Source organism: Xenopus laevis, chromosome 3S (genome assembly GCF_017654675.1).
Source record: "Xenopus laevis strain J_2021 chromosome 3S, Xenopus_laevis_v10.1, whole genome shotgun sequence".
In the NCBI taxonomy this organism is placed as follows: Eukaryota; Metazoa; Chordata; class Amphibia; order Anura; family Pipidae; genus Xenopus; species Xenopus laevis.
The window spans coordinates 92417947-92562125 of NC_054376.1; the positions used below are offsets into that span (position 1 = coordinate 92417947).

Below are 144179 nucleotides of genomic sequence, written 5' to 3' on the forward strand. Positions count from 1 at the left end.
ACCTGATTCTGATTATCTGTTTTGACCCCGCCTGGCTTTTGACGATTCTACATTCTGTATCCTGACCCCTTGCATGATTACCGACTCCGATTCTGCTTAACCCTCTGATTGACTTCTTGGTTTTGACCCTTGCCTGCCTGACTACGTTTGTACTCTGCCTGCAACGACCCGGTCTGATCTGACTACGATTCTGATACGACTTGTACCGCGACCTTCTGCCCAAAGACTTTTGCTTTAGAGTTGTGCCCCTTTGTTTGTCCAGAACCCTTCGCCTTGCACCTCTCGTTATAAAACCCTGACGGCATCTGAGTAGTTGAGGGCTCCTCCCGAGGCCAAAGGCGGCTGCTACAGGCAGAAGCACGAGCCGAGACCAGGGTGCTTGGCATCGGTTCTGGGTTTAGGGTGCCAACCGTTACAATCGCAGACACTTTCCAAGATGGTGACCCCCTGTGACAATTTGAAGTCCTGGATCATTGCAGCTATTGAGAAGCTGAAACGTGAAATAAGTTTAGTATATAAAATATGGCAGTTTAGTCATATTCATTTTTTAATATTATTAATATTGAATAATATTCAATATTTATATATATATATAATAAACCATGCGACATGGTTCTTGAAACCCTATCTGTTTTGTTGATCACTGCGATGAACTGTGAGTAACAATGTGCCAACCTCTTGGGGTGCAAATGTTTAGAAGCAGCCCTAGGAAGACAATATTCTTCTCTGTGAGAGACTTGGCGTGAAAAATAGTTCCCTGTTTCTGTGTTTTTTTCAGTGGAATAAAGTAAAGACAAGGTCCTATTTTTCTGCATTGTTCTTCTCTAAATAAGAAACCTGTTTGCCTGTCATTTAAAAGCTAATCTTCCCACAACATGTCACATGAATTGCATTTCTTTCTTTCTAATCTCTGGGTAAGATATCAGTTTTTAACTTTTGGAAAAGAAACCATGTCAGATCTAATGCATTTTTCCCCTCACAACCACAGTTTTTTTATGCTTATGCCCTAACATATTTAAGAAAGAGTTGTGTTTTGTCACAGAAAAAAAAAAAGTCGCACACAAACAAAAATCACATTGTTCCATTCATTTTTAAAGATTATGGTCTTTAATCAACTAGGTTAAAACTAAAGTTTGAAACCTACAGAGACTATTTCCATTGACATCTATAGAAACCCAGCAGTTTTTACATGAAATCTGCTCCCTAATATTCATCATGCAGCATGTGACAATACCAGAATCAGACTCATCAGATAGGTTGGCCGGGGTCTGATTCCTGTCAACTTCTTGGGGTAACTCAGTAAACATTTCAACCAATCAGTCACCAAATATACATTGTAAATTTTATTGGGCAGGGACATCCAAGGCTGCAAATAGGAATCAATGTGTTTAGTATTCTACCCATAGGGGGTTATTTATCAAAGTCCGATTTTATGTCAACAGTTTCTGCTACAAACTCCGATCAAATCCGCTCAGGTTTTTTAAGTTTATTTATTATGACATTTTCCCGATAATTTGCTTTGTGGGAAAAATCAGATTTTCAAATTTTTTTGGGATTTTCACCCGAAAACTCAGATTTCTTATGCTTTTTTGCTCAAGAACTCTGAAAACTTTGTGGGTATTGCACGAAGCCCAGCGCACATCAAAAAAGCATTGGGTCTTCTCCCATTGACTTATATGCATATATAGACAAATTTTTCTGGATTTTTGCATTCGGAGTTTAGTAAATAACCCCCATAGTGTGTCCTGGAAAATTTTAAACTGTTTTGAATGTATTGCTCAAGTGGAATTTTCATAAATCTGCACCTACATCTTTTTGAAGCTTTTTATAACTTTCACTTATTAGCATGCAAATATGTCATCCAGGTTATGCTAAGTGGTATCAATCTTTTCTTTACTGACTTTTCACTCAACCGGTAAATGCTAATGCAATTCTGTCCATGTGTCCATGTACCGTAAATACTCAGGGCATACAACATGAAGGCTTGCTAGTTTAGGTTAACAATCGAAAATCAACAATAAAGTATATTAGCACGGTAACTGGTTTTATTGTGTTTGCAAACAATTTGGTCTAGAACATGGTACTTAAAGGAGAAGGAAACCCAGTCGGCGCAAAAACCCTCCCCCCCTCCCGTGTGTTGCCCACCCTCCCTCCTCCCCCCCTGGCCTACTTGTCCCGCTGGGCAAATGCCCCTAACTTGTTACTTACCCTTCTGCGCAGGTCCAGTCCACGGAGTTCACAAGCACCATCTTCTTCCACGCAATCGACTTCCTGCTTTGACCGGCGTTTTGGCGCATGCGCAGTAGGAGCATTTCGCCGGTACGGATCTACTGTGCATGCGACAAAAGTCACAAAGTTTTCCGATTTCACTTCGTGACTTTTGGCGCATGCGCAGTAGATTGTACCGGCGAAATGCTCCTACTGCGCATGCGCCGGTCAAAGCAGGAAGAAGAGCGCTTGGAAGAAGATGGCGTCGGTGAACTCCGTAGACTGGACTTACAGAAGGGTAAGTAACACGTTAGGGGCATTTGCCCAGCGGGACAAGTAGGCCAGGAGGGAGGAGGGAGGGTGGGCAACACATGGGAGGGGGGGAGGTTTTTTGCACCGACTAGGTTTCCTTCTCCTTTAATCTACCCATTTTATAAAGCTAAAGCATGGAGTGCTGGAAGAATTTAAAAAAAAAGGGGGAAATCTTACAGTGTGGATTGGTAAATAACTACATAAGAATTTAGACTGAATCAACCTAAACGAAGAGCAATTGTATTTGAAGTCTTTATGTTCACAAATTTATGTTCCAGGTTTGGTTCCAGGATGAACAATTGGATCACAGGAATGAATAAAATGTGCAATAATATTCTGCCTAGTGACTCATCAACACATACAATTGTAGCAACAATACAAATAGGGGAGGCACATTTTCAATACTGTATAAGGAATGATATCCTAAAATCAAATAAGGGTAGAAATGTCGTATTTAATATACTGAACTTGAATTGCATCAGTTTAAAGTTTCAGAATCTCTGAAACAGTAATCTTGGATTGTGAAAGTCAGTAATACTGCATATGTTCAGTGTGCTCAGGGCAATTTTTGAGAATCTGAGCTTAGGGTTTTTTTCGCAAAGCAGAAAATTTTATTTGCTTGTCATAAAAAAAAAGTTCTTCATAGGTCATGTTGATCTCTTTTTCACTGCTAGGTCTGCTTTTTGTAAGCAATTGCTACTTGAAGTCCCTAAAATTGTTTTGTCAACCTGACTCTCACTTCTCAACCGTTACAATTTCTAATACCGACAGACTACTGCAGCAAAACAATGGCAGGTTTGTCATAGAGGAACAAGGAAATCGGACAAGTAATGTTGAAGTATCAGGCAAATACTGTTCTAAAGTGAATGCAAAGACAATGTTATGATAGTTGTAAAAAAATGGTTTAATTTCTGGTGTCAACATCTTTTTTACTCACATAATGAGGCAAAAGTTGCAAGTTACAATTTTTATATAAATCTGAACTAAATGTCTGCCTGCATGAGTAATTAGCCAGTACATTTAAACATCATTATTTTTCACTGGATAAAGTTCATGTTTTTCTGTCATTTTAGTAATGCCCTTAAAAACAAACATCATTACTTTCTCTCCACTGCTGAATGCTGTAATGAATGTAAATATATGTTGACTTAATTGAGCAGAAATCTCCTTGTAGGCAGCATATTGTTCTAACTGGATTGCTGCATTGCCTCGTGATTTAGAATTTATGATTTTATTTTCACATTTTCATGCCCAGAAATATGTGGCTCTTAAAATGATTGCAGTTGATGCCTACAATCCATATAAAAGCACTGTTTTGCAGAGGTAGTTCAGATTATTTAATCAGATAGATTGGTGTTATATAATACAAGCAACATTGACATTCAAAGAGGTCTGAATCATCAAGAATAACAGGTGACCATAAAGTATATGTAAAACCATTTGATTTATTGCATGTGGTGTTAACTGTTATGTAGACAATTTTTCACTAATTACGTCAATCATTTTGCAAAGTTAGTGGATTCATCATTTACATAAGTCCCTGCACCCAATAGAGCAATCTAATGAGGCAATGAATTTATATATCTATATTTTGTAATTATACAGCTCTACATGTATACACAGTGCTGTGCATTAAGATAATACATCTATAGAATAGATGTGGAGCAATACAATACTAGAATATAAATAATTAATTCTAAGAACAAGAGGAAGAAGGGCCCCTGCCCCACAGAGCAAAGTAAAGAGCAAAGTTTGATAGACATCTGCATGCAGCATATACTTACAGTTGTGTAACATGATCAATCTCTCCTTTTGGTTGAAATTATATTTTTAGATGGCAAATTATTTACTAGTAAGTGTAGTAGAGTAATATAAAACCAGCAGATCCAACAGTCATGACATGCATGCTGTTTATTCTGTGTAATTGAATCATTAATTGAGGCTTGTTCCAAATAATAGCAGTGTTATAAATAATAACAGTTACAGACCTTATTTATGGAAGGAAGGCAGGAAATGTTGTGCAGGCTGGTTATAGTGCATTTCTCTCTGAAAATGTAAAATGAGTTGTTCCAGACATTGTTCAGAAGAACAGCGTAGTTTGATTAAAAAGTTAGTTGGAGAGGCGCCGGAATAACCTGCGGCTTGTGGGCTTACCAGAGGTCAGCGAGGGGAAATCGCCAGAGGCCTTCACTAAATCCTGGTTGAAGCAGTCATTGGGTGAGGAGGTATTCTCTTCATTATTGAAAGGGTGCACAGCATCCCTACTAGACCCTTACCACCAGGTGCTCCACCTAGACCACTGATCATGTGGTTCCTAAACTACAGGGATAGTGATGCAGCATGGCAGGAAAAAAGGACAACTGATCTACATTGGAGCAAATATTTCACTATACCCAGATTACAAGGGTGTTGGTTCTTGACCACATTCACAAACATCGCCCGGATGTGGTATTGCTCCAGGAAACACATGAAGGGTGGTGGTACACGCAGTTATTCGGGGGGGGTTAGTCACCCAATGACAAATCTCCTATTCTTCGGCCGGCTAGAATGTGAATTGCTGGCGCGATGGCACTCGGAGCACATCGGCTTTCCAAAGTTGCCCGATATTGTTTTGTGAAGAAACTTTGGAAAGCCGAAGCGATCTGGCAATTGCCATCCCGCTGGCAAGTGCCATCCCACTGGCAAGTGCCATCCCACTGACTCCATTCTAGCCGGCGGGAAGGCATTTCAGGGAAATTAGTCGCCTGAAGAAGAGGAGATTTGTGGCTGGGTGACTAATCTCCCTGAATAGCAGCATGTGCCACCACCCTTAAGAGGCCAAAAATCTTTAGCGCTCAAACGGCACTGGGTGGGACACGCCTATCACGCCCCCTTCTCTACTCACTCCAGGGGAGTCTCCATTTTGATAAAGATAGGGCTACCGTATGAGCTTCTCCCTTTGCATACCAATTTTTTTGTTAGGTTTATTATTTTGCACTGTTGGATTCATAATATGCTACTCATCCTAGTAAATGTGTATATTTCTCCACCATTTCCCCTTCACAATCTGAGAGCAGATCTCTCAAAAGGTACTGGCCCTCCCTACTGACCCCCCTATGTTACATAGGGGACTTCAGAAGTAGACAGACCGACAGGAGCTGGGGCAGCCTCAACACATCTAAAAGGGTGGATGGAAGCCTTAGCATTACAAGAATTCTGGTGGAGCAAACACCCTACTGAACAGCAGTTCTCTTGCCACGGCTCACAAAACACTTTCAAGAATCAATCTAGCAATCGGGACAGTAGTTTTTGCACAACTTCTCCATGAGTTTCAATACATACCTAATTCTCATTCTTAACATTCCCACTAGAGATTACACTTTCCCTGGGAGTATCTCCCAAACATGCACTGTGGCAGTTATTACCACTCTGGTTATCAAATGATTCAGTAGCCACCAAATACAATCAGTACTGGGGCTAAAATGATTCCTCAGCATCCACAAATGTACTTTGAGATGCCTAAAAAGTTGTATCTAGGGGAACACTAATAAGTTCAATAAAAGGTGCTAGTGAGGCCAGTAAGGATGATATGAAACAAAAAAAATAAAATATGCTAAGGGCAAAACAAAGATAACCTACTCTGAGCTATTGAAAGCCCAAAGGGAGCTAGACCTAGCTAGGAGCTAGGAAAGCAAAATCTTCTAAAAGTTTTCAGTTTATACAGTGAATGTTTGAGTTTGTAAAGAAGAATGCAGACACTGCTATTTTCTGAAACAGTCTAAAATTCCCTTTTCTTCACTTTCTGTAAAGTAATAACAGAACTTTGATAAATGTTTCTTCATGTTTTGATTTGGAATAGAATGTGCAGTGTTCCCAAATGCATTTGTGTGTATGGAATTAAAAGCTATTATAAGGATTCTAAGCTTTATTCACTTTTTTAAACATGCTACTATTATTCTGAATACAACTATATGTGTTTGAAAGCAAACACTTGTTTGATAAGGGTTACTAGAACTGTGCAAACTATACCATTTATCATGAGCTAATTAACATGCCAGCATGTGTTTGGAGTGTGGGAGGAAGCCAAAGTACATGGAGGAAACTCCATGCAAACATTTGTCTTCTCTGCACTAGCAATGCAGCCCCTCCTCGACCCACTCTGACCCTCAATTTCTGAGCATGGCACTCATGGGTTGATTTTCATTAAGGCTAGGGAAGGCTACGCCTCCCCAAACCTACTGTATTTGACACATAAAACTAAATAAAACCTGCTCTGTTTTGGACTGCCACTGGCCCTTTAAACAGCAGTAGAAAGCTCCTGTCCTGCCTCTAGACCGATGCTGTAGTAACCTGCACACTGATTGGCTCTTACTGCTTGCAGATTGCACGATCAAAGAACAGCTTTCTTTACAGACATTAAAATTATCCAATCAGCTACAGAAGTAGGCGGGGTCAGGAAACTTTACAGACAGGAGGCACCAGCCAATGTAAAGACTGATGATAGGGACCTGCACGGTTTGCTACATATAAGAGAATATTTGTAGTGATTTCCAGAACACTGACAGGTACAATATACATTCTGAGGTCACCTACAGCAGCTGCTGTTCCAGTCCCTGTAACCCTTGTGTAAGTGATGAATTAAACGTTTCGTTTTTTATGGTTTTCTTTGTACTTGTAGTTTTTCTTACAATTCTATTGTTTTGTCTATTATATATTAGTTCATGTCGAGCCCCCATACAAATATATTATCCCGATATGTACTGGGGATCATGTACATAAAATATGTCCTATGTTTACTGTTTTTCCTGAGGGTTTTATATATAAAATTAGCACTTAATTTCTCCTCATATAGATTCTGATGGTATAAATGATAAAATTGATACTTGGCATTTATCCTGGGCCAGATTTCTAGTCGCGGCACCCCAAGGCCTCCTGGTCCTAGTGCCCACCTATCGCGCGTGCACCGTAGCGATGGGCGCTGGGGAATGCTGTGTTCCCTATGCGGCTGGGTGGCATGCCGCCCCTAGAATTTTGCTGCCCTAGGCGCGGGCCTTTGTGGCCTTACCACAAATCTGGGCCTGCCTGTTTATTAAGGATTTATTATAATGGAAATGAACCATTCGTTTAGCCTGGATGCATCCTAACCCTAGTGTTTCACTTCCTTCCATGTCATATGTGTCTTGTGTCAGTTAATGTGCCTGTACCCGCTGTCTTCTATTGTATGTCTATACACTGTCTATATTGTGCCTGGGGTGCCGGAAATTGATGTGTAAAATGTAAATTCAAATGAAACATAGGCACACTCCACTGATTCTGCAAAAATTGAAAAGTTATTCTTTTTTTTTAGTGAGATCCGCTGGGATCTCACTAAAATAAAGAAGCACTTTTCAATTTCTGCAGAAGCATTGAGTGGAGCGTGCCTATGTTTCATTTGAATTTGAATATAAGAAGGCATTTTGTTTGCGGCATGGCCTGCATGGAGCACCTCCAGTAAGATAGAAATGTAAAAAAATTTTTGCTGATAGCCAAAATTATCATTTAGCATATTCAATATGCCCCAGTGAGTGTAGTCGCCGGCACTTACAGTGCCAACCCCTTCACCCACTTCGAGATCCCTCCCATAGAGTGGTTAGATAGGCGTACTTGTGTAGTTTATGATGGTGACCCAAGGTCGTTATTGTAACACAATGTTTAGTAGAGTACAGTGTGCTTCAGGCACATCAAAGCCTAGATTTGCTACTAATGCTGGCCCTCGGATCCAAAAGAGCCTCCAACCCCTCGCCCACTGCAAATTCCCTCACGATCCGTGAGAAAAGCTTGTCGTGGATGGGAGGGTGTAGTTACATGGGTCAGCTCTTTGTCTTCTTTTTTCTGATATATGTTTAACTATTTTACCCTGCACACCATCCCCTGTGTTAGATAGTTGGTGCTCCCCAATATCTAACTCATGTAATAATTAAAAACTGCCAAATGATCACATATAAAACTGTCAAATACACCTAAATATAATGGCAAATCAGATAGATTGCTGTTCCAAAAATTGGACATTTTGAAAAAAGAAATGGACAATAATGTGTAAATACATTTATATAAAATATACTTCATTCTCTTTATTAAAAAAGAAAACCCATCTGCCTTGCTATCTTCATGCATGTGTGGGTTTTTCTCTGAGTACTCCAGTTTCTTCCCACACTCCAATTACAGGCTGGTTAACTTGCTCTTGATAAATCTAACTATAACGCACATCATTGGGACACATATTTCCATTCATTCATGAGATTTTCATGATCTGTCCAGCAGAACTGTGTGTGAGAGATTAGAGGTTACAGGAGGGCAGAGTTTCAGATCTCCCTTTATTACATCTGTGGGAGAGAGCATGCAGGCATGTGTATACTAGAAAATAGGTAAGCACAAAACCTCTTCAGAATAAAAGCAGATTAATTTTACAAATACAAATTAAATGCATAGGTTGTAAGCTCTACAGGACAGGGATCTCCTTAGGGTTGTTACCTGTTTGGTTTTGACCTGAACAGTTCGGTTTTTGGAAGGCCTGTTCGGGTGTCAACTTTCTTTTCGGTAAAAGCCTTATGAAACCCGAACAATAATCTGGGCAATACACAAAAACATTTAAATACTGAGATACTCGCCCCAACGTGGCTTAGTTACTATCAAGTGCAGTTCATTTCTTATTATTACAGAAAAAGCAAATCATTAAAAAACTAAATTTTATTTCTGAAATTACCATTGCTGCATTTCAGATGGATAACTGATTTCTGTACAATAGATATCATACCTGTAATTAAAGGATTGGGCTTACTCATCAAGCAGAATAGAGATAGGGTTGCCTCCTGCGTGGTTTTGAACTGGGCATCAACACTTTAAAACATTGACAGTGGCATCTAAGTGATGCAATAGCCTCACCCTGGTGTCATAACTCCACCAACATCATTGTGCCCACGTCTGATGTCATCATGCCTGTTCCTACATCACTGACCCACCCCCAATGCTATCTGCCCCACCCCCTGTTTGGGTTTATCCATCAGCAAAGATGACAACCCTAGATCTCCTTCCACAGGGGCTAAACAGCTGGAATAATATATAATAATATATAATAATGTAAATCATTGCATGCAGTGATACTGGAAGATACGGGGGCCCACGGCAAAATCGTTTTATGACACCCTTTGAAAAGAAGATATGATGTAGCCCAGTGACAGCCCCCTATTTCTACTACCCGACCCCCCAACAAAGTAAAAGGCTCTGCTACTTCTGTAGATTGACTTCATAATAAAGCTTCTTCACATGGGTTGCTAGAGAGATTATAACTCCGCTACGTGTTCAACTTTTGCACTATACCATCTTCTCAACGAACCTGACACAGCACAAAACTGAATAAACACAAACATACAACTACACTCCCACAAACATGAATCCCAAAGTCTGCGTTATCATTTAGTACTCCCCAAGACTGCACTTTACGGGAGTTATTTATTAAATTCCGGATCTCAATATTACAAACTCTGATCAAATCCACTTGGGGTTTTTAACGCCAATTTATTACATTTTCACAAAAAAAAATTTGCTTTGAATTTTTGGATTTTTCATCCGATTTTCATGATTTTTTTTTAGATTTTTCACCCGAAAACTCAGATTTTTGCCCAAAAACTCTGAAGTATTGCACTAAAACCCATCGCACATCAAAATAATCATTGGGACTTCTCCTATTGATTTCAATATTTTCTACTACAAATTCCGATCTAATCCGCTTGGGTTTTTTTAAGCTAATTTATTACATTTTCACAAAAAAATTTGCTTTGCGGGAAAAATATAATCAGATTTTCACGATTTTTTTTGGATTTTTCATCCGATTTTCACGATTATTTTTAGATTTTTCACCCGAAAACTCAGATTTTTGCCCAAAAACTCTGAAGTATTGCACGAAACCCATCGCACATCAAAATAATCATTGGGACTTCTCCTATTGATTTCACGTTTTACGGTTATTTATGATTACATTTTCACAAAAAAATATGCTTTACGGGAAAAAATCTGATTTTCACAATTTTTTTTGAATTTTTCATCCGATTTTCACAATTTTTTTTAGATTTTTCATCCGAAAACTCTGAAGTATTACACGAAACCCATCGCACATCAAAAAAATCATTGGGACTTCTCCTATTGACTTATATGAAACCTCGACAGGTCTGAGATGCCAGATTTTCTGATTCAGCCTTTCCCATCTTCGGGTTAAGATTTTTGAACAATTAGCGATTTGCTAAATGTCCAATTTTACGTGAACAACCCACTACGTGTTTGCAATAAAGTAACTTGTTGCCACGAAGTAAAAACCAAACAAGCTGAGCCATAATAACATATGCGTCTACAACCTACTGAACCCCTGCAGCTGGCCACCAACTGGCGCATAAAGCGGAACCCTCGCCTATTTATATACAGAATGACGTGCGACGTAACGGAAAGAAGTACATCAGAACCAATTAGACAGGAGGAAAAGCCTAGGTGGGCGTGGTTAAGGCTGAGGGCCGGGAACGCGCACACCTCCTGATCCTGGTCCAAATCGCGAACCAATGTCCAAGCGGAGACGCTGAAGAGAACAGAAACGTCACAAGCCGGTGAGCGAGTGCCCGCTAAAGCGTCGACTCGAATCACGTGACGCCCCGGGGCATATCGGTGAGGGGAGGAGTGGGCAGTCAGTGGGGGAGGAGATTGAGGCAGTGGATTGAAATAAATAAATGAATAAAACGATAAGGGGCGAGGGATAGAAAGGAAAGAAGCAAGAGGCTGCCGTTCTCATTGGGATCCCCCCGCCCCGCATGAGCTATCTCAGTGCACGCTCCTCCCAGTGCAGTGACATTGCCAGCCGGCTCCCAGAGGAGTTCCCTTTCTTGGCTGACTGTTCTTAGCATGGGTGCGGGGGTGAGTTGGGTGTTGAGTGTGTGAGGCGCAAGAGTGAGCGCACACTGACAGCCGCACGCTTTTTGCACAGGCAGCAGCACTCGGCCATTCTCATGCACGGATTGTAATCTGCATCTCGCCGCTGCTCGGAAGCCTCCTTAGTCCCGCTCTGGAGAGAAACCGCTGGGATTGTACCGATTCTCCCTTTTGGTTCCACTCAAATCCCTCATCACCGGGGCTCCCCTCCTCCTCCTCAGGTTTATCACCACTCCCCTTTCGCCCCCGTCGCTCCCGGTCACTGCCACCGACAACTGCCGCTTGCATGTGAAGCAACCAGGGGCCGGGGAGGGAGAGACCATGTTGTGAGGGGAGCCAGTCCTGCTTCTGCGTCTGCACCGCCCAATTTACTCAGGTAAGCGGCACCTAACGGGAGCCTAGAAGCTGCTACGTCTCCTCCATATTGTTCTGCCCTTGTGTTTGTTGGCAGGTGCCGCACTGCTCTGCCCTTTGCACTCCAGCCCTGGCCCTTCCACCTGTAGCACGAGCGCATTGATTGGCTGGAGCAGCAGGTGAGAAGGTGAGAGAGCTTTGCTTCATGTCTCTTCGGCGTGTGTGAGAGAGAGAAGCCCAGCTCTGCAGCAATCTATAGCTCCAAGGGACAGCATTACAGGGCAGCTCTTGGCACAGGAGGAGGACGTCATGTTATGTGAGTGGGTAACAAAGGGATACATGCCTTATGGCTGCCACCACTTTCATTCCTTCTTATCCTGTACTTAATGTGTCTCTGCTGTGACCTTGGCTTCCTTTACTAAAGAGGGGGAGCAGCGTCCTTACTTTGCACCCATATACACCCCCACCTACTGAAGGGGAACAAAGGTGCAAGAGCTGGATTAGCTGTGTCTGCTTCCATCTGACAAAGGCCGACGAGGATAGTGCCAGGCAGTGTAAGCTCACAGCACCTGCCTCTATCCAAAATTCATTTCCATGTTCCATATGGGGCTGCTCAAAGTGGGTATAGCGTGTGCCACCTGCCATATAGGACCAGTCTCATTTAAATTTAAATCCCAGTTGTGTGACGTGTAATAAAATAAATAAAATTTGATGGTCTGTCGTGGGGATGTCATTTGTGATTTGGAACTGTTGGTATCAATGGGGTTTACCGTTCACAGATTAATTGTACTGAGCAGGCATTTCCACCCTGTGGCCTTCTTTTCTGCTCTGGCTCTTGGAGGTTGCAGTATTGTAATAACGAAATAGTCATTTTGGGCATCCGTAGCGAAGAACATCAGATTTGCGTTACCAGTAAGATGCTGATCTGAACTGCCTGTGCAAAGCACACTAGTACAGCACTATTTTTGCACTCGTAAATCCCATATTGCAAGGGAAGTGTTAAACGATTCAACTGTGTATGGATCTTTCATGGATTGCTGCTTTGTCTTTCCAGACTGTAATGTGAAAATAGATGCTCAAAATGTTGCCGAAATGGGCACCGAAGCAGAGATGCTGTTTGCATGTTTTTGCATGTGTTTGATTAAATATCTGGGATTATAACACCGGCTGCTTACTAAATCAGAAGGCTAGCTTCCTTTAAATTGGATTTCCCAATCACATGGTTTATTCCTGCTAGAATTTAGTATGTCTTATTCTAAAGCAGTGATCCCCAACCAGTAGCCCATGAGCAACATATTGCTCTCCAACCCCTTGGATGTTGCTCTGTGTCCTCAAAGCAGGAGCTTATTTTTGAATTCCAGGCTTGGAAGCAAGTTTTAATTGCATAAAAACAAAGTATAGTGCCAAGTAGAGCCTTCTGTAGGCTGCCAGTCTACATAGGGGCTACCGATTGCCAATCACAGCCCTTATTTGGCTTCACCCAGAAACATTTTTTATGCTTGTGTTCCTCAACTCTATTTACATTAGAATGTGGCTCACCGGTACGGTTGGGCAAATTTGACCCGTTTCATCAAAAATTCGCTGTCGGCGAAATGATGCCCTTTAAAGTCTATATTTTTTTTGACGCGCGTCATATTTTTAGTTTTATTTTTTTGACGCGCAAAGCCATACGAGTATATGGGTGTCATTTCCGCGGCAAAACCAGGAGAAGAAATTCGCTCAGTAAAGGTAAAAATGACATCAAGGATTCTGGTTGTCCAGAAATTCGCTCATGGTAAAAAACGTTGGGTACCCCTGTTCTAAAGCATGTAGTCTAGTTATGTATGTATCTGCAGTGTAGTTATATATACTGATCCGTAATATGGAGCCATGATGGTCCTCTGTCTCAGAACATTACAAGATGTGGGATTTTTGTGCCACTCACATTCTTTTACAAATACCTGTACAGTTTTTATTTTGTATGTGTACTGAAATACTGAGCAAGCCTGTTCTATCATTCTTACGTTACATGGTAGTTTTTAGAATACACTGCATTCTTCTAGAGCATTAGACTGTCCCCATCCAGTTTACTTTTTTAAAATGCTGCCTTTAATTTTGAATTATTTTAAAGAATTTCACAATTGAGGATAATTATTTTGAAAGGGTTCAGTTGCTTCTTAGGCCCTTTGCCATTTAATCTAAAGTCGCCCCCCCCCCCCCTTAATTTCTGAAAGGCAAACATGGAACGGGAGAGGTGAAGCCTTAGACTATGTAATCATGTCGATTCCATTTTAAAAATAGCAGAGGGATTTTGCTACAAATTACAGATTGCAATCAAGGGGTCAAATGTCAGGAAGTGCTGGTTGTAGAATTGTTGCCTGGAACCCAAGTGTTTCCTGAGTTCGTGTGGCCAATGTATGTATTTTCATGATTGAAGTTTTCTTCTCCTGTAATACTTATTCAGATGCATTTTCTTTGTCAGTCCTCAGGTGATCATTTCTGGTTGGCTTTGATCTGTTTCCTTTGATGCTAGTCTTTTTAATCCTTGACTTTTGCTGTGGAAGGTAGTTTTGATGACCCTTTAAGTATAGATTATTGTAGTTTTAACATATCCACATTATTCATAACTGTGCCTTATATTGTTACATGGGGAACTAAAAATACATTTCTGCTATAATTCCGTTTGCAGGCTGAGACTTTCCTTCTTGTTGGGGTCGTTCACCTAAGGCACTGAAATCAAATGTAGTTTACAGCAACTGTTCAAGAAACATTAATCACAATTTTAGTGCTTTTGAAATTATTGAGATGATCATTGCAGCGTTTGTTAACATTCTTCTGACTCCTAAAACAATGTTGCAAGCCAGATGATTAAAGCTGATAAAAAGACATGAAGGAGACCCGATTCCGGTTTCATTGTTTAAATGTTTTTAAATTCAGTTGTTTTTAGATTGTTCCCAAGAAATAGCGTTTTTTTTCAATTACTTTCCATTATTTATTTTTTACTGTTCATCCAAAATCTAAGTTTAACATTGAATGTTCGTGTCTCTGGTGTTTGAGTCTGGCAGCTCAGTAATTCAGGTGCAGACTCTAAACTGTTACAATTTTGCAACATTTAGTTGATACATTTCTCAGCAGCATCTCTGGAGTATTAGCAACTATTGTATCAAGTCTAACAGCTGTCTGTAATGAAATCCAGACATTCTTCTCAGCAGAGACAAAGATATGTATCAATTAAATGTATCCATTTAGAACAGTTTACAGGGTCGGCGACCCCCTTCCCAGGGCTGCTTCAGAAGGTGAAAAAAAACACTCTACACTTCAGTATTAGAAAAACAGTCACACGTAGAAAGTCATTGGAAAAAGTAGTTATTCCTGGTAATTATCTCAAAACAACTAGTTGTTTGAAGGTGAACCACCCCTTTAAGATTCAAACAGAAATGAATAACACTGCTTTCAGTAATTTTTAAATTATTTTTAAACCATTAAAATCCATAATGCCTGTATGTTGGAAATTTGCTTAGAATAGTTTTTTTCATAGACCGTTTTTGACTTTTTAGTGCAGTATAACACAGTTATACTAACTCTAGTTATATTTGTTATGGAAAGAGAAGCTAATTTGTAAATGCCAAGGGACTTTCAGGTTTTAGCTTTAAAGAACACATGCAACACAAACATTTTGTTTTGCTTAGCCTGGTACAGTGGGTAGGTTATTTTATTTGGAACTTGAAGTAAGCTAAATAATATTGATAGGGCAGTTCTAGCAAATTAAAGCAGAATTAAACGGTTGCTTCTATTTTATCTTGGGCTTTTCATCTCTAGTATTAAAGTTTGTGGGGAATTGCTAGGTTTATGGCATACTTAGGCATCTATTACTCATTTTCAAATCCTAGTCATGGGAAGGTACAAACGGCTCTTTCCATTATATATAATGGGGCATAGTTTATTTGTTTTACTGTTTAAATGTAAATTCTATATTGCCTTTCTATTTTTTTTTTCTTGGTTATATTTTTTCACAAATTTATATTTTCTTTCCAGTTCTCTGGGCACCTGTCACCTACAGTTTAAATTGGGATTTTACTAGGTGTAGACCCAAAGAAAGGGTTCCCTTGATCTTTTCAATAGGTCAAATGATCCTTCTGAATACAGTGAAATTGTCTTCTTCTACAGAGAAAAAAAATTGTGTTTTAAAAGGTTAAATGCTGGTCTACATATTGTTTGGAGTTGTTGCAGGAAGCAGTGTCTAGCCAGCAAAACATGTTCCCATAAGCAGTTTGATGCTGACCTCATTATTTGTGCCATTCTTCCTACCTTTTTGTTACAGTATCCTTTTGTTTCAGAACAGTGTGGTTAGCTTGTATCGTATTGCGAGTTAGGAACTTCTGACATCAGATGGTATGTGGCAAAAATAGAGCGGAGGTTGCTTCAGAGGCCATTGATGTATATTCCAAGCATCTTTGGTATTAATGGGCATACACTTAAACAACATTTAGATAAGCTCTCATTTATCATTTACCTTGCCATTGTTGATGGGCTACTGGAGAAGAGAAGGGAGGGGGATGATATCACTCCAACTTGCATTGCAAAAGCAAGGAGTGACTGACGTTTATCAGAGCACAAGTCACATGACTGGAGGCAGCTGGAAAAATTATATTTCTAGCCCCATGTCGGATTTCAAAATTAAATATAGAAAAAAATCGGTATGCTCTTTTGAGAAACAGATTTCAGCGCAGAATTCTGCTGGAGCAGCACTATTAACTGATGAGTTTTGAAAATAAACATTTTTTCTCATGACAGTATCCCTTTAACCTAATTTTCCCAGTGGTCTTGTGCCAGGAGCATGTGCAGCCAAGTCAGACCTGATACGACTTGCCTGTTCATCAGCAATTACTGGGAAGAGGCATCAGAGGTTGGGAGATGGGGCTCACCAACACCTTTTAAATGGGAATGGCAAATGGGGCAGTATTGAGAGTCCACAGTGGAGGTTCTGGAGGGGGCCTTGAGTTTTAAAGACTTCTGTTCTTGTTTGAGGCTGACCCACAGACTTTGACCTTATGCCTGTTTTTGATTTAATACTGGATTACATTTGATTTGGCTGCTTACATATAAAATCAGGTATGAGTGGACACAGAGAAATAACATCAAAGGCTTGGATAAAAGGTAACTAACTCTTACTCGCTAGCCAAATTACACAAACACTGCCAAAAGTATCTATTCCACTAATGGTAATGGTTAATGATGTGCAGAGCGGTGCAGCAGTAGTGGTCTTCCATTTTTAATCCTCACTTCTGTTACCAAGTTCTGTAGTTGTGACCAGGGAGCAATAATTATGCACTCTAAACTTAATAGTGGTCCGGACCCAGTGCACATGCTCCTGTTGACTTCACAAAACCTTGGGTAACTAAATTAAAAAAATGATTGTGCAGAATTAGAACTTAATATTTCGCTTAAATTAACCAGGAGGAAATATTAAACAACAAAGGTGTAGTGGCTCTTTAAATATCAAACTACATTTTTTTTCTAGGCTACTGTAGCAGTCTGTTATTGTTTTGAATACATCAGTGATTCAAGAAACAGATTGTTATAACTTTTATATGCACAGTCGTAATGTATACATAGAGTAATCCTATGAGTAGTTTTCTGAATATTTCTGTATTCATGTATTACTTGCTTATAAGGTGGTAGAGAGTGTCTAAATCTTAAATCATATGCATAATCGAATATCCTGTGTTTGAACATTCTTAGGGCCATGTCACACCAGGTGTTTTCTACAGGAGAGAAAACATGAAAACATTGATCGGATTCCTGCTGCCTCGACATCAGTGTGCACTGACAGGCACCACATTGGCCTCTTAAACCTGTTTGTGTCACATAGACCAATGCTGTGCTTGTCCGTACACACTGATGTTATGGGCAGAGAGAAGTGGATTGCTTTTTTTGGTTGTTTTTTTGTTTTTCACCCCAGTGGAGGAATTGTATGGCATTTTAAGCTGGACGTTCATATGAAGATCACCTCATTTTGGTGAGGTTGCCAAATTGAGCCATCCGTAATTGTTTTATAAAAGTTATGTTCAGAACTTTTGGGACTTGGGAGAGGACAGAATCAGTGGGCTGATATGGTCTGTGCCAGACTAGATTTGGGAAACGCCTAAAATCCCATTTTGCCTCCGGTTGACATAAATAGAACCACAGTGACAGACTTTATTCATTCCAAAGACGGGAGGCATGATGGGGTATTGGACATTTTGCACCAGCTAAATATTGTGGAAAGAAATACTATGGGTGGATGTTGGCATTGAAATTTTAAGTTTTTGTCTATGACCTTCTCCATCAACAGTCCAGCCTTTTTCTTTTCTTTTGTAGTACACGTTTTCCTTTCTAGAGAGGCACACTAGAATGTATTATCGGAAACCCTCTACATTGAGCCTTTGCTTTATTTGAAAGAAATGTATATTGAGTGAAGTAGCAATTCAATTACAGGTACACCGTTAGTTAGGTACGCCTATAGTAGAAATTACAATGTTTAAAGGAACAGTAACAACAAAAAATGAAAGTGCTTTAAATTAATGAAAATATCATGTACTGGTAAAACTGATTTGTTTGCTTCAGAAACACTACTATTATTCATAGAAACAAGCTGCTGAGTAGCGATGGTGGAAATTGAAAAAGGCTATATGCCACAGGATAAATAATGGATAACAGATAACATTATGTTCTACAGAGCTTATCTGTTATCTGCTGTCTAACTTGAGCCTTTTCTCTTTTGAATAGCTGCCCCCATGGCTACACAGCAGCTTATTTATATAAACAAAAGTAGTGTTTCAGTAGCAAACACAGCAGTTTTACTAGTGCAGGGCATCCCTGCACTAGGGATTTTTTTGATGTTACTGGTTCTTTAATTTTATACAGGTGGCCAGAATATGCTTCCCTTTGATTGGCTTCTATAGGCTAGCACAGGAGTGCCCATACTTGTGATGTTGTCCCATTATGATCTACATCCATAAAAGCATTGTTGGCTTTCTGTTCCATGGGTAATAGCACGTAATACTGATTTGTGGGACAAACAACTATTTCTTATGTAACCTTAACATATAAATATCTGAATAAAAAGAATGAAACAGGAGGGAGATTTAGACAAGCTGTTTGTTTGACGGTGTCATGAGATCTACTGATCACCAGCTAAAGGTCTACTGGTAGATCCTGATCTACCTTGTGGGCACCCCTGGGCTAGCAAGTGCAACTGTACTAAGGTCTCGGCATATTGAGGCTTAGGCAGCTGTTGGACTACTTGCTCTTAACTGTATCCCCCTAAACATTTATGTGCACTGTGTGTATTACCTATTACTCCAGGGTTTTCCATATTCATAGGGTCTTTACATCGTTAATGGGGCTTCTTTACACATTTATGTTTCAGGGGAAGGTTTCTTCCACCACTTTAGCTGAAGATACTTGTAGCATTTAGCAGTCTTTGCCCTTTGCAGTTTTCCATTCTCAGAAAGCTACAAATGACCTGTCTTCCCTGCCTGATATCAATGGAAATTGTGAAATATCAGCATAGGCAATTTTCTTGTAAGCACTGCCTGAAAGCATGAAATATTTCATGGAAGTCTGTGAACTGTAATAGGGAAAACAATAATTGTACCATGAACCTTAATATTTATGGTCAGTTTAAAAAGGTTGACTCAACTACAATGGTGTATACATTTTTTTTTTCCTGGTTGAAATATTGGTTTGAAAACCATAACTGTCCAATCAATTTCAACCCCTTTGGTCCCCCAGCACAGCTGCCCCGTGTACTATATAACAGTTTGTTTCATGGCAAATGTGGCTTTTTCTCTGCCTGTGGAGAAAACGGATTCAGCCCCCTGCTTCCCGTATAAGTGTGTATTGACAAAACAATCCACCTGTCATTGTGTGTGGGGATTTAATGTGCCATTATTTTCCATTGATTTTAAATCATGCATGGTGCATAATTTATCAGAGTTGTACTTTTTAAAGGCGAAGGAAAGTTTGTTTGCCAAATGTTAGGCACCCCCAAGTGATTGTATTGACTTACCTGAGACCCCGGGCTGGTTCTCCAATCGGCAGAAATCTGCTCACACACTGGAGAGATCTTCTTCCTGCTTCCTCCTTTCTTTGCGCGGTTGTGCATGCGTAGTAGAGCTTCAACTAAAAAGTTGTCTATTTCATTCTAATGCGCATGTGTTTGCCTGGGGAAATTTGAAGAAGGAAGAAGCCGTAAGAGGATCGATCTGTGGTGCTCCCTAGAAAAACCCTGGGCCGGTGCAGTTTTCTGCCGATAGGAGCACCGGCCCGGGGTTTCAGGTAAGTCAATATAATCACTTGGGCTGCCTAACATTTGGCACCCCCAAGTGCAAACAGACTTTTTCCTTCTCCTTTAACAAATTAATGCATAATTTATCTACCACACTTTAGACTTTGTATATACACTTGTGTTCAGAATAATATCAGTTAAAAACAAAAAGTGAATAAAGCTCAAAATCCATGTAATGGCTTTAATTTCCAGCAAGCAAATGCATTCAGAACACATTTTATTCCAAATCAAAACATGAAGACAAATGTATAAAATTTGTGTTTTTCATTTTGAATGGAATGGAGTCAACCAACTTATGGCACCTGTTACATTCCACAATTCTTCTTCATTTCTTGGTTTTTGCCTATTTTGATGTTTTGAAACTGATCCATGATCCCAGATACATAGGCCTAACACCATAGTTTGAGAAGTATAACCATATAATGATGGTTGCACAACCATGCTTCACTGTCTTCCCAGTGTACTGTGGCTGGAATTCAGTGTTTGAAGGTCGTCTGTTTGTGCGGCCCCTAGACCGAAAAAGAACAATCTTGCTTTTATTTTTCTTTAGGTCAGTTACAGTGTTCTTTCGCAAATTGTAGCCTCTTCAGTGTGTCTTTTTTTTTCTTTTTTTCTTTTTTTTTTTTTTCATCAATGGGACTTTGCTGGGGCTTCTTGCAACTAGCTTGGCTTCACATAGGCATCTTCTAATTGTAACAGTACTCACAGGTAACTTTAGGCCTTCATTGATCTCCCTGGAGCTGATCATTGGCTGAATCTTTGCCATTTTGGCTATTCTTATATCCATTCAAATTTTAGTTTTCAGTTTTATTCCGAGTCTTTCAGGTTTTGGTTGCCATTTTAAAGCATTTGAGATTGTTGTAGCTGAGCAGCCTATCATTTTCTGCACTTCTTTATATATTTTCCCCTCTCCAATCAACTTTTTAATCAAAGTAAACTGCTCTTCTGAACAATGTCTGGAACAACCCATTTACTCAGTTTTCAGAGAGAAATGCACTTCAACCAGCATGCACAACATTTGCTGCCTTCCATTCTTAAAAAAGGCTGTAATTGACAATTTTTTTCCCCCCAAAGAATGAATGAGCTCACTAATTGAACACTGCTTTTATTTTTTTAACACTGCTGTTATTTGGAACAAGTCTCGATTAGATAGATATTGTTGTTGAGTGCTATACATTGGGCTTGCATTGCTGCTCTTATATTTAAAATATATGTATTTTTCCCCTCTTGTGTGTTTGCAGTGAGTTTCTTTACTTGCTTATCTGTGCTAATTTTGCATCCCTCTGTTCTTTTTGCTGGGGACAAGGCTGACCTTAATGTAGTGAGATAAATAAAGTTTGAGAGGTCATGCAAACTAAAGGTCACCGGGTTAGGGTTTGAACTTTGACAGCATAGATCAGCTGTAGGAGAACCCCCACGTTGTCAAAAATATAGCTGCTCTTATAATGGCTCTACCACACTGTCTTTTAGTTGCTGCTGGACAAATGCATTGACATGCTCCTCCAAGCCTACATGCTTTATGAATACTCAAGAGCCTGCCTCAGGGAGTGCATCATCCATCCATATAGTTAATTTATACAGGCAAAGACAAGCACTGTTTCCTTGGATACTGCTAATCCCAGTTCCACATACACCATCTTAGTTTGGTGAATTTGCCACAATCAGTGCTAAATTATTTTTATTGGGTGTTGGGTAGCACAAAGTCCTACAAAATAATTGTTGCAGGTATAATTTGAATTATTTAATGTAGGTAAGACTATAATAGATGCATACTTTTTTTTTTTTTGTTTTTTAGTTTTCGATCTAAACTGTAATTCATCTGTATGCTTTCCTGCCAACTTTTGCCAAACAACCTTGGGAGCAGGAAAGTGTTTTTTGGTTATTTGGCACTAGGTGTTTAACAAATAAAATGCTATGTTTAACCTCAGGATAGAATACATGGTGCAACAATACCTTCAGGTTAGGGATTGTGGTCACAGAGGGGTGCCTTCACCCTTCACTATATGACACCCATAGTTTTTTTATTTTTATTTTTTTTGCCCTTTGTTATTCCTTAAGTAGTAGTTTATATTTTAACCTGTGGTTCTTCCTGTACTTGATGTCACCCACCGTTTCACGGTAAAATGAAATGTTTGGGAGTCTACATAAAACAGAACTAGTTTGTGGAAAACGTTGGAGCTATCCTTTTACTGTGTGCTACATATTCAGACTGTAAGCATTATGATCATAACCGTCTGCTTTTAATGAGGTGATTTAATGTCTTGTTACCTCTTGTTTTTATGCTGTAATAAATTGCTGAAATAATTACGAGCACTTTTGTAAAATGGCTTGTGAATGGGAGGTTTTTTTTTTTTTGTTCTTTTTTTAAGTGGCCCATGAAAAGTACATATAATCTTTAAGGGCCGATTCACAAAGGGTCAAATATCGAGGGTTAATTAACCATCGATATTCGACTGGGAATTAAAATCCTTCGACTTCGAATATCGAAGTCGAAGGATTTTAGCGCAGATATCGAAGGATTATTCCTTCGATCGAATGATAAAATCCTTCGAATCGAACGATAAAATCCTTCGAATCGAACTTCGATTCGAAGGATTTTAATCCAACGATCGAAGGAATATCCTTCGATCAAAAAAAGTTAGCCAAGCCTATGGGGACCTTCCCCATAGGCTAACATTGAGTTCGGTAGCTTTTAGATGGCGAACTAGGGGGTCGAAGTTTCTTCTTAAAGAGACAGTACTTCGACTATCGAATGGTCAAACGATTTTTAGTTCGAATCGTTCGATTCGTAGTCGAAGGTCGTAGTAGCCCATTCGATGGTTGAAGTAGCCCAAAAAACACTGCGAAATGCGAAGTTTTTTTTATTTCGAATCCTTCGCTCGAAGTTAGTGAATCGGCCCCTATGTGTTTAAAATATTTTAAAATCTTGGTATGTAAAATTTCAGCTTCATTTGTAAGTTCAGGAAGTCACATAAGGATTCTGGTAGAAAAATCTTGTTAGCTGAGGTATTTCTCCTCAAGTGTTCTTTTTTTTTAAACAACCTAAAATTGCTAAACTTTTCATATTTTTTCTCTCTGAAACCTTTGTTGATTTCCTGAACTTACAAGGGGTTGTTTCCTTAATGCCTGCTCAAGTCGAAAGGCTTGACCAGCCTTAAATTGGCCCTCAATTTCTCCTGCACTATAGTTGAAAGGGACTTCACACTGCCTGCAGAAGCTGTAATTTTTTATGTTACAGGTTTGGGATCTATTAACACATGATCCAGACTGCTCCGAGATGTGGAAAAACAAGTCCTATTACAAAAATCTTAATTTTTGATTGACTTTGCTCTTTAATAAAAAAAAAACAGGACCTTGTACTTCATGATAACTGCATAAATCCATGTTGGTTGTGAAGCAATCCTTTTGGGGTGGGGGTTTAATGTTTAGATGTTTGTTAGTAGCCTTTAGGTCTGAAACAAATTATAGAAATACCCCTTATTCAGAAAATCCCAGTTCCCAAGAATTCCAGATATTTGTACCTGTACTTTATATAGTGATTTTAGTGGTGCCAGATTGCAGCAATAATAATGTACTGGCACTTGTAAATCGGTATGCTTGTTTCAAAATGTGTTTTTCCCTTGGATATTCTACAGTAAATTAATGCACTTCTTCCTTGTGCTATAAGGGAGCAGTTTAGCAAGGCACTTTGATGGTGCTGACTTCCCGAGTACATATGAGGGTGCTGATGTTGATGCTTTTATGATATGGCCAAAAAAAAACCTAGCACAGCTAGTACCTGGTTGGTATGGAGGGATCATTGAAACTTATATTTGATGCATGTGGGACATCTGTTTATTTTTTTGTTTTTATCTATAGGCACAATATTCATTTGAGAGATTTGATGATCATGTTTGAATGTTGGGTGATCGTTTTATAAAACCCATAAAGCCAGTCCTCCAGGGCAGTCAGAGAAGTTTCCTCATGCATGGCCAAAACCTCAAATAACAGACTCCTTAATAGCTACATTGCAATAATATTTTACCCACTCCCCCATAAATATATGAAGATTTTATTGTATGCTTTCATAATAGCTTTTTGTCATCCTGCCAGTGGGAAGCATAAATCATCTTGGGAAACCAGGAACTTTCCATATTTTGTTGAGTAAATACACTCATTTCCAGATGTTAGTGGCTGCTGGTATACAGCAGGACACTTGTTGCCCCTAACCGGCTTAAATAAAAAAAAAAAAAATGACCCAATGTATAAATGTCCTCAATCTAGTGTTGCTCCACCCTAAGCTAATTTCCTGCCACGAGTGTAGTTGCTTGAGGAACACTAGACTGTTGCTATTTTGCACTAAGATCACGCAGCAGATGGAATAGAGGTGTAGCAGGTGGTTGCTCTTGTAATGTGACAGCAGGGAGGCATCAGTCTGTGTTTGTGTCCGTATGCTTTGTCAATATAGGGTCACTTAACATGAAGTACTGTTACTAGACCTGTACTAGTTATCTCTGGCAAATGCCTCCACTGTTGCTTATATCATAAAGGTGTTTCAGGCCCATCTGAAATAGCCTGTCCTTTACAGTCAGGTAATAGTTATTCTGGTCTGTGTTAATAATTCAGGTAACTGTATGGATGATGGTGAATTTGATACAGCTAATACACAGCATAAATCTTTTAGTCCAAAACCTGTTGTCTTGAAGCATGTATATTCTGGAGGTTTAGAAGATCACCTTACTTAAAAAAACATTATTTTTTTTATGCAGTTAAGTATTCAGTTTTTTTTAACTTACTCATCTTAAATTTCCTAACTACTTTAAAGTAAATGTAAAGGCTAGAAATACATTAATGAATAATTGCTTAGGGTCCTCTAAGCACTTTTGCAATTTATATTTTTTTTTTTAAAAAAAATTATGATATTTTAAAAAATGATGATGTATTAGCAACATTTTTAAAGTACTAATACAATTAAATTATAACAGAACCACCTATAGGTCAATTCTGCTGACTGTGCTACTAGAGTCGGGAGAACTTTACAGCAGAACAGGTAGTCTTCTGGCATATCTCTTAAAGAAACTGTAACACCAAAAATTGTTTTAAAGCAATGAAAATGTATGTATATTTTTATTTATATACTGCTCCATGAGGGCAAAGCATTGTACAGCAAAACAATAAATTAGTAGTAACAAACAAGGATTCACTTCATTAATAAGTAACCGTGCATCATTAGAAATACAATTCACATAAATTTAAAATACAGATTAAGTGCTCAGTGTCAAGGCGACAAAAGGATTGAGGACCCTACCCATGTGGGGCTTACAGTCTTAACGGGAGAGTAACTTACGGACACAATTCTGAGGGGTATTAAAGCGCTGTAGGTTACAGTGGGTGACACTGTCGTATAAGTGCCAAACTGATGTGTTTGCTTCAGAAACAATACTATAGTTCATATAAACAAGCTGCTCAGTAGCAATGGTGGAAACTTAAAAAAGGCTATATGGCACAGGTTAAATAGTGGATAACAGATAACACCATTATGTTCTACAGAGTTTATCTGCTGTGTAACTTAAGCCTTTTCTCATTTGAATGACTGCCCCGATGGCTACACAGCAGCGTATTTATATAAACAATAGTAGTGTTTCTGAAGCAAACACAACTGTTTTACTAGTGCAGGGCGACACTGCATTATATTTTTATAACTTTAAAACAATTTCATTTTTTGATGTTAACGTTCCTTTAAGAAAGACCAGAGAAACCAGCAAGTGGAGCTGTTTCCATTTCGATATGTTAGCAGTGTAAAAATTGCTAATCTTGAAATCTAGAAAAAAAAATGATGTATATTGCAAAAGTATATAGAGCATTTTGCACACATTACATTTTTTAAAATATAAGAATAAAATAAAAATACTATATATAATAAAAAATATATTGAAATTCATGCAACTGTTTTGTGTTTCGTATTGTAATGTGATTATGGTTATGTTGGGAAGATTTAGGAATGTTGATCAAACACACGGCAAAAGTGCTATTTGTTTTAGTATCCAAGTGCAATGTTTTCTCCTTTTCCCCCGAAATGTGTATTGGTTTGTATAGCCCTGTGCATTAACACTATCTATAGTAGTATTTGCTAGTCTAATAGGTGCTTGCACTTATTTTAATCAGGCTGTGACAGTTTATGCCTGGCCTGAGACAATCTGATTAAGTCTACTATGTTATGAGGTTACCCTATGTGGTGTTGTTATTCTGGCCAATAATGGCTTCTGGTGGCTTAATTCCTAAATGACCAAGATGCAGCTGGGTGATCAATGCCTGTTCAGAAATGTCGCTCCATGTACCTGAAATTAATGATTGCTTTCTTGCTGCATGTAAAGATCACTATCATTAAGCTGGGTCTGACATAGGTATGGAGCAAAAGCATTGACTATTTTGATCCATAGTTTGTTTGGCTAAAATGCTTTTGGTCTTGTATCATATAATAATAAATTTGCAGGTCGTGCAAAATTTATAGATTCTTATAAATAAATCCTTTTCGTGTAAAAAAAAAAAAAAAAAAAAATTCTCAGAAGTATATACCAGTTGATAACATTTTACTAAAACGCTGCTAAGTGCTAAAGTGTCCATCCTCTGGCATGTAACTGCCATTGTGCTTGCACACTAATCAGGTGCATGCTTGCTTGCTCTGTTTCGTCAGCCAATGAATGGACAGAACCGTGTATTTTGCTCTAAAATTCTTTCCGTTACAGTTAGTAGCTGCATTTCTTTCTGCCAGGTGAGGAGGGGCAATGTTTTGAGTGGCACTCCACCCTTTGTCAAGCAAATTGGCGGGGTGCCACTCAAAATGTTGCAATCCTTTTTTGCTGCCAGGAGATAATATAAAATAAAGGCATTTTTATAGAACAAGGGAGTGCTGTCTATAGGAAGATTTACACTTGTTGGGGAGAAGCCCTTGTGAACAGGCTTCATGACATGCACCCGGTCTGAGAATTGAACCGAAGAGTAAATGCAGTTAAATTTAAATTGTGTATTAGGTGTGGAGTGGCACACAGAACATCACAAATTGGTGGCTCAAGGTAAAAAGGCAATAGTTGCAGATGAGAAACAGTCCTTTAGTAGGTCGCTTATTAGGATATTCGTTATTTGGTCATAACAAAAAGCACTTGGCATGGCGGAAGAAGTACACCACATTCCAAGAAAAACACCTGCTACCTACTGTCAAATTTGGTGGAGGTTCCATCATGCTGTGTGGCTAGTTCAGGGACTTGGGCCCTTGTTAAAGTCGAGGGTCGGATGAATTCAACCCAAAATCAACAAATTCTTCAGGATAATGTTTAAGCATCAGTCACAAAGTTGAAGTTATGCAGAGGTTAGATATTCCAACAAGACAATGACCCTAAACACACTTCGAAATCTACAAAGGTATTTATGCAGAGGGAGAAGTACTATATTCTGAATATCATCATAAATGATTTGAAGCAGGTTGTCCATGCTAGGCAGCCATCAAATTTAACTGACCTGTAGAGATTTTGTATGGACAAATAGTGAAAAATACCACCATCCTGAATCCAGACACTCCTCAAAAGCTATAGGAGGCTTCTCCCACGCAGTATAACTGAAGGAGTCCCAGTGAGACATGGATTGGTCTAGGTAGCTGTTATCTGGTTACCTTTGAATTGTTCGGCTGATGGGGGGAGGGGTGATATCACTCAACTTGCAGTACAGTAGTAAAGAGTGACTGAAGTTTATCAGAGCACATGTCACATGATGGGGACACCTGGGAAACTGACAACATGTTTAGCCCCATGTCAGATTGCAAAATTAAATCTTAAAAAAAAAAAAAAGTACCTAGTGGGATCCCATTAACATAGGATCCTCTGCAGACAAACTCCGGATCAACCAAACATTTTGTTAAAAATCTTTCAAACTTTATTCGAAGTTACTTCAGATCACGCATGGGTAACTGGGCAGAGAGAGAGCATGGCTTCTGATGAAGTGACTCATCAATATGTGCAATACGTCCATTTTAAGCTATATTCATTTTTAGGGTTTAGTTTTCCTTTAAGGTTTAGTATACACTGGGAAGGCTAATGCTTTTTTTTTCTTCTTGATGTAATCTAATTTGCTTCCTCAACATATTGAACAATACCCCAGACCTTACTTAAATATGTGCTATTTTGTTTGTGTGTATATATATATATATATATATATATATATATATATATATATATATATATATATATATATATATATATATATATATATATATGTGTATATGTATATGCCCAACCTTTCTTAAAGATCCACATTTATATATTTTAATCTTTGTAATCATTTAGAAAAAAAAAAACTAAATTTCTTATCAATAAAGACATGCCTTTGAAGAGGTAAGCATCTGCAACAATGCAGACCTTTAAATAATGGATTTTACCATAGTATTCTGCCTTCTTGTAGTGTCTCTAAGGATAAGACATCAACACTTTGGAAATGAACAGTATCATCTAGACAGATTGTAGCAAATGCTTCTGCTAGCAGCAAACACTATTTGAGTCATCATCACACATACTTGTATAACAGATGGAGTTGCTGGGTAGAAAATGAGTGTTTTACTAAATCCTGCGTTTCAACTTGATGATAAATAAATCTCTTAAACTATTAGTCCTTTGTTCAATGATACGGATGACCTACAGGAACAACGTATAAAAAAATTGAATCATGAAATGATATATTAAAAAAGTAGTAGAAAATGCATGAAACAACACTGCAGTCTGGAGGTGATCCAGCAATCTCCTTTTTCGTTCCACAAGAAGGATAACTTTATCCTTTGTAATGTATTGGGATTTTTGACAACTGTTATAAACCGGTATGGGATCTGTTATATGGAAACCTGTTATCCAAAAAGTTCTGAATTTTTAAAAATGATTTCCTTTTTCTCTGAATGTTTTGAATAACAGATCACATACCTTTACCTCTTTCTTTGGGTTCACATGGTTCTAACTGGCCGTATAGCTTTATTTATGACACTTCTCTTTGTTTTCACACAGATTTACTAGGAGTATTTATTCTATATAAGCTTATTTTAGAGAATCCTGCCATACGGAAGACGGATAATGATAAAAAGAATCAATACATTTTCCATAAAATTAACTATTATTGTAAATACAGATACATATTGACCTTATGTGCATTGAAACATGTCCATTAAAGTGATACTCATAGCAAATTCTGCTGTTCCATCTGCTAGACCCAATAATTTGGGGAAGTGCTGTACTGTATATTTGACTTTGTAACCTGAAAATGGAACACCATAAGGTGGCTTGCTGTTTGTACTCCATAGGCATCTGAACTTTTGGAGAAGGAAAACAGCTGCAATAACCAGGGAATCTGCCCAAGGGAGACTAGTCTGATAGGCAGATATAACTCAGAAAGTTAACATTTATTATTATTTAAATTGAGCTGCTTTTTACTGCAGCAATTTACAAAGTAAGGGAATACAAACACAAGACATAACTGTTTGCACATACAAACTAACATTTCAACAAATGATCGACAGGGGCATCTGTTGACAGCATATTTTTCCAGTTGGATGATCGATTCAGGCTCAGATTTTGTTTTTCTAGTTAGTGGCAAGTAGTTTGACTGTCATGAGAATGCTCCAACATTTTTTTTCCCTTTGGAAGAATTTAAAACTTTTATTCTCATGACCAAGAAGAACTTTCTGGTGGTAGCTTCAATCTGAAGGAAGAAATGTGTGTATCGGTAGAGAGGTTAAAAACCTACTTGCCCTGTAAAGATGTAAATTGTGTGCTGCACACAATTGTATCATTTGCAAACCTAGCTCACTTTGTATGTCATAAATAAAAATATTACTGCTTTTATTAAACGCTTATACTATATTTCTTACTTGAAGTTAAAGAATGACCAAGTCTATTTCAGTGCAAATAACTAGAACCAACTGATTTGTTTCACAGGTGTTTTTCTAACTATAGTGTCTGTTTAGAGCATTGGATTGACCTTAGTGTGTGTGTGTGTGTGTGTGTGTGTGTGTGTGTGTGTGTGTGTATATGATGTTTATATGATTCAGTAAAGGACTTCTAACAACCTTTATGCCGTGAGTGCTTCCTTTTATTTTTGGACTTTATATTGAATTGGATTAGCACCCGGCGAAATGATCGAAAATTGGCACTCACCATTCATATAGTTAGGAGCCGGGTGCTAACCAAATTCATAAACATCAGTCCAGTGAAAGCACTCACGGCATTAGCTCCTCAAATGTATATCAAAAGGCTTTTATTAGTGCATGGTGCATCAACGCGTTTCGACTCACATGGAGCCATCGTGTGATGACGATGGCTCCATGTGAGTTGAAACGCGTTGATGCACCATGCACTACTAAAAGCCTTTTGATATACATTTGAGGAGCTAATACCATGAAATAGCGACACTCTGGGATCTTGTGTGTGTGTGTGTGTATATATATATATATATATATATATATATATATATATATATATATATATATATATATATATATATATATATATATATATATATATATATATATATATATATATATATATATATATATATATATATATATATATATATATGTGTATATGTATATGTGTATATGTATATGTGTATATGTATATATATATATATATATGTATATATATATGTATATATATATATATGTGTATATATATATATATGTGTATATATATATATATGTATATATATATATATGTGTATATATATATATGTGTATATATATATATGTGTATATATATATATATATATGTATATATATGTATATATGTATATATGTATATATGTATATGTGTATATATGTATATGTGTATATATATATATATGTATATATATATATATATATATATGTATGTATGTTATCTATCTATCTATCTATCTCTATCTCTGCTATCCTCAGAATACCAGAGTGTGAGAAGATTAAAAGTTAGGTTACCAAACCAGATTCTGAGAAGATTAAAATAATGGCCTGGCTAAAACCCAGTAAAGCTCTGTAAGGACCATCTGGCCCTGGACTTTTCATTTAGGGTAATGATTATAAAAATGTGAATTTAACTCCTCTACAAAAAAATGAACATGTTGATTAAAAATAATTCTGGTTATAAAACTGTTTTAACGTAAGAAATTGGATGAAACATTTTGTAGATGTTGCATACGTCGTTTTGTTCTTGTATTTGTGCTTTTTGTCAAGTACTTGTCAAAGCTAATGTATATTTAACTGAAATCACAAATTTAGCACCAATAATTTTTGGTTAGCAATATGTAGCTTTCCTATTCGGCAGCAAACCGTATTTTGAAGTATTTATGGGCTGGTTGGTGATGATGCATTTCCAGTGAAAATTTTTAAGTGCGGGTAATGTAATAAATCAGTTTATACTGGGTCTAGAAATGAGATGTTTTGAAACATGACCAATATGCGATCATGTTCAAATGTGGGGCTTTGACCCTAACAGTCAAGAAACTATTGCTCTGTGAGGCTGTTGTTGTTACTTTTTATTACTTTACTTCCGTTTAGGCCTCACCTATTTCTCTCATTCAAACCACTGCCTGGTTGCTAGCAACCATATAGCTGCTAACATTACATACCGAAGAGCTGCTGAACAGAAAGCAAAATAATTCAAAAACCACAAATAATAATTGTACATTAAAGGTGAAAAATCTAATTAAATTCAACAATTTTGTCATAACTAAAGAAAACAAACACTCAAAATCCAAAAGGCTGATTCCGTCAGGGTTGATATAAAGGTCAGTGAACCAAATGCGGCATTTCGATTTCCGAAATCGCCCAAAGTTGCCTCACTAGGAAACTTCGGGCGATTTCGGAAATCGAAAAGCCACGAGTGCATTGCGCTGGTGTTTTCTCATTCAGACAGGCGGAAGGCAGGAAGAAGACAGTTGGGGGAGATTGTCGCCCCGCAGAAGAGGCAACTAAATCTCCCAGAATCTGCCCGTCTGCCCCTACCCTAATGCTGAGAAGCCATTATTCTCTTTATTCTGTAATTTCATAAAAGCAACATGTTAATATGTGATCACCAGCAAAATTTCTGCAGTGTTTAAGGGGGGGGGACTTCAGAATTAGGGACATATTCTAGCAATAGATCAAATCAAGGGAGTGACTGTGCATGCTATGCAGTGGGTTTTGAACATAGTAAAAGTAACTATGCTGTCACTGAACTATATTAAATATTTGGTCTGGGAAAACTGAATATTTAATATAGTTTTATGGTTTATGCCAGGAGTTTTTTTTTTTTTTTTTAACCATGTGTAAATATTTTTCTCAATTTTATATCAATGTAATTACAAATACAGGAATGGGACCTGTTATCCAGAATGCTCGGGACCTGGGCTTTTCTGGATAACTAATCTTTATGTAATTTGGATCTTCATACCGTGGGGTAAATTTATCAAAGAATGAAGTTCCGCCACTAGAGTGAAATTCCGCAGCTCTCAATTCATTTCTATGGGATTTTGAAAGGTGTATTTATCAATGGGTGAAGTGAAAGTTCACCCTTTGATAAATACGCCTATAAAAATCCCATAGAAATGAATGGAGAGTGGCGGAATTTCACTCTAGTGGCGGAACTTCACTATTAACTTCACTCTTTGATAAATATACCCCCTTAAGTCTACTAAAAAAATCATTTAAACATTAAATAAACCCAATAGACTGGTTTTGCTTCCAATAAGGAATAATTATATATTAGTTTGGATCAAGTATAAGCCATTTTTATTACAGAGAAAAAGGAAATCATTTTTGATGATGTGGATTATTTGATAACGCCTTTCCATAATTCGGGAACTTTCTGCATAACAGGTTTCTGGATAACTGATTCCATACCTGTATATTCATTTTTATACAAATGGTTCAATTTAGGAACCGTTTTTCTTTATTTTGTACGTTTCTTACATATTTCTGCTTCCATGCTACCTGGAGGTAACCATACAGCTCCAATGCTAGGTAGGATGTGTGAGTCAACTATAATTCATGGCTGTTTGCTGTGAGGGGAGTAAGTTCTGAGTGCCAGCATTAATCCCTTTATCTATTTCTCCAGCAGGTTACTGTAAGTCAGTTGTTCCACTGAAGGCAATCTCTGAGTAGTGTGAGCTGACTCATATGGTTTGCCAGGAACGTCGGAACTGCTGAGGTGCCTCAGGGTACTTGCACAACACTGCAGCCTTCTTTAGGAACCATATTGTCAATATGAAAAATAAGTTTTCATTAAAGTATGCTGGTGCTGGATACAGACATTAGTATTAAAGATAACTAAACACAGCACATGGATCCCCTTTAAGGTGATAGTGACACTAAAAAAATACTCTTCAAATATTCATGTACCTTAAGGGACAGATTTATCAAAAGTTGAATTTTGAAGTTATATGAATTTTTTTAACTCGAATAAATTTGAATTTACTCACAACACGAATGAGAGGTTATTTATGAAAACACTCAAATGTCTTATATTCGATCGAATGTGAACGACCCGAAAAATTTGAATCAAATTCCTCTGAAAAAAAAAACTCAGGAAGGTAATTAACATATTCAAATGGTTCAGCAGACCTCTGCCATTGACTTGTAAATGAATTATCGGCAGGTTTTAGGTGGTGAATGTTCGAATTAGAACTGTTTCCAGGGTGAAGGTGTGATAAATCTCACATTCAAAATCAAATTTGAGTTGTTGAATTAAAATTCGAATTTGTGAGTTTGACTAAAAAGAAAAAAAATATTTGAATTTACCATTCGAACCTTAATAAATCTGCCCCTAAAAGTTTCCAATAGGTCATGTTGATATTTTTCACCAATAGGGCTGCTTTTGTAAATAATTGTAGCTTGAAGTTACTAAACCTGACTTTTGCCAACCTGATTGCCCCATCTCATCCTCATTTTCTAGCACTTAAAGACAATTGCAGAAATATGGCAGCCCCATCATAGAGGAACATAGGGAATCGATAAGTTATATAATCTACAGTCTGGTCAAAAAAGGAATCTGGAAAATACTTTTAAAGTTAGTTATTCTTGGAATAATCCTCTGTTACATGTCAAACATTTTAACAACTCCAGCTCATGTTTATGATAGCGTTGGTCAATACAACTTAGATTTTTCGATAGATTTGGTCAGTACAGCTTTATCCCAGCCCCATTTACCTTGAAAGGAGAAGAGAGATTTTATGCTAAATGTATACAGAATAAGTCATTGCAAGAGTTGTTTAACGCTTCCATGCATTTGCCAGCCTATAATTTGTGTGTGTTTGCTTATACCTTTTCTTAGCCACCTTTTCTGACACGCTCGGTGTCAGCTGTCCTACTTGTTTGTGTTTTCTTCAAAAAACAAAACAGAACCAGTCCTCTAAATAGACGTTGATGTATTGAATCAAAAATTCCCGATGCCCCTAAATTATTTTCTCAAGTAAATGTACCTGCATTTCTTATGACTAGGGTACAGTTTTGAAGTGCTGTACAGAAGACCATTATTACAGCAGTACTTTTGGCATTTAACAAATACAAGCTTTGATTGAAAAATGTAAAAATAAAAACCTAGCAACAGCATTTATGTGATGTGTGTTGACTTTGTGTGTGCCACATGCCAACTAAATCATGCAGTTAGGAGACTGGTTTCAGCAATAAGTTCAGCACCAGGGGAGCCGATATTAATCAATTAAAAGATGAAGTTTATTATAAAATCATAAGTCATAAATTGCATGCCTCAGACATATCGCAGGCTAACCGCCACGAAATGCGTTAAGTTTGCAGGCTACGATATTCATGCAATTCATGACTTTTTTATGGTTTTGTAATAAACATCATTTATTCAACTAATATCGGCTCCCCTGTTGCTCCGTTCCTAATTGAACTTCTTGCTGAAATCGACAACAAGTGTGTAAATCAAATTTTACCAATGCAGACAAACAAATGTGCAACGTTTCGGCTTGCATTGGTAAAATTAGATTTTGCTTCACACATACTGGTTACCTGGATTTTTTTTTTAACAATATATTATTTGTCCACAAAAGTGGACTAAGTCTTTGATGGGTGCTGTGGAGCCTCCTTGGGTTTTCATCTGTCTTAATCATATCTCTTTGGGTTCTGCTGAATTCTGACTAGCATAGTTGCTAGTGGAACCTAGTACAGGTATGGGACCTGTTATCCAGAATGCTCGGGACCTGGGGTTTTCCGGACAACGGATCTTTACATAATTTGGGTCTTCATACCTTACATCTACTAGAAAATCATGTAAATATTAACCCCAATATGCTGGCTTTGCTTCCAGTAAGGATCAATTTTATTTTAGTTGGGATCAAGTACAAGGTGCTGTTTTATTATTACAGAGAAAAAGGAAATCATTTTTTAAAATTTTGATTATTTGAATAAAATGAAATCTATGGGAAATATAATTTGGCTCTTTCTGGATAACTGGTTTCCGGATAACAGATCCCATACCTGTACTATACAGCGGTTACAGCAAACATTTTTCTCTTTTTTTTTTTTTTTTTTGTTGAAAGACGTGAACGTGTAGGTGCCTGGAGGAGAGGAGCACAATAACATCTGGGGCACTTTGTTGTACAGCACTTTTGATTTAGGGAGAAGCAGAACTTCTTGTATGGGGACTGAGAGACCTGATTGGTTTCTGGAGAAGGCCCTGATGGCTGTGTGATTTTAAAGGCACATCAATACATGTATAGTGTGAAAAATTATGGCCAGTTTATTATGACAGTTGAAGTTTTTAATTTAACCTGTTAAAAAAAATGTTGTAGTAAAAATATGTTTGTGTTGTATCCACCTATACTATTAATAGCTGGCTTAGGAATCCACAATAATGCACTGGTTCAGATTGACTGGGAGAAGGTCACAAAATACTTGTCCTTGTGAATGAATGCTGTTACCGGTCAGCACACCGTTTGTTGTGACTGATCTGCTTTCCTCGTTCAACAGTCAGATCTTGAGTCATGGGCGCAGAATAGTGCTTCATCCCTTGAGAATACTGGATAGTAAGCAGGCAGAAAATATTAGTTCTTTTTAATAAACAATTAAATAAACCTTGTTTTTATTAAATATTTTTTAAATACTTGTGAACTGCTCTGTGTGTTACTAGGAGTGCCTGGGATTGAATATCTCTACCTGTTGATTTTTGTGTTGTCTATTTCTTCACAGACTGTAACCATCCATTGTTCTTGTATTTTAAGAAAATGCCCAGACTGATAAAAAGCAGATTAACATTCTGCTGCCACAACCACCATGCTTCACTACACTTGACTTCCCTGAACTAAAAGGCAATATATGTTAAAGACGGGAGGGCAGGTTTTTGGCACTTGCTTATTGCTTAAAATTTAACTTGGAAGCAGGATTAAACTATTGAAGATTCTCCAAAAAGCTCTGAATTACAGGAAGGCCATCTCCCATAGACCCCATTTTAATTAAATCATATTTTTAAAAATGATTTCCCTTTTCTCTGTAATAATAAGAGTACCTTGTACTTGACCCAGCAAGGTTTTACATAGGAGTTGTTTTATGCAATATATTTTTATAGAGACCTACATTGTTTGAGTGATATGGTTTTCCTTTAAAGGGGAAGGAAACCTCGTCAGCGCTAACCGCCCTCCCTCCTCCCCCCTGGCCTACCCCTCCCACTGGGCAAATGCCCCTAACTTGTTACTTACCCTTCTGCGCAGGTCCAGTCCAGGGAGTTCACAGGCGACATCTTCTTCCACGCGATCTTCTTCCTCCTTTGACCGGCGTTTTGGCGCATGCGCAGTAGGATCCTTTCGCCGGTACGGATCTACTGCGCATGCGCCAAAAGTCACGCGCATGCGCAGTAGATCGTACCGGCGAAACGATCCTACTGCGCATGCGCCGGTCAAAGGAGGAAGAAGATCGCGTGGAAGAAGATGTCGCCTGTGAACTCCCTGGACTGGACCTGCGCAGAAGGGTAAGTAACAAGTTAGGGGCATTTGCCCAGCGGGAGGGGGAGGAGGGAGGGGGGGCAATACACGGGAGGGGGGTTAGCGCCAACGAGGTTTCCTTCCCCTTTAAGGGTAAGGCCACACGAGGCAATGCGTTTTCCATAGTCGCCCAAAGTTGCCTCCAAAGTCGCTCAGAAGATGAGGCGATTAGTCGCCAGCGACAAAATCTCCCCGAATCGCCTCGTGTGAACTAACCCTAAGACATAGTAAATTACAGAAAGACCCAAAGCGTTCTGGATAACCGTTTCCATATATATAGGTCACATAACTCTGAGGGGACTTCTGATATCTTTATAAATTTCTAGTAGGGGTACATTATGCATTATAATCTACATTTTGTGGGGGCGTCAAATTCTGGTCACGACGGCGTCCGTTTCGGCCGTGCAGCGTCAAATTCGGCGTCAGAACGCGCCAATTATAAGGATATAATTTACATAGGGAAATGACCAGACTGTAGATTATATTTCGATAAATTCTTCTCTTGAGCCATGTACCATTTTTCAGCTATTTTTGTTTAAGCCACTTGTCCAGGTTGCATCAAGCCACTGAAAGCAAGAAGCAAAGCTGTTGAAGTGATAATTTTAAAGTGCCACTTTGTTCTGCTGCTTTTTTCATACATGCTTATTTGTCACTTCATTAAAAGCTACAAAAGTCAACTTGTTCTTTTAAAGTTGCCTGGCACAGTAGCTGCCTATATTTAAATTATTCAGAAGTGCCATTTAAGTGGTGCTGAAATTATATGGACAATACACTTACAATAATCGGCTTGTACCAGTCTGATAGAAGCATAGTGTGGCTGTGATGTAACAGGAGACACGTAAAACTGTATGTTATAAAATTACATTTTCTCGAGTTTTCAACCTATTTTTAAGAACTGGCAAGTAAATAAGCATCATACTTTGCCATGTCCTACAACACCACAGAACATGAGTTTGTCAGGCCTTAGATGAACTAATTAGATTAACCAAGAAGCTTTCCTTAGATAATCATTTAGGGAGCCATTTCTTATGTTAGAGCCAGGCTGCTGATAATGTGCAGTTGAAGGTCAAATGCTTTGCAGAGAATAGCAGCAGCAGCTTAATCTCAGTCAGGCAGCGGTTTAAAATTACTTAACTATTGGCTTTTAAAAGATCCTTGTGAATCTGATAACCCTTTTTGTTCTATTGGTAATGTTGCCTAGCTGCAAGGCAATACATACACTGCAAAAGCTTTCAGCAGTGTTTGCTTTAATTTTTAATACTAAATGTCGGGGTTTAATATGATACGCAATGGGCTACATAATGGATCTCTTGCACTTATGTGTACGCTTTTTTCTTCTCCATTATAGGGCAGATTTATTAAGGGTCAAATTTTTTTATGGTAAAAACTGTCAAATTTGGCTAAGGAATTATCCAAAATTGAATTAGCTTTTCGATATTTATCATACTCTGGCTCTTTAAGAATTTAAATTTGACTATTCCCCACCTAAAACCTGCCCATTTCATATATAAGTCAATGGGAGAGGTCCAGAGACAAATTTGGAGATGTTTGTAGACTTCTTGACATTTTAGATTTTTTTTTTGGCCAAAAACGTAACATTCAATTTGAGTTTTTGAATCGGTAAAATTCGTCAAAGTTTTGCATATTCGATTACTTTTAAGGGTTAGTTTACACGAGGAAATTCAGGGAGATTTTGTTGCCTGGCGACTAATCGCCTCTTTTTCTGGGCGACAATCTCCCCAAACTGCCTCCGCGTGTCTTCCCATCCGCTATAATGAAAAGTCGCCTGTGCTAAAGCACATGTGGCGCTTCTTTTTCCGAAGTCACCTCACGAGGAAACTTCGGAAAACGAAGCACTGCGTGAGGCAGTTCGGGGAGATTGTCATCCAGAAGAAGAGTCTCCACTTAACCTCTGGCTGGGTCAGACCAGGGTTGACGATATTGTCCAGCAATGTTCCCTCTAGCTGTTTCTGATTCTAGCACTAAATGGTATAATTCTGAATGCAGTTTTGTAGAAATTTGGATACATGATACTGTATAGATCCATATCTATGCTAGCTACTGCACATTCACATTCTATGTATAGAAATGTAAAAATGACCTTATGTTTTCTATTTATTTTTTAGAGTGTACAAAGTCCATGAAATGACGCCCTGGAGAAATATGGAGCTGAACTCAAGGCATATCTATGGAAATCTACTTTGAGCTTTTTTTTATCTCCTTAACATGAACTCAACATAGAATTTGATTTTTGTTTTTTCATTATTTGGGGAAAAAAACAAGCCCCCACTGGAATTTCCAGCAGCTGCATTTGCTTGCCTGTACAAAAGGATTTACTGCAATCAATATGGCTAATAATTCAGTCGCATATAGCGGTGTTAAAAACTCTCTAAATGACGCAAACCATGGGGGGGAGTTTGGCATCACACTTGAAGAGCTTCGTATACTTATGGAGTTGAGATCTACAGATGCTTTACACAAAATACAGGAGCGCTATGCTGATGTGTATGGAATTTGTTCTAGGTTGAAAACTTCTCCACATGAAGGTAAGATTTACATGCTGGTATATTCACTGCTACACAAAAGTATGAGCAAAGGGTCTCCTTTATTCTAACTTAATATATTTTGAGCACTAGCATTTAGTGGCCATTTATATCTGCAAATAGACTTTATGTTGCTGGATGAGGTTATTCTAGCCCTGTTGACCTGTGGAAGTATATACATCATTTTGAGAACCTTTCCTACTTTATTTGTTTTTCAGAGCAGCTGTTGGAGGAGCAACAACATGTGTGGGGAATTATTATTATTTTTTAAAGGAATATATTGGTCTGTCCATAAGTGTTTTGAACTATGCCTTACAATTTATCTAAAACAGCTCCCCATCTTGAATCTTATAGTGTCCTCTTTTAAATGTGTATGTAGTACTATACATGCTCAGTACTGAAGAAAGCTATTGGTCAGTGCCGGACCAAGTCGCCGGGCCACCAACTTGCCTCTGCTACCTCTAGTTTTGGCCCTGCCTGCAATAAATGCACTATGATGACATAAGACACATTGTTCTCTCTGGGTAACACTCTGAATATTTGGAACTTTGTGCAATTCACACAGGATTTGCAGCCTGTTGAGAAGCAACTAACATTTCACTTAAGAATAGGACAAATTTGTATCCGATGCTTACTTCAGCCCAAGTTGTATTTATTTTGCTCATGTTCATGGAGGTGTGTATATAGGAGTATGCTGATGCAGAATGTGTATGTTTCTATGCTTTCTTAGAATCTGAAATAACCACAGGTATGAGATCTATTTTTTAGAATCTTTGGGACATGGTGCTAAAGATTAAGATTCTTGTATAAGTTAGATCAACGTACCTAAAGTAACCTATAAAAATAGTTAACCAATAAATAATTCCAGTATGATTGTGTCTCAACCAATATTGATTTTGCCAGCTTAATTACCATCAAGGACAGGTACTGTTATGTCATTAAAGAGAAAAGGAAATAGTTTAAAAAAGATTATTTGCATAAAATGGGCATTGTGGTAGATGGCCTTCTAGTAACTATCCAGTGTCCGATTAAGAGCTTCCATACGTGTGTGTGTGTGTGTGTGTATAGATATAGATATATATGTAATATACATATATTTCCATGGTTTAGTTTACATTTAAAGGTATAAAAATGTAATGATGCAATTCATCAGTAAAGTGGTCATTTTAAGAAAGGTTCAGCTTTTATTTTTTTTATTGAAGGTCACCAATACCATATATATGTTTGGGGACACATGTAAATAATGTTGTCATTTCATAATTAGGACATCTGTGCCTATGTGTCTTACTCTTCCCTTTCCATGAATAATGTAGGGCATACCACATTTCTGATTATAAACAGATAACTCGTTCTAATTGTCCACAAAATTTGTATATATATATATATATATATATATATATATATATATATATATATATATATATATATATATATATATATATATATATATATATATATATATATATATGTGTATATATATATATATATGTATATGTATATGTGTATATATATATATATATATATATATATATATATATATATATGTATATGTGTATATATATATATATATATATGTATATGTATATATATATATATATATATATATATATATATATAATGTTTTTTTAGTATATGATTATTCTCAGATGTCAGATGTGCTTCTTTGGATAAATAAGTAATCCTTATAGAATTCACAGTCTTGACTAGAGGGAGAGACCTTGTTATATGTCATACAGGTATGGAATTCATTATCTGGAAACCCATTATTAAGAACACTCCTTCAGGAACACATCTTCCATCGACTATATTTTTAATTAAATATTAAATTTAAACAAACTTTGCTTTTTTTGAAAAAGCTGATGCAGACATCTGCTGGAGCAGCACTATTAACTAAGTTTTAAAAAACAAATAAGCAAACAACTGTTTCCCGTGACAATATCAATTTAACTTAAATGGCTTCCATCGTGACTAAACAGCAGACAAATGAAGTTAAATGTAATTGTACTTCTGAACCAAATGTAATTTTTACAAATGCAGGGTAAAATTGTTTATATTTTTATATACATAAAAAGCACTTTAAAACACTTTTTTTTTTTTCTAGTGTTTGTTATTGGTTGTTAGGCTTACTGGTCCATGTATAGAACCAAACTGCCCACCTTACTTTATTGAAATTTGTTTAGAGCTCATTTGGATATCTGCATGGTTTGCTTAAAATCCCATAGGGTAAGGATGATATGGTCATGGATGCAGTCTTATCCAGGCAGTTCTGGGGTCAAATGATCAGATAATCTGGCCAACCAAGGGTGTCTGATAAAACCATTAAATGATCTCTGTTTAGAAGACTGATACAGAAAATAAAGGGCTAGTTCACAAGTACAAATCATAATATTTCCAAATATTCACCACAAATTACTTTTTAAAGAAAATGTATTATTTATATTGGGGCTTCACTGAATTTATTTAGACATTTGGGTGGATCCTGAATATTTCTTTCATGAAGCATTCAGCTGAATCCCAAACTGTACCCAAACCCTAATTTGCATTTTAGTGCAAGAAAGGGCTAAATTGAACTGAAAAGAAACTATAGGAAAAATAATGCACTTTCCTTGTTTGCATGACCAAAAGTCATGTGATTAAACATTCCAATTCAGTTCAGCAAGGCACTTAGGGATGCACTGAATCCAGAATACAATCAAATGCAATTCATATAGTGACAATATTATATCTCAGTCCTTGGTCCAGTGGTGCTTGCAATCTAAAGTCCATATTACATTCACGCGCTCTTATGGTCAGTTTTATCAGGAGCTACTTAACCTGACTATATTTTGTGAAGTGTGAGAGAATTCCTTTCTCTATACAACTTTGTAACATCAGGTAAAACTTTTTAAGTAAGTATAAGTGTCGTTCAAGTGTTCCCAGAAATATAAACTGTCCATATAAGAAACCATTTCTGCTTGTGACATAAAGTGCCCTTGGATAATAACAGGTGTGCACATTTGACTATGTAGAACAGACCAACAGCCATATTTATATCCAACCGTAAATGAAAAAGGCTCTCTTGAGAAACTGGAATTCTCAAACTGCTGGTTATTTTGGAGATTTAATGGATTCCCGGGGAAGTGTTTTGGAGAGGTATTTGTTGTATGCAGGCATTTGGCGGTCACTAACTGCATACTATGGATAGAACAGCACATTTGCCTTTGATGTCTATGAAGATTTTCAATAATCCAGGTCATGATATACATCTGTGCGTTCCAGTTACCACCTAACTGTTCAATGCTTGTGCAAAGTTCTATAACAAATTCTGACTGCCAGTAAATAAATTAATTGGAATTGGTTCAGAAAAGTACTAGTCCTAAACAGTTGTTAAAAACAAAGTTCAGAATTATTTAAAAAAAAAAACTTCATACAAACAGAACCGGCATTTAAAGGAGAAGGAAAGGTTAAAACTAAGTAAGCCTTATCAGAAAGGTCCATCTAAATATACCAATAAACCCCCAAAGTAATGTTGCTCTGAGTCCCCTGTCAAAAGAAACACTGCATTTCTTTACTTCTATTGTGTACACATGGGCTTCTGTATCAGACTTCCTGCCTTCAGCTTAAACCTCATTGCCCTGGGCAAGAGCATGCTCAGTTTGCTCCTCTTCCTCCCCCCTCCCTTCTCTACTGTAATCTGAGCCCAGAGCAGGGAGAGACTCAGGCAGGAAGTGATGTCACACCACATTAATACTGCAGCTTCTATTCTAAACAAACAGAGAGTTTCTGGAGCTTTTTACTCAGGTATGGTAAAACATTCTACAGAACAAATATAGCATTCTAGGTTGCACTATTGCAGCTAATCTATTGGCAATAAAATGCCTCCGTAGCTTTCCTTCTCCTTTAAGAAATGTAAGTAGGAAATTGAAAATAGTGAAGAGGTGAAATATGTCCAGAGAAGCTTCTATCAGGTTTGTTTGCTTGGCCCTAGGATCCCACAGTAGGACGCTGGGGACTGTGGTCACTGTAATTACCTTCCTATCTTGAGTGCAACTTAGTCTGTCAGCACTTTATATTGGACCATGTATGGGTAGCTTTTGATTTCTGCTTTACTAATAGTATCCTAGCGGTAAAGGCATGTCATGTACCAGTGCCAGATGATGATTTGTTCTTGCATGATTATTGTTGATACCAGGCTTATCCTTATTATGAATTATGTTTTTATCTGCCCCAGCCAGTAATGCACCTGAAGGGGATAGTAACACCGAAAAATTAAGGTGTTTTATAGTAATGAAAATGTAACATTCTGTTGCTCTGCACTGGTAAAACTGGTGTGTTTGCTTCAGAAACTCTACTATAGTTTATATAAACAAGCTGCTGTGTAGCCATGGGGGCAGCCATTCAAGCTGAAAAAGGAGAAAAGGCACAGGTTACACAGCAGATAGCAGATAAGCTCTGTAGTATACAATGGTATTCTTTAGAACGTATGTTATCTACTGTGTATCCTGTGCTTGAATGGCTACCTCCATGGCTACACAGCAGCAGTTATATAAACTATAGGTAAGTTTCTGAAGCAAACACACCAGTTTTACCAGTACAAAGCAACAGTACTTTAGTCATTCCTTTAAAACGCTTTAATTTTTTGGTGTTGCTTTTCGTTTTACTCTACCTGTTGTGGATAAATAGCATCTCACAGACTAGTTTCATATAATAAAGTATCCATGTATATAAAAGTTTTTAAGCTTTTGTCTGCATGTTTTTTGGATGGTCTTACCAGGTAGCCGCAGTACTGTTTATAGTATTTTCCTGCTATCTATTTTACTAGTGAGTCAAAGTGGAGAATTCACAAAAGTGTTGGTAAAATAAGTAACCCAGAAGTGGCGGTTGACAAATTTGTAAAATGTCGTACGAACGGCAAATTCAAAAGGCAGATGTTACCGTCTCTGAATGTCTCATAAGTCAGACAATGTTCTAAAATGTTGTATATCTTTTCGTAGGACAGACAACATTCCAAAAGACTATTTGATCAACATTTTCATTTTGGAGAGCCTAATGTGTTTACGTGCAATTCATAAAAATGTTGGGAAAAGTGACGCCGAAAAAAAACTACACCGACTTTTAGTGACACTATTTCAAATGTGTCGTACACGTTGGAAAACTGGCAGATAAATGCTCTGTGAATTTGTCGGCTGTTACTATGACACTTTCTACGACATTTGAAAGACATTTTTTCGTTCCCGACACTTTTGTGAATTCCCCCAAGGTGTCTATAGAAGTGCTGATAAAACCTGCCTTCTCTGCTTCTCAAGTCCCAGTCAGCAACTTATTAATCCTATGTGTTTCAGACATCTTTTATCATTCGCAAATTGTTTCTACATTAATGCTACCTCCACCTTCTGCTCCTATCAAAACCACAGCCTTTTGTTCCCTTGTAACTTTAATTGTAAATGTCTCGTAGCATTCTTTCTATAACAGACTTTTTCTGGCTGTCTAGACTAGTCACCACCCCGAATTTTAAGACTGCTCTGATACTGTGACTCTCGCTCTTGGCTCAACACTTTATTGTAATCCCTGTTTTAAATGCCTTTGGATGAAACTTTCATATGTCAATGTGCCTCATGAATACAACTGCATCAATTCTACAACAGGGGAAGGCAGTTGTAATTGTCTCCCTCTGTTTTGACACAAAGCTCAAACAACCTGACGATGCACCGTTAGGGCTAAACTACACAGGATATTTTGTAGGACGGTGTTGGATCAGAAGCTATCCTACAAGTCTGATGTAGTTGCATGGGTCAAAATATAATGGGACCAATAAAAATCTGATGTGTAAATTACATGGAAAATTTGCCATCCAATGCAAAACGCGTGTTAGATGTGAACACTGCATGCGCTAAAATGAAAGCTCTAAGGGTAGGACTACATGGATGTTTTTGGCGCGATCTGACGCGCTGAGACAAAAAGCATGCAACAAAAATAAGGTAAGTGAATGCATTGTCGCATGGTGTCGCAGCATTGATCCGACGCGACAGGTCTGTCTGATGCAAGTCTGCATCCGACAGTCGTGTCGCATCGGATCAACGCTGCGACAATGCATTCACTTACCTTGTTTTTGTCGCATGTGACTTGTCGTATGCATATCTGTTGCAGCTCGTCGGATCGCGCGGAAAACGTCCATGTGGTTCTACCCTAAAGGCGATACTGTGAAAACTATGCAGTCGTATGTATTGTTTTATTTATGTAGCTCTACTTATGTACATGACACTGTACAGCAGAACAGTAAACAAATAGAACAAACGGGAGTCTTTACAATAATAAATACATATAAATACAAAGCTGTCGCATTAAAGATTAAGCCCTTTCCCCAGTCTTGTTGTCTCTTTCCGTTTATTCTTTTCCTCCTCTCCCACCTACCCTGGTTAAAAGAAAAAACTTTTTAAATTGCCTTGCTTATTGATATGTTTACATTCTCAGTGGCTTATAGCACCTATTCATGTGTCGGTTAGTCGTATTGTGTGTACCGTGTTTTATTGTAATCTGTTGATTTCAATGCTTGTATACATGGACTTTTTTTTTTCTCTTTCTTATGACTGCACTGAGTTGTAAATATTGAATTTCTGCAATAAAGAAATATTGAAACAAAAAAAAAAAAAGATTAAGCCCTAATTGTCAGAGAAAAGAGGGAGTAATTGCAAAAGTGCTAATCTGTGTAGTTTTATATTCAGTTTCTGTTTGGGCATATATACTTCTAATGGTTTCCTCCAACCAACATTTCCATGTTGCAGGACTGCTCACTTGCAAAATCTTCTGGAACCACTTATGTAGAGATGACTGCTACATGTGACCCACTTCATGCAGAGCACACTATATGGTGTAGTAAAATCTTTCATCAGTTTTGGTTGCATAACTACTAATTACATTGCAATTGCTCCTCTCTCTCAGCCTCTTGGAACAGGTGTAGGATATGTTATTCAGACTTTTCTGTAATTTTAACCACCATGCCTTAAGTCTGTGCAAAATAATTTAAAGGAACAGTTACACTGACATATTCAAGTTAGAAAATATAATGTACTGATTGCACTGCACTGGTAAAACTGGCGTGTTTGCTTCAGAAACTCTACTATAGTTTATATAAACAAGTTGCAGTTTTGCCATGGGGGCAGCCATTCAAATCTGAAAAGGGAAAAAAGACACACAGCAGATAACAGATAAGCGCTGTAGTATACTATGGGATTCTTGAGGACTTATCTATTGTCTACTGTGTATACTGTGCTTGAATGGCTGCCCTTATGGCTACACAGCAGCTTGTTTATATAAACTATAGTAGTCTTTCTGAAGCAAAACCATCAGTACAAGACAACAGTATAGTATATTATTATTCCTTTAAAACACTTTCATTTTGACACCCATATGAATTTATGCAGCTTGGTTAGAACCAAGTACAAGGTACTGTTTTTTCTTTTTACAGAAATTAGAAAAAGTAATTATTTGCTTAAAATGGACTCTGTTAGGGACTTCAAGTCAGGCCTTTATGGATACAAGTTTCTGGATAAGGGATCCCATAACCAGTATTTTGATGTAAGCTAAAGTCCCTTACTGCCTCTCCACTATACAGTGTGCCTGTGCTTTTATGTTGGCTGCTTGCTCAGCTCCATTATACATCATTCTCCGCTGTCAGTCACGCATAATGTTTGCTGTCTGTGTCCACAGTTTTCGGTGTCCCGTAAGTGTTTGTTCCATTAACAACAATTTCTTACATCATGTGTTTTCCTAGTGTTTCCCCAGCGCTCAACTACTGCACACCATCCAGCAATAACTGACAGTTGTCCCTAGCACCATCTTATATTCTGTCACTGACAGATGGGAGTGCACAATTCTCCATTGTTCTTTCCTGCCAGCAAACATTAGCATTAGCGTGTCTCAAATATTTTCAGGAGCTAGGAGATAACGGAGACATGGAGGTTTGGGATATAGTATATAGTAAGTGGAGTTACTGCTTGTACACTGCTTGTGTATTCTCAAATACAAAATAAGTGAACTGCAGATTAGATGTAACATACAAAGTGATTAGGGGTTTCAACTTATTTTGTATACCTTACCCTTATAAAATAGGGTTGAGTTGTTTTTAAATTGAAGTTTAAAGTTTAATGTTCCTGTCTCTGGTGTCTCCTGTCTGTCTCAGTCTGGCAACTCGGTAATCCAAGTGCAGATTCTGAACTGTTAACAATTTGCTACATTTAGTTGATACATTTCTCAGCAGCATCTATGAAATATTAGCAACTATTGTTATCAATTCTAACAGCTGCCTGTAATGGAAACCAAACCCCACCCCCCTCAAAATGAATACTTAAGCAACAAATACTTAACACTGTATTAAGTAGGATATTAAATACAGTAATCTTACCAAACTGGAATATATATTTAAGTAGATCTTGCCCTTTTGCATATTTCCCCTTCCCCATTTTATGATATTCTCTGTGCTGCCTCAGAGATCACCTGATTAGAAATACTGCAGCTCTAAGTAAAAGACAGAACTTTATCCATTAATTGGCAAATGTGGCCTAACATGTATGGTTTGTTTGGTCTGTGTGCACCGTTAATCGTAGGATCCCGGGGGGGGCGGCCCTTATTTCTTAATATGGCAATTTTCTATTTAAAGGGATACTGTTGCAGGAAAATGGTTTTTCTTTTTTCTTTTAATGCATAAGTTAATAGTGCTACTCCAACAGACTTCTGGACTGAAATCTGTTTTTTAAAAGAGCAAACAGATTTTTTTTTTTATATTTAATTTTAAAATTCAGCCTGGGGCTAGACATATTGTCCATTTCCTAGGTGCCTTCAGGTCATGTGACTTATGCTCTTGATAAACTTCAGCCACTCTTTATTGCTACACTGCAATTTGGAGTGATATCACCCCCAACAGCCTATCCACAGAAAAATGGGTAGCTAACTTTATAGCAGCTCCCTGAGGCCTCTATTGAAGGGTTTCTTTGCATTGCTAAAGGTGCCACCTACCACCTAGTGGTAGATATGAGAATAGCACCCAAGCAGGAAAAACCCTGCGTTTTAGTGCTATGCTGCATGACCAAGGTTGTGGTAAAATACAAGGGAAGGAGCCATCCTAAAGTGCTGGCTCCTTCTCTATCTCAGAATGAGATGGTTGCCTCCACACCAATATTACAGCTAAAAAAATGTGTTGCTTCACGAATACCATTTTAAATGGTAGAGTGAATTATTTGTAATGCAAACAGTGTATCTGATTTTTAAAAAGTCAGCAACCCCCCCTTTAATATTCGAAAACCGGTCACAAATAGAAAGTAACTATAAAAAAAAAAAAATCTTTATTTCTGGTGATCTAGGGATTATTTTCTTGTTGATCTGAAACCAACGGTACTGAAGGTGAATAATGCTGGAAGCATTATCTGTCAGGCCGATGTCATTCTTTCTAGGGTTTCACTAAATCTAAGTTTTCTCCTACTCTTCTTCTCCTTCTCCTCTCCTTTTTCTTTCAGCAGGTGAATATTGAATCTTCTGTAATGGGTTTGAGTCAATACCAAATCAGAATTTGCATATGTAAATAAGGTAAATTAATGGAGTTTCAGGATTTAGATTTTGTTCGGCCTGGCATTTCATTTTGGCTGTATCTGAGTCCCGCAGAAACAGGCTTTGAATCGGCCAAATCCCAAACCAAATACAGAGATCTGTGCGTAGCTTCATTCTGCTGTTTTTCCTTAATAACATATACTATTAAATCTGTGTATCAATACTACTCTTCTAAAACTCATTTTCCACAGTGCCCTACACACTTAAATTAATTGTGGAACCTGGAAGCTAGCAGACAGATATGGTTTTCAATATCAAATACTTTTACATATTGAAAGTTTACATATTGAAAGTAATTCATAAACGTTGTATGCTGTGATGTTAAGAATTTTCTTCTTTTTTTTTTTCTTGTTGCTTTTTTAATATGAGCAATTGGTAGAAAGCAATTGATAAAAAGCTGTCTGTTGTTTCCGAAGTTGTTGCCACCTCCCACGTTTCTTACAGTTAGGATTATGTAATTGTAAGTCTCTGGGGATATTTACCATAGTTATTTAGCAGTTCTTCTTTACCTCACTAACAAGTGCATTGGAGACATGGCACAATTTTCTTTCCCTACATATTTGCCAGGCAGTTTCTGTCCCTTGTGTGATCTCAAAGTTCAAAACCATCAGTATTTTCTCTGTGATTATTGAGAGAGTGAGTGCCTGCAAGGGTAATTGGTTTCAGTGTCTTCTGTCGTTGTCCATAAGGATGTACGTGGCACTACATCCAGCGGGTTTAGCTAAAAGGGTCTGCATAAACTGTTAACTGTATGTTATAGAATGACCAATTCTAAGCAACTTTTTAATTGGCCTTTGGTTTTTTTTGTAATAGTTTTTGAATTATTTTCCTTCTTCTGGCTCTTTCCTGCTTTCAAATGGGGGTCACTGACAATCAATGTTTTGTAAGGCTACAAATGTATTGTTATGAGTAATACAAAATAGCAATCTTTTTATTCAGGCCCTCTCCTATCCATATTCCAGTCTCAGATTGCTGAAAGTGCAAACTGAAGAGCTGCTGAATAAAAAGCAAAATAACTCAAACTACAAATAATGAAAAATGAAAACCAATTGCAAATTGTCTCAGAATATCATTCTCTACATCATACTAAACTTTCATTCAAGGGTGAACAACCCATTTAAAATGTCTATGCCAGTATTTTTTGGGGAAAAACATGCCCCCTAATCATTCCATTTTCAAATTAACTAAGGTCTGTAAAGGGGACTTGCTTGTGAAGTGATCAGTTTAAAGTCACCCCAAAAAAAAAATCAAAATCCTATTTTATCACATTAGTCAAGCAAATTGAACTTTGATGACACTATATAAATTATTTGAATCTTGTTTCCTTCAGTTTGGGAATACATAATTAACAAGCAGGCAGGAACCATTTTGTGGACACTGTTATTAAGACAAGCCTTGTATCATCTCAGAATCTTGTTTGTGCACTCGAATGGGGGACCTGTTGTCCATCCCGCATGCATTGGCTACACAATTAAATGGTGAAGAGAACAGGGAATGTGGCGAGAGCAGTGACATCTAGGAAGTGCTGAATGGAAAGTGAAACTAATTGTCTTCCCGCCTCTATGCCTAAGATAGACAGCTGAGATGTTTAAATGAGCTTACAACAGCTATGAATGCTTTAATAAAATATAGAAATTGGATTTCATGTTTAATTGAAAAGGACTTGTACAGTTTTTTTGTGTCTAGGGGGCAGGTCCCCTTTTAATGTACCTAGAAAAGATGTGTACATTTCAGATGTATTGAATAACCTAATGGTGTGTGGGTTTTCCCACACTTTTTCATGTGCACTAGCACTTTTTTTCTATCTCAGAAGAGAAGCCCAGTAGCACCTGAAAAAAAAAGTTTTGCTCTGCTTGTTTGATGTCTCTTATCACTCCCTAATCTTCTATGAACATTTAGTTCAATGACACATGGAGAGACTTATCTGCATTAAAAATTTGCTAAAAACAAATCTCGCTGAAAATGCCTTGTCGTTCACTAACCTGTAATCGCACAAGTAAATTATATTTCATGCATCATTACAAGGTTAGTGATTGGCAAGGCATTTTGGGGGAGATTTGTCCCCCACAGTAGCGAATTTTTAATACGGGAGACAAATCTCCCAGTGTGTCATTGCCCTTAAACTTCAACAACATCTGAGTCAACTTAAAATTTATTATGTAGTACTAAAGGCAGACCTAGACCATGTTGGTTTTGAAGTTTTTGCCAGTGTTATGCTTTGCGAGTCAAATCAAAGATAATGGGATTTATAGTTTTCTCTGATGACAAGCATGATTCTGTTGAAGGAATTTACTGTTGTAGGAGTTCATTCTCAAGGTATATATTGGTTTATTATTCATTATAATGACATCAAAGCACTTGCATATAGTACAAGTGTGGGACCTGTAATTTGGATCAGTGTACCTTAAATCTACTAAAAAATAATTTAAACATTATTTAAACACAATAGGGCTGTTTGGTTTGTTTCCTGTAAGGAGTAATTATGTCTTAGTTGGTTTCAAGCGCAAGGTACTGTTGAATTATTACAGAGAAAATGGTAATTATTTATACAATTTGAATTATTTTTTATTATTTGATTGAAATAGTCTATGGGAGATGATCATCCCATAATTCGGAGTTAACTTTACAACAGGTTTCCAGATAACGTATCCTATACCTTCCAGATAACGTATCCTATACCTCTATTTGGAATGAAAAAAAATAGATTTAGGTAGGTTTTTCTCTTTTTACCCATTTCATCTGCAAACCGCCCATATTGGATTTGTAATTGGACCAGTTATAACATGTGCTGCACAGTTACTTTATTCAAATAAAAATTATGCTGCTGACTTTACTGTGTGCATTTAACCAAAGCCATGCCATATTTATTATGTTCAATAAAATGTTAGTGTCCCCTTGGGGTTATAGGTATTTCTCCATTAGTTTCTTCCATTAACCTAAAACAATAGTTTATTTGTTTTTGTTTTTTAAAGACCATGCAAGTATAACCTAAGTTAAATTATATGTATAAATACTGTTTGAAATATTTCTAAATGAAATGCTTTCCGGCAGTCTATTGTTGTTCCTACTTAATATAACTGGATGAGTCGCAGTGGGACTTGGATTTTTACTATTGAGCGCTATTCTCATATGTACAGAGTTGTTCTCTTGTTTTAGGGAGCTATTGGCTGGTAATCTTCCAATTGTTCTATTAGGCTGCTGGGGGAAGGGAGGCGGTGAGATCACCCCAAATTGCAGTAAAGAGTGACTTAATTTTATAAGAGCACAAGTCACATTGCTAGGGGCACCTGGGAAACTGATATGTCTAGGCCCATGTATAATTTCAAAATTGAATATAAAATAATCTATTTCGGTCTTTTGAAAAACTGATTTCAGTGCAGAATTCTGCTGGAGTAGAAACTGAACTGAACTGAATCAAGCTCATGTGCTCATAAATGTTTTCTTTTTCTTTTGTAAAACACAGGTTTAAGCGGGAATCCAGCTGACCTTGAAAGGAGGCAAGAAGCATTTGGGAAGAATACTATACCTCCTAAAAAGCCAAAAACATTTCTTCAGTTAGTATGGGAAGCACTACAAGATGTAACATTAATTATTTTAGAAATAGCAGCCATAATATCTTTAGGCCTTTCTTTTTACCGACCTCCTGGTGGAGACCATGAATGTGAGTATTCCTGTGTTTTTAATCATGCATTAAACATTTTTTAAAATGTCCAGCCCTGTAATAATAGTGTCTGTGTAAACCATATAATTTGAAAAGTGAAAACAACAAAAGGCTATATATGAGAGAAAATATTTGCTTTGGTTTTTGCATATAAAATGTTCCTGACAAATCCTATCCTGATAACACCATGAGAGATTGATCTTTGCAGTAAAGAATATGTACCTACACATACTGTTTTTGATTTTGATAGCACAGGCTTCTATATTACGCTGTGATGAAACACAATGAGTAAAAGGTCTGCTTTATAGAGGTGTTATTTTTGTTCACTACTAATCCTAAAATGTATGAAAGACACATCTTACGGATACTAAGTGGGTTTTTTTTCTCCCCTAGGGAATGCCTGAAATATAGAATTTTTAAAAAAAATATTTTATAGGCGTTTTTTGTTGGGCCTTTTTACGCAATTCAGACTAGAGTATAAATATCACTGCGTAAAAAAATGTATGTTATAGATATATATTCCTAAATTATATAAATATGAGGAAAGCTTCCTTTCTATTTTCTTTTTGTCCGTTACGCTACATCATAACAATTGATGCATATGTTGACGTATGTTTTTAATGTCTGTGTTAAAAAACCTCAGACCTATATTCCTTTATCTGTTGTTGGCATTAAATAAATCAATGTATCTCTCCTTGGTGACAAATTACATTTATATCGTAATTTATTGTAGGAATTCTGTCATTCCAAATGTTGTGTAAACATTGTCCACATAGCTGCTCCTTGATAGTCAAACATACCGGTACTTCTAGCAAAATTAAAATACACAAAAAGAACCTTTTATTAGGGTTTTTTTTTTATCCTATAGATGATTCAGTTATCACATAGGGTTAAATATGCACAAACTGTTATGCTTTCAGTAGTAAAGTATTTGTGCTGCTCATTAAAGAACTTTGTGAAGAGGAACAAGTTTGAGGTTAAAACTAAAATATTGCCTAATGAAGTTCAGTGTAACATTTGCAATCTTATTAAACTCTTTAAAAAGTTTTGTTGTTTGAAAAAATATCTGCAGCTGAAAGTAGTATTTTTCAGTCTCTTTCTGTTCTCTGCCCTGGTGATTCAGGCTATTGAAACAACCTAGTGGAAGCGAGCAGATTAGCAGTGATCTGTAAAGAAGCTGATGTCTACATTGTTTTGAGAGACCTAGAAAATGAATGGTTTCAACTGCATTTACATTTTCAAATAGCTTTTATAACCTATAAATGTTAAATGTATATTGGGAAATTGCATAAAATAACATTCCCTCATTAGACAAAATTTTATTTTTGTATTTACATTTCTTTTAAAATCAATGTGTAGAGGAAAAACTGTTTCCCAACTGGACTGGAGTTACAGGCTGACATTTGTTTGTTTTTTTTTTTTTGTGAAAAAAAAATGCTGGTAGTAGAGGCTATGCCGTCTGCACTGAGAGGGAGCTCCTGCTGTGGGTGGCCATGTAAAGGAGGCTTCTGGGCACATTTATCAAAGAGTGAAGTTAGAGATCACCTCAGTTCTCTAGAGTGAAATTCCACCACTCTCCATTCATTTCTATGGGATTTTTAAAAGAGTATTTATCAATGGATGAAGGTGAAAGTTCATGGTTTGATAAATACACCTTTCAAAATCTCAGAAATGAATGTAGAGTGGAAGAATTTCACTCTTGTGCACCGTGGAGATCTCTAATTTCACTCTTTGATAAATATACACCTTGTGTTTCAACTAGCTTGTTATGCACATGCATTTGAGGAGACATGGCCATCTGCTCTGGGTGTTTTCTTCTAGTGTGGGCGGCATAGCACCCACTACCATGATATTTTTCACAAAATAAATAGTTTCGCTTAGCTGGAGTGCAGAAAGCTCTATTAGCTCACACCATTGGGTTTCATAATTTCTTGCTTAAATTGTTTACTTTCAATTGTTTGATTTTGCCTTATGTCCTAGGTAAACTCTGACCTTTAAAACCAGGCTTTTAAAATCAACACACTGCATTGTATGAACTGTAGTTTTTCACATTAACCATGACAATAAAACAATTTGTATTATTCAGAATTAATTTAATTTACTAATCATGGCAATGGTTTTGGCACATATGGTAAATGTAGCACACAATTATTTCTTTCAGAGCAGTTCTTACAATATACACTGGTTCAGAATTTTGTTATAATTATTTAAAATATAGCATGGGTAAAAGCCCCAATCTTTCTTGATCTTGAATAAGCTGCTATCTCTTAGGTTCAGACAGCCAAGAAATGAAAATAGAATTTTGACGCATGCGTCAAATTGTGTATAATACACAAAGCTCTTTAGTGTTTTATACTTAACCAAAAATGAACATCCTTGATGTATAAAACTGTAAACAGCTTGAATGTTTGATTTGGATTGATATTCTGCTTGCTATTATTCAGAAACAAAATGTACCCAAAAGTATTGTTATATGCTGCCAGCTAAGGAAAAAGTAATTAAAGGGATCCTGTCATGTAAAACATGTTTTTTTTTTGGTTTTTTTTTAAACACATCAGTTAATAGTGCTACTCCAGCAGAATTCTGCACTGAAATCTATTTCTCCATTTCCCAGCTGCCCCCAGTCATGTGACTTGTGCCTGCACTTTAGGAGAAAAATGCTTTCTGGCAGGCTGCTGTTTTCCTTTTGTTTGGCTGCTGGGGGGAAAATGGAGGGGGTGATATCACCCTAACTTGCAGTACAGCAGTTAAGAGTGATTGAAGTTTATCAGAGCACAAGTCACATGACTTGGGGCAGCTGGAAAATTGACAATATGTCTAGCCCCATCTCAAATTTCAAAATTGAATATAAAAAAAATCTGTTTGCTCTTTTGAGAAATGGATTTCAGTGCAGAATTCTGCTGGAGCAGCACTATTAACTGATTCATTTTGGAAAAAAAAAAAACATTTTTCCATGACAGTATCCCTTTAAGGTAAAAGAGGGGACTGTGTGGGGAATGCAGATAATGAGAGAGTTAATGTTTATTGACAAGGGTGAATATGAGAAATGGTTTGCCATAATATGTATTTTGATTAATTTGCCTGATGAATGCAATTAACTGATTTTGTTTCTGTTTAAAGTGTGTGGTCAATCTAGTGGTGCTGTGGAAGAAGAAGAAGGGGAAGCAGGCTGGATCGAAGGAGGTGCTATCCTTGTATCTGTTGTATGTGTAGTCTTAGTAACCGCTTTCAATGACTGGAGCAAAGAAAAACAGTTTAGGGGCTTGCAGAACCGAATCGAACAAGAGCAGAAATTTACAGTTGTTCGTGGAGGGCAAGTTATTCAAATCCCCGTGGCTGACATAGTTGTTGGAGATATTGCACAAATTAAATACGGTAATTGTTAACCACTTCCTTTGCATTTTGCCTTGTTTTTATAGCATGGTTTTGATTTAATATTTGTATTAAAGGTGATCTTCTGCCTGCTGATGGAGTGCTCATTCAAGGAAATGATCTAAAAATTGATGAAAGTTCATTAACTGGAGAATCTGATCATGTAAAGAAAACGCTGGAAAAAGATCCTTTGCTGCTCTCAGGTTGGTATTGTATGTATTTGAAGTATAGGTATGGGGCCAATTAACCAGAATGCTCAGGACCTGGGGTTTTCTGGATAATGGATCTACTAGAAAATCATGCAAACATAAACCCAAGAGACTGTTTTTGCTTTCAGTAAGAATTAATTATATCTTAGTTTAGATCAAGTACGATGTACTGTTTTATTATTACAGATAAAAAGGAAATCATTCTCAAAAATTTGGATTTAGATTAATTATAATGGAGTCTATGGGAGAAGGCCTTTCCGTAATTCTGAGAAAACTCCCCTTGTCTTGATTAAGACAAGCTTGGGGAGAAGAGCGTTGGTCCTCTTCATCTATTTTTTTTCCTTTATATTTGCAATTACATTATATTACTGCAAGCAATATTATCTCTTATGGCTGTGTTGGGTCTTTTCAGGAACACATGTTATGGAGGGGTCTGGAAAAATGGTGGTCACTGCCATTGGTGTGAACTCCCAAACTGGAATCATATTTACTTTACTTGGAGCTGGAGAAAATGAAGAAGAGAAAGAAAAAGAAAAAAAGGAAAAGAAAAGTGAGTTAAATATTTGTTAAATAAAAGGTTCGGTTATGCAAGACATTTAATTCATTTAAATACTAAGCAATAAAATATTATTGTAATTATCCATTTAAATTATCTACATACTAAGATCTTGCGTTTCAAAATTGTGGACTTCCAGCTGTTATAATATACAGCTTATGACATTCTTTAGCATATGAGCTTCGAATTATTGGACTATAAGTTTGACACCAGTTAGCTAATTTTGAATGGTTAAAGATCCTGGCATGACATAATTTAACCATTTTTGAAAATCCAATTTATTTTATGGTTCCCCAGACTATGGGTCTTCCCCCGTTAAGGGATATTGTCATGGGGAAACATGTTTTTTTCAAAATGCATCAGTTAATAGTGCTACTCCAACAGAAAATCCAATTCTCAAAAGAGCAAACAAATTTTTTTATATTCAATTTTGAAGTCGGACATGGGACTAGACATATTGTCCGTTTCCCAGCTGCCCCAGTCATGTGACTTGTGCCTGCACTTTAGGATGGAACTACTTTCTGGCAGGCTGTTATTTCTCCTTCTGTAACTGAATCAGTCTCGGCGTGTTGTTCTTAGATCTACCAGGGAGCTGTTATCTTGGTGTTAGGGAGCTGTTATCTGGTTACCTTCCCATTTTTCTTTTGTTAGGCTGCTGGGGGTGAAGGGAGGGGGTGATATCACTACAACTTGCAGTACAGCAGTAAAGAGTGACTGAAGTTTATCAGAGCACAAGTCACATAACTGGGGCAGCTGGAAAACTGACAATATGTCTAGCCCCATGTCAGATTTCAAAACAATATAAAAAAAAAATCTGTTTGCTCTTTTTAAAATGGATTTCAGTTCAGAATTCTGCTGGAGCAGCGCTATTAACTGATGCATTTTGAAAAAAACTGTTTTCCCATGACAGTAGCTCTTTAAGTGGTCCGGACCATTGGCTGGTATGACTCACCCTAAAGCTTCATGTTGAGTAAATTACTGTTTACACTACTGAGTACTGGAACGATAGGGTGTAGTTAAAATAATTTATCTCTATCCATGTTAAAATATAAAGAGTGTTTCTGATCAAATGTTGCACCAGGAAAATAGTGAGTGGGGGAAAATTTCAAGTAGACCCCATAAGGTACAATATACATTCATATGCATTTAAAAATATGAAGCACGTTGAACTGTGGTTTGGGGCAACAGCTTTGAAATATTGTGATTCTAATTTATGAAGGGGTAATTTAGTAAGAAGCTGGGCAGCCCTTTTCAGTATATGTTAGTTTTCTATAGCTATGTATAGGTAATTCTTTCATTTGACAATGTCAAATCCTACGTGGAAATATTTTCTTAAAGGAGAAGGAAAGGTTAAAACTAAGTAAGCCTTATCAGAAAGGTCCATCTAAATATACCAGTAAACCCCCAAAGTAATGCTGCTCTGAGTCCTCTGTCAAAAGAAACAGCACATTTCTTTCCTTCTATTGTGTACTCATGGGCTTCTGTATCAGACTTCCTGCCTTCAGCTTAAACCTCATTGCCCTGGGCAAGAGCATGCTCAGTTTGCTCCTCTTCCCCACCCCCTCCCTTCTCTGCTGTAATCTGAGCCCAGAGCAGGGAGAGACTCAGGCAGGAAGTGATGTCACACCATGTTAATACTGCAGCTCCTATTCTAAACAAACAGAGAGTTTCTAGAGCTTTTTACTCAGGTATGGTAAAACATTCTATAGAATAAATATAGCATTCTAGCTTGCCCTATTGCAGCTAATCTATTGGCAATAAAATGCCTCCATAGCTTTCCTTCTCCTTTAAGGAAAAAAAGTAAATATGTTTTGTTTGTATAAGTAATCGATAGTCATACTAATATTGTACAGCCACCATTTGTAGCAAAAACAGCATGGGGGTAAGAGTTTTGCATACATATATTGAGTGATTTTGGCACATTCTTACTGGTACATTTGCTGCTGGTTCTTTAGATTAATATGATGCTTGTACACTTTAGTTTTCAAAAAGTGCCACAAAGTCCTGCTGACAGATTTAGGAACAGACGAAAAAAGATATGTTTGTAGTGTTCCCTGTGTTTAGTACCATCCATTCTTCTTTTTTTAAAGGAAAACTATAACCCCGGAACAATGTAAGTCTCTATAAAAAGATATTGCATAAAACCGCTCATATGTAAAACCTTGCTTCATGTAAATTAACCATTTTCATAGTAATATACTTTTTTAGTATGTGCCATTGGGTAATCATGAATAGAAAATTCCCATTTTAAAAAATAAGGGCCAACCCCCGGGTCTTGTAGGATTCAGGGTGCACATAAACAAACCACGTTAGGTCACATGAGTCAATTAACAGACAGTTCTGTCTCTTGCTTCCACACTTCTTCCTGTTACAGTTAGAGTTGTAGTATTTCTGGTCAGGTCATCTCTGAGGTCATCATGAAATGGGGGTTCAAGGCAAGAGACGTAAAAGGGCAATATTTCCACTCCAGATTTGTAGTGAATCCAATTATTTTTACATCTTATACATCCGATCTTTTGGTCTCTGCACCCACATTCGCAGAAATCAAATCGGAGTGCGGTTGCTTGCAACTGAATATATATATATATATATATATATATATATATATATAACAAACAAGGGAAAGTTGTGCTCACCACTATTTTTTAAAACCATTAGGCGGGGGTGCAATGAGGCTGTGACCACAAAATACATATAGTCAAATACAAGAGTCCTCTGCACTCAACCCATTATCAATATATTTAAGACAGCGACATTTTGTGCATACTGCTACTAAAAAATGCCTTACCCTTTAAACAAAACAGGGATTGTTTGTCCATATATTGCAATATATTTAAGCTGGCCAACTACGTCAAAGTCATCCCATATCTGGCCAGTCCTATGCTCAATTTTATCTGATTCATTAAGAATTCTATTGCTTCATTATACATTTTACAAAGGGACTAGGTATTACCTGCAACTTAACTTGCTGCTTTCAAAGTAAACCTCCATACTTGGCTGCCCTTTTATTAGACACCAGTGGGATCACCTGACTATAGCTGGGAAGGGTGGGAGCTACAACATAGAGCTGGTCACTGCTCCTGTATAAACTATAACAAACAAGGGAAAGTTGTGCTCACCACTATTTTTTAAAACCATTAGGCGGGGGTGCAATGAGGCTGTGACCACAAAATACATATAGTCAAATACAAGAGTCCTCTGCACTCAACCCATTATCAATATATTTAAGACAGCGCTGTCTTAAATATATTGATAATGGGTTGAGTGCAGAGGACTCTTGTATTTGACTATATATATATATATATATATATATATTTTTTTTTTTTTTATATATTTAATCAATAGGATAGAGTCGCACTCCAAAAGGTTTTGTGAATCAGATATTTATTAGCATCGGTGTCCAACGTTTCGGCCCCTCTTGGGGCCTTTTTTAAGGATAAAAGGGGATATATATATATATATATATATATATATATATATATATATATATATATATATATATATATATATATATATATATATATATATATATATATATATATATATATATATATATATATATATATATATATATATATATATATATATATATATATATATATATATATATATATATATATATATATATATATATACCACAAAATACATATAGTCAAATACAAGAGTCCTCTGCACTCAACCCATTATCAATATATTTAAGACAGCGCTGTCTTAAATATATTGATAATGGGTTGAGTGCAGAGGACTCTTGTATTTGACTATATATATATATATATATATATATATATATTTTTTTTTTTTTATATATTTAATCAATAGGATAGAGTCGCACTCCAAAAGGTTTTGTGAATCAGATATTTATTAGCATCGGTGTCCAACGTTTCGGCCCCTCTTGGGATATATATATATATATATATATATATATATATATATATATATCTATATATATCTATATATATATATATATATATATATATCTATATATATATATATCTATATATATATATATATATATATCTATCTCATCTATGCTATCAGATTTCTGGTAAGACTACATTTTGCTACAACTAAGCTTATCTGTATGGACTGTCTGTTCCGTAGCAATTTTCCCTTGCAAGTCTCCTGTCAACTGCACATGCAGAACATTGACATTCAATTTTAAGTCATGCAGTGTGTCCTTTTGGCAGTGAGTGTTGCTATGGTGATAAGTGACTTAAAATTGAGAGCATCAGATGCCAGCACTGCATAAGAGTCTTGAATCTGCAGATGACGTTAAGAATGATTCTTAGCTATTGTGGCAATATGTATAGAAAATGGCAAAAAGTGTGACTTATAACAGCCTGAATGATCTGTGTGCGAGCTTATTTTTCTGGCAAATTTTTCCTATTAAATTTACTTTTTTTTTTTTTAATTTTTACATTTAATATACCAAACTGATTGTTAGTGAGACACATGTAGCAAAGATCATCCACATCTGACCACGTTGCATGAAAAATGTGTCCTTGTTTGCTAGTTTTGTTAGTGTAGGCTTTTGTTTGTACTAATTACCTTCTTCCACAAAGATCAAGCGGCAATCCTCTTGTGACTAGATTAGTTATGTTCTGCTTTAACCATATGGTGAGACGACTTTGTGATCCATACATAATATCTTATGTTATAAAGTCCTATTCCATCCCCACTCCTTGATTTGGAGATCCCATCTTTACATCATGCAGTTGTCTTTCAGTTGTTGGTGTAATTTTAGTAACATTTTTGTATTCTCTTTTAAAAAGTAAGTTAATCACGGTATCACTCCCATACTGTTAAATGAAAAACAACATTTTGTGTACATTTCCAAATCAAATTTCTTAGGGGCATATTTATTATGCGGTGTAAAAAAACATAAAAAATAAAAAAAACTGCAGGATGACCACACATCGCCAGGCTTCACTGTGTAAAAACTGGTTTCCGCATTATTTTCTTAGTGACTTCCTCCGGAAGCAATGTGAAATAACAAATACCTTCAAAAAATGCGCCATTTATTTTTAAACGCCTGTTTACACAGTTTTTTTTTTCCTCTTGGCAATTTCGTTTTTATGTGTACTTGCCTTGATGGCTGCATACCATGTCTGACCTCTAATACTCAAGATATTGTTTTATTTTTTTTTTTCAGACAAAAAGCAAGATGGTGCCGTAGAAAATCGAAACAAAGGTATTTTTTTTTTATTTTTTTATTCTTTAATTCCTAAATGTTGCTGTTTCATGAATGAAAAGAATAGCCTGTGTATATACTGAATTATTTATTTGCGATTGCAGCAAAACTCAGCAAAAACTTCAGCAAAAGATGCAAATTTTTTTGTAAATGCTCATATATCTTTGTATGGACTAGGGTTGCCACCTTTGTGCGGCTCACGAGACAGGCAGGTGGTATGGCCATGATGTCTGTGATGTTGCTGGCAGGGCATGCTACGTCACATGAGGGGGGCTACGACCTGGCGATCGGCTGATCGCCATGTTAATCGGGAGACATCCTGTCCTAGTTTTCCTTTTTTGGAAAACTGGGCAGACTGTTTTGACCTGGGCAGTCCGTCTGAAAGCCAAGCTGTCTGTGTCAAATCCAGACAGGTGGCAACCCTAGTATGGACCAATGTTTAAAATTGAGAAAATCATTCTTTGCCCAGTGTCTCTTGGCTTTTTCAGTTTACTGATGTAAGGCTTGATAAAGGGCCCAGTGAGGCCGGAAACATTGCTTTTTTTGTCTTACTTTGTGAGCCAATAAAATCACCTTGATACAAAGCTGATTCATCTACACAATGTGCTGCAGTTTCTTGGACTTCACAGGTCATTGCATAGTGTGCCTGTACCGTAAAGGTCACAAAATGTAATGTTTTTTTAATGTAGAATATTTCACTTTGGAATGAACCAAGCAAACCATGTAATTCATTTTTCAGCAAAAGCTCAAGATGGAGCTGCCATGGAAATGCAACCACTAAAGAGTGAAGAGGGAGCTGATGGGGATGATAAAAAGAAAGCAAATATGCCAAAAAAAGAGAAATCTGTCCTTCAAGGGAAACTTACCAAGCTGGCTGTTCAGATTGGCAAAGCAGGTAATTCTTATACTTATTTTTATGCTCTGTTTACAGCATTGTTTTCTTTTTAAGGCAAATATCAGCCATTTCTCACATGTGGTTATGTTTTATGGCTCATGGGACCATGTATAACACACACACACACACACACACACACACATCCCCCTTCCTTTTGTGGAGAATAAGGGGTCTTTTAATCCAAGTTTGATCCTGATGGCTAAACGAAGGTATAGATAACAGCTTGCTATAACTAGGGATGCACCGAATCCAGGACTCGGCCAGGATTTGGCCTTTTTCAGCAGGATTCGGATTCAGACGACTCCTTCTGCCTGGCCGAACCAAATCCTAATTAGCATATGCAAATTAGGGCCAGGGAGGTAAATCGCATGACTTTTTGTCATTTTTTCCCCTTCCCACCTTAATTTGCATATGGGGTTCAGCAGAATCCAATATAGTGGATTCAGTGCATCCATAATTACAACATAAGCAGTTGTGCTACTGCTCTTCACTATGAAATGATTTGAATCGCAAACATATGGATAAGTTACAGGTATACTTACTGCATCCAAACATGGCTGCTTTGATGGCTGCAATATCCATAGACTATTACACGTGATAGGTTTGCCACGGTTCATGGGTGAGAGTGCTATGCTGCACAAAGACTGATGTTCACCAATACCTTTATTTCTTATTGAAAGACATTACTGGCATTGTGTTATGGTATGTCCCCTTGCAGGCTTTGGAAAGATAAAGAAAGTTGTTCTTACTGCAGAAGCATGTATGTGTCAGCATCTGAAACATTCAGTACACATGTATGTACAACAAATATGAATTAAGCACATTTTACAACTTTGTGCAGGCTAATTTATGATATGACTGTGTAAAATTGATAATTATGATTGGCAACTGTACAGCAGCATACGTTCAGTACATGATAGGCATGTTTTGTGAGCCCATTATTTTCCCTTTAAAGTAAAAATAAGTTTGCTAATTCTAATGCAGTTGTGTGAATTGTATTAAACACTGTATTCTTTCCCCTCTTTTTATTTCAAGGTCTTGTGATGTCTGCGATTACAGTCATAATCCTTGTTTTGTACTTTGTAATTGACACGTTTTGGGTGCAAAATCGACCATGGCTGGCTGAATGCACTCCTATTTATGTTCAATATTTTGTGAAGTTTTTCATCATTGGTGTAACTGTTTTGGTAGTAGCTGTTCCAGAAGGTCTTCCACTTGCAGTCACAATTTCCCTGGCTTACTCTGTGAAGGTATGCATTTGTTTTTTACTTTTATAACTATTATTATTAGCTTTGGTATGATTGCTTTTGTGGGTTTTTGAATCCATGCTTCAAAATAACGGACACATATATTTGCTCTGTATATTCCTCTCTATTGCATATTCTTAGCATAAGGTGCATTGTCAGGACTTTTACAAACATAAGTTGTGTGTGTGTTTAAATTTCTCGGTTATTTCAATTTTTATTAAAATTTGAAGTTTGTGTGAAGATTGGCAAAACACATTCATAAATATTTAACATTATTTATTAACATTATATAAACATTGCTGCTCTCCTAACTTTGTTCCTTTTCACTTCTCAAATGCAAATTTTTAACAGAGCAGCTGTGTGGTAGTTTACAGATGTATCTGATCTAAAAACAGTGGTATTTGTATGTTTTTTCCTACTTTTACATACCAACTAGTGCAATATTTTTTTTTTTAAATTTATTTTATTTTACATCATTTTTTTTTTTTTTTTGCCCAGAAAATGATGAAAGATAATAACTTAGTAAGGCACCTTGATGCATGTGAAACAATGGGAAATGCCACTGCAATTTGTTCGGATAAAACTGGAACACTAACCACGAACAGGATGACAGTAGTCCAATCTTTCCTCAATGAAAAGCATTACCGCAAGATTCCTGATGCAGAGTGTATTTCGGAAAATGTGCTGGATCTCCTTATAACAGGAATTTCTGTGAATTGTGCTTATACATCGAAAATATTGGTAAGATGTTTATCTATTCTTACTGTAGTTCTAGAAATAGGTGTAACAAGATTGTATGTGGCACTTTCTTCTATTTAGGGTTTTCATTTGCTAATTCCTTGAGAGAAAGCCATCCTGGCTAATAATCACATTTTGGTACAAAGAGTGGGTTACTCTTTGTGTTTGATGATTTAATGAAGTCATACTTTTTTTGATCAAGTACTGTTGACTTTGGAGACACTTCAGTGTAAAAGAATATTTAGGCAGCTGTTTAGAAATAGTGATCGCAATAGGTATCTGCTTATTACACGGTATCACTTGTAATACATAATAGTATATGAAGAAACATCATAGGAAGAAAGAATGTTTTTATTTCGATTTATAGATGTATATACCTGTGTGTGTGTGTGTGTGTGTGAGTGGCAGCAAGTTTTTCTGAGAAAGGAATCTTTTTCTTTCACGCAACTCAGAAGTCTGGACTTTTTTGTTTACTATACATACATACATACATACATACATACATACATACATACATACATACATACATACATACATACATACAGACAGAACACTAGCACTCTGTAACAAGTCCAGAAATAAATTCCAGAAATGTTCAGCACACTGTAAAGTATCGAAAAATGTAAACCTGGTGCTGTCCACTAAAGTAGTGCTTAAAAAAACCAAGAAATGGAGGACGCACACAGGGATTTTTAGAAAAATGTAAAAATCTTACTTTTTATTTAATACATCTTAAAAAGCAGGTCGACTTTTCGGTCTGTATCTAAGACCTTTCTCAAGACCATGAAAGCTTTTTAGAATTTAGAATGTTTGGAATTTTAACTGTGATTGAAAAAGTAGAGCATTCGAACATTTTGAATGTAATTTCTATAACAAATAGAAAACAAATGTGAAATGTGCCCCTGTGTGCGAAGCGTAGTTTGCGCTTAGTTAATTACAGTGGTGGGCTGTGTTTTCAACTCCTGCATAGCGAGCAATATTCATCTATATTTCTGTCTTCCAGCCTCCTGAAAAAGAAGGTGGCTTGCCACGCCATGTTGGTAACAAAACTGAATGTGCCTTGCTGGGATTTGTTTTGGATCTGAAAAGGGATTACCAGGATATAAGAAATGAAATCCCTGAGGAAACCTTATTTAAAGTGTACACTTTTAATTCCGTAAGAAAATCCATGAGCACCGTTTTGAAGAATGCTGATGGCAGCTACCGGATGTACAGCAAGGGTGCCTCTGAGATTGTCCTTAAAAAGTAAGTGGCAAAGTACTGATTTAGGGCTGTTGAACACATTTAAAATGTACATGTTTCTTAAGATTGCTACAATTCATGAAAGTAACCTGGAAAATGCATTACTATGAAGTATGTAAACAGACACATAAGGTGATAAGTTATATGGCAACATTCAGTTTTTCCTGATCAACTGCACCTTAATATTGTATGACTTTCCCATGCTTTTCTTGGTTTCCTGGTTAATTACAGTCAGTTGAAACTGCTTGACTAGCAATGGCTCTTCCAGTGTCTGCATATTACATTGAAACAAATGTTTTATGAACAGATTGTACATTGCTGACAGTCAGAGTTAAGGAGAATTTTTCAAAAAGGATTCCAGGTGGAACAACATAAAGCTGTAGAACAGTTAGGGGCAGATGTATGAAGGGTCGAATATCGAGGTTTAATTAACCCTCGATATTCGACTAGGAACTAAAATCCTTCAACTTCGAATATCGAAGTCGAAGGATTTAGCGCAAATCCTACGATCGAACGATCGAAGGATTATTCCTTCGATCGAACGATTAAATCCTTTGAATCGAACGATTCGAAGGATTTTAATCCAACGATCGAAGGAATATCCTTTGATCAAAAAAACATAGGCAAGCCTATGGGGACCTTCCCCATAGGCTAACATTGACTTCGGTAGCTTTTAGCTGCTGAAGTAGGGGGTCGAACTTTTTTTTTAAAGAGACAGTACTTCGATTATCGAATGGTCGAATAGTCGAACGATTTTTAGTTCGAATCGTTCGATTCGTAGTCGAAGTCGAAGGTCGAAGTAGCCCATTTGATGGTCGAAGTAGCCCAAAAAACACTTCGAAATTCGAAGTTTTTTCAATTCGAATCCTTCACTCGAGCTTCATGAATCGGCCCCTAAATGTGAACATTTTATCTCATTGCAATACGTTGTACAGTAAAATTTTACTTCCATAATAGGGGGTTATTTATCAAAATCTGAAAAGTTCTCAGTTTTATCACAATCTACTCCCTTTATTTAGTAATACATTTTCCAGAAAACGTCTTGTCTGGGGAAAAAACTCGATAAAATCGCGAAAAAATCCCAATACTGCAACTTTTTCAAATTTGAAGCTCACATACCACTACTTTTTCAAATTTGACAGCCGAATACCGCAACTTTTTTGGAAACCCAGCGCTGATCAGAATATCAACTGGATATCTGCCATTGACTTCTACATGAAGTTGGCAGGTCTGAGTTGGAGTACTTTTTTATTGATTCAGACATTTAACACCATTGGAGTTGAATAAATCGCAAAAAATTTATTTGTGTTTTTTCCCCTTTAATAGTCCAATCAGGCGAAATCGAACTTTAATAAATAACCCCCTTAATCTGTGTTATGCCATTAACATGCATATTCTAATGGCAGCCTCTAAAGAAGGTTCTGTTGACTAGCGCTTCTCTCTGACTAATCATCATGGTTTGGAAAGGTAGCCTTAGCATCTCTAATTTCAGGGTGAGCTAACTAATGGATTCAAGGTGATCAATTTCAAACCTGTTAAAACTGCATCTGCCTTCTGTTCTGAAGACAGATGAGGTCTTTGTTTCAGTTACTAAAGGTATTCTAATGTCTGTCTTGCTGAAAATAGGCACTTTGTGTTTAAACTTTCATAGCATTTAGAATTTCTTTATTATCTTCCTGCACTGTTCATTTGACTTTTGATGGACTATAAAGATAAGTACTACAAATAAGGGCAAAGGATGTGTGTTTTTTTTTGGGGTGACACAATTTAAAGCATACTAGTCTGAACTTTAATGAAGAAATCTTTACTAGGCAGCTGCAAAAAAATTCAAACTGTTCTTCAAAACTTTAATTTAACCATAACATTGTACAGTTTGTTCCTCTGCCTTTTTTTTTTAAAAAAAAAAAACCTTTAATGTCACTGTGTGTCCTTTAATAACGAATGCACTGTCCTCACACCAGCATCTAATTCAATTGTCATTACATGTCCAAATTTGTTTATAGGCCTTGGTCATTTGCATCTGCACATGAATGTCTGCTTCAAAGTTCATTTGAACAGATCTATGATTCTTTCAGCTTACTGATGATCTATTCAACAGCCAGTTCATGTTTGCTTGGCTTGGTGTATCATTAGATGAGGAAGTCAGAGAACATTTTCAGATCTGTATTTCCTGTAATAGTTGATTTATTCAAGCAAAGGGAACCATAACTTTCTTCCAGCATCAGTCTTTCACCAGTGGGTGATATTTGAAAGGATTGGGCCAGTATATGGACACATTTAACCACAGAGCTAACCTTCCACATTATTAAATATTTTAACCCCTTAAATCTACAACACTTAGGCTATTTTTTATGTGGATGTAAAACCTCTGCGTATAATAATTACAGTACAAGAGTTATCTATGTGAAAGCCCATATAGTGTTGTATTCTACAACCTGAGCTTTTTTGATCTAATAACTACAATGTTTACTTTTACTCAGAATGGAACCTCTAAGGAGCAGGGTCCTTGTTTGTTTGCCATACAATAACTAATATATTTTACAGTATCCAGCTGACAATAACCTGAAGCCATGTTGAAATCCTGCATTTTCTGGAATTAAAAAAAAAAAAATGGTTTTAACTGACCATGAAGTTGCCTATTTTTTTTTTTTTTTTTTTAAGTTTGTACTGGAGCACTTGTTTCTTCAGGAGCAGTATTTTAAACATGTGCTGAAGATGAACAATAGGTTGGCTCTAAATTGGCTATGAAACCTAGTTTGTGCTGTTAATAGCTGCAGTTCATCTGTTGCAGAAATGTCTGGCTAAATTCTGTATTCACTGGCTTTTCTGTGTAAAAAATGTCCATTGCTAGGTATGTTAAAACACCCTTACATTTAGTAATGTATTTATGCACCTTTTGATTGCAACTCCTTTAAAATTAATTATGACAATATATACATGTTTATTGCCTATTGTATTAAAAAAATGGACATATGCTTAAAGATGACCATAATCCTGTGCTTATAGAGCAAATTGACTTGATTAAACTATTGCTTAAAATAGGTTGTGATGCCACTTTTTTTTTTTTTTTAAAGAATACATTTTTCAACCTCTACCCTCCTGCTGCAGATACGTAATGATCAGTCTTGGAGTGTTTTTTTTTTTTTTTTTCAGCAGAGGACTCTTGCGGGGTACATTTACTAAGGGTCGAATATCGAGGGTTAATTAACCCTCGATATTCGACCCTCAAAGTAAAACCATTCAACTTCGAGTATTGAAGTTGAAGGATTTACCGCAAATACATCGATCAAAGTAAAAATCGTCCGATTTTAATCCATCGATCAAACGATTTTTCTTCGATCAGAAATAGTTTGCAAAACTTACGGGGAAGGTCCCCATAGGCTAACATTGGAGCTTGGTAGGTTTAAAGTGGCGAAGTATGTAGTTTAAGTTTTTTTTTAAAGAGACAGAACTTCGACTATCGAATAGTCGAACGATTTTTAGTTTGAATCGAATTTGTAGTCGAAGGTCGAAGTACCCCAAAAAAAAACGTCGAAATTCGAAGTTTTTTTTTTTTTTACTTCGAATCCTTCACTCGAGCTTACTAAATGTGCCCCTTGTTGTTTTCCTGTCTTTATATAGCGCTGACCTATTCAGTGGTTATAGAGATCATCCTGCATTTATATTCTGACTCAGAGAAGCTTATAGAAGTCTTTATCGGGAATCAAATGTAGGAATTACAATTTCCAGCATAATGCTGTTTGCTCATTGTTCATAGAGCCAAATCAATCTTTTCTTGTATTTGACACTGACCAGTGAAAACATCAACCAGAAATATGTAAGGTGCAAACTAGTGTTGTGTTATCTGTGAGAGGTCTCCATATACCAGTGATGCTCAGCAGGATGCCAGGGGCCCACCAGAAACCCTTAGACCGTGGGCCCACTTTCAAAACTATTATTCCGCCTCCTCACTCAACCTTTTAATTTTCCTAGTCTTTTATATCTGCTTACTATTATCTTCCATTATTATGTCTTTTTTCCCATAAAGAAATTGGGAATGACCATGAAATAGGCTAGCAAAAGAGCCTACTGACACCTGGGCCCACCAGGAGTTTTCCTGGTATCCCCGTTGATCAGTCGAACACCGATGTTCAAGCTGCCAGGGGTCCTATTCAGTCTCTAGTTCAGTTGTATCCCCAGTGCTAGGAAGTTTTATGGAGAACAAGCAATTTCAGTGTGGTTTTTCATCAAACCAATATTTTATACTTCTGGCTGTTTACTATTTTATTGCCACAAATAATTCTTTCTAGACAGGGTCACCAGTTTATGAAGTGTAAAAAGACTGCTGATTGAGTCCGGTTCATGCCTAGACAGCAGAAACAGTTTTGGCATCCAACATGTGGTAGCCTAATAAATTGTATGCCTTAGGCAGTGATGCCACAGATCAGGTGTTTCCTATACAAAGGCTAAATTCATTTAACAGTCTGTTTCTTATGTGGGCTAAGGGAATATAAAGTAATTTAGCTGTTTTTGACATTGGGGCATATATATTAATTTCACACTAAGCAGTCCATCATAACTGTTGAAACTTTTCTGACAGGAAAGTGTTTTTGCAGACCAGTACATTTATTGAGAAATTGAACTCCATTCTTTTCTGTAAAAAGACACAAGGAGAACATTGATGGTGTTTTTTTTAGACTAAAGACGCAAAGCCATGGTGCCCAAAAGTGTTCTTGACTGATCAGCAATAGCTTGCAGGCAATTTCAATTCAAACTAATTTGGCAATTTTAAAAATTCTACGACAGTTCACTATAACAGCCCCCCCCCATACAGCTTCCCTCAGATGTACGTGGCACGGAACTTGATCAATTTTGTAAGTCCCCTGTAAAGGGGCTAGCATTAAGTTAATATTGTGTTTAAAAAATGTGAATTAACCTGCACTGACTGAATGCTGACTAATTTGACGTTTTAGTTTAGAAATTTTCATTTTTAAAAATGTTTAATTTGGAAAATGGTACGGAATACTATAACAGAAAAAAAATATCAAAAAATTATACTTAGTATTTCACCTTACAGCATATGTATGTATGCATAACTTATATAACTTTATATAGTATAGTAGTATAAGCAGCACTTTAATGTATTAATCTAGTGAAGTACACACACACACGCACACAGATACACACACACAGAGGACAAACATTATAAAAGTATAAATATCCAGAGATTAAAAGAGAAATAAAGCTTAACTAAAGAAGTAGGTAGAAATGGTATACATTATGTTTTGGGCTTCTGTACCAGCCCAAGGCAACCACAGCCCTTTAGGGCTAGTCCACACGGGGAGATAGCGACGCGTTTGCGGTCGCGGCGACAAAGCGCCGCGACAGTCGCCGCGACCGGCGCAGGCGACAGTTTTGTATGGGCGCCTATGTAAAAACGCCTGTGCTAACCACACGAGGCGATGCGCTTTTCAACAGTCGCCTGAAAATGCCTCGCCAGGCTTTTTCAGGCGACTGTTGAAAAGCGCATCGCCTCGTGTGGTTAGCACAGGCGTTTTTACATAGGCGCCCATACAAAACTGTCTCCTGCGCCGGTCGCGGCGACTGTCGCGGCGCTTTGTCGCCGCGACCGCAAACGCGTCGCTATCTCCCCGTGTGGACTAGCCCTTAGCAGTAAAGATCTGTGTCTCCAAAATGCCCCAGTCACTCCCCATCTTCTTTTCTGCTGATTCACTGCACATGCTCTGTGCTGCTGTCACTTAATGAGCTTAGGGACCCACTCACAATTTACAGTACACATAGAATCATGGCTGGATTTACATAGCGGGCACCCCTAGACCATCTGCTGTTCGTCACCCTGTCCCCTCCCCTTTATTCTTGCAAATTTTCATCATCGGGACTAGAGCAATGGGGATTGGGGAATTGAAAAAACTATCTTATATTCTGCAAATTCCCAGTGTTTTTGAACCACTGTGGATGTGGTTGGCCAGCATGCCGCCATCTAAAATCCTGCCATCCTAGGCCCGGGCCTTACATAGTTACATAGTTAAATTGGGTTGAAAAAAGACAAAGTCCATCAAGTTCAACCCCTCCAAATGAAAACCCAGCATCCATACGCACACCCCTCCCTACTTTTAATTAAATTATATATACCTATACTAACTATAGAGCTTAGTATCACAATAGCCTTTGATATTACGCCTTTCCACAAATCCGTGCCTGCATAGAATAGAAATGTCACACTATAAGGTTGATTAATACAGATAATTACTATATGGCAGCTCAGAAGTGCAATTAGCATCAGAATTTAATAATCAGCCTTGTAGCATCAGCTTATATGACAGACCAACCTCATTTTCTGCTGGATAATTTGTGACAACCCCTAAGCTTTCCAAGATGGTGACCTCCCTGTGACAAGTTTGAAGTCCTGGATCATTGCTGCTATTAAGAAGCTGAAACTTTATAGGCTGGTGCAATAAGTTCAGTATATAAAATGTCATTTTTAGCCACATTAATTTTTAGGGTTTTCTTCTTGTTTAAGTGCCGTGTGATAAATATATTAAATGATTCATCTGTATTATATGCTTTCTTAAGTCATATTTTACTTTTTGTTTTCTTTTAGGTGCTTCAAAATACTAGGTATAAATGGTGAGGCCAAAATATTCAGACCAAGAGACCGAGATGATATGGTTAAACAGGTTATTGAGCCTATGGCTTCAGAAGGGCTGCGGACAATATGTCTGGCGTATCGGGATTTTCCTGCTGGAGAGCAAGAGCCTGACTGGGAAACTGAAAATGATATTCTTACTGGTCTCACCTGTATTGCCGTTGTTGGAATAGAAGATCCAGTCAGACCAGAAGTAAGTTAAATACTATAGTGCATATCAATGTCTGCTAATGTGCTCTTATAGATCAGCATTAACTTGAGTAGAGCTTATACTGAATAAGCCCATTCTTTAAATCATATGTTTTTTTCTTGAGCTAAAGAGGGCAAACCGGGAAATCGAAGATACTCTGTGGTTGGTCCTTGAGAGGTAGATAATTAAAATTGCTAGTGTACAGATACACTCTCGGTCCGTGGAGAAACACAGGCTGAGAATCCTCTGCTCCACTGCCCCTCATCTGCAGTGATGCCTACACCCAGAATCATGCACCTCCACTTGGGTGCAGGCAGATATTTTGCAATCCACAGTACCTAAAGAAGAGAATGGGAGCAGTGGATTTTCGGCCTGAAGAGAATTCATGTTGCTTGCCCCTAGCCTAATGGACTCCTGCTTCACATCAAAGGGTAAATGGAGAGGGATTCCCCTGTTTCTAACTGGTTGATACCAGAATGAGTCAGTACCTTGTAATGCACTGCTAGCAAACAGCATGGTTGCGTTGTGTTAGCAGGATGGACAAATGTATTGCGGATCCTTAATCATAAGCAGTTTAATTAAAAACGAAGAAAAAAATTATTCCGTGGGAGGCTGTGTTAACACAACCACTTGTTAATACGGCCATTTGTTCCAAACTTTTGCGTTTGCAGTATTGGCAGGGTTATTGCAGTATTTTGCACTTTAACCTTCTTCTGTTGTAAACTAATCATGTACTTATATTTAATAGCAGCATTTATGCTTTTATACTTGGCCCATAGTACACATGTACACTCTCTGTTTTGGCAAATGTAGAGCTTAAAACATATGCTTATGATAAGTCAAAAAGGACAAAAATATAAGGTGAGCAAATACAGTAAATTGAAAATATTCTCTCATGCACAGGTTTGTGTATATAGGGACACATTTATATAGACCCATACAAGAGGCCCTCTGCACTCAACCCATTATCAATATATTTAAGCCATTGAGACATTTTGTGTAAACCGCTACTAAACAATGCCTTACCCTTAAAACAAAACAGGGATTGTTTGTCCATATATTGCAATATATTTAAGCTGGCCAACTATGTCAAGTCATCCCATATCTGGCCAGTTCCTACACTCAACTTGCATCTGATTCATTAAGAATTCTATTGCTTCATTATACATTTTACAAAGGGACTAAGGTTTACCTGCAACTTACTTGCTGCTTTCAAAGTAAAACTCCAAACTTGGTTGCCCTTTTATTAGCCACCAGTGGGATCCCCTGACTATAGCTGGGAAGGTTGGGCGCTACAACTTTATCAAAGTGTGAATTTCGAACTCCCCACAGAAAAACTCACTTTCTATTCATTCCTATGGGATTTTTTAAATTGTATTTATCAATAGAGTTCACCATTATGCTTTTAAAAATTCCATAGGAATGAATAGAAAGTGAGTGAGTTCTAAATTCACACTTGGGTAAATCTGACCCATAATGTAACACTTTTAACAAATAATGAAGCAAAAAGATTAAGACGCTTTTTCACCACACGTGCATTCATCATCATTTATATATATATAGCGCCGACAAGATACGCAGTGCATTCCTATTACCTTTAGCAAACCAGTTCAGATGGCAACTCTCATTAGAAATTCTTACCCTGGAGTTATTTCTCAAAATCCAAATTTTTCTGATATTTTATTTTAAATAAAGTCAGACAAAACTAGAATCCACTATTTGACCTTATTTATTATTAAAAATGCTTGATATAATTGGGGGAAAAACTCAATAAAATAGAAAAAATTTTTACCTTTCGGGTTTTTGCTCTGAGTTTTTCCCCCCCCAAATTGCATGATTTTTTTTCGGGCTTTCCCAAAAAGTCAGAATTTTTGAGTTTTGCTAATTCCAGCGCAGACCACAGAAACTTCCAAATAGTATAGGGACCTCTGCCATTGATTTATATACAACCTCAGCAGGTCTGAGATGGCAGATTTTCGGATTCTGACTTTTTGCATCCTTGGGGTATAAGAAGTCTTGAAAAATGTGAAATAAATTCGGATTTTATAGTAAAAAAAAAAACTCAAATTTTTTTCGAGTTTTTAGCATTTAGACTTTAATAAATAACCCCCTTAAACGAACTTTCATATATAAATTATGTGCTGTGCTGTAACATGTACAACGAGTTAATAGACCCACTGCATATTAATCTTCTATGCAGTGCAGAATATTGTCCCTTACAAATACACATCTAAAAAATGCTTACGGTGGAAGGCGATTACACAGTTTGACTGCTACAATAAATAGTCAAGTTGAATCATACAATAAGTGATTCTGTGTGCTCTATTAGTTTCGTGGCTCCCCTCACCCTTCCATTTGTTTCTGTTAAGACATTCCTGCCTATCTACATTGGGAGAGGATGGGAGCTAGCCACACCACCATCCATCTGTGCCACTATATGCGTTTTGCCATTAAATCGGCTTCATCGGGGCATAAGTGCCAGGGCACGTCTCTAAAGCCCACTATGGCGTTTTCTGCATCTCCGTGCATATGATTGGCTACCAATGTATTTCTTTTATGTTTTACATCACCAACGTGCTCCAATATTCTACATCGGAATTCCCTCAAGGTTTTTCCTATATAATTTATGCCACATTTACATTTCATGATATACACCACACCAAAGTCAAGTCAAAAAGCACGTCATACTGATCTGAAATCTGAAACTGCCCCATCTGCCAATAGATTAGACATTTTATTAATTCCCAAAAATAATAAACATTGGTAAAGTAAAATTCTATTGTACATTTCTTGATCATAACCAATGGCATAATTATCAGAATGTTCTTAATAATCCGGTGTGATTAGTGATGAATATTTGTGGCATCTTTTCCAGGTGCCAGATGCAATTCGAAAATGTCAGCGTGCTGGTATAACTGTACGAATGGTTACAGGGGATAACATAAATACAGCCCGTGCAATTGCAACAAAGTGTGGCATTCTGCATCCCGGAGAAGATTTCCTTTGTGTAGAAGGCAAAGAATTTAACAGGCGAATACGAAACGAAAAAGGAGAGGTACCTATGCTTATATCTTGCAGTTAAATCTATAAATCTCATTGTAGGTTGTGTTTCTTGACTTTCTTTATTGTGCGACAGATCGAACAAGAACGAATAGACAAAATTTGGCCTAAACTTCGTGTTCTTGCTAGATCTTCTCCTACTGATAAACATACACTGGTTAAAGGTAAGAACATATTGTGTTACATTAAATGCAGCACTAATGTTTTAAACAGTCAACTGTAATTTTTTTTCTAAAAATAAAAATTTGTCATCTTGATTTATAAAATAGAAACTGTTGTCAGCTTGTGATGAGAAGTGAAATTGTGTATTCCAAAGCACTGATGCAGATCCAGAGAGTTTACTACTGCACCTCACTACTTCTTAACCCAGCAGTGCATGTTTTTGGCTGACAATTGCTTATCAAAGACAACCCAGAGCACTCTTCATTGATGCCAATGCAATGTGAGCAGATCCACAAGAATAGGGAATTGAAATGGCCTGTTTGCAACAACCCTTTCTTTCTTAGTATAATTAACAGTCAATAGTCAGTCAGAAAACGTTTCAGTAATCCCTTTATGGCAATCAGAGGGGTTTGCCAAAAATTAGAACAGATAATTGACTGAGCTTATTGTCATGGATATGGGGTTATAACTATATTATTTTCCACAGTGATGTACATGGTCATGTCATTGCAGTCATCGACAGAGGGATGTTTTTAAATATCCAGAAAAATAATTTTTTAAAGATAGTTTCAGCTTTGAACCATACCAATCACTAGATGTGTATCACCCTTGTCTTGGTGTTTTGCATTTGCATTGTGTAATTTATTTGTTGCAAGAAATATTTTTTGACATGACAGCAGCCGGTTAATGAAACCTATGTGGAAGATAAAGCCATGGTGTATTATTCTACCAAATGCTTACCTTCATATAAACATCATATCTGTATCATATTAACGTATTCCAATACACTAGGAAGGCTGAATAAATGGTTGTGAGAAACAGAACTTCACAAACATGCTTTTTAATTTCTGTTCTTGCGTTGTTATTATTACCAACACTTGCTTTTTACCTTCAGGTATCATCGACAGTACAGTTTGTGAGCAGAGGCAAGTAGTAGCTGTGACTGGTGATGGGACAAATGATGGTCCTGCACTGAAGAAAGCAGATGTTGGCTTTGCTATGGTAAACTTTTGTTGATTTTTTTCTTACAACCTGACTTTTTCACATACAGTAAATTATTTTAATTTATTTTTTTAACCAATATGTTTATTTCACTACACACACAGGGTGGATTTACTTGTCTGCATTATCTGTTCGAAATCTGACCCAAGTGCCCAGTGTCATGCAAAGCTTCTTAAGGGGCAATTCACCTTCATTAGCAAAACTGTAATCACTGAAAAAAGCCACAGAAATATGTTCAAACTTTCATAACCTGCCAAATTTTGTAAAATGAACATGGTAATTAGGGGGTGTGACCATAAAAATGGTCACCACGCTTCAAGCTCCAATTTTTTTGTCCCTCTTTCTATTTCCAAAATGTTGGGAGGTATGCAGGCTATATATTCATATAAAAATAATTCTAAGAGTCATAATAACTGTTTTGTTAAAAAAAGAGAGAGAGAGGAACTTTTAGCACTTGAATAAAGTGATTGCGGACCTCTAGGGTAAGGTCATACTGAGCATTTTGGGGAGATTTAGTCACCTGCCAGCTAATGGCCTCGTCTTTGCCGCGACCAATCTCCACGAACGCCTTCCCCTCACTCAAAAGGAAACTTGGGGCGACTTCGGAAAACGAATCGCCGCTTGTGATTAGCGCTGGCGAATTTTCATTTTAGCCAGTGAGGGAAGGCTTTCGGGGAGATTGGTCGCCCCAAAAATGAGACAATTAGTCACCAGGCGTCTAAATCTCCCCGAAACGCACCGTGTGACCTTACCCTTAAACTTGAGAGCTGTATCTGGCCTGTAGCTTTTGACTGATAAGGTCTGAGCAACCTGTATGCTTACCTCTGCTTTTTCGTTGGCTGCTTGTAAGTTTCTGGCTATTCAAGTGAATTGCTAAGGTGTCCCTTATCTTACCTGATCCTCTTTCACATCGGATTTTTCCTTAATTTGGATCTTCGTACCTTGTCTACTAGAAAATAATGTAAACATTAAATACCCTATAGGCTGGTTTTGCTTCCAATAAGAATTGATTATATCTTAGTTTGGATCAAGTGCAATGTACTGTTTCATTATTACAGAGAAAATGAAATCATTTTTAAAAATTTGGATAAAATGAAGTGATGGCCTTTCCATAATTCTGAGCTTTCTGGATAACTGATCCCATACCTGTACTAATTACTATAAATCTTATTTGACACTAACGTTTTAAAAAATGAATGTATGTATGATCCAGGATAAAGTCCTGTTTGTGTTATGTCAAACCTATGCTTCTAGTTAATTATCATAATCTGTGGTATATGTACGGTATAGATGATCAGATGCTGATTGTTGCAATCATTAGAGCTTTGTGACGTAGAGAATCTAAAATAAGACCAGAACATTATAGGTGCTGGTGCAGAAGTGATGTGTTGCTAGAGAAAGCACTTTGCCGTTCATACAGCAGCATGTGGAATATCAATGGTGGTAATTCCAACATGATGCCTTTCCTCCTCCTTAAACAGCATAGGGAGTTTGACATTTGACACGGTTTCTTTTTAAGTGATGTTATCAAACACGAGATGTCATTTCAGCTTCAGAATTGTGTTGCACAGTATCTGTTTTCAGGTGATCATTGTATAGCAAGTGAGCAGCTATTTTCCTCATTTGTATTTACTTTGCATGAAGCACCAGTTTAGTTATATGTTTTTCTGTCCTGCTGCATGGTGGTGGTTTTCCTCCTACAAAGGGATCAACATTTGTTTAGAGGCATTTTCATCTAAGGCTTCTTTGTAGTGTAAAAAGCATTGATCTTGTCATGTTAAATAAAGAATCCTTCTCTAGTCTCACCTCTTCTAAGGGAAAAGATGGGGAATAATGACTATTTGGGAAGCTTAGCACCCCCCCCAAAAAAAAACAACATATATTAGTATGTTATAAGCTCGCTCATGGAAAACAGACTATTGGTAGCCTCGCAAACAAAAATGACACTCTCATCCCTGGTTACTGGCCCTCTATTAAACCCTGTCGCTTTTTTGTGTGCATCACCAGCATCCAGCATGTTGGATAATAAGACATTCCAGCATGTCTGTCAGTCCTGCATGCAGCTGGAAGCTCGGCTGTAGGACTCTGAGAATTGCCGAATATATATATATATATATATATATTATATATATATATATATATATATATATATATATATATATATATATATATATATATATATATATATATATATATATATATATATATATATATATATATATATATACATACAGTATATATAGTTAAAAGGTTGATTTGAGGAATGTTAAAAAAAAACTGCATTATTATGTTTAAAGCGGCAACATATTGCTGTACAAAACGGTTTGTACATCAAACATACAGATTACTTTAAAAAATATAACCCACACAAATGATTATTAGGGCAACACTCTGTATTTATAATCTCATAAGTATTATTGTATGCATTGTTTTAAATTGATTGTTGTCAATTTCCTTATAGGGTATTGCTGGAACAGATGTTGCAAAAGAAGCGTCTGATATTATTCTAACGGACGACAACTTTTCTAGCATTGTGAAAGCAGTGATGTGGGGAAGAAATGTCTATGACAGTATCTCAAAATTTCTTCAGTTTCAGCTTACTGTTAATGTGGTTGCTGTCATTGTCGCTTTTACAGGAGCCTGCATTACACAGGTAGGTTACGTCGCTTGTTTAGCTGCTTATGTTGAAGGGGAACTATCTCGAAAATGAAAATTTCATATAAGCTTCAGCATACTGAAATAAAAAACTAAATATAATCAATTAAATATTCTGTACCATTTCTGAAATAATAAAGTTCAACTTCACTATCCGTCTCTCAGCATCTGTTTCCCTTCATTCTTTCTTCATGTAGCACTTGGGTGTCAGAAAGTTATTGACAGGTAGATCCAATATATCATATGGGGGGGCTCTTTTTGCCTAGAAGATGTATTAGAGCTCACTCTATTAAATTCATCAGGCATCATGTCTCTCTACATGCAGAATTTGTGCAGAAGCTTATTAGGTTATTTTGTTAGATTTTGTTTGTGTTTGAATGTGCTCTAATACACCTGCTACATCCCCTATAAGATATATTCAGAACAGTATTTATATTAAGGCACCCGAGGGCCTGTGCCTAGGGCGGCAGGTTTTGGGGGGCGGCATTTGGGTGCCTATAAATATTTTATGAAATTAAAAAAAAAAAAAAAACAGGGTAGGGTGCCGGGCTGGTTTGCGGAAGTGACTTCACGTGTGACGTGAGGTCCGTGCATGTGCCATCACACACAGCGTAGGGGTGACTATCTGACACCCAACTCCTGCATGAAGTCAGAATGAAGAGAAACAAATGCTGAGAGGGGGAGAGTGAAAAAATTTATTTTAATTGATTGTATTTAGAAAGTTTCTCATTTCAGTATGCTGAAGCTTATTTTATTTTCATGATAGTTCCCCCTTTAAACTCAAATGAAACGTAACGGCAAAAAAGTAGTGTCTTGGTGAAACTTGTGAAATTTTATATTTGGGTAAGAGGACAGTTTGGTTTTTAAACCAGTTCTTGTTGTGTTTGCATGAACGTTCTAAGGACTTATGTATCATAATATGCAATTACAAGAGCAGGATGGACAGCAGACCGATCATTTAGACCATTGGCCCATGTTCAACGCTGTCAGGTGCAGTTCACCCGTGTGCAGGGCTTTCCCCCACCATTCGGATTCTGTTGTCAAGACAATACTTACATGCTGCACACCACTTTACCTCTGAATGAAGCGTTTCTGAAATAAGGAAGCACTAAATTTGAAGTGCTGTGCAGCTCTTTGCACTGTAGTCTAGGAATTTAAAGTGCTGCACCTCATGGAGCAACCAGTGAGATAAAGTACAAAAACAGGGCTCTCTGAATCTTTTTTTCATGCATTTTGCATGGAGCCCCACATATAGTAAAAGGGGCCTTTAATGGTTTAATTTTTGGATCTGATAAATCTCTCTCTCTCTTTCCTTTTTTTTTTTTATTTATATCAATACATGGCAGTTTGGCACACCAACAATTTATAAAAGTCCATGAAATACTGTATGTCCAGGTTGCACTTTGGCAACAGAGTCCTGACAGGATAGGTCTCTCTTACTACACACTCAAAATAGTTACGGTTCTGCAGATCTGTAAAAATGCATGGCCATAGGGGTAAATGATAGTCTTAAGATCTTACTATAAACTTTTATTTGCAGATGTAGTTGCTGAGTTAAAACAGGATTTCCTAGGGCATTCACAAATCTATTAAATTTTTAATGTATTTTAAGTTTGTGCAAATGCATGCTATGATCAGTTGTTTGCACTAATGTATCAGCTGAAAATATATATTCGAAGCAGTAGCAAAATATCCAAAACACAATGCTGCCACCATCAGGCTTCACAGTACATGCACAGTACATTATGCACACTAATGTGTTGGTGGCAATGTAATTGCCTTTTTCCCAAAATGACTTTTTGCAAGTTTTTAGTACAAAATAGTTTACCAATTTTCAGAAACTTTTAAAATACATATATCTTCAAAAGGGGAAGCACTCACCAAATGAATCTAGTGGCTCGGGTGCATCGCCCGAACCTGTAGCTGGAGAGGAAGCTCAAATTTGGAAGGACGTTTGCAAAATACTCTACCCAGCATCCCGCAGTATTGTCATTGATTGCTGAAAGGATGCCTTTCACCAACAGGGAAATAGCAAGTTGGATGATTCTGCTCAGCATTCTTATTTTGAATGAACTGTAGAGAAAAAAATTGACACCAGCTTCTTTCAAACTAGCAGAATCTGTTTAATGTTATCGATTGTATTTTATTTCAGGACTCTCCTCTTAAAGCTGTTCAAATGCTTTGGGTAAATCTGATTATGGATACATTAGCATCTCTTGCTCTGGCGACAGAGCCGCCAACGGAGTCTCTCTTATTAAGGAAACCCTATGGTAGAAATAAACCTCTAATTTCTCGCACAATGATGAAAAATATATTGGGCCATGCAGTCTACCAGTTAGTCGTAGTTTTTACCCTTTTGTTTGCTGGTAAGTGTTGCTAAATATTCTTTTAAACCTTTTACATATTAAAGGGGTGTTTCGCCTGCATGTTAATTTTTCGTTTGTTAATGAATGGCCTACTTTTCAGTTGGTCCTTATTTTTTGTTCTTTATAGTTATTTAATTATTTGCATTTCTATTTTGCCTCTTTTCAGCTATCCAAAGGGGGCCACTGACCCTGGCATTCAAAAAAATTGCCATGTATTCCTTTTATTATTACTTAACTTTATACTATGGCTCTCTCCATTTCATTTTCCAGTTTCTCATTCAGCTTCCAAAGTTAAAAGCTTCTGAACAAAAAGCTAAGCAAAAAATTGTTGAAAAAATGATTCCCTCTACCCCAAACAATATTTACTTCTGCTACAAAACCCCTAATCATAATGGATATCCTCAAACATACGTGATTTCTCAGACTCAGAGAAGAAATGAGGATGGTCTGCATCTGACTTATACAGATATTCCCCATTGAGATATCCCCAATCTCTTTATCTTCCATGTTGAAGTGATGGGTTCTAAAATCTCTGCTTTCCAGACAGTCTGAGGACCAATCACCATGTCTTTAGCTTTCAGCAAATAGAAGGGGTGTTCACAGGTAGTTTAAAAAATATGGAACAAGTTGGGGTACTTACAAAAATGCTCTCTATGGGGAAGAGGTAATGCTGTTAAAGCACTACGTATCTTGACAGCGCTATATAAATAAATGATGATGATGGTGATGATGAGAAAGTCATGGTTCCAACCTGCAGATATTAATGTAAGCTGGAGCAGACATTTTTGGTGATGCCCAGATTCTCTGGAAAGTAGAGAACTTTAAAATCCCAGGATCCATCACTTGGATGGAATAAAACCTTCATGTAGGTCCTTTGCATTGATACTGGGGATTTCATTTGCAAAACTGACCAGTCTATGAGCAGTTCTATCAGAATCTTTTCTTCGTTTTAAATTTCCATTTATAAAAGATTTTAATAAGTGTTGCTGTGCACTGCATATTCAGTATATGAAATGTAAACCAAACTATGAAATGTGGGAAACTATGGTCTTCCACATTTTTCCATAATATGCAAAGTAATTGCTGTGAAGCGTAAACAGTCTTCACTTCCATATATTGGTGTGAAATGGCAAAAGTACTTAGTGAATCAACTGCTGCTATATTTGTGTGCCCATTTGTAGTATGCACCTGTGCAGACAGTGTACGCTATGTAATGAGACTTCGCAGTAAATCAGCTTTGTGCAATTTAATTGGGAGCGATTTAATTATCACACTGTGAAGTATGCTTTGTTACGGGTTGTGTTTGCCATGTGAATATGTACTTTTTTTTTTGTATTTTGTTAAAGTAAAAAAAATCTCTTGTTTTCTAAGGTGAAAAAATTTTTGACATTGACAGTGGAAGAAATGCACCTCTTCACGCTCCTCCTTCACAGCATTATACCATCGTTTTTAATACCTTTGTTATGATGCAGCTGTTTAATGAGATAAATGCCAGAAAGATTCATGGTGAAAGGAATGTTTTTGAAGGGATATATAATAATATCATCTTCTGCAGCATTGTGATAGGTACTTTCATTATACAGGTAAGATATATCAATATATACTGTATAGCTTGTGCAATGTATTTTGATCTGTATTAGATTCTGAAGAATATTAAGAATATATTTATGCAGGTGTAAATTGTATAGCCTGAATTAAATCTTTAGCAGAAGTGCTGAAGTGTCTTTATAATGTATAACAGCCAAAAAAAAAAAGATTGAAACTATTCTTCTCGCCACATAAGAGTTCCTGGAACCGATACTTAAGTGAATAGTGCAGCCAGACATGAAAAGCAAAGCCACACTGAATGGAGGGGGGGTCCGGATTATTCTTATTCTGTAGCTAACAGATCCTGCTTTTGATGCAGACACACATGCTCACAGCAGCAGGGGGATTCCATGCTGTTTCTTTATACCAGAAGTACTTCTGAATTCTTTAGAAGAAGCCTGAACTTGTAACTCTGTGCAGCGATATGTATATATTGTATGTAACATTTTTTTCCTCTTTCTTATAGATTGTAATTGTTCAGTTTGGTGGAAAGCCTTTTAGTTGTACCGAACTTACAGTAGATCAATGGTTATGGACTATTTTCCTAGGAATGGGAACATTACTTTGGGGACAGGTAATAATGTCACTTTAGTTTTAAGTCTCAGAGCAGTTTTGTCAATTAAGTAAGTTTATAGTGAAGAAATGAAAAATGTCCACCAGAAAATTGTGCATGACTGTTTTGGAAATCACATGTTTGTCCACATGCAGGGAAGTATTATTGACCGTATACAGTACCTTAGAAATCAGTGGAAAGTGCACACTTTCACTTCTTGCTATATCATGACCTCCCAAAGGTGCTAGAGTATTAAGCACACACACTTTTTCAGACCCCAGTATATAAATTGCAGTAAAAAGCATCATGGGACCCTTTTCTGGAGACTTGGAGTTTGAGTCTTGGAGACTACTGTAGCAAGTAGTTTCTATTTGTCAGCATTCAAGCAGCTATCTAAGAGAAAGTAGTAGCATTAAGCCTTCACATGTTAGGATTGGTTAAAATTCCAAATCATTCATATCTGTTTGAGAAATCTAAAACTGTGCTGTTATCTCGTCTCCAATAGGTGTTTAACAGTTTGCATAGGAACAGCTTCTATGCATTGATAGGTTAATAATAGTTCCATAGTTAAATTGGGTTGAGAAAAAGACAAAGTCCATCAAGTTCAACCCCTCCAAATGAAAACCCAGCATCCATACACACAACTCTCTCTACTTTTAATTAAATTCTATATACCCATACCTATACTAACTATAGAGCTTAGTATCACAATATCATGATATTATGATAATATCCATCTAGCGTCCTGCAGTTCTTCATAATGAGTTGACATAAGCATCTTCATATCTATCTGAACTTTAGGAGGTTATTTATTAAAGTCTGAATGCTAAAAACCCCAAAAATTATTTAATTTCTTTAAAATTCAAATTTTTATTAGAAAAAAAAAATTTTTGAATTTTTCAGGATTTACTATACCCAGAGGATCTAAAAAGTCAGAATCCAAAATTCCGGCATCTCAGACCTGCCGAGGTTACATGTAAGTCAATGGGAGAAGTCCCATAGATATCTTGATCTGCGCTGGGTTTCGTGCAATAACCTGAATATTTTGTGGATTTCGGCAAAAATCTGAAAAAAATGAGTTTTTTTTTACCCCGCACAGAATTTTTCGGGAAAGTGGATGGATAAATAAGGGAAAAAACCCTGTGCGGATTTGGTCAGAGTAGTTCAGAAAATATTGAGATAAATTCAGACTTTGATAAATGGGCCTCTTGGTCATCTGTAGCACTAGGATATTATATTTGAAGAACCCTGTGGTCAAAAGAACTCACTTAGGTTGATTTTTTGTAATAATTTACCATAGTGAAATGGTCTTTGAATGTCAATATTATTTGTTATATTTGTCCAGTAAACCAGTTGAAAAGTACCATCTGGGATGTTTGTCACAACCCCCACTGGATCCCTGGGGGAGTTTATGTGCAAAACTTTGCATATAAAGAAAATTCCAACATTTAAGGAACAGTTAAAGTTTACGTTTATCGCGTAACCCTGTGAAATTAGCTTTATAGGACAGTTACATAAGCCCTCATTTTAATCTCTTGCTGGATACAAACATGCATTTCTTTTTTTCCTCAATGTTAACATTTGTTTGCATCATTTTTAGAGATTTTTCTATTTTATTCAAAGTTTTTTCTAATTTTCTAGCTGGTTACGACAATTCCAACCAGTCGGTTAAAGTTCCTTAAAGAAGCAGGCCACGGAACACAAAAGGATGACATTCCTGAAGAGGAATTTGCTGAAGATGCGGAGGAGATTGATCATGCAGAGAGAGAGTTACGCCGTGGTCAGATCTTGTGGTTTAGGGGCCTAAACAGAATTCAGACTCAGGTATGGTCTTGAATGAGGGACTAAGTTAAGGGGACTGAGGGTGTGTTATAAGGACTGTAGTTTTTTTTTGTCAGATTTATTTAGTCGTACATGACTGGTGTGAGTGAGATGTCTACCTGGCTGCATCTTCAGTACAAGAATTTCTAAGTGCTACCTAATCCTCCATAGCTTTCATCAGTGTAACTTTTGTTAGCTGCTCTATAAAAGTGCCTTTTCTTTTTGCTTTTTATTTGTTGTAGATGGGATGGTCCTTTCTCTTGTTCTCTCTCTCTCTTGCTGAGCAAGCTGTCACACTCTCTGATTCCTTGCAGATGGATGTAGTGAATGCTTTCCAGAGTGGAAGTTCCATTCAGGGGGCTTTAAGGCGGCAACCCTCCATCGCCAGCCAGCATCATGATGTAACAAATATTTCTACCCCTACACATGTAGTGTTTTCCTCCTCTACTACTTCTACTTCTGTGGGGTGTGAGTGTGTGTTCCTAAGTGCATGAAATTAACACATCCTAATTCACATACCTAACGTTTCTCATTTTTTCCTCAGTAATCAATCTCATTGTTCAGGCTGCTCATAAAGCTTCCCCTTCGCAAGGATAAAATGTCCCATGTTGTTTGTATATTTCTTTTCCATAGAAGGCTATTGAACTGGTTGGAATGGTAGCAAATGCAAGTTCTGAAAAATGTCTGCAACCCCGCACGCTTTTATTTATAAGTATACTGCTGCCTTTATGTATATATTTGAAAGGTGATTGTGCTGCTGTAAATTTTCGAGTATATACCCCCATTTTTTTAATGCAGAAGGCATGATGTTTGGCTTTGGAAATATTTAAGTTCATATGTCTAAGGTTACATGTTTCTATCTAAGATGCAGGCGAGCACCAAAAGAATCAAGTGAATAAATATTTTACAGTCTCTAGAGAACCACAGAAATATCATGTTTTGAATTATCTTTAAACTACTAGGATGGCATCTAGCCAAACTGAATTCTGCACTCTAAGTTTTATATTTTTTGACGTAGTTTGCAAATGTGACCGACCTTAGGATGTGTAAAGACATTTAAAACTGCACATAAACTTTATTCCTATTGTAGCGCTATAGTAAACTGACTTGTGCTAGGACAGTTTAGCTACGTTCCTTGGTGGGCTGAGACCACCGATGAGCTCTCTTTCTCAGGGGTAAGCCCTCGCAGCGGGGTGGAGGCAAGGGTGTAGTGTAACTGTAACCTGATGCGATAGCACAATGATGGGCGCCAGTAGTTCTTTAACAGTTGAACCAAGAACAGTATTTATTGAACAATAGCACAGAGATCATTTAGCACATTGATCCACAAGGGAGTATAGAACATACACAGCAGCATAAAGGAAGCATATACTCACAGCACGTATAGGCTGAATCCCCACAGTCTAGGGAATATACAGCAGAGAGTAAGTTGACAGCATGTGATGGGTATTGCCCAGTTTTCAGGATATCTTCCAGTGGCAGACTAGGGGAACTCCTGACATCCCTATCTCAACACTTGGTTCCTTACTCTGGGTCAGTAATACCCTGGGATCTTAATCCCTCTAATCTCCTCGGCGGAGCCTTGAGCTGCTCAACTAAATAACCTCTCTATCACTCCTAGAGCGATCTATAAAACGAGTATAGCTGTCTAATTACTAGGGCCAAGGCGCCTAGGGTCAGCATCACCCATTCCCTTCCAGCCCGCTTGGTTGGGCTAAAGCAATGGACCCAGAGCACATGGTTCCTAAACCTTTTATACTCTGGCACAGTGCCATCTGGTGTACACTGTGTGAACTACAGGGGTTACATAAGCACAAGGTCCCCATAAGGACCCACTGAGGTGTCCATATTACTAGGGATGTGCCTGTCTGTAAAGTGTAAGGGTGTCTAAGATTTTCACATTCCTACATTATCTTTTAGTAGTGCTTAACAGAGGAATATCCCTTCCAATTCCCTTCCCTGGCTTATGCAGTGCACCTGGTTACTTGGGAGCATGCAAATACATTGGGACTGTGCAAAGACTGTGCTTAAAATGCAGTAACACCAAAAATTTAAACTGTTTTACCATAATGAAAATATAATGTGCTGTCGTGTTGCTCTGGTAAAACATAAGAAACTATGGTTTATATAAACAAGCTACTGTGTAGCCATGTGGACAGCCATTCCGAGCTGAAAAAAAAGAAAAGGCACAGGTTACACAGCAGATTACAGATAAGATCTGTATACAATGAAATTCTTCAAAACATATCTCTTAACTACCGAGTATCCTGTACTTAAATGGCTGCCCCCGTGCTTATGCAGCAGCTTGTTTGTATAAACTATAGTTGTGTTTATGAAGCAAATGTGCAAGTTTTATCAATGCAGGGGAACAGACCAGTTTATTGACTTTCCTTTAAAACACTTATTTTTTGGTGTTACAATTCCTTTAACTTTTTAGCTTATCCAAAAGTGTTGAAGAGGAACCAAAAGTGCCAGATTTTTTTTTTTTTTTTAAACACAATTCTCTACTACTCCAGCAAGTATTTACCCCTCTGTAATCAAACATGTCTGATTGCCATTGCCATTAGAACTTCATATACTTTGGGGCAGATAAATTTCAGTGAGAAAAAGTTAGCTCATATTTTATCACCTAAAAACTCATGGATGAAATTCAATTCAAAATCTTCTCTCCAAATTCAGTTTAGTTTTTCCCCCTCAATGGAGTTTTAATGTGATCATTTAGTGAGAAGTTTTTTTGAATATAATTGAATCTTAAACTGAATGTTGTCCATGAGTTTTCACGCTATAAACCTTTTTCTCACTGAATTGAATCTGGCCCTATATCTGTAAATGTGTACAACAGTGCTGTACAAGAAAGCAATGCATTTATAACATTTTATCATGGGCTTTTTTTCTGTATTTTGTAAAACATTTCTCTCCAAAAATGCAAGCATTTATGATTAACTAAAATTTCAAATTAGTCTTAGTGGACTACAGAATGGCTTCTAATACTTTACGCAACTGTTGTTGAAACTAGTAGAGCTGTGTTTATCCAATATTAAAGAGAACCCGTCACCCAAAAAAAATATTCAAAATCCTATTTTATCACATTAGTCAAGCAAATTGAACTTTGATGACACTATATCAATTATTTGAATCTTATTTCCTTCAGTCTGGAAGTGCTAAATTATAGCAAGCAGGCAGGAGCCATTTTGTGGACACTGTTATTAAGGCAAGCCTTGCATCATCTCAGAATCTTGTTTGTGCACCAGAATGGGGGACCTGATGTCCATCCCCATGCTCTGGTTACACAATTAAACGGTGAAGAGAAAAGGGAATGTGGGAAGAGCAGTGACATCTAGGAAGTTCTGAATGGAAAGTGAAAGTAATGTCTGCCCCGCCTCTATGCCTAAGGCATAGAGGAGGGGCAGACAGTATTTGATTGACAGCTGACTTTTTTAAATGAGCTTACAACAGCTGTGAATGCTTTAATAAAAAATAGAAATTTAATTTCATCTTTAATATAAAAAGGACTTTTATTACGCAGATTTTTGTGTCTGGGTGACCGGTCCCCTTAAATCATAGATCATGCATTTTATATTGGTTGTAAGGCACATGGATTGCAGTAAACAGTACGGCAGCCTGATGGGAACATGTGAAAGCAGCTCCTCTGAGATGCAGTTCATGCACTGCCATTTGTCACTCATAGGAATAGTTTCAAGGTTTTTCAAACAGGTATACCCCTATACATATTGCCAGCTGCAACTACCAATGAAACTTCTGATCCACTTGCCAAGACTCTGTTAATATGGAGGATTTTCTATAGTCTGGTATAGACAAACAAAGAATCAAGGAGCCCGTCCCCTACTGAGGGGGAAACATGCCTGGCAGATATTTGGGCTGGTAAGCAGTTTTGGAAGGCGAACTTCTGCATTTCAAGGCCTGTTGCCACAATTAATCTTACACACTTGCTCTTATCTATCGGTTCTATTTTTCTGTTGTATTTTTGTAGCAGTCTCACTTTTTGGTGAGCAACCCAAATGCAAATTTGGTATAAAGGTGTGGTGACAATGCCTGTAATAGTGTACATTTTTTTTTTTATTTGAAGATATTGTTTTTAAACAAATGTTTTCTTCCTTAGGTTTCCAGATTATTTAAAACATGCAGTGATGTTTTAACAATATACTTTTACATTTTCCAGGTTGATTTCAGCATCAGTTATATGAAATTAAAGTTCTATATATGTTTGCCAAAAATGTGCTCAGTGCTGCATTAAAAGTGTTTTTAAGATAATGCTCACATTAGGGATGCATCATATCTATATTGTTTGTATTCCGTTAAATACCAAATCTTCTACAAAAGAATTGACTGTATACCAAATCCAAAGCCCAATTTGTATATTCACTTTGTTAGAAGTCAAAAAAACACTTTAAAGGGATACGGTCACGGGAAAACATGTTTTTTTAAAATGCATAAGTTAATAGTGCTGCTCCAGCAGAATTCTGCACTGAAATCCAGTTCTCAAAAGAGCAAACAGATTTTTTTAGATTCAATTTTGAATTCTGACATGGGGCTAGACATATTGTGAGTTTCCCAGCTGCCTCCAGTCATGTGACTTGTGCCTGCACTTTAGGATGGAACTACTTTCTGGCAGGCTGTTGTTTCTCCTACTTAATGTAACTGAATCAGTCTCAGTGGGACTTGGTTTTTACTATTGAGCAGTGCCGGGCCAGCCTGGGCAGACGCCCTAGGCAGCCCAGCTGATTGGAGCGCCCCAGCAGCGCACACGCAGAAAACCTGGTGTGCGTGGAAAACCGCGCGCGCATGCGCAAAAGAGTCTGTTGTGCGCACATGCGCAAAAGAATCTGGTGTGCGCGCATGCGCGAAAACATGAGCCAGCGCAAAAAAAAGGAAAGCGCGCATGCGCAAACTGACACAAGCGGCCAGAGAGGGGACCGGACTAGGGGTAGGAGAGGCAGAAGGTGCGTGCCTGGCGCCCCTCCAGTTTTGCGCCCTAGGCACGTGCCTACTCTGCCTACCCCTAGTTCCGGCCCTGCTATTGAGTGTTGTTCCTAGATCTACCAGGCAGTTGTTATCTTGTGTTAGGGAGCTGTTATCTGGTTACCTTCCCATTATTCTTTTGTTTGGCTGCTGAGGGGGAAAGGCAGGGGGTAATATCACTCCAACTTGCAGTAAAGAGTGATTGACGTTTATCAGAGCACAAGTCACATGACTGGGGCAGCTGGGAAACTGACAATATGTCTAGCCCCATGTCGGATTTCAAAATTGAATATAAAAAAATCTGTTTGCTCTTTTGAAAAATGAATTTCAGTTAAGGATTCTGCTGGAGTAGCACTATTAACTTATGTGTTTTGAAAAAAACATGTTTTCCCATGACAGTATCCCTTTAAAAGAATTTTAAAGGCATATTACTTTAAGAGGCTGATTTATCACAATTCGAGTTTGCATTATTTTCACAATTTGAGGAAAAATGTAGCAAAATAAAAAACTTGTCAAGTAAAAGCTGGTGAGGTTAAATAGTAGTCAGTGGGAATAATCTCATTAAAATGAATGGAACAATGTGATTCTCGCTGGCATGCAATTTTTTTTTTTGAGAAAAAAACGCAAGGGAGTAAGCTAGCATCTGAGGAAAAAGTTGCACATTGAAAACCTGCAAAATTCTTAAAATAGGCTTAGTCCTGAATCAAATTTTTGATCTGGTGCATTCCTATCTCACATTGCGCCTATTGACATTAAAGAGCCATTATGTTAGGATAATTGTTTTCAGGGCTCAGGTTGGGAGAAAGAATACTATTTTGCCCCAAAAATACATAATTTCAGCTGCACCTGGAGGGAGCTCCCAGTGAGAGTGGCCACACTAGAAGGCTAAACATTATTATTGATTCTGAACATGTGTCTGTCACCAATTATGGCCACCCACAATAGGAGTTCTCTTCCAGTACAGGTGGCATAGGGCACACTACAGTCATTTTTGCGGCAAAAAAGTATTGTTTCCTGAACAGGAGTGCACGTCCTATAAGCAACTTTGCCAGGTTAGTTGCCCTTCAAAAGAAAAAGATATGATAAGAATACATGTAAAGAGGGAATCAATTCTTCTATATTAAACAAAGATATACATTTCCTGTTTCTGAACATTTGTTCTGCAACTCTTTTACTGGATAATCAATTTACTGCAAGATGCCATAATTAATGATAACCCGGATGGCAGGTTAAATATCACATTCTTCCCATTTATATGAAAAAATCTTCTCAGGACTGGAAATTTTCACATTAGTCCGTCATGACCAGGGAAATGAAGCTCACAATTATTTTGATGTGGATACTATATATGTATTTTACTATTCTACCTATTTACATAAAGAAAGTTTAACCATTTCCACAGCAGTTTGCAGGAACATTTTGGGACAGAACACAGTATTCTTTTAATACCGCTGATATAAAAATAGCACAGAAATGTAGAGTGACAGCTCCAGCACTCTAGCTTATTTGCGAGCAATGTTATCTGCATTATTAGCAGAGAAAGGTTTATGTTAGAAAGAAACTTTTTTTTTTCCAGCCAACAGAAATCTTGTTGCCTAACCCTGGCTCTCACCTGCACCTAAAGGAAATTTAGTTTTAAATAAATTGCCCAGTGTGTTGGAGCAGGAAAAGAAACACATGATGAAATTATTACTTGTAAGTTCTTATCTGTAAGCTTTCAGACCCAGCCCGCTCTGAACCTAAGAAAACTAGGCAAACCCTGCAGCTGCCACCCAAAAAACAGCTAGTTTCTATATCATCATTTATTTATATAGCTATATATAGCACAAGTTAGAAAGCCATGACCTGGTTGCTACTGTAACTGTGTATGTTAACAATATACATGTATATTTGTAAAGCTCCCTCCTATATGAACATGTATGTGCAGTGGTGGTCACACTAAATTCTCTGCATCACAATATGTACTGCTCAGCTTAGAGAGATCATGGTTAATATAAATGAACCCATCACTATTCCTTCCTCCTGTACAACCCGAATATGAAGAACAAATCTATATGAAGAAGGAAGCAGAGAAAATGAGCAAGTTTTAAATCTTTAACTACCTGGTTAATCTGCACCTAAAGGTGGCCATACACGTTCCGATAAAAGCTGCTGACAGACCGAGTCTGCAGCTTATTGGCCCGTGTATGGGGCCCCCCGACGGGCTTCCCCGATCGGGATCTGGCCGAAAGTCGGCCAGATCTCGATCGGATGGGACTAAAAATTCCGTCTGATCGCGTCCGCATCTGTTCGTTGATGCGGTCCCGAGATCCGACCGCCTGTTCCCATTCGTTAGGATCCGATCGTTGTGCCCTAGGGCCCACGATCAGATCAGCCCGATATTGCCCACCTCAAGGTGGACATAGAGCCGCTTGTTTGGCAACTTCACCAAACAAGCGGATCTCTCCGCGTATGGCCACCTTTAGAGCGGGCTTCGTGTTTTTCTCAGGACGCTTTTATGAGCAAAATGTTGAGAAACCGGATACTGTGTAGGAAAATTAGTGTTTTTCTGCTTTGTCAAAGTATTTTTTTCCATAACATGCTGATATTATACAATCCTAAAACTGTGTTTTTGATGCACCAAAAGGCCATTCATTTACAGATTGGATTTGAGTCAGCGTATTGGGGAAATGTCACTTACTGACATTCACATAAACCTTTCCTTTTGATAGTTCTCAAGGACTTTGCTTGAGCCGTTACAGATGACATTGATTTTTATAGTGCTAATGTGCAGTGTTAGAATATCATTGAATGGATTCATGAGCCACTGTAGCTGATACATGGTTTAACTCCCGTCGTCTTAATTCAGACGAGTAACTGTTGGTTTGGATAATCTGCAATCCTCATAAATATCCTTCTTTGGATCAGATGTGGTGATTTCTCCACCATTTGACAAGAGAATAACTTCCCATAAGCCTTCAGTCTTTGTTTCAATGTGGCACAAGAGGAAATGCAGTTTTTCTGCATGATTTGGTATATACTCGAATATTTGCATTCCGAGGTATTTTCCACAGGTTTTCCCCCATGTATTGTGCATGACTGCAGCTATCGGTTCATTGTGTCATTCAGCTTAAATATGCTTGGCTTCTCCATAGTAAATGGTATCCTAATTCCTGGCATGAGAATTGGTTTACCTGTTGTGGTTTTTATTCTAATTATATTTTTGTTACACTGTGTATTTATGAAAAATAATAGCAAGTTTTTTCCTCAAGACATTCTAAAACATTGCAGTGCCATGTATTCCTTAACTTTATCAGCAATCTCATAAGACAAAGTTACTTTAATTACGATTGCATCCGCGTTAAATATACACAGCAGCATGTCAGTGCCATGTTACTATTATGAAACTGATCGACTAAATGACTTGTTTTGTTACAGTTTATTGCAAGTCTGCTGCATTTTGCACAACAAATTCATTGTTTTAGTGTTTGGGAATTCAGATTCATGAACAAACCACATTACTGCATTTATTTATTCACTTGCTCACACATCTTCATTTTTTTTTCCTCTTTGTCGTTTGCTTTCTGGTCCATTCAGATTCGAGTGGTGAATGCATTTCGTAGTTCGCTGTATGAAGGTTTGGAAAAGCCGGAGTCAAGAAGCTCAATCCACAATTTCATGACTCACCCAGATTTTAGAATAGAAGATTCCGAGCCTCATATTCCACTCATTGATGATACAGATGCTGAAGACGATGCTCCAACAAAACGACACTCTACTCCTCCGCCCTCTCCCAATAAAAATAACAATGCTCTTGACAGTGGAATACACCTTATTATAGAACCGAACAAATCAGCTACCTCTTCAGCTCCAGGCAGTCCACTACATAGTCTGGAGACATCACTCTGATTGTAAGACGAATGTTGATATTCTAGCTGATTTGCAAATAAACAAAATGAAACTGGGTCCTTTCACACATTGTGGGGTGCAGGAGAGAACTCCTGCTTTGGACTTCAAATGAAGACACACTTGTATGAATGTAGATTTATTTTTTTAAAAAATGCATTCTGCCAGACTGAGGGTGCTTTTCTTGGGAGGGAAAAGGGATGGGATATGGGGTGGACACAGATAAAACTTAAAAAAAAAAAAAAAAAAAGTGACCTGCAGAACATCCGTTATATATACCGATGGTTGGCCTGGACAGTGTGTTAGCAACATTCTAGATTATATTGGTCCCCATTCTCCCCCCCCCATTTTTTTTTTTTTTTGGGCCCTGGGTCGTTGATTTGATTATTTATGTTATAAATGATACAGATCTGTTTACAAGGTTTATAGATATTTTTTGTTCCTGTTTATTGAAGGGAAGCTTCTTTATGTATGAAGAAAGAAAGGAAATAAAATCCCCTTAAACACTGCTGTATTTTGACAAAAAAAAGGGGCTGTTTCTATTGAAAATGTTCAACATGTTTTGCCTGCGATTTCCTTGTTAAATATTGTAGATAACGTTACTAAGACTGATAGCCAAATAGAGAACACTAATGCTTTGCACAAGTTAAGCAGCGGTGTTCTGATGAAAATCACGGCCTCTCTCCCTTAGTTTCTCTAAAACGTAAATTTACTACTTAATGGTTTTCAAATGACAGGTTTTTTTTTATGTTAAGGAAATGATAACTCTGTTTTGAAGCTCAAAAGAATATTGTGTTATGCAGGACATTAATGTGTGACGGATCTTGCTTGATATCCTTTTGCTATCTCCGTCAAAATATATAAAATCAAAGTTCATCAAAAAATGTTGTCCCTTTTTTTGTTTGTCTGAACATGTTAGTTTTAGATTTGTCTTGGTGAACTGTGAGTGGAACCGTGTTGATTTTCTAATAAACCCTTAGGTGACCAACATACAGCATGAGGGCTGTTGGCATTTTGAAAACAAAAGTTACTACTAGAATGTAGTACAGTTATACATGTTTTTGAAACTTGTTTGTAAACACAATAAACATGCCCTTTTACTAAATACAAATGCAGCAATGTTTATTTGCAAAATTCTCCAGCTTACAAATTGCACCTCTAACTGTACTTGCTCTTGATATTTCAAGATGGTAACAGCCCCATGACACTGTGGGGGGAAAAGTACAAAGTCACGTTAACGGCAACAACATTTTTACTCCATCTGAGCAAACTTTTTGCTTAATAAGGAAAACGTTAAGAGCTGCCATTGAAAATCCAATTTAAATAGTCTCACACACTATTTATATAGCATTAGCTCTTTTTTAGGTTTAAGCCTCATAGTACATTTCCTGGTGTTTTTAAAAAACTAGCAAAATGGATGGTGGCTGCACAAAAAAAGTTCCGTAGGCAAACAAACCTTGCTGTCTTGTAACTGAAAATAATTCTGCATTCTTTATATTGTGCAAAAGTACAATATGTTATTGGACATCCTTACTAGTATTTTCTGAATTGCTAGGGAAAGGCCAATTAGCACCAAAGTGGGACAGGCATTGCTAGTTTCCCATAATGATGAGGTCCTGAAAACCTGCATTTTTGGAGGTGGTGGGGCAGGGTGTTTCAGTAGTACCATTACAGGGTTTGTTCACCTTTCAAACTTTTTTTTTTTTAGTTTTCAAACGTTTTCCAACTGCTTTCCATTTTTATATTTTTACCATTTTTTTTCCAAAATTGAAGGTTTGATGTTCATGTCTCTGGTGTTTGTCTGGCAGCTCAGTAATCAAGGTGCAGATTCTGAACTGTTACAATTTGCTACATTAGTTGATACCTCTCGTTAATGGAGATTAATTAGCAAAGCTGTAAGACTACCAAAAAAATGCTATACTGGATCTAATGATCTCTCATGACCCAGAACCCAGCAAATGTGCAAATGTGGGTAATAGTGACCATAATGTGATATCATTTAATGTTTGGTGCAAAAAACAAATATACACTGCGACAACAAAAACCCTGAATTTCAGAAAAGCCAATTTTAGTGCCTTGAGGGCTGCCCTTCAGAGCACTGATTGGGGCATTATGTTTTCTGCTAAAAACAGAAAAAGAAATGTAGGTTATAGAAATGGACCAGCATTCAAGCAGCTTTAGGGTAGACAACAAAGGTAAATGGCAAATATAGTGAAGTATTGTTAACCCGCGATGTCAGCGCCAGCAAGTACATGAACTGGCGGGTTCGATATTTGACATTGCGGGGATAATGAGATATGTGATTTTAAGCTATAAGAATAGCTACTGAAAACCTGCCTATTGGAATACAGATACCATTTTTAAGTCTGCTGAACCATTTAAAAGTACCCACCCTTAAACCCCTTAACCCCTGGTCCATTTCTATAACCTATATTGACTGTTACATCCAGGGGAGAACGGATTTTAGGAACCGGCTGAGGAGGTGAACTACAGGTTTCCTAGACATTTGCTTCACTTTGACAGAAAAATAAATGGTTGTCATTTAAAATTATATTAAATTGTTACTGTTCTCAATTTATTCCCTTAAGGAGTGTGGCTTAATATAGAAGTAAAGAAGTTAATAGGAAAAAAGAGCAAGGCATTTCCTAGCTTTGCCTTTTGGATTGCTGTTGTTTAGCTTCTGGAGACAGAAGCTAAACAACAGCAATCCAAAAGGCAAAGCTAGGAAATGAGGAGTGCATTTTGGTTGAGGCTAAGACTAACTCCAAAAAGTTTTTAAAGTATATTAATAATGAAAAGATGCAGGTTGAGAGTCTTGCTCCTTTAAATAATTGTACCAGTATGATTGTAACAGATACAGAGATGTGCTAAATCAGTTCTTTCTTCAATGTATACAATAGAGGAGTCAGAGTTCCCTGGCTCACTTTATAGCTGCACTAATGGCTCAGCTTAATCTAGTCAGTGGCTGACTCAGCATATGATTTGTAAAGTTTTAATAAAAAAATAATGTAAACAAGGCACCAGGGTCAGATGGCATACACCTCCGGGTTCTATGAGAGCTTAGTTCAGTTTTAGACCAGCCCCTATTTCTGATTTTCTTAGATTCACTTTCATCTGGGATGGTGCCTATGGATTGGAGGAAAGTTTATGTCATGCCAATATTTAAAAAGTGATTAAGATATCAGCCTGGCAATTATAGGCCAGTAAGTTTGACATCTGTGGTGGGCAAATTATTTGAAGGCTTGTTAAGGGATCACATTCATAATTGTGTCCTAGTAAATGGCATTATGAGCAGCAATCAGCATGGCTTTATGAATGATACATCATGTCAGACAAATCTGTATCCCACAATTAAATGCATTTGAACAAGGTCCATTGAGTATGATTTCTCATTCTCAAATACTTAAGTTAACTTTCTTTTAAAAAATGTGTTGCTTCTTTCACCCACTGTTATCAGGTGGAACAGCACCAAAACAAAAAAGGAACAATTTTAAGCTTCCTGTTAATATATGAAATGACCTCTTCATTTTTTATTCCATTTGCTGAGTGATTTATTGTGTCCGTCAGCCTTTCTTATAGTACAGGTTTGTTTTGTGTCCCTTTGTTCTAGTAAATCTTTTATATTTTGAATTAAAGGGGTTGTTGACATTTAAATGAACTTTTAGTAAGTAGAGTGTGATATCCTGCGACAATTTGCAATTGGTTTTCATTTTTTATTTGTGTTTTGTGTTTGAGCAATTTCTCTTTCAACAGCTGACAACAGTTCTCCGGTTTACAATGTCAGCAATCTGGTCGCTAGGGTTCAAATTACCCTAGCAACCATGGATTGAGTTCAATAAGAGGATGGAATAGGAGAGTGCCTGAATAGGAAGATTAGTAATAAAATGTAGCAATAGCAATACAATTGAAATCTGAAAAGATTCAGAGAGAGAATGCAAATATTTTTTTTTTTTTTTTTAAAAAAGCCAATTTTAAAATTGCTTAGATTAAGCCATGAGTCAAACCACTCCTTTAACTGAGTCCTGTAAGTCATGTTCAATTTGTGTGATAGCTGTGTTATAGTTATGCACTGAAAATCAATCGTCTAGTTGAGAAAGAGGTGGAGCAAAAATGCATTCTGTACGTGGCTGTTCTACATTCTGTACAAGGGCAATGTGATGAGTTCCTTGATCAGATTTGTGCCAAAAATAAAAATTTATGGTTTTTAGAGGACTGTAATAAAAGTCCGTAATGGAAAATGTGAAAAGTTATGCCTTTGCGCGAACAAATTTTGCTTTGCACGAATTTAATAGAGCTTTTGTGAGCACGGAAACTGTTTAGTGACCACTTCCGAAAAAATGGAAGACCGTTTGCGAAATTTAAAGTTTGGGCCAATGCGCAGTAAATGAAATAAAACTTCTTACTGAAAAAGTCGTTATGTTTGCTCCAAAAGATTACGACACCTTCAAGCACTTCATAAGAGTGCGCAATTAAAATTCACAATGCAATAACAGTTTAAGGAATAATATTACATTGCGAGATGTGGATTTTTATTCTTATTGGTCCGAACGGTTTTTCTCTTTGCGACTTTAGTTACATTCCCCCCAAATTCTTATAAAATCCTGATTTCAGTGCTACTGAAGATCACTTTTACCATAGTGAGGTGGCAGACAGAGAGATTAGTCACCCAGCAAAAATCTTCTCTACTGCGCGCGACTAATCTCCCCGAAATGCCTTCCCGCCAGCAAGAATACGAATCAACGGCGGGATGGCATACGAATTGCTTCGGATTTCTGAAGTTTTCTTGCGAGGTGACTTGGTAAATCTGAAGTGATTCCTGTTCTTGCCGGTGGGAAGGCATTTCGGGGAGATTAGTCGCCCACAGTAGAGAAGATTTTCGCTGGGCGACTAATCTCCCCGTCTGCCACCACCCTTACTCTGAGCAGTGGAGACAAATACATTTATCAATTCAATTAGTTGCCTTTCACTTTTTTCAGTTCAGTTTTCATATTGTTCACGAGAAATAAAGATTTATTTTCAGTTTCTTTTAAAATATGAATTTTAATGTTTCTGGTATTTCAGTCTGGCTACTCAATAATTCAATACAGATTCTGAACTGTTATAATTTGCTACATTAGTTGAAACATTTTCCAACAGCATCTGTGGCAATAGTAGCAACAGTCACAATTAAATACAAAGTAATTAAAAACTACCTGGAAACAACAGAACTTAAAAAAAGTGTTTGAAAGTGAACAACCTACTGTAAAGTTCTCCAATATAAATAAATGTTAATGCATTTCATGTTCATATTCGCTCTGTAACTATACTGCACACACTGTACAATGCCATATAAATCCCCTACTGTATAGAGAATAAGAAGCGCTGTACTTATTACCTCGTCTATTGGTCTTACCACTCTTCCTTCACTATTGAAGGACGGATGAGGACTTCGAATCTTTGCAAGTCAAAAGAGTAAAATGATATTTTGGACCTGTATTGTCATATTTTATGAGGATGTTTTATTTACGTTGCTGCTTTTCTGTTGACAGAAGATAGCCTCAGCTACATTTGTAAAGGAGAACTAAAGCTTAACTAAAGAAGTAGCTAGAAATGTTGTTTATTATGTTTTGTGCTTCTGTACCAGCCCAAGGCAACCACAGCCCTTTAGCAGTAAAGATCTGTGTCTCCAAAGATGCCCCAGTAGCTCCTCATCTTCTTTTCTGCTGATTCACTACACATGCTCTGTGCTGATGTCACATACTGAGCATAGGGACCCACTCACAATATACAGTACACATAGAATAGAAATGTCACAATGTAAGGCTGAATAGTGATTAATACAGATAATTACTACATGGCAGCTCAGAAACCAGTGCAATTAGCATCACAATTTAATAATCAGCCTTGTAGCATCGGCTTATATTACAGACCAACCTCATTTTTGTGACAACCCCTAAGCTTAGCTCAGAGCCCACTGAGCATGTGAGTGTCGCAGACATTTTCCAAGATGGTGACCCCTCTGTGACAAGTTTGAAGTCCTGGATCATTGCTGCTATTAAGAAGCTTACTATATAAAATATACCATTTTTAGCCGTATTCATTTTTAGAGTTTAGTTCTCCTTTAAGGGTGGGCTCTCTAATATTGATGATGATGGGCCTGGGGTGTGGCATTCCCCCCTTCCCCAGTAATGATTTTATGAAATTAAACAAAAAAATGTATACAGTGGCTACTAGTCTTTAAAATTCCATTCACAGGTAAAGGTATGAGCTTGCTGCCTAGAGCCAAGGGTATAATGAGAGTGTAAGTAGTATCTTCTCTGCATCTTACAAAAGTCAAAATGTTTCATAATCTGTCTATGAAGATTCTGATTTATCCGGGTCATGATATACAGTATCTAGTAGAATTAAGTCAAAGGCAACTGGACATTTAGAGTTTTTCTTGAAAATGTTTCACCACTCATCCGTGTTCAATTGAAGTGGTAGGGACAAAGGGTTTCCTTAACTCCAATCCCGTGCAGCAGAATGTTGGGATCCAAATCATGCAGATGGCTTACATCAACCCAGTGCAATGTAAAGATTGTTGCCTCAGTTTCCCTTGATCAATTTTCATTAATCGTACAGACACAGTCGTCACACTGAAATGTATAAATATTGTGTTGTTCTTTGGAAAAATGCATAAAAGTCCACCCAACATCAGACTCAACTTCATGGACTGCATAGGCACATCCGAGGTTCCATTTCTAGGACACTTACAGATAAATCTGGCAGGACAGCTGAGGTAAGACTACTCCTGTCTCTGTTCTGTAGTTGGTGCATGTGTGAAACAGTTTGTAAATGTGCTGATCAACAAGAGTAAAGAGCTGCCGGAGGTTCAGTGACTAGCGCTGCACCAAATCTAAGTTAAACCCTGGTTACACCACCATGTCCCCAGTGACGGAAGATGATCTTTAGTCACTAGGCCGCACACTACTGGCTATTTATTAGATGATGACCATACTATAATAGGTGATAAAAGAGCTGAGGCCATACATCCTGTAACCAACAGCAATCTTCACACAGATACAACTGCAAGTAGTATCAGACTTTTAATAAAAAGCAGCTGAAAATAATGAAACACAGACTATTTTGTCCAAATGCATTAAAGTCAATGGGCGTCTGAATAATTTTGATGTGCAACAATTTTCATGTGCACGCCAATTTTGATACACAACAGGTTTTTTGTTGCAGCGGAATTTTTTTTGTGACGTATTTTCAATGCAGTTTCACGAAAACATTCACGTCTGGCAAAACACGAAAAATTTTCGTGAGACCATGCCTGACGAATTTATTCGCCCATCACTACTTACAATCTAAAAGGGGAAGGGATTGAGACACAAGATGTGGGAGTGGGCAAGATCAGAAATAAATATGGTGGGAGGTTTGGTAGCTAAACATATTGTTTACTTCTATGAAAACTGTTTTTTTTAAAGCAGAAGGGTTGGGAGAGAGTCAGACAGACCAGACGAGAGAATTCCAGAGGAGGGGTGCAGCCCTTGCAAAGTCTTGAATGCCAGCGTGTGAGGAGGTAATGAGAAAAGAGTTGAGTAGCGGGTCAGTAGAGGAGCGTAGTAAGCATTTGGGTTAGTACATGAATTCAGAGATGTAGGGCGTGTCAGAGTTATCAACTGCTTTAAATGTCAGGGTAATAAGTTTGAATTTTATTCTGAAAGGTAGCGGAAGCCAGTGCAGGGATTGACAGAATGGCGAGGCAGAGGAGGAGCGGTTGCTGAGGTGTATGAGCCTCGCAGCAGTGTTCATTATGGACTGGAGAGGTGACAATCTCTGGTGGGGAAGACCAATTAATAGAGAGTTACAGAAGTCTAGATGTGATATGATGAGTGAATAAGAATTTTGGCAGCATCGTGGGTTATAAATAATCAGAAGTAGATATAGTGGACAGGCAGGAAGATGCCAGAATTGTTTTAAACTAATAAATATATAATGCAGTGTTGCCCTGCACTAGTAAAACTGCTGTGTTTGATTCAGAAATTATACTATTGTTTTTATATATAAGAAAGGGAAGAAGGGAGAAGATGATACTCTGTTGTAGGAGACACTAAAGGAATGATTTGTGAGGTAAGAAGAGAACCAGGACAGGGCCGTATCATGCAGGCCAAGTGAATGGAGGGACTGGAAGAGGAGAGGATGATCCACAGTTGGAGTGTTGTTGCCTAAAACAATTGTAAGGGGCCCAGCAGATTATTGAGGAATAGTGTTAGTCAGTTGTTCAAGGGGTTGTTTAGTAGTGTAATGTCACTTCTGATTGTGTCAATTTGGTTTTTAAAGTGCTCAGCACAAATGCACATGGAGGGGGCGGGGAAAGAACATTTGTCTAATATTTATTTTCAAGTAATCCGATACTTGGGGGGCTATTGCAATGGCTACCGGCCAAGTAAGACCAGCACTTATAACCAGTCAGCTGGAGACACAAATACAATTTGAGTTGACATATGTCAATGGCGTCGGTATTGGTGAGACAAGTATTGCTTCGATCATCTATCCAATAGCCCTCTGACTTTAACTGGCTTTCCAACCAGGTCACTACAGAAAGGCTTACTGCAGCAGGGATATCCACCCTGTGGCTTGTTACGGTAGAACTGCACATAACAAAAAACAGGCTACGGCAGTTTGGGATAATGATACCAGGAGTTGTAGTGGCGACTGTATCAGCTACACCTGTCTGACCCTGAGCTTAGTTCTGTCAGTCTTCAGGGTGAAGAAACACGGAGCTACTTGTAGAAGATACAAAATGCCAAAAGATAAAATAGGAAGATCCCTCCATGGTGCTCGCTGAGAAGTAACCTGGGCTGGTGCAGTTTTCTACAAACAAGCAACAGGTAATCAGGTAATTTCAGGTAATTTGGCACCTCCCAGTGGTTTAGACTTTCCTTTTAATTGTGGGAAGTGCTGCACTTTTTTTTTTTTTTGGTTCTTGATTTCCCTGTTTTATTTTGCTTTATGTTCTTTTTTTTTATGTTGTTTTATTTCTTCTCCTTCAGCCAGATAGGCATGGGAGGCTGTGACAGGTGGATAGGGACACTTTGAGCATTGCAGTTCTTTATAAGAACAGTGACAGTCAAAACACCTCCATCTGCGGCACTCCTTGGGGTACAGTATCTTGCAGCGGTAATGCCATTGGAAAATGCCATTTTGATGCTAGGTTTAAGAACACTTAAGGTCAAATTGATCAAAAGTTGAGAAGCTTTTTTGAATTTTCTGACCTTGTGCTGCTAGTGAGAATTCTGTTTCTATTCTCGAGTAAATGGAGCGACAGAAATATTACAGTTCAACATGTTGATGTGTGTTGGTTCTCATGAAGCTTAGGACTTCTGAGTTTCCCAAATTGTAAGAAAATTTGATAAACAGCATCTCAAACTGCAGGAGAAAGATGTTATTATAACAGAGTGACAGAATTTTGCTCAATAGCACGTGTATTGTATGATGATGTTGTACACAAAACACAGAAAGAAATCACCAGCTCTCAATCTAACCCACGCTGATATATGTATTTAATGTTAACTGAAATCCAGAATTCTGGGTTGCAGTCCATTTTTTGGCAAAGATTAGTGCTGCAAGTGAGGCTGGCATATTTTTGTTCTATGTCCACACAGTTCATAGTTATAATTTGTTGCCACTATATAAAGGAAGAATTATTTTAATAACAAGCAAATAAATCCTTTATGTTTTGTCTGCCTTTTGTTTTCCCACAGCAAGGGAGAATCCAATCTTAAAGGCTCATACTGCTGTTGTACGCTGTGTTAACTTCTCAAGTGGTGGGCAAACATTTAACACAGTATCAGATGACAAATCAATGAAAGCACAAACAGAGGTTCCTCTTCTCCTTAGCTCAGCATACAAACTGGGTGAGATGTGCTGGGTGGGTGCAGAAATAAAGTCAAGATGTCTAATAAGCTGTGTAGATAAGCTGCGTGGATCAGTCTATAGAAAAGGCTGCAGAAGTAAATATACATCATGCCTTAAGAAAATGGAGTTCACTGCACTGAAAATCTTCATAGCTTTCCATGTGTGCAGTGAAATCTGATATTTAGGGGTTTATTTTCTAAACTACAAATTTATCTGGTCTGGCTTTTTGGGTCAAAAACTTTTCTTGAAAAACCCCCCCCCCCCGATGCTGCAGAAAGCCAGAATCCGAAAATCTGTCATCTCAGACCTGTCAAGGTCATGCAGAGCCAGACGAGGCTGGCCAGATGCCCTAGGCAACCAGGTGGTCATGCACATTCGCAAAATGACACTCGTGGCCCGCATGCGTGGAGTGCTGCACAAGGCGTGCATGCGTGAAATGCCACCTGTGGCGTGCATGTGCAAATCGTCGCGGAAGATTGCAAATACAGGATGAAATAGAATGGACAGCTGGAGAGAAGGGGACTGGACATTGGGTAGGCGACAGAGGAGGTACGTGCCTGGCGCCCCCCCAGCTTTTGTGCCCTATGCATGTGCCTACTCTGCCTACCCCTAGTTCCAGCCCTGAGGTCATGTATAAGTCAATGGTAGATGTCTCTATACCAATTGGAATTTATCGTAGTTTGAGCTGGGTTTAGCCAGATAATCTGATATTTTGTGGGTTTTCGGGCAAAAATCAGAACAAAAAATTGTGCTTTTATCCTGATTCGATTTATTCAAGTTATTTTATTAATAAAGAAGGCAAAATCAGGGATGGGTATTTGGTCAAGATTTTTTTAATTTAAATTGTGAGATAAATTCCGATTTTAGTAAGTAACCCCCTTAGAGTCTTGATCACTAGGCAAATTTCAAATAGAATTGTTGCCGGCGTCAGAATTGTCGCTGGCATAAAAAATATTTTGACGCAGGCAAACTTTTGCTGGCGAATTTTTGCAACAACTTTGCAATTCGCCGCGAATTTGCGCCTGACGCATACATTTGCCCATCACTACTGGGTATGTCTACTTAGCCCACAAGACAGATGTTTAGTAAGATACATCTCTGTATAAAGCCCAGATCATGCCCTCTGCTTGTGTAAAGTTTCATATACATTTTGTGAAATATTGTAGCTTAGTAAAGCTTAGCCACTATTACCAGTTATATATGATTGGTTTTTCCCTTTTCGGCTTTAATTGGCTCAGAAGAATAACGTATTTTGATTAAAAAGTTGATTGGAGATAGGAAAACGGCGAATAAATTTGCCAGACACAAATTTGCAGCAAATTTCCACATTTTGCTGCAAGCGAATTCATTTGCAAAACTGTAGTGACAATTTGCCAGTGAAAAATTTGCTGCGTCAAAAAAAAAAAAAAAATCAAAATTATTTGGACTCCTGTTGACTTTAATGCATTGGGACCACATAGCGGTGCGTATAAAAAATTGTTGCTTGTGTCAAGATTATTTTGATGCCCACTGACTTCAATGTGTTTCGCAAATTTTTTGCGACGGCACAGATTCGCCCATCACTAATCTCAAATGCTTTTAAATGGCAACAAAACCTGAAAGACATGGAAGCAAACTGAAAACTACCATTTGAATGGATAGAAGAATTTCCAAAATTGCAAACACCCAGCCAATGATCAGCTCCAGGAAGGTAAAGGAAAGTCTAAAGTTACCTGTTAGTACTATTATAGTTAGAAGACAACTATGTGAAGCCAAGCTATCGGCAAGAAGCCCCTGTAAAGTCCCATTGTTGCAAAAAAGACGTGCAGAAGAGGCTACAATTTGCCAAAGAACACGTTGATTGGCCTAAAGAGAAATGGCACAACATTTTGTGCACTGATGAAAGATTGTTCTTTTTGAGTCTAGGGGCCGCAGACAGTTTGTCAGACGACCCTCAAACAATGAATTCAAGTCACAGTACAATGTGAAGCCTGGTGGCACAAGCATCATCATATGGGGATGTTTCTCATGCAGGTATGGGATCCATTATCTGGAAACCTGTTATCCAGAAAGTTCCAAATTATGGAAAGTCCATCTCCCATAAACTCCATTTTATCCAAATAACCAATTTTTTTAAAAATTATTTACTTTGTTGTAATAAAACAGTAGCTTGTATTTTATCTGAACTTAGATACAATTAATCTTTATTGGAAGCAAAACCAGCCTATTGTATTTACGTAATGTTTATATGATTTTCTAGTAGACTTAAGGTATGAAGATCCAAATTATGGAAAACCCCAGGTCCCAAGCATACTAGATAATGGGTCCCATACCTGTACTATGATGTTGGGCCTATTTATCACATACCAGGGATTATGGATCAGTTTCAATACATCAAAATACATGAAGAGCTGATGTTTTCTTATGCTGAAGGGGATATTCCCTTTCAACAAGACAAAGACCCTAATCACACCAGTAAATAAGCAACATCTTAGTTCCAGACCAACAAGACTGAAATTATTGAGTGACCAGCCCAATCCCCGGACCTTAATCCAATAGAAAACTTGTGGGTGACATTTAGGGGCAGATTTATCAAGGGTCGAAGTGAATTCGTGGGAACTTTTGAAGTAAAAAAATTCAAAATTCAAAGTAATTTTTTGGATACTTCGACCATCGAATAGGATACTACGACTTCGACTTCCAATTCGATTTGAAGTAAAATGGTTTGAATATTCGACCATTTGATAATCGTATTACTGTCTCTTTAAAAAAACTTTGATTTCAATACAGGGTTTTTTAGTTACAAAGTTATGATCATAAAATTAATAAGCCACCATACCACGTCAAGGTAAACCCCATACGGTGGTGTAACTAAAAAACCCTGTTTCAAAACTATATGCACTAGCATTTTTACTTGAATCATTGAGACAGGGAATTAGACTTTTTGAAATTGGCCTCAGGTATGCACCCACAACCTTTCTTTTTTGTATTTGTAATTGCTGGGAGCTATGGCTAAGCTCCATGTGGTTTGTTGGACCCTCATACCCACCCTTTTAGATTTTTGGTGGTCCTATTGTCCCTTTAATTATTTGCTTTGGTTTGTGCAATCACTCTCCCTTAAAAGCCGAAAATGCTAGCGGCATGGGAGGATCTAGCCTGAAGGCAGTCTCTCCCATTTAAAAGCCGCATAGCAGTTGGCGGGGGAGGATTTAGCACACAGTTTAAAACCAAGGCATAGGAGTTGTTCACATGAAGTAATGCTATTAAGAAGAGAGGTAAGATACCTATTTTACTATGATTAAAGGTAAATAAGTTAGGGACCACTGTATGGGGTTTACCTTGACATGGTATGGTGGCTTATCAATTTTATGATCATAACTTTGTAACTAAAAAACCCTGTTTCAAAACTATATGCACAAGCATTTTTACTTGAATTATTGAGACAGGGAATTAGACTTTTTGAAATTGGCCTCAGGTGTGCACCCACAACCATTCTTTTTTGTATTTAAAACCAAGAAATGCAGAAGAATTGTGGAATGTATCAGGTGCCAGAAGTTGGTGGACTCCATGTAACACAGATGTGCAGCAATTCTCAGAAACACTGATTATACAACTAAATATTAGTTCAGCAAAATCTTGAAATATGTTTTCAGTTTATACAGTGAATGAGTTTATAAAGAAGAATGGAGACACTACTATCTTTTTGGAACAGCCTAATATTCCCTTTTCTTCACTTTCTGTAAAGGAATAACACAAATTTGATACATTTTTCATGTTTTGATTTGGAATAGAATGCGCAGTTTCCCCAATGCATTTGTGTGTATGGAAATAAAAGCTATTATAAGGATTTTGAGCTTTATGCCCTTTTTTAAACACACTGCTATTATTCTGAACACAACTGTGTGTGTAATTATTACACACACATTATTTTTTAACTTGGCCGCTATTTACACTCCATCTTGTAATATCAACAAGTGAACAGAAGATGGCAGTATTTAGGTTCATATGAAAGCAAATGTCCTGTCTGTAGAGTAGGATGTGAATAGCAGAGTTACATTTTAAAACAAAAGTATAACTTTATGTAATTTCTGTTATCTGTGTTGTTGTTGGTAAGTATAGGGAAACCAGGGAAACCGCTATTGTAGAATGCTGGGGAATACCGGTATTGTTTCTTTTCTACATATGGTTAAGATTTTTTGTTATACTTATTGTGCTTAAAAAAATGACTCTGTAGATAGAGACTTAAGGCTGATTATATATCTATTGCAAAATGACAGGATTGTTTTATATTAACTGCAGTGGCAGGGGGAAGGCAATTTGGGGAGATTGTCGCCCCGAAGAAGAGCCGATTAGTCGCCAGGTGACTAACTCTCCGCGAGTCTGCCGTGTGCCCCTGCCATTAGACTCACAACCTAAAGGACAATTCACCTTCATTAGCAAAACTGTAATACTTGAAAAAAAAAAAACAACACAGAAATATGTTCAAACTTTCATAACCTGTCAAATTTTGTAAAATGAACATGGTAATTGGGGGGTGTTGGGCGCGGCAACTTTTTTGTCCCTCCAAAATGTTGGGAGGTGTGCATGTGGACGAATGCTCAGGTGCAGAGTTGTCACTTCTGCATCAAAATGCTTATTTTAGTGTTTCTTTGTTGTTTTTGCATAGAGATCCACTTGTCTCAGCTCCATGTGCATCAATCGCATGGCACTTGTAATTTGGTTGGAAAGGGGCAGGTGTTCTCCACAAGATGGCAGTGGTGGATAAAACTGTTATATTCCATAGCCCTTTTGCCAGGTAAAACCTCCTGGGTTTACTTACAGACCATACAGAACAATAGCAGAAAGCTATATAAGAACTAGCCGTGGATGTCCAGATTTGGTCGGGCATTTTGGATGATTTTGTTTATAGTGACCATAGTTATGTGTAGATCAAAAGCTGCACCTGACCCCAACCGGCAATAACCAAACCCGAAGCTGACCTACTGCAGGATTTATATTTATCCTCATTCAACCTCTCATTTGTCTGACGTCAGCAAGGGAGCAGGGTGAACACAAGTATATAAACTAACACCAAGCCTTCATTCATGGCCTTCATTATGACCCTCCAGCTCTCAAGTGATCATCTGCTGATGCACTATATTGGGGGTACGTTGGATATTACGATGGAGAAGAGTTACAACTTCTTTTTGCAATTTAATCATTGTGGCTGTTGGCTCAAACAAATGGAACAATATAATTGGACCAAGCATTAAAAAAAAATGGAATTATTTGCTTAAAAGGGTGGTTCACCTTTAAGTTACCTTTTAGTATGTTATAGAATGGCCAGCGCTAAGCAACTTTTCAATTGGTCTTCATTGTTAATTTTTAGCAGTTTTTAAATCATTTGCCCTTTTCTTCTAAAGCTTTCCAGCTTTCAAATAGGGGTCACTGATCCCATCTAAAATCAAATGCTCTGTAAGGCCACAAATGTATTATTATTGCTACTTTTTATTACTCATCTTTCTATTCAGGCCTCTCCTATTCTTATTCCAGTCTCTCATTCAAATCAATGCATGGTTACTAGGGTAATTTGGACCCTAGCAACCAGTCTGCTGAAACTGCAAACTGGATAGCTGATGAATAAAAAGGTAAATAACTCAAAAACCACAAATGATAAAAAAATGAAAACTTATTGAAAATTGTCTCAGAATATCAAGTTAATTTAAAAGTGAACAACCCCTTTAAAATGGAGTCTATGGGAGATGAGATGGTTTTCTGTAATTCGAACGGATTTCCAAATAAGAGGACCCATTCCTGTACTCAAATTTGTGCTGAAATGTGCTTAGTACAGGATTTCTACATGTAAGCATAACAACCAAAACATTACAAAAGTAAAGTGAAACCTTTATCAAAACTTCAGTTCTATTCTACCACATTGCACACTGCACAAAAGTCCATCGTTTTCACACCATTTTTTGTTTTAAATAGTGATGGGTGAATTTATCCAGTTTTCGAAAATTTACAAATTTCCCGCAAAAATTCACGAAACGGCGAACAATTCACGAAACGCGAATTTTGACCCCCACATTAATTTTGACGCCCGCTTTAAAGTCAATGGGCGTCTAAATCATTTTAATGCGTGTGACTATTCTCACGAGGGTCCGAAATTTTTTTGATGCTGCGAAATATCACAAATTTATTCACTGGCACCCAAATTTGCGATTTTATTTTCGCCCATCACTAGTTTCAAATAAATGCTTAAATTCAAATGCTCCGTTTCAAAATTCCTGTTAAATCCTCCTCGTTTGTGTGTTTTGATTGTATGTTTGTTTATTTATTTTGCATTGTTTTGCTACTTTTCACTGCTGGAATCAGCTGTTTCCTCCTTGTCCCTTTTCCTGCTCAGCTTTGGCGCCGTCTAATTCCTCTTACTGTTACACAGACAGCTCCACCAGCTGGAATGCTCTATTCTTTTCCTGCTGTAGGGTACAAAAACATTCCTGCTAAAAAAACATTTCTCCGCATATTAGTGTTTCCCGTATGTACATATTTCTCCCTGTATTCTGAATTGTTTAAAGCTACAGAAATGATTTACTGTTAATGTAGCTGGCGACTCAAGATAGGGCTACAGCTAACATTAGAAATTCCCCAGTTTGATATTTCCTAAATCTTCCCCTAAGTGTTTTGGCACCCAAAAGTAGCACTACATGGGCTGATAAAAGCTCCCAACTGGACCCCTCCATTCTGAGAAGACAGTAAATAGAATCAACCTTGCTGCCCAGACACATCAGTTGGGGGCAGATTTATCAAGGGTGGAAGTGAAAATTTGAATTAAAAAAAAATCAAATTTCGAGCTATTTTTGTGTATTTCGACTAGAGAATAGTCCAAATTCGAAACAAATTGGAAAAAAAATAAAAAATGTGAATATTGAAATTTATCATGTACTGTTTAAAAACATAGTAACATAGTAACATAGTAAGTAAGGTTGAAAAAAGACACATGTCCATCGAGTTCCCCAACCTTTTTAACCCGTGAGCCGCATTCAAATGTAAAAAGAGTTGGGGAGCAACAAAAGCATGAAAAAGTCCCTTGGGGTGCCAAATAAGGGCTATAATTGGCTATTTGGTAGCCCTATGTGGACTGGCAGCCTACAAGAGGCTCTGCTTGGCACTATAATTAGTTTTTATACAATTAAAACTTCATTTCAAGCTTGAAATTCAAAAATAAGCCCCTTCTTTGAGGACCCTGAGAGCAACATACAAGGGGTTGGAGAGCAACATGTTGCTCACGAGCTACTGGTTGGGGATCACTGATCTAATGTATCAGCCTGTACAACTGATTCAGGGAGAGAATTCCACATCTTCACAGCTCTCACTGTAAAAAACCTCTTCCAAATATTTAGGCGGAACCTCTTTTCTTCTAATCGGAATGGGTGACCTCGTGTCAGCTGGAAAGACCTACTGGTGAATAAAGCATTAGAGAGATTATTATATGATCCCCTTATATATTTATACATAGTTATCATATCACCCCTTAAGCGCCTCTTCTCCAGCGTGAACATCCTGCCGAATTGCTGTTTTTAGCCTATGGGGGACCTCCTAGAACCTACTTGGAGTCAATTGGTGGACTTTGAAAAGTCAGGGTTTTTTTTAGAAAAAACTTTGAATTGAATTCGATAGAATACGATGTTACTTCGATTCGTACGATTTGAATTCGAATAAAACCGGCCTATTTCCTCAAAAAAAAAACTTACATTTTTTAATAAATTTAGTTGGTCTTTTTTTATTCGCATTTTGAAGTTGTTGTTTATTTCTAAATTCGACCCTTGCTAAATCTGCTCCTTAGTGTATCTCTTAGTCAGCTCTAGGATAACCTCCAATATGGCGCGCCACCATGGGTAGTACTGCAGCCTTTCTGTCCTGGGCTTTTTTTTCTCACAAATCACTCATCTCCAGACCAAAGGTAAAATCAATGTACTTTATTTAAACGTCAGATTAATTATAAATAGCGTCTGAGGTCTAGTAGTGCAGCTTTGCAATTCTATGAAACTAGGTTTAATTTCAATCAGGGCACTGGCTTCAAGGAGCTTGCCTGATCTCTTCAGGAATCCTTTAGGCACTCCAGGTTCCTCATACACTCCAAAAGAACAAATAAATGAGGGGCACACTGTATATAAAATATTCTATCATGGATAAAAGGTGCAAGAAAGGCCAGAATGAAATACACCCACATTGTATTTCTCCAAATACTACTAGACTGTTGTGGGCCTGCACACATGGGGCAGATTTATCAAGGGTCGAATTTGAATAAAAAAAACTTCGAAATTCGAATAAAAAAAGACCAAACGCAATTTATTTAAAAAAAAATCACGATCAACGTTTTTTTTTCCGGGTAATTTCGTTGGAATTCGAATCATACGAATCCAACTATTCGTATATTGTATTCAATCGAATTTGATTCAAAGTTTTTTCTAAAAAAACTTCAACTTTTCACCAATTGACTCCAAGTAGGTTCTAGGAGGTCCCCCCTAGACTAAAACAGCAATTGGGCAGGTTTTAGAAGTTGTTGAATGTTCAGTCTAATTTTTAAAGAGACAGTACATGATAAATTTTTATATTAGAATTTTAGAATTTGAATCGAATTTGGACTATTCCCTTGTTGAAGTACACAAAAAAATAGCTCGAAATTGAATTTTTTTCATTCGAATTTTCACTTCGACCCTTGATAAATCTGCCCCTTAAAGATAAAATATCAGCACACAAAGATGGTAATGCAAAAAGTTTTTTTCATAGATAACGTATCATACAAACGTACATCTTTAGGAATGTACATTGAAGTAAAATTTGAAAAAAAAACCCAGTAATAATTGTCAAACACAGACAACCAATTTATAACCAGATTATATAAGCAGTACGAGGAAGCGGATACCCTCGCCTAAAAGTGAGAATTAAAAGCCCTTTTTCAAAGAGAAATTCTCATACGCTCCAGGCAGGTTCATTGGTTTGTGATAAATGTATTTGTGTGACAGGAATGTTACACCGCCTGCTCCAATGGACCAGTGACTGATTTTAATGATGTGTCGTTTCTGAAAACCTCTGTGGAAGGCATTGACACTATATACAGTAAATATACAAAGAAATCTATTTATTCTGAAATTGCAAGGATCACAATTTATCTGTAAAAGCCCAGGTCCCAAACATTTATGGATCCCATGCATGGATAAGTAAAGGCTTTCTTTTAAAGCGACAATCTTTCTCTCAGCCTTTAGATCCATTTTAATCCTTAGTAGGGCAAGTAATTAAAGGAGAACCAAACCCTTTTTATCAAAATCCCCTACCCCCCTAACCTACATAGTCCCCCCTCCCTGCTCCCCCCAGCCTAGGTATTAACCTGGGTAAATGCCCTTAACTCTTTACTTACCCTCGTTACAGATTCAGGGCATCGGAGTTCACGGGCGCCATCTTCTTTTTGTTCGGTAATCTTCGGGTCTTCTTCCGGTGCTTTGGCAATTCCCGTGGCTTTCAGCGCATGCGCAATTGTTCGGGACCAGCATATTGTGTCAACTGCACATGCGCCGACACGCCTGCTCTCTTCCCATAGATTACCAAAGAGAAGAAGATGGCGCCCGTGAACTCCAATGCCCTGAATCTGCAACGAGGGGTAAGTAAAGAGTTAGGGGCATTTACCCAGGGAAACACCTAGGCTGGGGGGAAGAAGGGATGGTGGTTTTTGTAGGGTAGGGGATTTTAATAAAAAGGGTTTGATTCTCCTTTAATGGGCAACACCCCCCCCCCATATTCCATTGCTGTACCATGTCCCTTTATCATTAATACCTTCATTGAACCAGGGGAAAATAACTGAAAATAATTAGAATAAACTAATTTACAGGGACCCTTTATATGTAGGACTTGGTGTAAGGTGATATGCAACAGTTCTGGGAGATGAATTTAAAGGAACAGTAACATTTGAAGCAACGTAGGGGGTTCTTCACAGTCAGGACAGTGAGGTTGTGGAATGCACTGCCGGGTGATGTTGTGATGGCTGATTCAGTTAATGCCTTTAAGAATGGCTTGGATGATTTCTTGGACAGACAGAATATCAAAGGCTATTGTGATGCTAAACTCTATAGTTAGTATAAATATGGGTATATAGAATTTATGTGAAAGTAGGGAGGGGTGTGTGTATGGATGCTGGGTTTTCATTTGGAGGGGTTGAACTTGATGGACTTTGTTTTTTTTCAACCCGATTTAACTATGTAACTATGTAACTATGTAACATCAAAAAATTAAATTGTTTTAAAGTAATAAAAATATAATGCAGTGTTGCCCTGTACTGGTAAAACTGGTGTGTTTGCTTCAGAAACATTACTATTGTTTATATAAATAAGCTGCCATGGGGGCAGCCATGTGTAGCCATGGGGGCAGCTATTCAAAGGAGAAAAGGCTCAGGTTATACAGCAGATAAGCTCTGTAGAACATAATGGTGTTATCTGTTATCCACTATTTATCCTGTGCCATATAGCCTTTTTTCAGCCATTGCTACACAGCAGCTTGTTTATATGAACTATAGTAGTGTTTCTGAAACAAATCAGTTTTACCAGCGCAGGGCAACAGTACATGATATTTTCATTACTTTAAAACACTTTCATTTTTTGGTGTTACTGTTCCTTTAAGAAACATCTTTTTTATTTTTCTAAGCGGCTCTTTGCTTTAGGATGAATACAGGGTTTCCTTTAAAAGTTGTCTATATTTGCCTTGCATTTTACCTCAAGCAAAAGTGTGTGTGGTTTAGGAAGTAACTGCTTCCGTTTTCAGATTGCGTTTGCAAGTGCCTCATATTTAACAACTATATACAGTATTTTCTACTTATCTGCAGTTCTTTCCCTAATACAGTGTTGTCTGCCTTCATTAGAGAATAAGTAACATAAATATATATACCCTCAACTTCAATGAAGCAGGTTTGTTCTGATCATACTTATTGGCAATTGGGTTAATCAGATTAATTAATCAGATATTAGGGGCACATTTACTTAGGGTCGAATATCGAGGGTTAATTAACCCTCGATATTCGACTGTCGAAGTAAAATCCTTCGAATATCGAAGTCGAAGGATTTACCGCATTTCCTACGATTGAACGATCGAAGGAAAAATCGTTTGAATCGAACGATTAAATGCTTTGAATCGAATGATTAAATCCTTTGAATCGAACGATTAAATCCTTTGAATCGAACGATTAAATCCTTTGAATCGAACGATTAAATCCTTTGAATCGAACTAACTATTAAGTCCTTAGAATCGAACGATTTGAAGGATTTTAATCTATCGATCGAAACGATTTTACTTCGTTCAGAAAATTGTTAGGAAGCCTATGGGGACTTTCCCCATAGGCTAACATTGATGTTCGGTAGGTTTTAGGTGGCGAAATAATTGGTCGAAGTTTTTTTTAAAGAGACAGTACTTCGACTATCGAATGGTCGAATAGTCGAACGATTTTTAATTTGAATCGTTTGATTCGAAGTCGTAGTCGAAGGTCGAAGTAACCAATTCGATGGTCGAAGTAGCCAAAAAAACATTCAAAATTCAAAGTGTTTTTTCTTCTATTCCTTCATTCAAGCTAAGTAAATGTGCCCCTTAGTGTCGGACTGGCCCACCGGGATACCAGGAAAACTCCCGGTGGGCCCAGGTGTCAGTGGGCCTTTTGCTTCTAACCATTTGGCTCATTTCATGGTCATTCCATATTTCTTTATGGGAATAAAGAGGCTTTATAAAGGAAGAACAGAGTATAGTATGTAGAGAAAAGAGACTATGTAAATAAAGAGGTTGAGTTAGGAGGAGTGAGTGAGGCCCACCAGAAAGCCTAAGGTTTTCTGGTGGGCCCCTGGCATCCCAGTCCAACACTGGGAAGTATCAATATTTTTTATGTCTTGCATTAAACAGGGCAGCATCTGAAACATAGTAAAGTCTCATTCTACTTCCTATTCATAAGAGAACAAGTCAACAGTCCACCAAGAAACCTTCTGTACAATGGTCTGCTTTTTATCTCAAAGCCTTACAAGGTAAGGGAGGGGGTTGTTTATACATAGGACTTCTTGGTGGACAAGTGCTTTTTTTTTTTAATATGCTTGTACGGACTGGGAGTAGAAACTTATACCGAACATTTAACCCAGTGTCGGAGGAGATTTTCCTGCATCAATAAAACAGCACCCCAGAGATACAGCAGTACAATATTTTCTAGCATTCAAAGGGTAAAGGTCCCTTTTCTTTCATAAGAACAGATGTGCAGCGACTACTGACTTGCACCTGCTTTTTTCTGTGGTCTGTATATTGTAACAACTGGCAACCATTTGCACAAGTGGGAAGTACTAAAGCGATGGGGAAATTCAGCAGAAGATTATAGCAAACCAAAAGTGGATTTGTCTCCCCGAGAAGCAGAAACCACAATTAATCAAGCAAAACAACATTTTGGGGTGGAACTAGTCTTCATGTTTCATTTACTCAGATCACTGCTTCAAGAAATGGGGTAACCCCTCTTTATGTTGAGTACTATACAGTGTCTTATGGGAATGAAATTGGATCTAACAAGGGCCCTGCTTTTTATTTTATTGATAGAAAATGTCTCATTGTTTTCTATAGATTACTAGAACTGGGCAAACTTGACATATTATTGAATTATTATTACCCTGTTGGCTGTAAGCAATAAGTGGCAACAATACAGATATAGTGATCTAGTGATGCAATGGGGTGTCTGTTATGAGATCACTACAGAATAAAGTTGGCCTGTATGCATTTATGCATTAACTTAAAGGGGATATAAATGCAGTAATATTTTACCTACTGGAAGAAAATATATTTCTTCTTTAATCCTTTATACATTATGCGAAAACAGTGTTTATCTTTTTCTACACTGCTAGTTCTGTGTCTTGAAACAATGTAGCAGAACTCAGCTTCATAGACCCGGACCCGCAACCTGCATTCTTACCTGCTTGGACCCACAACCCGACCTGCAAGTACCTTATCCGCAACCAGATCCACAACCCACTGACCATCAAGAATCAGGAAGTGCTGTCATTGTAAACCGGAATTGACATCATCGGAAGTAGGCGTGATCAGAAAAAAAGGAGTAAAACTCGCTATTGAGAAGACCCGTGGCCCGACCTGTGACCCGCAGAACCGCTATCGAAACTTCCCGCAACCGAAACTTCTACCCGCAATCCACCTGTTTTTTTGCGAGTATCTTGCGGGTACCCACCCGCTGCAGGACTGTATGCTGCTACATTGCAAACTCAGAACCAACCGTGCAGGGAATAAGTAACAGAGAGATATGTATATCGATGGCAGTTACATTTACAGATTGAAAAATTGTAATTAATGTATAAAAGAAAACAAGAAATAGAGCAGCATTTTCTTTTCTACTTTAAGGGGGTTATTTACTAAACTCCGAATGCAAAAATCACGAAAAAATTTGTGATTTTTTTTTTGGACTTTTAAAAAAAATCTCTAATTTTCGGAATTTATTAAACCTTGAGGATGGGAAAACTCTGAATCTGAAAATTCGGCATCTCAGACCTGTCGAGGTTGCATATAAGTCAATGGGAGAATTCCCAATGATTTTTTTGATTTGCGCTGGGTTTTTGGCCCTTTTGGGCCCCTTCAGCAATTGCAGGGTCTGCTTCATCTATTGTTATACCCAGAAAAGTGGAAGCTGTCTAACTTTGATAGCTTTTGCTTCTTTGTTGTCCAGATCAGATGCATTGCTATTTGGTTCCATCCTTGCTTTATAGTTCTACACTAATGTTTTAGCTAACCCCGAAGTTTTCTGAGTTTTTGGGCAAAATTCTGAGTTTTCGGGTGAAAAATCCGAAAAAATCGTGAAAATCCAATGAAAGATACGAAAAAATAGGAAAAAAGGGTTTTTGGGCATATTTATTAATACACTTTCCCGATTTTTTCAGAACTTACATCCGATTTTCACAATTTTTTCGGATTTTTCCCTGGAAAATTCCGAATTTTGCTAGAAAACTCCGAAAACTTCGGGTTATTGCCAAAAACCCAGCGCACATCAAAAAATCATTGGGACTTCTCCCATTGACTTTTATGCAACCTCGACAGGTCTGAGATTTTCAGATTCTGACTTTTACCATCCTCAGGATTTAATAAATTCCGAAAAATTCGTGATTTTTTTTAAAAGTTCAATATTATTAAATAAATCACAATTTTTTTGCGATTTTTGCATTCAGAGTTTAGTAAATAACCCCCTTGATGTATTCTTATCACACACATAAGGCACATGAAAGGGCATAAGACAATGTAGATCAGCTCCTCATTAAAGTCAGAAAGCTGTAAAACCGGGTGCTATTGACTAAAATGTATCTTTCAGGTGCGCATTACTGCAGTGAGGCAATGTAACAGGATCACACTTCCGTAGTCTTATATTAATAGCAGCAGCAGCAATGGGCTTGAGTTACTTACAGTTATTCTCCACTAGTTATCTCCTGCCGAAAATAGTTCTGTTCAAAGTGCCATCGCTCCTGTCATCAGAAGCAAGATCCTTCTCTCATAGGAAGCTGTCATGTTAAGCTGGTGTTTGGGAGATTAATTTGGAGGGTGTATTCCTGCAACATTATGCGCTCGGCACAATTTAAATCCCAGAAGCATTTGACAACCTGCTGTAGTAATATAATAATCCTGCTCTATATCCTCCCTACAAATGAAATGTTACATAATGTAGAAAAGCTTTGTGTGCATCTGTCTGTAAAATGCAGTATCCCCTGCCTCACACTTCCTGCTGGATTCCTAGGGATTATAGGGACACTTTATTGAATGTTTTTCTGTAATAAAGACAAGCTTAAAAAAAACAAAAACAAATAAAGAGATGCCTTTGTTGACAGATGTGGCTGTTGTGGCTGTATTCACTTCCTGCCTATAGATGACTGCCATAAGGTTTTACAGTCATTTGGGAACAGGATGTGTAACAAAGCAATTAAGGTCATTCTCAGTGCAATAAGTAGGGCCATTACCTTTGCTTTTGAGGCCGCCTTTCTAGAGCACTCTCATTAATTACTTTTCTTTTGCATTTCATAACATATTTATTGCTCTTTTCATTTTTGCTTGTTTATTTTATTGCTTTATTGAACAACTGAGTGCCAGCAATTAAAGTGAGCATCTTTCCAGTCTGCATTTCTTATATCTGCAAGCAAACTCCAAATAGAACTACAGATCTGGATGTAAGTGGGGCATTTATCATTGGAGAAGCTGCAGTCAGCTTAGTTCTAGTCACTGCCCTGCTGGGCCCTCTGTACCTTTTGGGCCCCTCCAGCAACTGCAGGGTCTGCTTCCTCTATAGTTATACCCAGAAAAGTACAAGCTGTCTAACTTTCATAGTTTTTGCTACTCTGTTGTCAAGGTAAGGTGCATTGATGTATGATTCCACCCTTGCTTTATAGTTCTACACTAATGTTTTAGCTTATATCTGTAATATAGAGGAAGGACAGTTTATCTTTTGCATAAGTCTTTGTCATAATGAAGCATATTATCTAAGGTCTCTATCACATTAACACACACTATGGTCAGTTCATCAAGTACAAACTGACCTGACTATACCCAAAGGAAAACCACTCAGGCACAGGAAGAACAGGCTCTTTTAACAACAATGTTAACACTTCACTGCTTAAACCTAAATCAGTATCTAAACCTATAAGGAAACACTACAAATACAAGCTATACTTCTGTATAAAAGCAAAATAAAAAATAAATAGACACAGCCTGTGCAGCACTCTTGTACAAACTCTAATGCTAGTAGTTTTGGCATAACATCATGCCAGTGAAACCAAGGTTTTGTACTTTCTCTGAAAAGAAACATCACTGATTACAAACTTTAACGTGTTCTTGAAATGAAAACAATGGGACAGACCTGGGGGGAAGGCATCTCCCCGACCTGCCTTCCCCTAACTTCCCGCCGGCTGTAATGAAAAATCGCCAGCGGTATGGCACTCGCGGCACTTCATTTTCCGAAGTCGCCTGAAGTTAGCAAAGAAGTCACCTGAAGTTGGCAACTTCGGAAAACGAAGCGCCACGATTTTTCATTATAGCCTGCGGGAAGTTAGGAGAAGGCAGATTGGGGAGAATCGCCCAGAAGAAAAGGCGATTAGTCACCAGGCGACTAAATCTCCCTGAATCTCCCTTGTGCCCTTACCCTTAGACTGTTCTTGTGGAAATGTTTATGTTCATTGGCACATTTTATAATGTGAGATTCTTTCTAATGAAATCCCCCCTGTTCCTCTCCTGCATCCATCTGTCATGCTATGTGGGATCTAGGCCACTTGATGTTAAATCTCATTAGCAGTACTGTGAAAGTAGCCAAGAAACACTGAAAGCTTTAGCGACACAGTCTTCTAACCTCGCTTGTGTAATTAGGTCTTTAAATGTTGTTGCAGAATAGTTACTTTAAACTGGCATGCATGCCTCAAGCACAGATGTTCCTCTCATATCATTGCTAAATGAACAGAGCTTGTGCTTTGAAGGTACAGTACTCACTTAAACAGTAAGCTCTGCGGGACAGGGACCTTCTTATGGTATCTCTTAGCACATCACTTAATCTCTGTAACTGTCTATATTAATTGCACTAATTGCCCCTTTGTACATAAGAATATACAGTACTGTTTATACAAAACACAAGGCCAAAGTCCAAGCTCTACAGGACATAACCTTGCATAACTGCATAACTGCTCCTACTGCATAACCTTGCACTTATCAACACTGACCCTCATTTACCATTCCCTTTGCTTAATGAAACCACTTTTTTTTTTTATTATTGAAAAATTTAATGTTAGCTACAAAACTAGAAACAGTACTTACATTACCAACTTCAAGGTCACTAATAAACAAATTAAAATGCAAAGGACCAAGGACAGACCCCAGTGGCACTCCACTAAAAACACTGGTTCAATTAGAAAATGATCCATTTACTAAAATTAATCTATACTTCAGCCATATCTATATTCAAGTATAAATACTGGGTCTCATTATAAACGCTGAACAACTTTGCACCTGGGCAGTAACCCATGGCAACCAATCAGTGATCAACTTTTTTCAGCAAGCTGCAGGTTGCGCACTGAAAGCAATCATCTGATTGGTTGCCATGGGTTATTGCCCAGGTGCAAATTTGCCCAGTGTTTATAAATGACCCCCATGTTTAAGGCTAATACTCCTTAATTTATGTAGCATTATTCCTTAAATGGGTAGTTCTTTTAAATAATTTTATGTTATAGAATATCATTTTCTGAGCAACTTCTTCATTATCTTTCTTCGCTCTCCCTCTTATTCAAACAATTACCTGGTTGCTAAGGTAAATATAACCCTAGCAAACAGCTGCTGATATTCCTGAACCGCTGAACAAAAAGCTAATTCATTAAAAACACACACAAACACAATTAAGACCAACTGTATCTCAAAATGTTGCAAAAAGGTTACTATCAAGCTAAATCAAGCGCTGAATTAGAGTAAACATTTATTGTTTTTTTGAAAACATCCATTCAAACATTAGATCTCTTCTTACTTTTACCTTTGGCTTATTACATGGGTGATTCTTTCTGGGTGCAGGAGCTGAAATTGCCATTTTGGCCCAAAATATATTTGTAATTGTGTGTGCCACGAGCCACGGAGCTCATCAAGCAGTGTGTTAATTCTGAGAAACATCTATAGGAATCACATGTTTGCACCATGCATAATGTGGGTCAGCGGTTTAGTGACTGATTATTTTCTATATTTATCTGTTATTGCAGGCCAACAAGTTCAGAAATCACATTCAATTCTATGGAGAAATAATAGGCCATGCATATGTTTGAACTGAAAAAATGCAGCCTGTAAACCTGTTACATGGATTTAGCTGAACAGCGCCTCATTTATATTGTCCATTCATTTCTGCTTCACGGTGTTAAAATAATCTCCCTGAGAACAAGCAGAAATAAAATGTGTCCTGCTGACCCTGAGCCGCAGATTTATTTGCTGATGACTTGATACCGTTTTGCCTTAGGGAGTTAATCCAATTACAACATCCACAGGAATGTTCTTGTGAAATAATAGCCCCAGCCAGGTGCCATAAATCTCCATGAATCGTATCCATAAGTGTTCCGCTGCCAAAATGTTGCCATCCTCAGGTACTGGCTCAGCTCACTTCACAGCATAGTTTAGGGCTTGCATTCGCTATGTATAAACGACAATGTAGCATACAGGACAAAATAACTAGTTGAGAGGTTTGCACAGGTGCGCTAATGAACAAAGTAGCTCTAGAAGAATGGGAAGTTTCTAATTTTATGTACACATGCACCTTTATTAGTGTAATAGATTTATGTATACATAACCATCTCCAGTGGGATTGCATTCATGTTGCTTCATTTTCCAAAGTCGCCTGAAATTGCCTCTCAAGGAAACATTGGGCTATTGGTATTTCGGGGAGATTAGTCTCCCACAGCGGTGAAGATTTATCATTTGCGGACTAATCTCCCTGTGTGCTAGCAGGATGAAGACACCTGGAGCTACTAGTAGCAGCTTACTGGCACGGCTACAAAACGCTAGAAAGTACCCTGCCATAGACAATGCTAAGAATTGCCTCTTAAACACACATAGAGACAGTTATCAGTAAATTATTAGTTTTGACTATTTGTGTAGCTGTCACAAGTTACTGCTACTAGTAACTCAGTCTGTCTTTACCCTTAGGGTAAGGTCACACCGGGAGATTCAGGGAGATTTAGTCGCCTGGCGACTAATTGTCTCTTCTTCTGGGTGACAATCTCGCTGAACTGCTTTCCCCTGCCTTCCCACCGGCTATAATGAAAAATCGCCAGCGGGATGGCACTTGCGTCGATTCGTTTTCCGAAGGCATCCGAGGTTGTCTCACGAGGAAACTTCGGGCGACCTCGGAAAACAAAGCGCCGCGAGTGCCATCCCGCTGGCGATTTTTCATTATAGCCGGTGGGAAGGCAGGGGAAAGCAGTTCGGGGAGATTGTCACCCAGAAGAAGAGGCGATAAGTCGCCAGGCGACTAAATCTCCCCGAATCTCCCCATGTGACCTTTTACCCAGGGTATTAAATTCTTCCCACAGGGGCTGCAGCAGCCAGTGTGTTCATTACATAGTTATATATTTTGTAGGGACTTAACTGATTAGCCATTCTTTTGCTTTTATAGGAGAGTGTGGGGGCTTGGTCATATTACTTACCGTCCAGCTTATGAAAAGGTGGTGATCTGACACTGGATCTCATCTAGAGGCTCAAGCTCAAATCCCTGTAGAATCCATCCTTGATATCCGGTGTCGGAGACAGCCAACTTAACCTCTATGACATCTTGTGATCTGATGTTGTTTGCTCAGTTGTGCCTAGTAAAAGGAAAAGCAAACATGGGACAGGCTGTTTTTGTAGCCTCCGGAGGAAACTTTGGGCAATACTTTGGACATATCGCAAGTGATTTCAATAACTGGCAATGGAGAGGCATTTTCTGGATATTTGTTGCCCGCAGCTGCGTCAAAAAGTCACAGGTGACAAATCTTCCCATGTGATCCAGATGAATGATCCAATATATCTTATAGGGGGAGCTTACTTTCCTAGCAGATGTATTAGAGCTCACTCAAATAACTGATTCGAGTACAAACAAAATGTAATAAAATAACTGCATTTTGCACAAATTCTGCATGTAGAGAGACATGATGTCTGGTGAGCTCTAATACAACATCTAGGCGAAAGGAGCCCCCCTATAAGATATATTGTATTTAGAAAGTTTCTTATGCTGAAGCTTATATTAAATTTTCATTTTTGCGATAGTTCCCCTTTTAAGCATTCCGGCCCTAACTGGATCAGAATGTGTCCTGAGTGATTCTCATGCATTTTCTTTTACATCTGTGATGCAGCTTAATTATATATAGGGTTGCCACCTTTTCTGGAAAAAAATACCGGCCATCCTATATATTTAATTTTTTTCCCTATAAATAACATTGGGATCAACCATCATTTTTACTGGCCAGGCCGGTAAAATACCGGCCAGGTGGCAACCCTAATTATATAGAGCACATGCACCCAACAAGAAATGGCTTTGTTTTTAAAAAAAATTCTCGATCGGTTGAGAACCTGAAAAACATGACTAGCAATCTTTTATTGATCAGTTATAGACATTTAACAATAGAAATATATACTATTGCCTGGTAAGGAACTGCCTGTATGCTGCTTTTTTGGTTTGTTTTTTGTATTTCATGGGGATAATGTGGCTACGGGGAGGGAAACATTTGGATTCCACTGAGACTGCAACGTTGCAGCTTCTGCTCATTTGAATACTGTACTTGTAAAATATGCTTTTTATTAATGGTAACACCAGAATGATTTGAGCATGTATGCTGGGGGTTTTAAAAGCATTTCATCACAATCCATTGTACAATTATGAGGCCTGGCTTTGTATAGTGACAGGTTTGGGTATATAAAGAAGATGCAGGGCCTCCCCTCCATTATTATGCCATTGATGGTATGTTCTTATTGAAGGGCTGGTAGGCGTAGCAGGGCAACAAAGCATAGATGTCAGCAAAAGACTTAAGCAATGTTTATGTCAAATTGATTTATTTCTCTTTGCTGCTTGCGGATTAAATGAGCAATTTCCTGGCAGTTGGAAGTTTAGACGTTCCAGGTGTTATTTCTGTCCCTGCGCTTCCTGAGATCACTGTACTTGTAAAGTGTGACCCTATCTTTACAGGCAGCTTTTTTATTTTCCTCCCTGGGCTGAGAACTTGAGCCCAAGCCATTATTCTCACAGCTGATACTGAGGCATGCGAAAAATGCCCGACAGCGATCATCCCACACATCCAGCAACAACTGGTTCCTTCCTCTCTTCCTGTGGAAGAGTAACATCCTCTTAGAAGAAATATACCCCGAGGAATGAAATCCTAACAGGAGGGCTTTCACACAGGAAATTATTCATGTGTCCCTTGTAGTAAAGTGCTTGTGTAGTATAGACATCTCATAATGAGCTTCCTGCTGACCCATGAGATAGGACCTATTTGGGGCCATTAGGCTTTCATATAAAATACCATGAATTGTCTGCAGTGCTTTTGTAAATATGTAACTGCCTTCTTATGTGTCTTTATTAGCTGTCAGTGTTAACAAAAGCAGCCAAAGGATACCAAGGGCACAGTTTCATTAGCTTAATGAATTTAACAGCTCAGCGTCTGAGGCTGAAATGGGCCAGTTCATGGGCAAAACCATTACCTCATTTTCATGGATGCAAATCACTAATCACCATGGAAGTTATTTGTTTTATACACGTAGCCCCTGATTCACATCTAATTTTATACATATTGCTCTATATACTTTTTCAGTGTGAGTATCCAGTGTATGAACTATTACAGTTCCTAGGGAGAAATACACTAAAGGGCGAAGTGACTAACGTTAGTGAAAATTCGCCAGCATGACGTCATTTCCGGACGTCACCAATTTACCAATGGGCGCAGGCGTAACTTCGCTAGTGAAGGACATAGACTCTAGTGCTACTTCGCACTCGTACGCCAGGCAAAGTTTCGCTCTGGCAAAAGAGTGTTACTTTGCAAATTCACAGCCAGACTTGCCTTCACCAGCTCAGACCAGGCGAAGTGCAATGGAATGTATAGGGCTTCTTCAATTTTTAGTTGAAACATTTTCTAAGTCCCAAAAAACGCTGGCGTCTTTTACTTTTGGAGACTGGAAAAGTCTGTAAAATTTGTTTTGGGTACCCGGGCCCCCCCCTACATTTCTTAACATATGGCACATAAACTATACACTGGGCTCAAGTGTAGGGCAATATATCAACTTTATTTTATTTTATTAAGGTTTCCTGGGCTTTTGTAGTGTAATGTATTTGCAGCAACATATACGTCCATTTAACTTTAACTTCCTGCCGTATGCAAATTAACCAACATTAGTGCAAATTCGCTTAGCTTGGCGCAATAACGCTAGCGCGACTTCACCAGAGTTTGACGCCCTAGACGCGACTTCGGATTTTAGTGAATTAGCGTTGTCCTGGAATTTACGTCATGTTTTGGTGAGAATAAATGTGCAGGTATGGAATCCATTATCCAGTAACCTGTTACCCAGAATGCTCTGAATTACAGGATGGTCGTTTCCCATAGACTCTGTTATAATTAAATAATACAATTTTTTTTTAATTATTTTATTGTTCTCTGTTATAATAAAACAGTAGCTTGTACTTGATCCCAACTAAGATTTAATTAATCCTTATTGGAGTCAAAATAATCCTATTGGGTTTATTTAATGTTTAAATTACTTTTTAGTAGCCTTAAGGTATGGAGATCCGAATTTGGGAAAAATCCATTATCCGGAAAACCCCACGTCCCAAACATTCTGGATAACAGGTCCCATACCTGTATAAGTTTATTTTAATTAACTAAGTATTGATTGTGTAGTATTTCTCATTGTGTAATAATTTGAATATGATCCCAGGTGAAAACTAATACTTATTACTAATTCTTATTTACACCTTGGATGGTGGTTGGGATTCCTAAATATAAAGTTTTAGGGTTAGTTCACAAGAGGAGATTCGTTTTCCATAGTCGCCCGAAGCCGGATGTGCTTTAGCGCAGGCGACTTTTCATTATAGCCTATGGGAAAACACGCTGAGGCAGTTCGGGGAGATTGTCGCTCAGAAGACAAGGCGATTAGTCGACAGGCAACAAAATCTTCTCGTGTGAACTAACCCTTAAACGTATATCTATTTCCCCCCATATTGAATATACCATATTGCATTTAGGCCACCCTAACATACCAGGGTCACTTTGCTCTAGTCTCACATTGTCTACATAATGTCAAAGGTGGCAATCTATCTGCCGCATGAGAATGTATGGTGATTCCCAGAAGTCTGTACATCTTGTGTGATGCAGTGTTAAAATCGTGGTGAAACTTTCCAGTCCTTGACTTTCTTTTTTTTTAATTCCCTTGAGAATTTATAAATAATTTTCTTCTCCCCACCATGTTAAAGGTGCAGTACATGTACATGTACATTTTATTATTTATTTTCATTTTGTCACTGCTATTAGGAATAATTATCAGGGAAATAATTAAAATAGCCTATGGACATTTGTTGTGCCATTTTAAATGGTGCATAAATTGGTATTAATTGGTAATGTTTTGGTGTATTGTTGAACCTTTGCACATAAGACAAAATATTCTGCCTTTAGTAAAATAATGACTTTTTAGGACCTTTGTAGGACCTTATGCACAATGTTTCTTTTTTTCTCCTCTTATGCCAGTTTTTTGATGTGCATTATGTCTTCAGCATCCCCCCTGAATATTTTAGGGTTGTGCTCATCCTAAGATTAAGTATGGATAGCATCCAATATGTTTATTTTATGAGTTAAAATAAAACCATAACTGTCCCATTGTTCTTTACTTTGCATGACAAAAATAAAGTCTGCCTTAATCTACAGGATTTCTTTTTTCTGAATGGCGGCACTGTATTTTCTGAGAATTAATGCTTGATGGATTATACTGCCCACGCAGGTACAACATTTTCATATGACAGTTTAAGTTACTGTCTGACTGTACGGCCCCTTAACGCGTTCCATTCCTCCAGTCTATCAAACTAATCAGATAAAAATTAGGGGTTTATTTACTAAACTCCGAATGCAAAAACCACTTGAAAATCGGATGAAAAATCCGGAAAAATCCGGAAAATCTGATATTTCGCGATTTTTTCAGATTTTTTCCCACAAACAAAATTTTCCGGAAAGTGTATTAATAAATAATATTTTCACGATTATTATTAAATAAGCCGAAAAAACCCTTTCGTATTTGGTCTGAGGTTTTTTCAAAAAATATTGAGATAAATTCGGACTTAAATAAATAAATAACCCCCTAAAACTGGGACAAAGCGTGCAACAACCTGGAGTGTGTATCGGGTCACATGCTGACAGGCCTACACCTCCTCAAAAGCTCCATCCAAATGGCACAGACGATCCTGTTTATCAGACAATACGTATGACCATCCACATGCACAAGTCAATGCACAAAGGCTCAAGCCCAAGCTCTAAGCATAATCACATACAGGCTGACATGCCTTTACCTACTCCATCGTCTTCTGGAAGTGGCTTCTAGGCACATGTGATTACAGTTTAATTGATATAACCCACATGATGGCAGTGCAAACTCGCATTTTATTTCATCTGTTAAGCTTTTTATTAAATAATTTTTTATGCATAATTAAAAAAAACAGCAGAAATAGCATCCTTGTTCCTAATTGTCTCACCTCAGTGGAGTTATGATTGTTGTCGAATTCATACGCTACAAAGCACAGTGATACGACCTATTAATCGGAATGCTTGGGACCTAGGGATTTCCAGATAAGGAGTTTTTTTAATGTAATTTGTCGAATTAAAAAAAATTTATTTAAACAATAAATAAGGGTTAATTATATCTTCGCTAGGATCAAGTACAATGTATTGTTTTATTATAGAGAAAAGGGAAATCATAATCCAAAGAGCCGGAAAATGGCACCCATGAGCTCCGCTAAATCTGCAAAGAGAGGTAAGTAAAGACTTAGGGGCAATTACCGGAGTTTACACCTAGGCTGGGCACCAGCAAGGGGGGGGGCTATGTAGGGTAGGGGTTTTTATGAACAAGGGTTTGGTTCTCCTTTAGGGTAGAACTACATGGGCGATTTAGGTCCAGTGATTAGTTGTGTGGCGTCGGATCGGATCTAAATCACCTATGTAGTTCTACCCTTAAGGATTAGAACCCAAAACTGAACTGCATACTCCAGATGAGGCCTCACCAGGGACCTATAAAGAGGCATAATTATGTTTTCATCCCTTGAGTTAATGCCCTTTTTTATGCAAGACAGAACTTTATTTGCTTTAGTAGCCACAGAATGACACTGCCCAGAATTAGACAACGTGTTATCTACAAAGACCCCTAGATCCTTCTCATTTAAGGAAACTCCCAACACACTGCCATTTAGTGTATAACTTGCATTTATATTATTTTTGCCAAAGTGCATAACCTTGCATTTATCAACATTGAACCTCATTTTCCAGTTTTCTGCCCAGTTTTCCAGTTTAGATCACTTTGCAAAGTGGCAGCATCCTGCATGGAACCTATAGTTCTGCACAATTTAGTATCATCAGCAAAAATAGAAACAGTACTTTCAATGCCCACCTCCAGGTCATTAATAAACAAGTTGAAAAGCAAGGGACCTAGTACAGAGCCCTGCGGTACTCCACTAACAACACTGGTCCAATTAGAAAATGTTCCATTTACCACCACTCTTTGTAGTCTATCTTTTAGCCAGTTCTCTATCCAGGTACAAATACTATGTTCCAGGCCAACATTCCTTAATTTAACCAGTAACCTTCTGTGTGGCACTGTATTAAATGATTTAGCAAAGTCTAAGTAGATTCGAGCTTTCTGGATAATGAGTTTCCTGATAATGGATCCCATACCTGTACTCATTTGTAGTGGGATATGCAATAAAATTACTGAATTTATACAAGTGATTTTAATAAATGGCATGGCTTGCTTGCCTTTATGTTAAGTAAAACATATTAATATGGGATATATCTTTGTACAGAATACCAATATAAAATAATGTGAATTTAATAGAGTTCTGACTGTTTAGGATATGTCAGATCGCTGTTTATAGGCCCTTGTGTGGGAAGATTCTTTTTCTTTCCTTTTAGCATTTTGAAAGGCTTCTTTTTAATCCTACTACTTTCAAAATCAGAAATAGTTGGTAATGAGAATAAATTGAATTTTACTCTGTGCCCATGTAATGACTTTAGACAAAGCAGAATGTGAATCTTAATCTCGTACAGGCCCTTTTGTTTCCAGCACTGGAACTGAAATAGTGGAAGTGATGTTTAGTCAATAATACTTATGTAGGTCAGGCTTTGCAGGGTTTGTCGGCTTCATCTCTACATTATCTGTTTCATTACCAGTAACAATAATTAAGAAATGACTTTAATTTGTTCTTTTAAAGGCCAACTATACTGTATTTTTTTAATTATTTTGAGTAGTTTTATTTATATCTTCTGGAATGATTCTATTTGTTCCTAAAGAATAATAGAATAATATTCTAAATGTTCCCAAAATGAACATATTATACAATAGAAGTATTTTTTGTGACTGAGTTTTTATTTTTTTGCTTTCAAATCAAGTCATTTGAACATAGTTACCTTTCTAAACTGAACATGTGATCCAAGCTGGCCGGGGGGTCTCTGAGTTGCTGTGTCCATGAGTGCCACTGAGTACAAACACACACCAAGCATTTCGGTGTATAACTGAGTTAATGTGCATGTCCTAGATTTAACTGCCAGACCAGATTCTGGGGATCAGAGGAGGGCAGTTGAGAAAGGTGAAAATCTTGAAAGTGCTGGCTGTTAAAAAGTCAAACCTATTTCCAAAAAGTACTTACAGTACATTAGATGTTCCTTTCTGGGTAATTGTCCTAATGTGAACATGCTCTTTAAAAGATGCATTTTGTCCGGGCCTGGCCAAAGGGTGTATGACCACTTCCTGCCACACTTCCATATAGTGTTGGAAAGGAGTGGCCTCTTCCTCTTTGGCTGCTGGTGTCCTATCCTACAGGTTGTGCTCATAGAGCCTGGGATCACCAAGGCCCAGTAAAGCCACCTCCCTAAAGGGACCTGTACCTTTAGAGATAAGTCGGGAACCTGGAAATCCCGTGAACGAGGTTAGCAAGCACAGGTTATATTCTTTAATAGACTCTCTAGGAGAGTAAGATAGACAGCTTATATAGAAAGAGCAGTTGTGTGCTCCATCAAGGATAATAACAGGGAGTAGTAGTTCCCACAAGGCTTCCTTGTATGCCTTTAGTGAAGGGACCACAGCGGATAGGGTGTTAGGCTAGACTGCTTCTCCCTAACCCCTCCACTGGATGGGATCCGGACCACTTAAAGGTGTATTGCTTGAGGGAATTGATGTACGCTTGACTAATTGACTTATGGGAGTGACATCTGTGATTGCTGTATCATCCTCCTCTATCTACCCTCCTCTGTGACTTGTTACACCTACCTCATACGTGAGTAAACCTATAGTCAATACTGTTGCTCTTGTTCAATAAATCCATCTGTTATTGCATCAAAAGAACCTCATGGCGTCCAATCAATCTATTTTTATGTACAGTAGCCTGTGCGTTGTAGTTGCACTACACCTTAAAGGTATAGCTTCCACTTAGCGAAGGCCCTGATCCTGATGTGCGAGTCCAATGTAACCCATGCTCATACCAATAGCTGGACACAATAACTCCTTGTGGTCTGGATAGCCCAGATTAGCGTTACAGCTATTAACTGAGCCTGCAATTGTAGGGCTGTGGAACACAATTAACAAACTGTGCAGGTGCAAGAGATTGCTATACCTGTAGGGTAGAACTCCACGGGCGATTGACGTGCAGGTGTCAAGTCGGATGCCACGTCGGATGCCACGTCGGATGCCACGTAATAAGATAAGAGATGGAAATGACGAATGAAGTTGCAGCATTCATCCGACACAGTGTCTGCATCCGACAGTCGTGATGTGTCGGACGAACGCTGTGACACCATCAGACGTTCCTGTTGCTTACCTTATTTCTATCGCATCCAACTTGACGCCTGCGTTTTTGCGCAGTGCGTCAGACCGCGCTGAAATCGCCCATGGGGTTACTACATGGGCAATTTAGGACCGATCTGACGCCACGCTACGAAACTCTGGCGTCAAGTCGGATGCGCCGGAAATAAGGTAAGAAATAGAAAAGTTGCAGCGTGCATCTGACACGACACAACTGTCGGATGCAGATGCAGCATGCGGGGTCTGCATTCGATAGTCATGTCGTGATGGAGGCACGCTGCGACTACATCCAACATTCCTACAACATACATTGTTTCCGGCGTATCCGACTTGACGCCAGCGTTTCGTCGTGTAACGTCAGGTCGGACCTAAATCGTCCATGTAGTTCTACCCTAAGGGGCATAAAATAAAACCTCTTCCAAGTAGCACTTGTGCCTGTGGGATGTGGGTACGGGCTGCTCTTAGATACATGATACATGATACATTTGGCAACATGCAGCAGTGTGGGTACAAGACCCACCTGTATTTTACACCTACCAGTGGCATATGGTAATTAGAGGCCCTTCCTGAAGTCTTGTACCCACAGAGCTCCTTAGCTTGAGTGTCTAAGGGGGTTATTAATCAAAATCCGAATTTATCTCAATATTTTCTACTACAAACTCCGCTCAGGTTTTTAAGCTTATTTATTATTACATTTTCCCAAAAATTTGCTTTGCGGGAAAAAATCTGATTTTCACGATTTTTTGCTGATTTTTCATCCAATCTTCATGATTTTTTACCCGAAAACTCCAGGGTATTGCACAAAACCCAGTGCACATCAAAAAATCATTGGGACTTCTCCCATTGACTTATATGCAACCTCGACAGGTCTGAGATGCCGGATTTTCTGATTCAGACTTTTCCATCCTCAGGGTTTAATAAATTCTGAAAAATGTGTGATTTTTTTAAAAGTCTGATTTTATAAAAAGAAAATCACAAATTTTTCGTGATTTTTGCATTCAGAGTTTAGTAAATAATCCCCTAAATGTCATCTATATATGACTCCTAGCCCTCCTCTCTTGAATAGAGTGCTTCCAAACACAGTCACAACTCTATTCATGGAAAGAGTGCTGATATTTACAATCCATTCTGGTGCAAAAAGACCTGTGTCTAAAGGCACATCCCATGAAGCAGGGTGTTAATAGTAAAAAACATAGCGATTTGCACCTCTTTTTTTTCACTTTGCATCCTACACGGAGGTTTATAAATGAGGCCCAAGGTGTTGTCAGTAGCATTGATCACTTGCTTGTAATGACAGTTTATTAGACTAAACTAAGTTGGGGGACTGGTACATTCTGTCCATTTGTATCTGTGGGCAGATTGATATATAGCTTGCAGGCATATACAAGTAGGTGGGGAGCACCACATCCACAGGTTTGATTATGCTAACACGGGCTATATGGCACCACAGCGACCAATCACACATAATCTTTGATATTATAAGTGACAGAACAACCCTATTGTTATTTGCTTGCACTTATGCAGAGTAGCACTTACACTGTTGAGTACACTTACACAAGTAGATGTTTTTAACTCTTCTCTGCACATTGCGCACATTAATGCTATTAGTCACCATACTGCCCAATGTATTGCGTTCCCAAACTATTTTTACACCCTTCACTGGTATTGGAATTTTTAGCACTTAGTGCATGTACATCAGTATTTTGCAATACATGTAAGTGTTAGAGCGTTAGCCTTCCTGGCCTTGTTATTTTTAAACTTGGCTCTCTGTTGCGGAATTTCTCACCTTTCAGAATCTGCGGCCTTTCAGTTGCTTCAGTCAGCTCAGGTTGGTTTTGCTAAGTATTCATATATTTCTGTGAGGAATGTAACTTTTGATTGATTAGCATGTTAAATGACAATGTGATCACAAATCAAAATGCTCTCCTGGATTCGTTTTTTTTTGTTCCTGAAATGAATAAGCAATGCTGGTCTTTACTATATTTAGTCTTCTAACTTCCTTAATGTTTACCTGAAGAACTGTATAAAAATGACTTTGCTTTTGCCCCTGTTTTGTGGCTGCTGTATAAGCCCAGGCAGTACAGCAGCCCTATGACATTTAAGATTCAGTTTCCCTACTGTAGATACCATAGCAAGGCTTTTCTGTACAGGTGCCCTGGATAGACACGAGATGGGATCCAACTTAGAGTAGTGCTGTACGACTTCTGTGGTACTGAGGGCTGGGCTTTTTTCTGGCCTAGTAGTAAATTGTAAAGAACTGGTACTTATTCCTCCGTGATTTGATTTAAGTATCGCAGCACCTTGCTTCCATCCAAAGCCAGTAATAGTGATTCAAAAGTAATAGGTTTCGATACAAAACAGCGCAGAGGTTCTGCTGCAAAAGTGCCTTTATTAACACGACATGTTTCGAGCACCAAAGCTCTTTATCAAGTGTATATAAGCCAAACCAGTGTACATCATTAAATACAATAAACCCCACCCACCATCCATCTGATTGGCCACTTCATGGAAATCAGTGTTGACCATGCCTTGTTTTTAAACCACACCCACTTTAAACCAGACCCATGCTACCATAAGACCCATGTCCAAATTAATTGTAGTAGTATTCCAAAAAAACAGGTAAGTGGAGTACATCACACACATATAAGTGGAGTACGGCACACACAGGTAGGTGGAGTACAACACACACAGGTAAGTGGACAGGTAAGTGGAGTATGGCACACAGGTAAGTGGAGTATGGCACACACAAGTTAGTGGAGTACGGCACACACAGGTAAGTGGAGTACGTCACACACAGATAAGTGGAGTACGGCACACACAGGTAGGTGGACTACGACACACACAGGTAAGTGGACAGGTAAGTGGAGTATGGCACACACAGGTAAGTGGAGTACGGCACACACAGAGTGGAGTATGGCACACACGGGTAAGTGGAGTACGGCACACACAGGTAAGTGGAGTATGGCACACACAGGTAAGTGGAGTATGGCACACACAGGTAAGTGGAGTATGGCACACACAGGTAAGTGGAGTATGGCACACACAGGTAAGTGGAGTATGGCACACACAGGTTGCATAAGGAAGGCAGAATAGGGCAAGAGACAGAGGAAACCTATCAGGACTACTCTAAGATCATACTGTGCTACATACAGTGACACAATGGTGCCCTTCCAGCAGTTTTTCTGAGTTGTGAACAATGAGGTCCTTCCCAGTTTGGGCTTGAGGTGTGAACAGTACAGGGGGGATTACTGCTGTGAACAATGCAGGAGTTTACAGCCTGAATCTCAATTGTGAACAATGTAGGAGTTCATCTCTGTACTGATACCCTGTACTTTCACAATAACCTCTCAAACCTTTAGATGTGAATGAGAAATAGGAGAAGTGCAATAAAGCAAGTAAAGCAGCTCAGGGAGTAGGTGAGCTTACTATGAGAGAGAGGATAAAAGCCAAGGTCAGTACCTTTCACCTGAATTCCAGTGTCCTCATTAGTCATAAAAGTTAAAAGTGCATGATATTAAAAGAAATCGTTCAGGAAGGTGGTTTGTCTAAATATAAACCATAAACTGAAAAAGATCATCTCATAGCCATTTAAAATGGTTTATTGCTTTATAAGCAAATGGGATTGTAAAACCATACAGCAATCTATCTTAATAAGGCCTGGGCTGTATAATTAATAGCATTCTACTTTAACGAATGCCATGGGGCTGTACTGTTAACTTCAGAAGAATAATGGGAAGGCCATCTCCCATAGATTCCATTTTAATCAAATCGGATTTTAAAAATGATTTCCATTTTCTCTATTATAACAAAACAGTAGCCGGTACTTGATACCAACTAAGATATATTTGATCTTATTGGGTTTGTTTAATGTTTAAATTATCTTTTACTAGACCTACCCCCATAGGTAATAAAAGACACTGGTTCATTTATAAACACTGGGCACATTTGCACCTGAGTAGTAACCATTAGCAGCCAATCAGTGATTCGCTTTTTTTAGCCAGCTGCAGGTGGAACACTGAAAGCAATCATCTGATTGGTTGCCACATGGGTTACTGCCCAGGTGCAAATTGGCCCAGTGTTTATAAATGACCCCCACTTTTCCCAGGGGCAGTAACGCATATAAACCAATAAGGCGTTTGCCTTTAAACAAGTGAATCCTACCTGCTGATTGGCTGCTATGGATTACTGCTCCTAAGCAAAGTTAGTGTCTTTTATTATATAACCCAGTTTAAGTATAATGATTCAGATTACAGAAAGACCAATTATTCAGAAAACCTATGTATATGTCGGTGCTATGTAAATAGAGAAGAAGAAGATCACAGAAATCCGACTTGGGCAAGTGTTGCACACCACCAGCCTTCCTTATCAAACTTCATTTTTACAAACCGTCACTGCACTGGTTAAAGGAAAACTATACCCCCAAAATGAATACTTAAGCAACAGATAGTTTATATCAAATTGAATGACATATTAAAGAATCTTACCAAACTGGAATATATATTTACATAAATATTGCCCTTTTACATTTCTTGCCTTGAAACACCATTTCGTGACTCTATCTGTACTGCCTCAGAGATCACCTGACCAGAAATACTACAACACTAAGGGGCCGATTCACTAAGGGTCGAATTTCGAAGTTAAAAATACTTCGAAATTCGACCCTCGGATTGAAATCCTTCGACTTCGAATATCGAAGTCGAAGGATTTAGCGCTAATCCTGCGATCGATCGATCGAAGGATTTTCCGTTCGATCGAACGATTAAATCCTTCGAATCGAACGATTCGAAGGATTTTAATCCAACGATTGAAGGAAAATCCTTCGATCAAAAAATCACAGGCAAGCCTATGGGGACCTTCCCCATAGGCTAACATTGACTTCGGTAGCTTTTAGCTGCCGAAGTAGGGGGTCGAAGTTTTTTTTAAAGGGGAAGTACTTCGACTATCGAATGGTCGAATAGTCGAACGATTTTTCGTTCGATTCGTTCGATTTCGTTCGAATTCGAACGAATTTAACCAATTCGATGGTCGAAGTACCCAAAAAATACTTCGAAGTATTTTTCATTCGAATCCTTCACTCGAGCTTAGTGAATCAGCCCCTAACTGTAACAGGAAGAAGTGAGGAAGCAAAAGGCAGAACTCTGTCTGTTAATTGGCTCATGTGATCTAACATGTGGTTTGTTTGTGTGCACAGTGAATCTTAAGATCTCAGGGGGTGGCCCTTATTTTTTAAAATGGCAATTTTCTATTTATGATTACCCAATGGCACATACTACTAAAAAAGTATATTATTATGATAATGGTTCATTTACATGAAGCAGGGTTTTACACATGAGCTGTTTTACTCAGTATCTTTTAATAGAGACCTACATTGTTTGGGGGGTATAGTTTTCCTTTAAGAGCAGATTTCCTTGTATTAAATTCTGTTTAAGGGCAGAGACATGTTCAGATTATGACAAATCTTATCTCCCCGAATCTGAGCGTGTGTTTCTGCCCTTACTAACTATTTCTTAGATGTAGATTAGAGCTTAATCTAGTCAGTGTTTAGTTCTAGTGGTGATGGGAAGATAAAATAATATTGAAAAATGTAGGGTGAAATGTCTGCAGACTGTAAGTAGTTCCTTCTCATAATAAAGACAGGAATATGATGCTGCTGTAGGCAACTAGGGCTGCCCCAACAGACTGCAACCTGGCAGTGCCGTTATACAGAAGGTATCGGATTATACAAACTGTAACATATTCTACAGAACTAAAGTTCAGGGCGTTTGTTCAAAGAAAAGGAAACTGAGAATCTCTGTGTTATCTGTGTGGTTAAATTAACAGATACAAAGGGGATGTGGTTGGGGTGACACAGTTGCACATCCAGGATGTGGTGTAATGAGCAATGTTGCAGATTCTTTCCCATGTTCACTCATAAATAACCCCTTTGTAACCAAAGTGCCTAGAGCCCATCATAGAACAGCAGGTGGCATTCATTTTGTGTTTTTTCCCTAATCTGACTGTGCCCTCATTTGTAGAAATATCACACAATTCCTATATTGTTTATTTCCCAAACAGTCTGCCCCATGTATAATACAGTTTTTCTTAAAGGGGTTGTTTACCTTTAAACACCTAGTTGTTTTCAGACAGTTCTCCAGAAATAACGACTTTTTCCAATTACTTTCTATTTTCTACATGTCACTGTTTTTGTAATATTTAAGTGTGTAAAGTGTCTTTTTCACCTTCTAAAGCAGCTCTGGTGGGGGGGGGTCGCTGACCCTGTAAAATGTTCTAAATGGATACATTTAATTGATACATTTCTTATCTTTGTCCCCGCTGAGCAGAATCTCTGGGTTTCATTACAGGCAGCTGTTAGACTTGATACAATAGTTGCTAATACTCCAGAGATGCTGCTGCTGAGAAATGGATCAACTAAATTGCAAAATTGTAACATTATAGATTCTGCACCTGAATTACTGAGCTGCCAGACTCAAACACCAGAGAAAGGAACACTAAAATTTACACTACGATTTTGGAAAAACAGTAAAAAATAAATAATGGAAAGTAACTGAAAAAAGTCTTTATTTCTGGGGAACAATCTGAAAACATCTGAACTGAAAAAAAGTGTTTGGAAGGTGAATGACCCCTAAGCAGTCGCAAACATGTAGTAAGATAAGGAAGAGTGCTACATGGTTTAGCCTTTAGGCCCTCCTTCGCATGATAAATCTCCTTTATATACTGGCAGGCACCTGTGAGCTGTGACTAATTTGAGACCTGCTCTAACTGAAGTGTAATCCAACAAAGATGTCAGTACTATTTCTAGCATCTTTCCTATATCTGTATAAATAAAAAGTGTCAGTCATTGCAGTGGCAGTGCTGCCGTTTGCCGTCTGCTGGATCATCTTTCATTCTGTACATGTAGTTTTCAATCCGTTTGCACCCGTATTTATTCTGACTTTCTTTTGTTCTAGATTTTGTCATCAGTGCTATTACTATTACTACTATATATACAGTGGTGCTTGTATGAGAACCCTTTAAAATATTTTCTATATTTTTATATGAATGTGACCTAAACTATCATCTGATTTTTAAACAAGTCCTAAAAGTACATGAAGCAAACAAATGAACACAAATTAGGGGTAGGGATGTAGCGAACTGTTCGCCGGCGAACTTCGACCGTTCGCGTCCGCCGATTGTTCGCGAACGTTTGGGAACGTTCGCAGTTTGAGTTCGCGTTCGATTCGAATACAAATCGTTCGACCATTCGACCATTCGACCGCTAAAATCGAACAATTTCCATTCGTTCGAACGATTTCCATTCGTTCGAACGATTTCCATTAGTTCGAACGATTTCCATTCGTTCGAACGATTAAAATCCTTCGAAGTTCGATTCGAATGAAAATCCTTCGATCGAACGATTAAAATCCTTCGAACGTTCGATTCGAATGAAAAATCCTTCGAACGTTCGAATCGAACGATTTTAGCGGGTGTTCGAAGTTCGCGAACTGTTCGCGAACGTTCGCATTTTTTGCCGGTGTTCGCGAACACCAAATCGGCAGTTCGCTACATCCCTAATTAGGGGACAATTCCCATTGACTCCTATTGAACCTTGCCAGCTTTTATTTGTCGAGTTATTTCTGGTGCCCTTTCATGGTTTTATTCTTTAATACATGGCAACTATTCAAGGTTCCAAAGAATGTTCCAGAGTATATTTGTACTGGCGTTTTTTGCTGCATTTGAATTGTGAAAAAACCTAAAACTTGACTTTTTTGTCAGTCTCATTTCCTTGTTTCCATGCAGGTATTACAAAGCGAGAGCACTGTGTATATATGAATTCAAGAGCTCTGTACCTAATGCACCCCATCCCCACAGCTCTGCCTTAGAATAGGTTAAAGAACTCCCCTGTTCATTACCCCTTATCTGAATACAATGCGATAGTGAATAACATTTTATGTAGCCACTTAAAGGGGAACTATCGCGAAAATGAAAGTGTAATATAAGATTCATCATACTGAAATTAGAAACATTCTAGATACAATGAGTTAAATATTCTGCATTGTTTCTGAAATAATCAAGTTTATCTTCACTATCCCTCTCTCAGCATCTGTTTCTCTTCATTCTCTCTTCATGCAGCAGTTGGCTGTCCGATTTTCATTGACAGTTAGATCCAATATATTTTATAGGGGTGCTTCCTTTCCTAGCAGATGAATTAGAGCTCACTCCAATAACTGATTCCAGTACAAACAAAATGTAACAAAATAATTGCCTTTTGCACAAATCCTGCAAGTAGAGAGACATGTTGTCTGGTGATTTTAATAGAGTGAGCTCTAATACATCTTCTAGGCAAAAGGAGCCCCCTATAAGATATATTGGATCTAACTGTCAATGAATATCTGACACCCAACTCCTGCATGAAGACAGAATGAAGAGAAACAGATGCTGAGAGAGGGATAGTGAATATAACCTTGATTATATCAGAAATGGTACAGAATTTTTAATATATTATAGTTAGAAAGTTTCTTATTTCAGTACGCTGAAGCTTATATTAAATTTCCATTTTTGTGATAGCTCAATTAATGTTGAAAAGAACAGTAGGTTTCAGCAAAAACGTACTTAGAATAGAGAATCAAAATAGTACTGACCTTTCAAAAGGAGTCCTGGGTGGCTTCTTGGTGCATTTCATTACATTCAAATTATTATGGATTATAAAGTTGAAATGATGTTGGGCTTGCTGAACCAGAGTGTAACACATGCTAGTAATAACCTCATTTGAAGGTATTGATTGACCTCGAGGAGAGCCGCTGTGTGTTATGTCACACAAACAAATGACCTTAGCTGTACATTCATGCATGCCGCAACAGTTCTGAAGCCATTAAAAGAGTTGGATACAGGATAAACTGGGGCTTAAATAGGGCACAGCTTTCAAAACAGCCCCAAGGAAAACTGGTAGTTCAGCTGGTATTGTGGCTGCTTAACTCTGGGCAGAGATTGGATTTCAGAGGAATTGATGTTACATGTTTGCCTTCTGGCAAAGCAAGCAATCTTTTAATTACATATCCTATTGAAAGGTAATCAGCTTCTTTAATCAAGTCTTATGAAATGCTGCAAAAGATGGCATCTGCCCTCAGGCCTTTCATTTCATTAAGTACCCCCTATTACTTACAGTATTAACAGTTGTATAATACACTCTCTAATAATAGGAGTGATCATTCAGATGGAACAGTTCTATCATGAGAAAACTGATGTTTGGAGTTCAGGAACAGCTACAAGGCTACAGTCAGGCAAAAGCTAATTTTTTTTTTTTTTTTTTTAAATACAATGCATGCAAGTGAAAGAGCACTGTGTATTTCATCCAGCCAAATCACCCTAAGCCAATCAAAGACCAGTAAGAAAAAGGCAGAGGGAGGAGCTCCTCAATAAACAGATGAAATGATATTGTGACTAAGTGGGTCAGAAGATAAATGAATACAGGAATACGCACACATTCAATTAGTGAATTTGAGCAACCAGGTCATTAATTCAAATAACAATTACTCCGTCAATAGCCATGCAAATGCATCAGAATGCTTCAATCCCGGAATGGAAATGAAAAATAGTCAGTGATTTGTGTAATCCACATGAATCATATAATTACACAATACATTACTGGTGTTGCCCCATAACCGTTGAAACTTGTAAAATGTGCACATTCAGTTCATTCATTTAAAGGAGAACTAAAACTTAAACTAAAGAAGTAGGGTATAAATGTTGTACATTATGTTTTGGGTTTCTGTACCAGCCCAAGGCAACCACAGCCCTTTAGCAGTAAAGATTTGTGCCTCCAAAGATGCCCCAGTAGCTCCCCATCTTCTTTTCTGCTGATTCACTGCACATGCTCTGTGCTGCTGTCACTTACTGAACTTAGGGACCCACTCACAATATACAGTACACATAGAATAGAAATGTCACAATATAAGGCTGATTAGTAATTAATACAGATAATTAGTACATGGCAGCACAGAAACCAGTGCAATTAGCATAAGAATTTAATAATCAGCCCTGTAGCATCAGCTTATATTACAGACAAATTCATTTTCTTCTTGATAATATGCGACAACTCCTACACATAGCTTCTTAACAGCTGCTCAGAGCCCACTGAGCATGTGAGTGTCACAGACACTTTCCAAGATGGAGACCCCCTGTGACAAGTTTGAAGTCCTGGATCATTGCTGCTATTGACAAGCTGAAACTTTGGGTTGGTGCAATATGTAAAGTATGGCATTTTTAGCCATATTAATTTTTAGTGTTTAGTTCTCCTTTAACATTTTCAGTGGCAGCCAATTTTTCCAAACATGCACACAAACTGGCACTCAAATGTAGTTGTTATTTACTTTTCCATATTAGCGCATAGGGTCTTCCCCTAAAAAAAAAAATACCATGAATAAAGGTGCCCAGCCTGAAACTCAGTTGGATTTCAGGGGTTGAATGCTAAGAGTTTGTTCTCCAATGCTCAAGTTCTCAATGGGCTTCTTTATATAACATCAACTGAGAAATATGTTACTACATGTTCACAGTTTGAACACTGTTTTATTGTATCTCTCTGTCCAGCTTATGAGAAAAACTAAGGTATTGTTTCTGGTATTGTTGTTTAATTGGACTGAACTGGACACAGCCCTAGTTATGTCATCCTATGCCTGCAAAGACACACACCTTCTGGCTTTTTGTAGCAAATAAAATACAACTAGAGGGATATAGAGAAGATAACTGTTCATAGTTTGCAATTATCAAAAGGAAAAATAAAATACATTCAGCCCTCCAGTATTTTATTTAAACAAAACCTTGAGGTAATAAAAAAAACATAGAAAGATATTGTGGCTCTTAAAGTCTCCGTCTTACACTTCACGACTGACTTCTAGCAGCATGAAAACTGTCTGAAACCCACTGTCAATATCACTGAAGGATTTGGAACAAGACTACAAATGCTTAGCAAGGCCTTTAATAACACTAAGTAGACAGCACTAAATAGACATGCATGAAATGAAATAAAAAAAAACAAACACTACTATCACTAGTTCTTTTTATTTCTCTGAAAATCTTGTTTTAAACGCTCTTGGAAAATTATTAGTCAACTGCTGCAATCTATAAAGGCCTGTCAAGAAAGGGCCAAAAAATGCTGGAATATAGCCCCCAAAGGGCACCAAAGTCAAAAGTTCAAAAATATATTCCAAAACATTCCCTCAAAGTTAAAAAATCACTCTTTATTCAGCATAAATATTAAAAAGTAGGCATACAGACCAATTGATGCTCCGCCTAAACACTTAAACGCTCTTGGATATTTATTGCCTCCTCAACTTATAAGTCCATTCCATCAAACCAGTCTTCAGTCTACTCACCCTTTTTTCTGGCGTCATTTTCTGTCTCTGTTTTTTACCCATTGTCCTTTTTTTAAAAACCATGCTGTCTAGGTCCATGCTGGACTGGGGCAGGCAGCAGTTAAAGGTATGTGCCTGGTGCCCCCAAGCTTTGTCCCCTAGGCACGTGCCTACTCTGCCACTAATTGTTGTACTAATTTATTGTTTTGCTGTACAGT

At 37.7% G+C, this 144179-nt stretch overlaps 1 protein-coding gene across 5 annotated transcripts; it reads left to right on the forward strand.

Annotated features, from left to right (window-relative positions):
• Positions 1 to 11024: 11024 nt before the first annotated feature.
• Positions 11025 to 96317, forward strand: atp2b1.S (ATPase, Ca++ transporting, plasma membrane 1 S homeolog). 5 transcript variants are annotated; one of them, XM_041588636.1, is made up of 22 exons: positions 11025 to 11129; positions 39199 to 39618; positions 52658 to 52855; positions 55976 to 56230; positions 56305 to 56430; positions 56849 to 56986; positions 62145 to 62183; positions 62923 to 63078; positions 64114 to 64328; positions 64824 to 65066; positions 66067 to 66308; positions 72907 to 73144; positions 76017 to 76196; positions 76278 to 76365; positions 77259 to 77365; positions 79827 to 80018; positions 82173 to 82386; positions 83758 to 83969; positions 84440 to 84547; positions 86168 to 86350; positions 86662 to 86748; positions 94904 to 96317. In XM_041588636.1, the coding sequence occupies exons 2-22, from the start codon at positions 39420 to 39422 to the stop codon at positions 95213 to 95215; spliced, it is 3732 nt and encodes a 1243-aa protein (XP_041444570.1). In that variant the 5' UTR covers positions 11025 to 11129; positions 39199 to 39419; the 3' UTR covers positions 95216 to 96317. The 5 variants fall into 5 exon arrangements, with proteins under 5 accessions (XP_041444570.1, XP_018111518.1, XP_041444572.1 ...); XM_018256029.2 differs by having other exon boundaries at positions 11113 to 11824; XM_041588638.1 differs by having other exon boundaries at positions 11113 to 11824; positions 86662 to 86815; positions 94904 to 95003.
• The last annotated feature ends 47862 nt before the right edge of the window (positions 96318 to 144179 follow it).

Bases quoted from the DNA above. Each gene is read 5' to 3' on its own strand.
- atp2b1.S (XM_041588636.1), top strand. From the start codon at position 39,420: ATGGCTAATAATTCAGTCGCATATAGCGGTGTTAAAAACTCTCTAAAT. The intron at 56,431-56,848 runs GTTGGTATTGTA...GGGTCTTTTCAG, and splicing joins AGATCCTTTGCTGCTCTCAG to GAACACATGTTATGGAGGGG. The intron at 80,019-82,172 runs GTAGGTTACGTC...ATTTTATTTCAG, and splicing joins CAGGAGCCTGCATTACACAG to GACTCTCCTCTTAAAGCTGT.